The sequence below is a fragment of the Dermacentor andersoni genome, chromosome 1 (genome assembly GCF_023375885.2).
Source record: "Dermacentor andersoni chromosome 1, qqDerAnde1_hic_scaffold, whole genome shotgun sequence".
Lineage (NCBI taxonomy): Eukaryota > Metazoa > Arthropoda > Arachnida > Ixodida > Ixodidae > Dermacentor > Dermacentor andersoni.
Window position 1 is genome coordinate 207,989,347 of NC_092814.1, and position 144,179 is coordinate 208,133,525.

General features: G+C 46.9%; 1 protein-coding gene across 2 annotated transcripts; it reads right to left on the reverse strand.

Moving 5' to 3' along the window:
- Positions 1–21,134: 21,134 nt before the first annotated feature.
- tyn (trynity) lies at positions 21,135–115,567 on the reverse strand. Of its 2 annotated transcripts, XM_055062997.1 has the most exons (14): positions 115,279–115,567; positions 78,694–78,797; positions 61,548–61,817; positions 61,143–61,409; positions 58,132–58,244; positions 50,574–50,808; positions 46,668–46,802; positions 38,581–38,756; positions 35,741–35,874; positions 35,501–35,655; positions 29,831–29,912; positions 29,595–29,739; positions 22,669–22,843; positions 21,135–21,965 (listed from the first exon to the last, which is right to left on the reverse strand). In XM_055062997.1, exons 2-14 carry the CDS (start codon positions 78,752–78,754, stop codon positions 21,808–21,810), a joined length of 2,106 nt encoding a protein of 701 aa, XP_054918972.1. In that variant the 5' UTR covers positions 78,755–78,797; positions 115,279–115,567; the 3' UTR covers positions 21,135–21,807. The 2 variants fall into 2 exon arrangements, with proteins under 2 accessions (XP_054918972.1, XP_054918973.1); XM_055062998.2 differs by lacking the exon at positions 115,279–115,567 and having other exon boundaries at positions 35,501–35,640; positions 78,694–81,392.
- Positions 115,568–144,179: the final 28,612 nt, after the last annotated feature.

Sequence of the window (144,179 nt, forward strand, 5' to 3'; positions counted from 1 at the left end):
CCGGTTGCGGCGGCCGCACTTCTATGGGGTTGAAATGCAAAAACGCCCGTGTCCCGTGCACTGGGGGCACGTTAGAGATCCCCTGATGGTCAAAATTTATCCGGATTCCCCGACTGCAGTACGCTTCATAAACAAATCGTCGTTTTGACACGTAAAACCCCAGGATTCAATTCTTACTCAATGACCGCGAACACATGCTGTCGCAGCACCCGCGTGCACGATGAAGAACACAAACCGAGGGGAGATAACGCTTCTGCTGCCTCACTTTAAAGCGTCTCCGGAACGTGATATTACGGGACCTCTAGCTCTAGCGCAGGCGAAGACAGCGCACATGCAACCACCAGCGAACACGGTTCGTCCATTCTTTGCCGCTGCCATAGGTTACTTCCAAAATAAGAGGCGGTCGCCAACGGCTCAACCGGTTCGCCTGCCGCCGCCTCTACCCTTCCTTTCTACGCGAACCCTTGATCACGATACCACGCGCTCGCCTCCTCCCCCCCCCTCCTTTCCCTTGCGCGCGCGAGATGTTGCGCATCAAGCCACCATCATCCTAGGATTTGCACACTTCCCCTCGAGCCTACAACATACGATATGTGGTATGCCATAGGATCTTATCGCACTTGGACTGTATACAAAACACTGAGGCGCCCAATGAACCAGAACTTACGGAATGTTCGCGTCTACGGTCTCCCTTTGACAGCGTTAATTGATACTGGAACCCAGGTGTCCATAATGAGCGCTAACCTCGGTCGTCGACTGAAGAAGGTTCTCACACCTACTACTACACGAGCCGTACGCGTCGCCGATGGCAACACTGTTGCCATCACTGGAATATGTACTGTCCGTATAATCATCGCCGGCCGCCACGTCACAGTTCTTTTTACAATGCTGAACAATTGTCCCTATGACCTTATCCTCAGACTAAACTTCCTTACAGCGCATCACGCTCTGGTCGAATGTTCTGCCGGTACCCTTTGCCTCGAACTTCATTTTCTCCCGCATACTCGAACTGAACTCCAGAACAATTTTAGTACGACCATTTGAGTCTGCCTATACCGCTTAAAGCCTTGACTTTTGTCGATTTGATATCATCTCTCCCTGTACCCGATGGAGACTGCGTCGTCACACCTCCTCCTGATGTCCTTTTGGTGCGCCATATCATTGTCTCCCACTCCGTCGTACCCGTTGCCGATAACCGGACATGCGTCCCTGTTATCAATTTTCGCCTGACAAAGCAGGTTCGACCCGAAGGTATATCGGTTGCTATGGTGCATGCTATAGCAGATGACCACCTCACGACTCTTTCAGTAGACGTCTGCTCCGATTCTTCAGCATGTCCACAGGATGCAATTTGCCTCCATGTCACATTTAGTCCCATGATTGCTGCGGACCTAATGTCTGAACAAGCAGCAGCTCTATGCTCGTTCTGGTTTCCTCCTGCGACAACTTCGACCTCAACAATCGACAATTTCCGCCTATCCGCCACTTTCTTCAGGTTATGCCAAATGGAATGTATGTAAAGAATACAGGACACATTCTTTGAACATTAATGTGCTCCCGCACGGTTGGCCTTAGTGCCTTGCTTCTTCAGTTTAAGCATCTTTTCTGCAGATGCAGAGAGCATTGCTCGCGGGTATCCCGATTCAGTAAGTCGATAAACCTTCTCGTCGAAACTGTTTCGCAATCGATGAACGCATGATTTCTTCAAGGCATTGTCAAAGGATGAATGAACGATACTGCGCATTACGAGCTTAGAATACGAAGAATGAGGCATCAAAACTTGTTTATTTCCTCTAGACTAGAATGCCCACCAGACCTGTTTGGATGAGAAATGTCGCCCTAAATCAAGGAAACGTAAATAGCAGTCAACAGGAAGCTTGTGAGTCACTATTAAAGGTGCTTAGCACTGACGCAAAAATGAAATTATTTCGGAAGGCTGCTTTTACAAGTCTTTCTTGTCACATTGTAAGACCAATAAAAAGTCATCAACAAATCTAGACACACGTAGTACTTGCATGGGTGTTAGCAGCAGCTGCAACAGTCTGTCTAATTTCGCTAAGAAAATGTCACTCAAAACGGAAGCAATGCAGGATCCAATGCAGATACCGTATTTTTGTAAAAAGGTGACCCCATTCCACTTCACGTAAGTGGAGCCAAGGTAGGTGCTTAGCAGCTCTAAGAAGGAACCTGCGACTAATCGGAAGCATTTTGGAAAGCCACTGCTCCGTAGCTGTCTACGCAGCACGCTACGCTTGTTAGAAGGGCGTCCTGCGGTATCGAATAATACAGATCTTTCATATCTATTGAAAAAGCATTCATCTGTTCGGTCTCATTTCCTGCAAGAAAGGATAAAACTTCTTCAGAATTTTTTCTTTTGTATCGGTCATCCACCAGCAATTTATCTAGCTGCTACTTCAAGTACAAAGATAAGGATTTCTGCCAAGTTCTGTTTTCCGATGCAATTACACGTAGAGGACCTTCAGTTTTATGGGTCTTAGCTACAAAAACACGTGAAGCTTAGTGCCTGATCAGAATTGATAGCACTGGATAGCTTGGTGAGATTTAGCCTTTTTTTTAACTTACGGTTTTGGCTCTAATCTTCGGCAAAGAAGTGTCCACGCATTGCTTAAACGTTGAAGCTGAAGTGTCGGATGCCTTTGACAAGTACATCAACTTGGGCATCCTGCAAAACTGCCTTCCTTGTCCACACATAGCAGAGATAGCGAATGTTCTTTCAGGTAAGAAAGAGTCTTAAGGCTTCTTTTTGATAAACCACAGCGGATCAGCACATCTACCCCTTCGGCTGCATATATCTCCTGCTGAACTTCGGGTGCACGGCTAGACAGTTTTTTGGCCATCGCAAGGAGCTCCAGAGTACCCTTCTGGAGTTCGATGGTGAACTTTGGCCCGCAGATTAATACTTGCTGCACGGACCCCGAGATGGAAGCTTTGCCCAACAAGTGAACAGGATTTCCAGTCACAGGAGTCTTCTTTGCAGCAGACCTCGAAGCCTAGGGAGTATTTGCTGCCACAGGACGTCAGTGGCAGTATTTACCACACGCATCCATTCCCTCCACTCGTTCCCAGCACGATCCTTCGTTTAACTGAACTGAAGGGATGCTTGAAGGTGGTCTTTGTAGAGGCGAGCTTGCCGTAGCCACTCCGAACGCAAAATCTTACAGACCCTGCTCCCATGTCCTGTCGAAGGCGAAACGTAGCCCAAGAGATCCACGACTTCAGGAGGAAGAACCGTGTTTCTTATGCAAAATCCCAGCTGTCTTCCACGGCAGTAGGAAACCGCGATGAGGCGACATAGGCAGTGTTGAAAAAGGTAGAATGGGGGCCCACAGAACTAGAGATGTAACTGGTCAAGACGTACTTTTGGGCTATTTGTTTCATATCCGTAGTAAAACAGCGCCAGAGAACCCAAGGGACCAGACGAAGAAGAACGACACGTACACAGGGCGCACTAACAACTTGCAACTAGCACTAAAAACAAAGGTTTATTCACTGGATGCGCAGAATAAGTACTGAATATGAATAAACAGAAGATATGAAAACATAAGAAGCGTGAAAGAGCGTCACATGGTCAAGCCTACTATACGTGAAGAACGGTTCCTGTAAGAAATCTGACGTCGTCCTCTGAGAGCATGACGGACAGCTTGCTAACGCAAGAATCACCTAGCTTTTTTATCTCTAGCGCTTCAACAATCTCCCTGTTAGCCTATCTGTTGATCTGGACAGGGTGCTAGCTTTTTCCAATAAAGGTGCGCAAACGCACGGCTTCAGCAATGCCACAACGTTGTGAACTTGTATATACATCACTTTTACCTACCATAGTCATCGTCATCGTCATTCATCGGCCCTTTTTCTTTCCGGCCCTTTCCCCCAATGTAGAATAGCAGGCCAGAGCAAGCTATAGCTCAGGCCAACCTTCCTTCCTTTCCGTAAATCAATTTTTATCTATCTTTCTTTCTATATCTACTTTACGGAATGCATTAATTGCGTGCATGAAGAGAATACGAAAAATGGTAAGTAGGCAGCATAACAACGCTTCCGTACAAGGGTCCTCCGCTCGCTGTTTTAGAAAGGCGTGGTCGCTCATATCAGTGCAACCGAGAATGATGCAGAGGTGCTTACGTGCACAAAATCTGCGTGTTTTGCTATGTTCTGGCATTAATTGATGTCACTGATGGCCGTCTAGCATTCTATCTCAAGCGAATGAAGAGCGGTCGCGGCACCTGCCGATGTAAACAAATGCGCCGGTCGGTGCTTTGGACTGTCAGCGGTGTTCTTAGGGGTTACAAATCAGGAAAGTCGTGCTCCACATCTTATATTGAGTATGCGAAGCGCTTCCCCAAGAAGGGGTAAAACCCCTAAAATCGCAAGCAGCACATATAAAATCAGTGGTTAGGGCTACCCTTCATCTTCATGTTGCAGCGCGATATGTTGCGCATGGGCGCTGGCTCTCGTGGTAGCGGGTGGATCGGCGATTTGTGGCTAGTGAATTCGTCGGAATCGTAGCTGTCACTGTTTGACAAATTCCAAGAGCTGGCGCAGCTGACATTGTCACCCGAACGTCAGGCGAGGTCACGAATGAGCTGAGCGTCTGCTCTTCGCTGGTTTCGTTCGCCCCAAGCGCGAGACCGGCATACCTTGCGCGCCTTCCCCGCTGGTGTAACTACAGAACGCCTGTGCACCTCGCGTGACATCACACGAAGAGGTTAGTTCGGCAGCTCAGTCAGGTTTCGGTTTAGATTTTGCACTTTTACCCTTATTTAAAATTATTTTCGAATTTGGGCAACAATAATAGTATCAGACGCGTTACAGGCGGGAAAGGGGGTCTCGAGTGCGTAAATATTCCATTACCTTGACATGGTCGAAAAATTGCCGGAGTTGCCCTTTAAGGACAGGGAGACGGATGCGGATGATTCATCATACATTTATAATCTGCCGGTCCCTAATGGTGAGATTGATAATCAGATTTGTTAATTATCGAAATAACTGTAACTGACGCATTTTTTAGTGCTTACATGCACAAAATCTGCGTCTTTTGCTAAGTTCTGACATTATTTGATGTCACACTGATGACCGGCTAGCATTCTAGCTCAAGCGAACGAAGAGCGGTCGCTGTACATGCCGATGTAAACAAATATATATATATATATATATATATATATATATATATATATATATATATATATATATATATATATATTGTACCGAAGAATAGGAACACTATAGTGGGTCCAGCTTGGAGACGCCGCTCGTGCTGAGAGTCCGTGCACTGCGCTGACGGTCTGTCCCAAACGCCGGTGACTAATAAACGTCTTAACAAGTGGTGCAAGTTGCTTCGGCCTACAACGTCAACCCTGAAACTTCGATCCCGTTCCCTACGCTCAATTATGCCGGAGGACGCGTCCCAGCAAACGCCTCCTGCTCCATGCGAGAAAGGGCCTCCTCAGTCGGTCCTGTGCTCTGGTGCGCCATCCACAGCGACCCAGTAATTTCCAGCGGCGCGGACGACACCGACGTCGAGAACTGGCTGGCGACGTATGAAAGGGTAAGCGCCCACAACAAATGGCACAATCACGCCAAAATGAGCAACGTGCTCTTCTATCTCGCGGGTGTCGCCAGTCTCTGGTAGAACAACCATGAGACCGCCTTTCCGACGTGGTCCCCATTCAAGACCTCCTTTGTGGCTGTGTTTGGTCACCCTGCTGTGCGCAAGCTGCTAGCGGGAATCGCGTTTGCGAGAACGTGCACAGCAGCCGGGTGAATCATTAACCAGCTACATTGAAGATGTACTGGACTTGTGTAAGAAAGGCAATGCGACGATTTTGGAGTCCGACAAAATCAGAAATGTCTTAAAAGGAATATAGGACGATGCTCTCAACATGCTCCTTGCCAAGAATCATCAGCCCTTGACCGACATCATCATTCTATGCCAATGCTACGAGGAGCTACACAGGCAGCGCTCGCTGACACGTCGCCCTTCCTTAAAAAAAAAATTATGGGGTTTTACGTGCCAAAACCACTTTCTGATTATGAGGCACGCCGTAGTGGGGGACTCCGGAAATTTTGACCACCTGGGGTTCTTTAACGTGCACCTAAATCTAAGCACACGGGTGTTTTCGCATTTCGCCCCCATCGAAATGCGGCCGCCATGGCCGGGATTCGATCCCGCGACCTTGTGCTCAGCAGCCCAACACCATAGCCACTGAGCAACCACGGCGGGTTCGCCCTTCCTTGCGCGACGACCTCATCGCTGGTTTGGCTACCATCTCCAGCCAGTCAGCGTTGCTTGCTGAAATGAAAGCCTTCGTTCGGGAGGAAGTTGCACGCCAGCTCTCCGTGATATTCTTGACTCAGCCGCCGCATCTCCAACAGCCTGCATCGAATTTTATGCCTCCACTCCATCGCGCGATCGAGCAGCAAATCACCCAAGTCTTGCCAGACCAGAGCCAACATCTTCTTGCGGCTGCACCACTAAGCTACGCTGACGTCGTTGCGGCGCCCCAACAGGTCCCGCCGGCTGCACCACTTAGCTGCTCTGAAGCCACTCTCTTCAAGTATGCCTCTCCGTTCTGCCGACTTCGTGCCTAGACCCCGACTGCCGCACGCCGTGCAGCCATGTCAGCAGCCGCCCCGTACAACGCGTCCTGTGACATGTATGGGAGCTGCCCCGGCGAGCCGGTGGCGTATTCCCGACAACCGGCGAATATGCTTTGCGTGCGGCTGCGCCGGTCACGTCGCACGTTTTTGTAGTCGTGTGCAGCCGCCTAGCGCCGCACCACCCGTGACAAGCCAGTCCAACCGTCCATGTTACGGCCCCCGCGTCGGCTATGTCGCCGACATTGCGCCCGACTGCAACTACGCGCCGTTCACTTTCTCCACGCCGTCGCTCACTGTCGCCGATGCGACCTCGCCCCGTAACTAGAGACGAGAAAAACTAATCGTCGCAGTCTAAGAGGCAAGAGCTCAGACAACGTCCTCACCACAGTCCCTCGAACGTAATCGAAGTGTTTTCGAGTGTTTTCGAAAGTGTTTTCGTAATCGAAGGTTCGCGCATCTGCACTCGTGGACACTGAAGCCGCCGCATGTGTTATGGACGCTAAGCTTTGCCGTTTACTTCGGAAAGTCACGCGAAGCCCGTTTCTGGACAGTCCCTCCGCACAGCCAGTGCTCAGCAAGCATGTTCACCCCTTGGCGGCTTGCAATGCTCGTGTTGTCCTTGCCGACGTTCTACGCGCCGTATATATATATATATATATATATATATATATATATATATATATATATATATATATATATATATATATATATATATATATATATATATATACACCTGCAGGGACGTAGATAAGTGGGCGTTCCACGTCCACCACCTTGGCCGCGAGCGGCGCTGGCTAACACTCTCAGGGCCACGGTGTAAGAATAAGCTCTATTTTTGCACCGTGCTCAGGGCTGATCTTGTACACAAATACCCAGGAAAGTTGCCGTAGAGATGGCGCCGCGGTAGCGTAATTGAAAAAGCATCACACGGCTAATGCAGAAATGTTTTTTCGGTGCTCACGTAGCGGCAAGTTGTGTTTTCGTTCACTTTCATTTCCCTTTACCTCACTATTTCCATATTTCAGTTAAACGTCCCAATTAACTTCATCTATGCTTTCTGTGGGCTCATATCGGTCACTGGTATGGTTGTGAGTATATATGTATAGCGTGACTGGATTTTTCAATGGGACAAGCCTATTTAGAAAGATCAGAAGCACAACTTCGCGGTTATCGTCGGATGTGCACGTGCGCCTTTCAAGTAATATTGAAATCAAATATAATTTCACTTTAAACATAGACACCAGAGTCTTGGTAAATGCAAAGAAAAGATAGGAGTGCAATGAGCTTTCAAGATATAACCTCTTCAATGCGGAGCCCGGTTTCATCCGAAATGTAACCTCACCTAACGTGGAAGCGCTCCTGATTTCCGCTATTATTTTTTTTTTTTTACCGAGCAGGGAAGTGTATATAGGTGAAAATAAAGCGGGAGTCGTGAGCTAGCACGCATTTTTAGTGACTTGTGCTTCGCACGAATCTATCCCTCCATAGTAAAGTGATGACGTCTCCACTTTTTCTTTCTTACATTCACCTTTTAACATAGTACTTACCTGAACTTGTCTGTACTGCTGCGCCAAATGTTTCATTCAGCGTGGAGCGTGCGCGCAGATGGTAGTTCAGTGAGCAATATCGCATACATTTAATGGAAGGAGGTTCTGTGTGTGCAGGTACTGTTAGATATGGAGCTGTTTCCTGCGCCTACTTCGAGTTCCCCCGGACCACATCGAATCGCAGCACATTCCAGAGGATCGCTCGAGCCAACAAGTTCACGTGCCAACAAGTTCGTACGCCGCGGTAGCTATTCAATGCGTGAGTTTTCCAGAAAACGAAGGGATCGCCCGGCATTGTTGCAAGGAAAGTGGGTCCCGAAACATGACGGCTGCGATGTTCCGGGAAGGCCTGGCAGCGTCGCACCGGTCGCCTTTGAAGAGGGCATTTGCCACCTCAGCGGGGCTGTACCACCGGGAGCAGGTGAGCCTCGGACAATGGAGCCCAATCGTGCCCCTTCTCCGCCTTTGAAGAGAGCATTGCACCACAGCGAGGCAAGACCGCGGGGAGCCGCCGGGTGTGACCTCACCGCACGGGTGCCTACCATTGGCCGAAGGTGGCGTCATCGGAGCGGACTCTCCCATTGGCCGAACATGACGCGACTTCCAGTCCTCGAAGGGTTTAAAAGAAGCATTCCAGAGAGACCTGAGCATTCCCGGATTCACCTCTCTCGAACTTCTTGCCGCGGGCCGCAGCGTCCGAGTTGCTGCCGGCCCGTAATGACTGTACAACTGTTACTTGTCTCTCACCTCTCTGTATATAATGTAAAATAAACCCTCCCAAGTTTGTTTTCCATCCCGAAGTCCGTCCTTCAACCCCTACATCTGGTTGGCAGCGGTGAGATCGCCTCCGAATGCAACAGATGGTGGCAGCGCTACGGATCAACCTTCGTCGAGAGAGATCCTAAGGAACCGGGAAGAGCGAAGAAGAGAGAGCCTTCGTCGAAAGAGGTCCGAAGAAACTGGGAGTAGCGAAGAAGAGTGAGCCTTCGACCCAGGGAGTCCGGAGGAACCGGGAACAGCGGACAAATGAACCGGATGGCAGGGTGCTGCAACCGTAAGTGAGCGCGTGGTTTTTTTCCTTTTGATTCGCCAGACTCAAATGTTGTGTGTTCATTTTGATAGTTCTGGGAATCGGGAGTTTGATGCATTGTGTATTTGCACAAATTAATAGTGGAAGAGAGAATAGCCTAGAGGAATTCGAAATCCCACAGGTAACGCCAGAAGAAGTAAAGAAAGCCTTAGGAGCTATGCAAAGGGGGAAGGCAGCTGGGGAGGATCAGGTAACAGCAGATTTGTTGAAGGATGGTGGTCAGATTGTTCTAGAGAAACTGGCCACCCTGTATACGCGATGCCTCATAACCTCGAGCGTACCGGAATCTTGGAAGAACGCTCACATAATCCTAATCCATAAGAAAGGGGACGCCAAAGACTTGAAAAATTATAGACCGATCAGCTTACTGTCCGTTGCCTACAAAGTATTTACTAAGGTAATCGCAAATAGAATCAGGAACACCTTAGACTTCTGTCAACCAAAGGACCAGGCAGGATTCCGTAAAGGCTACTCAACAATAGACCATATTCACACTATCAATCAAGTGATAGAGAAATGTGCAGAATATAACCAACCCTTATATATAGCTTTCATTGATTACGAGAAAGCGTTTGATTCAGTCGAAACCTCAGCAGTCATGGAGGCATTACGGAATCAGGGTGTAGATGAGCCATATGTAAAAATACTGGAAGATATCTATAGCGGCTCCACAGCCACCGTAGTCCTCCACAAAGAAAGCAACAAAATCCCTATAAAGAAAGGCGTCAGACAGGGAGATACGATATCTCCAATGCTATTCACAGCATGTTTACAGGAGGTATTCAGAGGCCTGGAGTGGGAAGAATTGGGGATAAAAGTTGATGGAGAATACCTTAGCAACTTGCGATTCGCTGATGATATTGCCTTGCTTAGTAACTCAGGAGACCAATTGCAATGCATGCTCACTGACCTGGAGAGGCAAAGCAGAAGGGTGGGTCTGAAAATTAATCTGCAGAAAACTAAAGTATTGTTTAACAGTCTCGGAAGAGAGCAGCAGTTTACGATAGGTAGCGAAGCACTGGAAGTGGTAAGGGAATAAATCTACTTAGGGCAGGTAGTGACCACGGATCCGGATCATGAGACTGAAATAACCAGAAGAATAAGAATAGGTTGGGGTGCGTTTGGCAGGCATTCTCAAATCATGAACAGCAGGTTGCCACTATCCCTCAAAAGGACAGTGTACAACAGCTGTGTGTTACCAGTACTCACATATGGGGCAGAAACCTGGAGGCTTACGAAAAGGGTTCTGCTGAAACTGAGGACGACGCAACGAGCTGTGGAAAGAAGAATGATGGGTGTAACGTTAAGGGATAAGAAAAGAGCAGATTGGGTGAGGCAACAAACGCGGGTAAACGACATCTTAGTTGAAATCAAGAAAAAGAAATGGGCATGGGCCGGACATGTAATGAGGAGGGAAGATAACCGATGGTCACTAAGAGTTACGGACTGGATTCCAAGGGAAGGGAAGCGTAGCAGGGGGCGGCAGAAAGTTAGGTGGGCGGATGACATTAAGACGTTTGCAGGGACAACATGGCCACAATTAGTACATGACCGGGGTAGTTGGAGAAGTATGGGAGAGGCCTTTGCCCTGCAGTGGGCGTAACTAGGCTGATGATGATGATGATGATGAATTAAGGAAAACAGTTCTAACCACCAGTCGGGGCAGCTGCCATGGATCTCAGAAGGTTGACGAGGTTAGACTTGTTGTTGGTGTGCGACGATATGGGTGTTGAGGCGGACGAACGGATGAAAACGCCAGCTATCATAAAAACGATTAACGATAGTGGCAATGATGACAAAAGCATTGAGCTTGCTTGGGAGGTGATACAGGAGCCACGGGAGCGTGAGCGTCGTGAACGTGTGCGTGAGCGTCGTGAACGTAAGAGTGAGCGTAAGCGTGAAGAACGCGAGAATGAACGGAAGCGTGAGCTTCAAGAACTTACTCTTAAGTGTGAGCGTCACGAACGTGAGAAGGAACGCGAACGTGAGTATCAGGAACGTAAGCGTGAGCGTGAGCAAAAGTATGAGAGAGAGAAGGCAGCACTGATCAAAGAGATAGAGTATTGTGATCAGTTAATGGCACAGAGACAACGGCTGTCTGAGAATTCTGTAGGTAGTACAGAGCGAAAGAATGAGGCAGCATCGAGCGGATTTTCGCCAAAAGCCGACGAGAAGAGTAGTGAGATAGGCTGCAGATTAATAAGTGAAGGGAAAAGGCTAGCTGCTAACGATGCCTTAGTGGCAACAGAGGCCGTTAAAGGCCACAAGGAGAGCGACGAGGTGCTCTGCCAACAGATGACTGTAGAGACAGCTAGGCCAGCTGCGAACAAATTGGCACAGTTACCGCGCGTGTGCGTCGCTGGTTATGTTAGCGAGGTTGCTAGCGAAGAAAAGGGTACTGCTGACCTGACAGACGCGAGCACCCATGTAGAGCCAGATCTGCGTGCAGAAGTGAAGTGCTAACTGGACGATGCAGTTGAGAGTAGTTCTCGGGATGGCGAGCTCCGTAGTTCACGAGAGAACAACTGCATTGTTCAGGGATCGGTGCGGCTCTCCGCCAGTCTAGATAGCCTAGATAGGGATGATTCAGTTGTTAATCATTCGGACTGTGCGCGTGAGACAGCGATCGATACCGACGGGCTCTGTGCCGATGCACAGCGTGAGCTGGGCAATGTAGTAGAGGGCAGTTCGCAAGAGTGCGAGTTGTCTAACTCGAGTAAAGCCTGCTGCATTGTGCCAGAGTCGGTTGGGCTGTCCGCCAGTCGAGGCAAAGTGAGAGTAGATTTAAATGTAAATCACTCAGACTGTGCGGGTAAGAGACCGATCCGGGCCGACGAAATGTGTACCGGCCAGCACGAGGCACGAGAAGGCGACATGAAAGCGAGTGCAAAGAGAAAGCGCCGTAAAAAGAAGCGCGGTAAAGACCGAAAGTCGGTAACTAATGTAGCGCCGCCAAAGATGGCGAGAAACCCAAATGGGCAGGGCGCGAGGGAAAAAGGGGCGGTCGTCACGGACGATGTTGACGCATCCAAAACGTTCGAGCCACCGGTCAAAGGGGGACCGCGAAACATGTTCTGCACGGACGCGGACAAAGGGCACGGGGCAGTTAATCTCCTCGTCGTTCCGTAGTTCTTCTCAAAGCTCAGCGTGCAGTTCGAAGAAGCGCAAGGTGGCAGGACGAGACCACGTGGGGAGTAGCGACGCGGTTAATCAAGTTTGTGAGGAAAGCGGGGCGCCAGGGCGCAAATTGGCAGGAGACCGTAACGTCTTGGGGGAGCTGATAGTGAGTCAGCCCTTTTGTTGTTCCTCCGTAGCCCGAGTAGCTTTCAAACCGCGACCGCCTCAAGAACGACTCAAAGTATGAGTCCGACGTACGCATTTGGAACGGGAGTCAAAGAGAGCTTCCATAGAAGTAACACATTCTGTTTTGTTTTATTTTTGAGCATCGGAAAGCTTTCGCGAATTGAGACTGGGATTTCTTTCAATGTGTAAGGTTTGAGCTTTGTTTGTGTTTTCGTTTGAGAAGCTCGGAGATTTGAAAGATGAGGTTTGTGTAAACATGTAGTCTCGCGAGTGTTAGTTAATGAGTAAATAGGCTTTCTTTTTGTGTGTGTGAGTAACCTGAAGGTCAAGGTTATCGTTGAGAGGCCTATCGTAACGCGCGTGTGTGTTATTTAACCTTCTTTCTTTTTGAGTGTTTTTGAATTTTCTAAGGTTAAGCGCGTAGGTTTTCAGTGAGTGCATGATTTGCACTGAGAAGCGTTCTTAGTTCCATTAGCGCGTGTCCTGTGTGGACGGAAGGAAACAGATTTATGACTGGGTTGCTGGCGTGTGTTGAGGGCAGCCGTATTCTGACTTCTTTAGTGAGCGTGCGTGGAAAGAGTTAGTAGAAGACGCATCATTTTAAGAGTTCGGCGGAGTGTGTAAGTCCCGCGAGTTTAATTGTTCGTTTAAGTCACGTGTCCTAGAGGGACTAAAGGAAGAAACGTGAGTAAGCGTAAATGAAAAGTTTGCCTACAACGCAAGTACGCGTTCTGTTTAGTGACCACAAGGCTAGTGCGCTTGTGATTACGTACTTGTGAGGTTGACCATATTGTTCAGTGGCACCAATACGTGCGATAAGTACGCCACTGCGATAGATTGGAAACATGCTGTTCGTGTAGTTAGGCCACTTAAGTTATGTTCGGCTGTTTTCATTTGTTGTTTGCATCATCAACGACCCTTTGTTTTGCAACAACAATAGTACTCTGGTCTTGTCGGCATTCGGGTAGAAGTGGATAGCGGTTTGGAAAGGTGGTTGGAACTGCTTTGTCAAAATTGGGGAAATAAAAGATCAGGGTTCATTTTGACTCAGTAATAGCCTGGCGAGTCAGGGGTGAAGAGCCTGCGCTTACGCGTGGTGCAGCGCTGTGTTGTTTTGTTTGTTTGACGTATGTTCTCCAGGGCCCAGGATCCCGAAGTTCGTCAAACGAGGCTCGACACCAATACCCTGCAGGTTCTTTCAGCGTTCCTCATGGCCAGCGAATTGAGTTCACCGGCCATTCAGAACAACCGGGGCGAGGACGAGCTGTTAGATATGGAGCTGTTTCCTGCGCCTACTTCGAGTTCCCCCGGACCATATCGAATCGCAGCACATTCCAGAGGATCGCTCGAGCCAACAAGTTCACGTGCCAACAAGTTCGTACGCCGCGGTAGCTATTCAATGCGTGAGTTTTCCAGAAAACGAAGGGATCGCCCGGCATTGTTGCAAGGAAAGTGGGTCCCGAAACATGACGGCTGCGATGTTCCGGGAAGGCCTGGCAGCGTCGCACCGGTCGCCTTTGAAGAGGGCATTTGCCACCTCAGCGGGGCTGTACCACCGGGAGCAGGTGAGCCTCGGACAATGGAGCCCAATCGTGCCCCTTCTCCGCCTTTGAAGAGAGCATTGCACCACAGCAAGGCAAGACCGCGGGGAGCCGCCGGGTGTGACCTCACCACACGGGTGCCTACCATTGGCCGAACATGACGCGACTTCCAGTCCTCGAAGGGTTTAAAAGAAGCATTCCAGAGAGACCAGAGCATTCCCGGATTCACCTCTCTCGAACTTCTTGCCGCGGGCCACAGCGTCCGAGTTGCTGCCGTCCCGTAATGACTGTGCAACTGTTACTTGTCTCTCACCTCTCTGTATATAATGTAAAATAAACCCTCCCAAGTTTGTTTTTCATACCGAAGTCCGTCCCTCAACCCCTACAGTACACTATGCAATACATGCTCATACACTTGCGGCTATTGTGGAGGGGCCTTGCCGCACCTTTTACAAGACATGCTGAATGTGTCTGGCATTAAAATCTCCTCAAGAATGTTAACCCGGTAAAATATCTTACCCGGCGCCATCTACGGTCATCGGCTTCCGCTGCCTTGCCTTCGCGGCTTTTAATCGCTCGAACTCGCTCGAACGAAGCTCTGCCACCGCGTCCACGCGGGACGATTCTCGCCACGCTGCTGTCATCATGGCAACAAGCCAGTGTATCGACATGTCATCGAGTTCGAAGCGGTGTTCAATCACGGAGGCCGTGGCATTAACGGGCGCAGTGGTGTCATCTTTTGTTATTTGTTTTTATTGCGAAGCAATACTACTTTAGGTCGCACTTCAGCCCGTTCCGTGGCGAGGCGGTGGTAGGCACCATTGACCTTTAGCGTGACCTCGCTGCGTGACGTCACACCACGTGACCTAGAGGGACGTCACACCAGCTGTGTAAAAACGGGGCCCCATCTCACGCCGTCGCGAGGCGAGGCGGTAGCCACCAACGGCGGCCTAACTCCCGCTCCTCTCACCAGGGGCGCGGCGCCCGAGTCATCCTCGCGTGTCGCGACATCAGCAGCGGCCTCCTCGCAGCCGCCGACGATCGGCGGGTGTCGAGCATCGAGAACGTCGTCATGCGCTACTGGGACCTCTCGTCCTTCAGCTCGATACGGGCGTTCGCCAACGGCGTGCTCAAGTCCGAGATGCACCTGGACGTGCTGGTGCTTAGATGATTCACTGTAAGCCGTAACACTAGCATAACCCAAGACTACCACCAGCCATACTACCAGCTGATCCGAGAATAACACACTATTGCTTCGCAATCACCAGGCTTAACCAAGCTAAGCCACGGCCGTTTTTTTTTTTTTTTTTGCCAGAAGATGACACTACCTCCAATGAGATCTTGACTCTTTTATTTTTGCTAGATTGTACATATGCCGGAGGCAGTAATGTCGTATGACAACGTCTAAAAAAATCCGGACAAATGTCGTCATGTGTAAGAGTGCGCAATATTATGTTCGAAAAGTTTCTGCAATTTCGTCAAGTAGAAGAAGGAACAGGTGTTTTTATTTTTTTAACAAACTTGTGGGCTCTCTAACTGTGAGTTCATGAATATAGTAAGTTTTCATGTTTATGAATTAAAACCGAAACTCAACGATAATAGCGCCACGGTATCAGATCACGAAGTGAACAACACTGTATGTAGTAAATATTACTAAAGCTACTAATATAGCTAACTCTATGGTATGTGGAATGACTCGACCTAACCTGAAGAAATCAAAAGCGGAATTATTGAACAGTTTATTTCTTTCTTTCATTTCAACCGGAACTAATAGGGAATCGAAAAATATTATGCTTCGACACATGTGCTCCTCACCAAGTGCGAAGGACCGGTGCCATATTTTTCTGTAACAATGTACTTAGCGCTGCATTTTTTAATGCTTTAATGTTAAAACTTCTACACAAACTAATTAGGCAGAAACCACTCTTGATTATTATCACTGTCATGCGAAGCATTACTTATAGTTATAGATGACGCAACTGTGTGGGCAAATGTTTTATTCTTCAAGTGCTATTCTGAAGTACTATTTTATTTTGTTTGATGCCTCTTCAGCCTCATGGATGTTACCCATTGTAGATGGTAGCGGGCTATGCGTACTGGAGTACGAGCCGTACTTGCAAGTGGCTAGATTGACGCGTCTGATGAACACGTGGTCGATGACACCACCACGTCCCGCAGTGGGCAGTCGGTTCGTTGTGCTTAAGTTGACGCTGAACACTTCCCTCCGTGTAACGGGGAACCAATGGTTGGTCCTCGTTGAAATCCCCCGTGAAAATCATGGGAGGGGGGGGGGGGTTCTCTCTTTATCGAGGAGTGCATTTTCGTCGCGCGTGGCTGCCTAGAACGCCTGAGAACAGGACGTCCGGTTCTCTCGACACCTAGCGCGTATGTGAGCTCTCCGAACCTCGAGTCGCGCCGTCCGTTTTTGGCGCGCGCTCCCCTAGCACTGAGCGGAGCAAGGCAAGCGTGTGCATGGGGGTGTGGAGCGGCGGCTTTTCGAGCTGCACCGTCTCCAGGATAGGCCCAAATTTTTCCGAGGCCAAATCGCAGCGTTCTCGAATGGGGGTGCTTGCTCTGATCTTGGCTGAGACCAGGCAAAGAAATGGTTCACATTTAAAAGAAACATAATTTTAACCTGACAAGCACAACAAAACGCTTTAGTGCAGCGTTGCCTATGTCCGATGCCGTTGCCGACCCTGCTAGGCGACACTTGCGCATGCGCGGCAGAGTAAACCTCGGCGCACACTGATAGCTGGTTGTTGCAACAGCGCCGGCTATTGAGCGTTAAGGTTGAGCTAAAGCGCTGGATACGCCACTGGTTTCGTCTCGCTTAAGCACACGTAATTTTCATTAATTCTGGGATTTTACGTGCCAAAACCACAATCTAATTGCGAGGCGCGCTGTAGTGGGATACTCCGGTTTAATTTTGACCGCCTGAGGTTCTTGAACGCGCACCAAACGTACGGTACAAGAGCTTTCTTTTTTTCACTCTCATTGAAATCTCTCTCTTTCTGCCGGCGCCACTAATATCTAATTTAGTGGCTGGTGAGGCCTAGATCGAACCCACGACCTCGTGCTCAGCAACGCAATGCCATATCCACTGGGCTAGCGCAGCAGGTATACGATATGTTAGACATGTCAACTCGTTAACCTATCGTACACAAGAGATTAGCATCCACTCGTAATGTTTGTGACAGTGTAATATGATCAAAATATACTCCCTTTAATATCACTTTATTTGGCTGGTGACCGAGGCAGTTGCAACATGTGCATGGTTCACGCATTCAGAAAACAATACCAAAGGTTTAGCCAGTTCGTCTACGCTCCAGCGTTACCGTTTTAGCGAAATACCGGGACCACCGGGACGTACAGCCGCAACAAGCAGCGCTCGCGGCGACACCTTGTGACGCTCACGGCAAGGGTCGTAGAAGCGTTGCACGATTTGGTCCCTAATGTTATCGTTGCGGCCTTGCATTGATGTATGCGGTGAAGCTTACGCAATGTATTGCAGTGAAGAACATCAAAAGTGGAAAGGGGCTACTGTTCCTTAATTGGACACGCACGCACCCGCTGTCTTCTGTCGCAATAGGAGCGCCGGGAGGCCTGATAAGTATACTGGCAGGCCTTCAGCGCTATTCTGGACGTGGCTGTGGCGATTTCAGTCCTTGTGTTGCCCACCTTGCTTGTCCCGTGCTATGAGACCTTAACAGGGCCTAGTACAGGAGTAATTAAGCAGAAAGTTGGGCTAGTGGGTGTTGATGCACTTGCTGTGACATAATTTCTAGCGCAAATAAGAGTGACGGAAAAAAAGCGTGGTACAAGACCGAGCGCTCTGTCCTCTCCCATCCTTTCTTCCGTTACTCTTGTTCGCGCTAGTAACTATGTCATAACAACTGCGTCAACAACAACTTGCCCAAGTTTCTGAGTTAATTACTCTGGTTTCTAGTACATTGGGCCCTTTCCTAACGTCTGTTCAACTTCAGCTAGCGCTCTGTCCTGTCCCACCCTTTTCTTTTCCGTTAGCCTTGTTCGCTTTAGTAACTATGTCACAGCCTAGTACACGTTACGCGCAGTCTCTGGGCGCAGTACCAGCACTGAGACGTCTAGCAACTGTACTGGGGCTATGGCCGTGCTCCTTTATAGGGCGCGAACAGCGTGGAATCACGGTGGGAGAGCAGGGCACGAGCCCTGGCGATGCATCACTTGGGTGGTCCCGAAAGGAGCCGCTGCTGAAAGAAACAAATGGCCTCCCTTGATAAACAAAATATTACTTTTTTATACAACTAAAGTCGCACTTGTCACTTCAACACAAGAGGCTTAAATTGCCACAGCCACGTCAGAAACAGCTTCGATTGGCCGCTAGTGCAGTTATTAGGCGTATTGGTGCTCGCACTGCGACTGGAGACGGCACGTGCGCAGGACCCCGTTACGGTCTCATACGTGACTTGCGCAAAATGGAAGGAACAAGGGATAAAATTACCACAGCAACGTCCAAAATAACTCTGAAGGCCTGTCAGTACACTTATTAGGTGACTTGGTTCTCATACTGCGACAGGAGACAGCGGATGCGCGCGTGTATAAGAAAGGAACACATATGTCCCGTAACAATGGCCCCGTTCCGCTTTAAATATGCTTCACAGCAACACATTACTCATGCTTCCCCGCATAAATGCATTATATTGCAGCGAAGCTGACTTTAAAAAGACAAATTATGCAACGTTTTTTTTTTTTTTTTTCGATCCTTGCCTCGCTCAGCTCCACCAAACCACACGCACAGGTCTCTCATTGCATTCTGTCGTTCTGTGCTCTTGTCTACTGGCGTATATGTTTTCTCAATTAGGCAAACTTCCTGAAGTATAGGGCGTTATAAATTAGCGTCACTGCTAAAATCGCCACGCCCGCAGGTAGGTGAACTGAAAACGAAAGTGTCACAGAGGCGAAATGTAATGAAAGCCAAAAAGAACCAAACAGCAGATTAGATTAAGGTATGAGCACAGCATCACTAAATGTCACCATCAGCTCTGCTGTTCGCTTTCCCAATATTCCGATAAAACAATGGAGCTCAAATGCTTACGTGTCGGCTATAAATATATAGTTGATCTGGACTCCCTGCCCCATCTCGTGGTCCTCTCGAGAAACATACGAAATAATATATGAAGGCGAGAGTGTCTTGGCGCCTTGCTTCAAACACAATGGATTGCTCTCAGTTTGATTGGTTTCTCAACATTGAGTTTATTCGAAAACATCCTACAAAACCAGTGCATGTGCTGCTCTTATGCTGCCCTCTGGGCGCAGCTACCCGCCGTACATAAAAGCCTTAACGTCGTTGACACCGCATAGAAAGAGAGCCGCGGAGAAGCGTTGTAGGCTGTTCCCCATCACGCACCGAAACCGCCACCACATGGTGAAATGCGCACTCCCATCTCACGTTTGACAGCAAAATGAAACATGGCGCGCAACATAAAGCGAAGGGTGCACCCGGCACATGTCGTTTCTAGCAGTATTGCCCCACTCGTGGAGCTCGGTGGTTGCTATGAATAGATAAATAAATAAATAAATACAGCGCAAGTGAACAATAATATGAAGGGGAAAAAATGCCGTTGACAACAAAAGACTGTCGGACCCGGAGAAGAAACACTGGGCTGCACGAAACATTGACTTGAATTTCGCACAGCTTTACATAACAATACCTTCGTATGACAGAAAAAAAATCTAGTGATGTTCACATGCACACACGGTAAATTCATACGCAAGAAAAAAAAAGAAAAGAGAGCTATTTACACAGTAAGGCAGTAGTAGCATGATCCGTATTCACAACCCTCATCATTCTTTTTTTGGTTGAAGTATGCCCGCACTGCTGCCATTCATCACAGGCAAGGGGGCATAAATATTTGGTGGCGAAAGAACCGTATAAGAACGCGACAAAGTAGCCACGCACGTTGTAACCCTTTCGTAGCACAAATGTTCAACGCACTGGCACGAGTGGAGCTCACTTTTGGAGCTGCAGGGGCAAAGAAAACACGTACTACATCTCTTGCTCCCCAAATGCTGTATCTATTTGAACGCTCCTGATATGAGTTCACACAACTACGTCTCTCGTATGCTGCAAAGCTTCGGACGTTTGAAGTAGTTTTGTGTTTCAGTTGTATTCGTGGGGCTGAATGTGGTATGCGCGGCAGGTGCGGCGTGATTATCGGAGGCCTCGTTGCTTCAAATTTAAAGTAGAGACATAAAAAAAGTGGTTGTCCACAATTTTCGCTCTAGAAATCTCCTTTTCACGCCTTTGATTGTGGATTTTTATTCCTGATGTCTGTCGTCGAGGACACCACGAAAAAGAAAAAAAAACAGCCTCGTGGCGAACGAGACAGGCGCAGATGTCCATTGGGCGTCGTTACAGACGTGTCGAAACTTTACGCGACGGCAGTTCTAGGGGCCGTAGTCCGCTCCCGCCGACTGTTGACAGTTCACCAGATACTTCAAACATCTGCACTGAGCATATATGTATCACTACACTGAAGTTATATGGCTGCATAGGTAACCTGTTAATGGAGTAATGTTCAGAAGCCTGCCCTGTTTGTTTGCCCCAGTCAATTTTTTAAATTTCTTTTCTTCTGCCTCATATCATGTGTTCTGTTCAGTCCGGCGCACGTTTGCCTTCTTATAATTTGAGGACCACAAGTATGGAAATTTAAGCCTAAACCTGAGTTTAGTCTGCCTGGACACGATAATGAGGTTACGCCTGCTTGAAATGCCCCCAAAACAACATAATCACACGAGAAAGTTGTTGCAACGGAGCCGCTAATGATGTACAGAACACAAGTGCTACTATCGTGCGGTAAAATACGGAGAGCAACAGACACGCACAACACCATTCTAATAGTATGGCCCTCACGGCTTGTGCGCGCATGTTACCGAATGCTGCTCGCTCGTGATGAAGTATCTACACGATATGACTCGCACTCTGACTGCCGCACTCCAATTATTCATGTATTGCACTCACAAATCTGGATGCGGCCCCCCCACCCCACCCCACCCCACTTTCCGAAAGTTAGTTTTCCCACTGGCAACATGCACAACATGTTTAAAATGTGTCGGTGGAGACTTTGGCGAAGCTTGTCGATGCGATGGCGGTTCGTATACCACCACGGCAGCATACGCACCAGGTGTGTTCGTCTATTCTTAACCCAATGTAATCGCTGCAGATAATAGTTATGATCCTATCGAAAAACAGCATCGCCGCTCCTTGATTAGGCCGTGGCGTCGAATTTCGCGAAAGTAAATGGACAAGTTCAGTTATACCCGTACATGGCTATGAGTTGCCACGTTTACGTTCGACACGGGCACAGATTAAGATAAAGTTCATAATCACCCCGTGCGCTCCACATTTGTGTTTTCTTCAAGTGACTGCATGTCAGCAAGCGAGAATTTTTCGCGGGAACGGACTCTTCCAGCCTGGTTCCGAGGCTTCACTAACTTCTCTGCGTTTTGCGAGCAGTGTTCCTGTATATGAGCGTATATGCAGAAACACTAACTGCGACCTATAAACCGCTTCGGTATTTTTCATCTGAAACGTAATGCTCAGCAGTTGAAAATGCACCGAAATGTGTATCAGAGCGCTCGGTGGGAATAAAAATGGGCAGAATGAAAGAGTTACAAGTCCGCGCCATTGTGTCGAACGAATGTGATCCTCCTAAGTCCACAGTTATCATGTTCATGTTATGGACTTCACTTTTCTCTGTGCAACAAAGTACGCAACGGTGCAGATGTAAATCACCAGCAGCGTCGACGCAGTTATGCTGAGGGCCATCACGGAATTCTTGGAGGCGCACTTGTCCATCAGCGCCACTGTCTCCTGGTAGCTGAGCGACTCTGCAAACACGGAAACAAACACGCTGGGGTTCAGCAAAAGCGCTAGCTTGGTGAGGCTTTGGCGAAGACAGTTCACTCAAAGACGCACCCCGATTTGAGTCCTGTTTTCGTCGTCTGTCGACATATCCTGCTTTACGGCTTCATTCAACGCATAAATAATACGGAAAGAGGCATTCCGTCCATTGTATATCACAGCTTTTCCTTAACAGCTCATATATATACTTACCTAAACGCTATCATTATTATTCCCACTTGTCCTGCGACAACCGAAACATTTCATTCCTTCGGCATGGATTCCATTATTTCTCTTTGAACCTACTGCAATGGTTAACACGAACTACAAACAATTACGAAAAAGACATATTCGGATCACAATGGACTAAGAGTGCGCGTGTAACAAAGGACAAAATACGCCAATAGCATCCATTCAAAGAAGCAAGCGCGCTTCTGCGAGGACTTACATATATGTCGTACTGAGGGTATCCCTCTTGCCTGGACCTCAAATAAAAAACTAACGGCGGAACGAGATCGTTAGCTTCAGCAGATCACGAGAAGGAAAAGCTATCGGATAACGTTTCTTTTTTCTTTCCTTATTGCGTCTTCTGCCTCGTATGAGAAATGTAACCGCGATTCTTCTCTTTCCGTGATCCGTTCAATTAGACGTTCGGGCAGGTCAACAATGTGGGATCAGCTGGACGCTCACCGTTGATTGTGGGCGGCCTCTCTGTCATGGACCTGGCGGCTGGTTCATCCCCGATGTCCAGCACCAGGATCTCTTGGCTGAGCGTCATTTCCTCCGTGGTCCTCTTGGAAATACGGGCAGACCGCTTGCGACGTCCCCACGACTCAATGTTCTCCCGGCCGTGCGTGCAGACAACCTGAAAATGCGCCGACAAAATGTCATTTCAGCCGTCTCTGGCCGAGTATTCCTCACCCCGCTTGTACCGAATGAGTGCACAAAAAGCTGACGTATGCATCGTGTATGCGCGACGTGCGTGATGCCTTCAGAAAACGGTCCGGTGGAAACCCCTTCCTCTGGCACAGGATTTGCTCTCCCTCTGTCCCTCTTGCAAAGAGAGGGACAACGAGCTCTGCCAACTTAGCTGTGGAGGTGTCCGCTCCTGTGGCGTAGCTGAGTAACGTTCAACGCGATTAAGGAATTTTGTTTAACGAATACGGAGGCACACTCGCAATATCCAGGGGTAATGCTTTAAATTTATTTCACGTTCCACTCGCCCTTCGTCAGTGGCTAAGACGCTGCAACTTCAATTGCTGGGAACATACTTTCGGCACAACGGATGATGCAAAAAAAAAAGAAAATTTTAATGACATGGGTTTCATAACAAGCTTATAACCCTATAGCACATTCATCAGTTCACTGTTTTAACATCTACATAGTTACTGGCCCTTCTACCTTTCGTTTCCATGTTACATTCTGATTCCACGTGTACGCGCACCAGTCTCATAAAAACTTAGATGTCGGGAAACAAGAAGAGGGGGATAAAGCGCGTGTACAACGCAATGCGCACGTGCGTCATTTTCTCCGGGAAGTGTACCTAAACTGATTCTATCGGTATGTTTATTCTTTAATGAGATTTAAATATGACTGTCGCGGGAGCGGGAGGACGGAGGGGGGGGGGGGGGGGGGGGGGGGAGTGTCACGCCGTTGAGATAAGTAGACGGAGAGCGCGGAAGAGGTGGTGGTTGTACTATAACCGGAGTAGTTAAACCGGAGCGCAGCTGCAAATTGGCACTGATGAACATGCGGACTTGAGATTAATACCAAAGTAACACCGCTTTTCTTCTCGATTCAGTGTTTCTTCAGTATTTCAGATTATATCTGATAATGGTGATGAAACAAACGACATGAGTTCTAGCGCGCTGGCAATGATATTTTTTTTTTGTCGATGTTCGACGTTCGTTCAAAAGTGAAGTTGATCTAAAGAAAAAAATTGACTCGCCATCCTGGCCCTGTGAAAGGGGATATGCAGCGACGCGGTTGAAAGCCACCACTACAACTGGAGAGGGGGGTATGCAATGCTTTATGGCTTTAGAATAATAACAGTAATGCTATTTTAGAGTAATGGTACTAATGGGAGTAATGGTAAATTTGACAGCACGCCACCGCCCATAGCGGTGCTGCAACAGCATTGAAATCAGCTGATAGGCTGTTCATTTTGTATACGAAAGGCTAGGGACGTCACTCCCCACTTCGCAAGCAGCCGTCACCGCGGCAGCTTGCGCAACTGTAATCTTTACGGGGAAACGTATACGGGGGAGCGCTCCGTGCTTCGCATTGCATGTCGGCGCAGGAGCGCCTTGTCATCAATTATTTGGTTCGGATGCTTATTTGTTGAGCTTGTTCTTGATTTAAGCGTATACTTAATGAAACGTATGCTGTTCTGTATGTTGTATGCGTGACTCCAAAGAATGTCTGCACTGGTCGCTTCAATTTGCTGAGTGCTTGTAGCCTCTGCTTTACGGGGGTATGAGCCATGGCATTTGGAGGTATGAGTAATTGATGACGGATAGTTTTCTGTCGACGTTACGCCACGAATAAATACCGGGATCCTAGCTATAGGCAGCTTCGCTGTAAAAGATCGGTGCGTGGAGAACTGAAGAAATGAAAAAGAAACAAGACAGCGCGTAAAATCGGCTATATTTTGTAACGTTTTCACAGGTAGCATTCTTAGAATCTATCTCTGCAGGAGTTAATAGATCACTGAGTGGTCACCTCCCTGTGTTTCTGATATGTAATGTCCCTTTGTTCTTTAACCAAATTTCACATTACCAGTGCTTTAAGACACAGAATACTGACATCAACTCATTAGAACAATTTCGGTCCATGCTATTGTATTTTGATTGGACACCACTGCGTAGCCACGTTACTGCAGCCGATCCCTCTAATTTTTTTCTTAAAGCAATTAACATTATTTTACAATCAAGCATTCCCATACAGGATTACAAAAAACGAAGGAAGCTTATGAGCCATGGATAACGTCCCGCAACCATAAAGTGATTTCTAAGGAGAACAAGCTATACCAGAAGTTTTTGCCAGTTCGCGACCTCCTTAATTTCATATTTTTCAAAAAATTCCGCAATAAACTAAGTGTCAGATTAAGGAAATCTAAAAATGAATATCACATTACCCCTATTTGAAGGTATTAGTAATTTAAAGGTCCGCTGGAGTAGGTTAAACATGCTTTTAGGTTATGAACGACCTTGCTCACCTGTTTCTGTTAGAATTGACGGTGTTAGATGTGCTGGCAGAGACTTAACTGAGAAGTTTAACGACCATTTCACCTCTTTTATTAAAAGTGAGCATGACACTAGTGTTCTTGATTACGGGAAAGATCCGGCACATTATACCATAGGCCTTATTGAGTGTGATTGCGATGAGGTAGTCTCCACGTTTAGGCGTATGAAAGTCAGCAAATGCGCAGACGCTTTTGGATTAAGAATGCAACCTGTATTATGTGTCATAGATGTTATTTGCCCAATCCTAACGTATATTTAAAATGGGTCGCTCAGTAGCGGTATTTTTCAATCAGAGTTGGAAAGAGGCGAAAGCAGTCATTCTTCATATAGGAGGTGCTAAGGCAGTTCTGAATAATTATAGGCCCATATCCACTTTACCAATTTTTTTCAAATGATTAGAGCGAATTACCTATGTGCATCTTTCTCATTTCTTTCAAAAATATAGTGTAATAACCAGTAAACAGTATGATTTTATAGAAAATTTTTTTAGTAGAGTTGCATTCCTCAAGCAAAAGGAATTAAGTCCTAATAATATATGAAACAAAATAATTAATTTAAAAATATTTATAGATGTCTCTAAAGCGTTTGTGGTGTGCCTTATGGTGTGCGAGGTATTTTCTTGGATTTAATGCCTAGCTACTGGCGCCATCGTGTTTAATATGTGGTTATTGGCGACGATCACTCGTCCTGTTACACTGTTAAACACGGCGTTCCTGAATATAGCCTGCTTGGTCTTTGCTATTCATTATTTATATTAATGTCTTAATATAGATAGATACTAATATTCAATATATTAATATGCAGACGACATGAGTTTATTTTTATCAGGTACTAATGAAAATGATTTTGTCGAATAAGCGAATAGCGCCTTAGACAAGTTGAGCCCTTGATCTATTAAAAATGTTCTCCTTATAAACTCCAAGAAAACTAAAGAAACATTTTTGAGAGCTAAAAATCAACTTCTTTCTGTTAGCGCTACTCTTACCTTACGAGGCAATGCCTTAGAAATTACGCAGTCAAAATTCTGGGAGTACATTTCAATGAATTCATGTTATGGGATGCTCACACCGAGCATCTGCAGGTAAGCTTGCCCGTATATTTAGAATCATGAAAAAATTCCAGCATTTATTACTTGTAAAAGCAAAGCTTACGTTACACCACGCACTATTTGTATCGGAATTCAAATAGTGCATTTGGTATGGGGCAGTACAACATCGAAAAGCATCATGCAGCTGTCATTTAGGCAGAAGAATGCGCTTGTCTCAATTGCTAGCGTGCCTTGCAGAACACGCTCTGAACCACTGTTTACCGCCTGTAACATCATGCGCTTATCCAACATGTACCGTTACCGTGTTTTACAGCTATAAAAATCACCGATTGAAGACGGAATATTATTCGTATCCAAAGTTGCACACCTCCACACCAGCATTCACTACCACCCTACCTGACACCATGAATACTTGTCTGTGTCTCTCCCGCGTACCAACCACGGCTTTCCAACTCCAAAACATACTTCGTTATATATATTGCGCTGATCGAGGTGTAACACGAGCCAAACTTATATATATATATATATATATATATATATATATATATATATATATATATATATATATATATATATATATATATATATAAGTTTGGCTCGTGTTACACCTCGATCAGCGCAATTTCTTATGATCTCTTCAAAACATTTTTCGTAAATTTATGTGCATTGCCCTGCCCCTATTTCTTTCTAGTATGTATTGAATTTCCGCAATGAGATGTTATTGTGTTTATTGTATGGTTCATTTTATGCTGCAGCATAAAGCTTGTTTTGAGTCTTCCTTGTAAATAGCTTTGACCCGTACTATCTGCTTTTATTGTCTGTGTACCGCTGTACCGATGTATACATGAAGGAAGGGAACACCATCAAACCACGACTTAGCGGCTTTGTTTTCTTTTTGCCTCCTTCTCAAACATGTACCTATGCATGTATGTCTGGAATAAAAGACTCAAGCAAAAAAGACTCTGGCCATCTCCCAGTTCCCAGTTAAACCTAGGTATAGGTGACTCGGAAGGCACTTGGGGGCCGCTATAGTTTTTCAAGTCTTCAGCCATCGATGACGGCTTGCATCCGTGCAGCTGCGCAACCGCGCGTGTGCGTGCAAAGCGAGAGAGAGAGATAAAAGTGGTAAGTGATATTAACTAGGCAGAGCCCGATTGTCTACCCTGCTGCGCTGTGGAAGGGGGAAAGAGGGACTGAAAAATGAAATGGAGAGAAGTTCAAAGTATATGCACGCACACATACGCAACGAGTCATTAACCGTTCAATTCGCCACAAGCACAATAGTGCGCAGTGTTCGTTGTCTGCCTTCTAACTTGACACTATACCCGCCATTCTATTCTATTTCTCTTTGATGATATCAAGCCTTTAAGTATGTAGACTTTAAGGAAAGTATTAGATGCTCTATTAAGGTAATTTGCATCTTTGTCTTCTGTTTCACTGCCACCATCATCTTCAACTTTTTTTATTATTAAATGTATTTAAGGAGAGGTTGGCGCCTATGTGGGGTGCCGGCTACTCCTCTTCTCTTACATAATAGTTATTGTCGAAAAGTCGTCAATAATCATCAAACTGAACCAATAAACACCTGAACGAACCTTCACGTACTAAGCCTCAGTACTGCAATATAAATAAATGTTTGCGCAACAGAAGAGTTCACGTAGCATACATACTCACAAAACGGAAGTGTTCACACGCAACACATGTGTTCACGCAGCATAAATGTTCACAAAACCAGGACGTTCACACAGAAGATGTTGGGCACTTGAATGTCGCACTCTAAATGCAACAAATACAAATGCTATATGAACACGAAGACACAATGAACATGTAATTAAGGGTGCCTGTTAATGACAATGCGAGCAATAACTGTTGTAGGACTTAATATTTTTGTGATATTTTTCATTCCTCCAAAAATTGTACTAAGGCGCGCGCAGCGATGTTTTAAAGTTTTTTCTGTTGGCATGGACCTAAACTTTTTCCTAAGGATAGTTGCCGTCTATCCAAGTCATGTAGTTTTTCCAAAAGGATCTTGCGAGGTACATCAAGATTTTTACAGTGTAGAAGAAGGTGTTCCATGTCTTCTTCGGCCTCTTCACATCAGCATGTAGCACTGTAAGTTTGCTTATCCTATACAGGAAGCTTTTAGTGTAGGCATTGCCTAGCCGAAGCCTATGAACTGTTGTTTCAACAGACCGTGTAATTTTAAGCGGAATAATTAATTTTATTCCAAGATCTATATTATACAGTTGACAGTTCTGCGCATAATTTATGAACCAAGTTTTCTTGGACAATCTACGGCATAGTTCGTTCAATAGACATCGCGCATCACTCGCCGCTAGAGGAAGCAGTGATAATTCATTCTCTTGTGCTGCACGTGACATGGGATCAGCTGTTACATTTCCTATGATTTCACGGTGACTTGGAATCCACTTGAAAGTTACGTCGTGTTGTAGATCTTTCGCTATGGCGTATGTCTTCTGTATTTCGAATGTCAATGTGCTGTTTGCTTTTCTTAAGCTGATTTGATTTTAACGCAGCAATGAGGCTTGTGAGTCACTCAGAATTACCCAGCGAAGTGCTTCTTACTGCTGACATATGTAACGTAAAGCAGAAAGTATTGCGTAAAGTTCTGCCGTTGTGGACGTTGTAAATTGGCAAAGATCTTTTCTCTTGGTATGCAGGAATATAAAACGCAGATGTAGAGCTTTGTTTTCAGCATGATCCATCGGTATACACGTGAATGCGATATACATACTTAGTGTAAAGGTGTGGTAAAATTAATTGCTTTATCGCAACTACGGGCATATCACATTTGCGACCTACTCCAGGAATTGAAGTGACTATTTCTGGAATTGCTAGTCGCCATGTGGGATGAGTTGCGCAAGTAGGCCAGTATTCGTAAGGAGGCAGTAAATTTTTGCACCACCGTATTTCTTCATGTATGCGTGCAGCGGCTCTATCCTGAAGGTCTTGGCATAGTGGATGTTTAGCGTTTTGTGTTGCCAAACGAAAAAGGTGACGACAAGTTTCCGTAAATCTTAGTGCATGAAAGTTGGGTGGCGGGGCTCATCATCCTCTCCTTTCTTTTCACCTTCATTTCTCCTATGCCATCCGACCACACGGCTATCCCCTGAATAGTCTGTTTCGTCTAATGCGGACGGCAACTGCTAGTCCCGAGACAAAATGTACAGTCAGCGATGTGCCGCAGTTATACAACGCGCCTCTCTTGCCTCTCATTCTGTCCTTCTCTCCGTTTACTTCTTTGCCCACTTTTGTTGTCATTTCTGTGGCGTGCAAGGAGGCAGAAAAGGAGGACCACTCACCGGTTCACACCTGCCGACGCAGTATTTCACGTTGCACTGGAAGATGACACCGTAGGATTCTGTGAACCTAAATGCCTCGTAGGAACTCTGAAGGCTACTGTCAATTTGCATGAAGCCGGGGAATATGGTAGGATCCACAGGACAGCTGTGGGAAAGGACACAAAGAGCGTTGCGATGCATTGGCGGCGCACATGCTGAAGGGAATAGCGAATGAGTGAATAAGAAAGCGGCTATACCCTCTTTCGTCAATGATTTCAAACGTGCTCCTAGCATCCTTAGCCATGGCAATGCAACTCCGTGCGAAGATGCCATAGGGAGCTGTAAAATGAGAAGAAATGAACCATGATTTAATTCATCTTCTGCTAGCAGTTTTTATTATTTTTTTGCATGCTTATGGCTTTCGCGTGGCAGGATATGCGATAGCGGGCATGGTTCGCTACTTAAGTACGCCGTGAGTTTTCTCATCAACGAACGGCGGAGAGTTCTTTTTTACCGACCTTATTTCCCATTTCCTATTGTCATACCAAAAATACAGTGAATCTTTGGTATAGCAAGATCACCGTGACAGAAAATGGAGTTTGTTATAAGTGGTATTTCGTTAAAAACATAGAGCTTCTAAAAGAGCCACAGTAACGCCGGAAGTGCACTCCAGTTGTTGAGAAGCTCATAAAGCGTACAATTTCGAGCAAATGAAATGCGAACGAGTTAAAGATAGGAAGAGCGTGTTATTTCGCTTCTGCTTTGAAGACTTGTGTAATGTCGACATACTTTCGCTCCTACGCATCAACTGAGGCTTGCATCATCGTGGTGGACAGGATTGTAGCGGTACAAAGCCGCACTCTCGTGTTATTATTTTTGAAAGGTGTTTTATTTCATAATTTCTAGTTTGTATTCAATTTACCCGCGACAGTACAATGAAACAAAGCTGCGCTTAGTTTGCTTGCTTGTTCGTTCATTCATTCATTCATTAGTTCGTTCATTCGTTCGTTCGTTCGTTCGTTCGTTCGTTCGTTCGTTCGTTCCTTCGTTCGTTCGTTCTTTCATTTATTTATTTGCTTGTTCGTTCGTTTATTTGTTTGTTTGTTTGTTTGTTTGTTTGTTTGTTTGTTTGTTTGTTTGTTTGTTTGTTTGTTATAGCATGTCATGAGCGCAATGTCTCAGAAATTGCGACTATCAATTTATTCCACAAGGTTTGAAACCTTACTGTGGAATAGCCTTTCCAGTAAAACATTAACCAAGTTACATGGATCTTCGCACTGTTGAGTTAAATTAATATCACTGGCATAAGTATCAACAAGTCTTTGACAACTATCTGAGAATTGTTTTACAACGGGGCAATACGTAGCGTATGCTTTTTTTTTTAACAAATGAGTTGCTGTGGAAAGATTGGGGTAAAACATACCTCGGCTACTCCGTATAACGTTGAGTGCATATCCCCCTGTTCTACAAATAATAAAAAAAATAAACACTTTCGCATATGTGAGCCAATACGAGCAACTGACCCATCAAAGACAGTGCAGCTATATAAGGGAGTTATCACACCTTGCGTAAATCCAAGAGGTCTGTTTTGACACTTCCCGAAATCAATCCAAGTCATTGCAAACTCCACTATATCTGGTGCGATTCCTTCACTGTAGGCGGGAATTTTCATAAGCTTCACTATATCCAAGCTTTGTACAGAGACCTGCGTTTTTCCTTTAAACTCATTAAAGAAATGGCACGGCACGAACGTACTCATATGAATGTCTACTAAAGTTGATCATAGCCAAAAGGCCCATACGTGATACCCACAGAATGTTTATCGATTTGCGCCCCTCCTAGCTGACCTCCAACATGTAGCCAGTGAAACGCGGCATCAGAAACAACGCTTATGGATTACTGGCTCCGATAAACCGCGCAAGAAAAGTGGTTATCTATTCGAGTGAGGCGTATATACGTAAGGTGACATTTATAATTCTTGTTTATTTCACTTCAAAGCAAACCCGGGGCCCCGACGCAAGCTGCTGACTGTTCTTTGACATTTGATACCGAGCGCACCGCCCGCGTAAAAGCCGCTGCAGAAGTTACCTTAACAGCTTCACTGTAAAATTAAAATAAAGATGAATGCGCGCAGCTGCCATAACTCATAATTTCATTTGTGAGACGGTTTGCCTTGCGCAGCCCTGGCACGATAAATGCCTAAGACGTAACCTCCGCGCACGCCATATGCGCGTTATTGTAGGCACTCCGAAGAGGCAGTGAGCATATTCCTAAATTTTCTGCCACAAGCGTTTGTTGATGGTTCAAGCGTTTCTACACTTCTCGATATGGGCCTTTCACATACCTTCTTCCTGCCACTTATTCGACTCGGTATTTCATGAACATTCCGCCTACTACCACTTATTGCACTCGGGTTACTTTTCTTTCTTTTTTTGACATTTCTCTTCTTGTCGTAAAAGCATGCAGGAGTGACTATGTTGGCTGTGTAAGAGAGTTTTTAGCTTCACACCATGTCTACAATGCGAATGGCGATAACGATGGGTACCTATGACTGATTAACACAGTAAAAGCCGTTCCTTCGTAGCCTGCTTTTCAGATTGTAAAGATTGCCATTTTTAATCCCTTTATGTCACCCACCGCTCATGGGCGGCTGATTCTTGTGATAACGTCGCAGTACGCCACACGCGCCATTAGTGAAGAGTGAAAAGAACAGAACTGGAACAGAATAAACCGTTACATTACTCCGACCTTACACACATTGCAATTGAATTGAAGTAAAACGCATACACGGCTTGTAAGATTGACGTCACATTAGTTAATATATTGCTATGTATCAGATGCTTCCTTGTTTTGTTTCCTGGTTTTAATTTGTTGTATTATGAATGTATCCTTGCTAGTGCTATGCAGCTGTCCATTTTGAAGAACGGCGATACTGAAAGAGAAGGAGCCACACAACACCGCTCTGGCATGTGTTATTTTCTTGATATCCTATAGGAACTTCTAGCTTATCACTACTTGTTCCTGGTCTAGTTATTTCATATTTCTCGCGGTGGAAAAACGCTAAAACATGTAAAGAAACGACTGGACTGGAAAGAACATCACTGGCAACTCGCTTTATTCGGAGAAGACAGGTACACTCTTTAAAGACGGTGCCAGCGTGCGCAAATACATTTGCGCACCGAAAACAGACCCGTAACAATAGCCCTTGAATTGTTCAAATGCGGGCTTATTCCAACCATAGCGCGAAGAACAGATGTTCATTGCTGCGGATAGTAACAGCCGTATCGCTGACACAAAAAAAGTCGCAGTAGGCCTCGAAATGCGAAGCATCGATTTCGATAGCAATTAGAGAGTATACGGAGTAAGGAGAGTAGTTTTATCAGCCAAATAAACCCGTAAGCATTCGCTTACTAGCTAAATAAACAAGCACGGTGTCAAGCGCACAGGCAAACTCGATGACCGCGTACACTCGCTGTCAAAAGCCTGGCGTAGGGAAGAGTGGCAGCAGGAGCGAACGAATTGACCTTCGTGCTGCCTCTCGCTTCAACGCGAACTAAGCTGCAGGAATACAGCACACAGAAAGCTTTCAGCCCTCGGTGCACTTAGACTATGTACTCATTGCAGATTGCTTTCAAGATGGGGCCCGCGAGGCCGCGCTCAGCTGCGCCATACGCAGCCGCCGCCGGAGTAGAGCGTCCTCGGTATACCTTGCGCACGAAGACGGCGCGCTTCCTCCCTGCCTTCCTCCCTTGCGCATGCGAGATCGAGCCATCATCCTCAGCTTACCCTCGCATACTTTCGCTCGCACCCACAGCATACGGAGCGCAACCAAGATGTTATCGAAACCACGCTTTATGCGCGACATGACAGCGACGGCAGAAACGCGCGTGACGCGTATACATGATTACTATCTCACTTATAATAATAATAATAATATAATACTATATCATTTATTTCTGATGTAATATGACTCCATTATCTCGTGTTACAAGGCCTCCTTACTTTACCGAATACGCAGTTATTAAAAAAGACTCACACGTGCTGGAGCCACAGTGCATAGGCAAATGCACAGAATTCTTTAAATTATGGATTTTTACGTGCCAAAACCACTTTCTGATTATGAGGCACGCCGTAGTGGAGGACTCCGGAAATTTCGCCCACCTGGGGTTCTTTAACATGCCCCTAAATCCAAGTACACGGGTGTTTTCGCATTTCGCCCCCATCGAAATGCGGCCGCCGTGGCCGGGATTCGATCCCGCGACCTCGTGCTCAGCAGCCTAACACCATAGCCACTGAGCAACCACGGCGGGTGCACAGAATTCTTATTCTTCATTGAAAGCTCGTGCGTTTTTGCCTTGATAACGGCATGTTTGGCCGGCATAATCCCTACCGACGTTCTTTCCAATCCGTTCTTTGCTTTATATGCTCTCGCGTCTTTTCCGCTGCAGGAAATGCTAGCTTGTCGTGACTAATTTGTTGCATTTGAAGAAACTCTGTTTTCTTTTTCTCTTTCCCAAATGAAGTCTGTCCGCTCACTCCAACTAACCTTTACAGTGCGTATCACAAGGTTGAGAATGATTTAGATCCGCCTTCACAAGATTTCCTTACGTAAGTGCATTTTGTCATTGGCTGGGGTCTGGGCGCCTGCCACTGATGCTAGCAATCGACCTGGGGCGCTATAACAAAAAGCTATTCCAAACTTTTCTATTCCAATTCTGCAATCAGCCCTCCACGTTTGGTCAAAAACTTTTTTCAATCACCCCCACTTCGCCTGTCTTTCACGTGACGTCACGAAAACCGCGATACCTCCACATCTGATATGACGCGTACACACTGATTATGCATCAGTGGACCGAAAAAAAGAAAATAGTTATTTCTGATTTGACGCCTTTTAGCCATTAACCCTCGGCTAGTGGTCAAAAGTTTCTGGCTGCACCCACTTCACCTGCCTGTCACGCGACGTCATAAAACCGCGAAAACTCACTGCGTCAAAATGACGCGTGCGCGTTAAAGACCCATTAATATGTCGAACAAAACTGAATTTCTTTCTGAATAGCCGCAGGCTGTCCCGTTCCGAAAGGAATAAAAGATAGTTGCCGCCGATCGCTCAGGCACTCGCAGCTGCCGGAGTGCATGTGTTTGTTTGCGTGCAATAAACCTTTTTGCGTGGCCGTGTAACGTTTTCAAGCACGTTCGGCACGTTTACGACCTCGCTCTGACAACTCTTCTTTACTGAAGATCCGTTTTAGCGGCATTTTTAACCTTCCGTTGCATGCCGCCGCAATTTTCAACCAGCCACCTCGAGCCAAGTAACGGAAAGCGGACCAATCGCAGACGTCGGCACCACCCTCTTCCTCCGTTTATCTATTTTCAGTGGGCTGGCTCAGCCCCATCGAATCCCTCTCCACTTGAGCGTGATCTTCGCCTCTTGTCAGTCAATTAGATAAGACAAGCAGCTCACCGTAGGCAATGTCATTTGTTTTTAAAGCAAACAAAAGTGACCTATAAACGAGGAAAGCTTTTGATTGGTCTCTTGAGACAACCCTGGTGGGTCACCTCCCGATGCTTGCGTCGGCGCTTACGCAAATTTGACGTCAGGAGATTGGAATAAAAACATGCTGGAATAGTTTTACGTTAAAGGGCCCCTGATAACGACGCCTTCGCAAGGGCGATATTTAATCACGGATGGCACTCACGCAAATTTTTTTTCTGTGTGTCAACGGGTTCCAGATTGCGACAATCACCGTAATGAACATTTCCAGCCAAGGCGGATGTCAGTCTGGTGGTTCTGCCATATACAGTCGACAGTGTTTGCATATTGACGTTGCACTAACATAATACAAAGCCTACCGTGGCCACCGACGTTTTTTTTTTCCCTAGTGCTTTCTATAGTATAGCGCTAGAAAACTGCAGCTGCGTACACTCACTGCTCTCAGGTATTTCGATCCTGAAGGTGAGCCGATCACCGATCCTGACCGTGGACGCCTCCCTTCCGTCGACGCCGAAGATGACGATCTTGGGGAGCGGCGCCTCCGGCGAGGCCGTTATCTGGGTGGTGTCGGGGTCTCTGAAATCGAGATCACTGCTCCAGTTACCGCCAGAGGTCTGCTGAGATAAGCGCGAGAATATGGACAGAAGGGAGTACGAACGTGCGTTCGGTCGCTTACCTCACGGGCATCATGCCGAACGAGATGTTCTTGGACGAGGTCTCGTAGGTGCAACGCACGTTGTACACTTTGTCTGCTTTGGTGAGGACCACGTTGTGGTGCTGCAGTACGACCGTGTTCGTGTATACGCCACCCTAGAAGAGTAGAGCAAAAACACAAAAAGCGAATCTTCGTGATCGCGTCGACCGGTGGTCAGCGGTGGGTGGTGTATGCGCCAACACTAATATGGTCTCCGCAAGACTTCTAGAGGAAAATGCAAATAACTGTAATGAGTGTCGTATATGTGTGGTAGCTATAGAACTGACTGCTGCGAGTGACTTACTGAGGTCTGCGTTGATGCACCCCTGGACTTACACTGTTCTTTTTAATTATTATTGTATTAACCACCTGTAGCCTGTTGAGAACAAAGGGATGCAGTAGCCGAGACACTTAATACCTGAAACACGACACAGCGACCTTTTGAGAAAAAGAAAGGATGCAACAGTAATATGACTCATTTTCTTAAAACAGCATGATGGCATAACTGTTTTCGTAGATGTATCGACTGCTGCGAGTAACTTACTGAGGTCTGCGTTGACGCACCCCTGGACTTACACTGTTCTTTTTAATTATTATTGTATTAATCACCTGTAGCCTGTTGAGAACAAAGGGATGCAGTAGCCGGGACGCTTAATACCTGAAACACGAGACAGCGGCCTTTTGAGAAAAAAAAACGGATACAACAGTAATATGATTCATTTTCTTAAAACAGCACGATGGCAGGAATTTTTTTTTTCGTAGCTGCATCTTTTATAATTCTTGTTATTAATGTCACGTCTATTATTTTCGCGCGAAATATTCGATACCTGTGGCTGGGGTATTTCTATCCTACTTATTTCAGTTAGAAGAACGAAGCAGCTACTATATACACACCGCAAGTGTGTTTGTCTTTTCATCCCATTTTGCGGTCTTGCTTTTATGCAACGGTAAACTTCAACTGCCGTGTTTACAGCTCAGCGGTTCTCGTGCGACACAGTGCTAATATGACTTTTTCTTGTTTTTTTGTACTACCATGGGCAAACGCAACCCGAATAGGAAAACTTAAATCAGACCAAGAGAATTCGAAGATTTTGCTTCAGCTAGGGGAATACTAGTCTGCGTGAATAGAGGTCGGACATAGGACGAAAAAAAAATTTTTTTTTCGATTTCTGTGTTCGATTTTGTGGCTAGAAGTCCGCTGCTTCCATAACAATAATAGTCGAGTAACTAGCCCACATTAACAATCAAATAATGTTCCCACATTTCGGCGTATGTGAGTGCGTCTGTTCGCGTTTGAATTCTGCTGTTCGCCTTTCATTAGTCAACGATAGTGCGTCGCTTTTGAGAAGTTGTGTGCTGCACAGAGTCTGCTATAATCCAAGCGAACTTGCCAAAGTACTCAACAACTAAGAGGCAAGGAGGAGCCACCTGTTGTTATGAGCTCTTTGATGTAATTACATGTTACCTCTTTGAGGTAAGATTCGCGACAGAAGGCGGTTTCATAAGAGTACGCTACATACGAGACTACAGCTCTATTGCAGCTGAGTGACAGCAGCGCGCTTTTCGTTTTCATACACTTGCCAGGCTGCGCACACCGCACACAGAACCAATGCGTCGGAGATTGAAGAGCCACGCTCGTAACGACGAGTTGAGACAGAAGGTGCACTTGATAAACTCGCGCACAGTTTCTAAACTATTGTTTAAACTAATGTCTCTTTGTGTCACGTTTCTGGAAAGTTTACTTCCCGCATAAATACGGAGTGTCATTATTCGTGTACAAAGATTCAATCGCACTGTAAACTTTTTGACGCTGAATTGCTCATGTAAGTATATGACTGTGTGTGTACATTACCCTCCTCTGTCCGCACGTTTTCGCATCCAGAAACACATACGAAGACAAACTTCAGCTGTTTTCTTTTTCTCTGCTTGTCTGTTCACATGCTGCATCATTACGTCATTTTTATTCTACCGTGTGACTTTCAGAAAAAATTAATCTCAGCTGCCATTTAATAGTCGCATGCCCGAAAACATGTACAAAATAGATGTACAATAACAACGTTTCTATCTATAACACAGACGTTAGAAATAACATAATACGACATATAACGGACACCACCAGCCTCTGTGTTTTCTGTGTGTACTCCCTGTTAGAATTTGAGCCGGTAACATGTTTCATAATGCTCTATAACAGGCATTAAACAACCAGGGGCGCCTTGCACGAACATTTAATAGCAGAAAAAAAATAACAAATTTAAGAACGCGTTCTAGTGCGGACTAGGAGTCGTATAGGGAACACTTAAGAACGCGTTCTTAAATTCATTATTTTCGTCATTAAATGCTCGTGCAAGCCGCCTCTGGTCTCCTCCAGAGAACGTAAACCGCAAAAGAATGGCGAATCGGGCGAGTTGGAACTTGTCCGTGACAGCAGCGCACGGGAAAACAAAGAGGCAGAAAGAGGAGAAGCGGGACAGCGCTTATCCGATATTTTCCCCTTTCTGTAACTTCGTTTTGCCGTGCACTGCTATATATCATGAACGTGAACCTCTTCATCGGTCAGTAGCGGTCGGCCATGAACATTTAAAGTGTTATTGGTGCTCTACATATTTATTTTGCTTTTGCATGCCACCTCAGCGCGGGATTCCAGCTCGACTGGGCCAAAACACAACGACGCCGTCCAAGGCGATGCATCTGAGAATCATTTGCTTCTGTACATGCCACACTAACCTGCGCCGACGTTACACATGGGATACGGTGTATAAGTGCTTGCTGGCACGTGCAGATGGAGCCCCGTATACGCTTCCCATTGGCGAGAGCAAACGCACCATTGACTGTGTGTTGCAGTCTTGCCCCGTGAGCGAGAGGTCGAGCCGAAAAGCTTGGCTGTTCCGGACGCTCGTGTTGCACGTCTCGCTGCGTCCCATGGCGTAGATGCGACCGTGGAAGGGCCGGCTCGTCTTCACGTACACCACTATCTTCGCGTCCGTGCACTGAATGGACACTGCGAGCGGGAGACATCGGCGGGTAAGGACGCCGTACGTTTCAGTACACAGTGCTGAAAGATAGCACGGAGATACAAACTGTGCTGTTTCGCGCTTCATTCCGACAATGGTTACTTAATGCCTCCTTTAAGCCTCCAACTAGGGCTGTGGTTACGCCTTGCCTTGTCTGCCTCCCCCCACCCATATCCTTTCTGCTTTTTTTTTCTTTCGTTTTGGTATTTTCGTCGTTAACAGCGTGAGGCTTTTAGCGCGTGAAAAAGACAAGGACGAAAGGGAGACGTGACACACACAAGCGCTAACTTGCAACAATCTTTATTTCGAGCAAGGGACCCATACATATATACAACTTTTTCGCGTACATCATCACCACTTCACATTCCAGACATCCGGACATTCTAATTCTACACAGTTGACTTCGCCGAAAACTTAGTTATAGCGCTGCGAAGCCAACTTGGCAAACAGCGTCAGCAAGCGTATGGTGTGCGTTTTAAGATACACTGCTTAAGAGACAGGAGTGGGCTCCAGACAGAGAAAAAAAAGAGCTTTAACTTAGCACGCAGAGTTTATTTATTTATTTATTTATTTATTTATTTATTTATTTATTTATTTATTTATTTATTTATTTATTTGTTTGTTTGTTTATTTATTTATTTATTTATTTAAATTTAAGCTTTCCTTGCCGCTGCTCCCGACTCTACGGGTGCTGGCTGCTACTGCCTTGCCGAGAAGACAGCCTTACCTACTGGTTATGTGATATGTACACCCATTCATGTCTCCTTATTCTTTGTTCTTTATTCAGAGATACCCCGCTTTACCCGGGGGCGTGCAAGCAGGGGGTTACAACTTCGAAAAAAACACATCTTCGTTCGCGCAGCACACTTGGTCACAAGGTAATCGATTCCACTCTGTTACAGTTTGGGCAAAAAATGAATTAGCATAAAGGTTGGTTCTAGTTCGGTATTCTCGAATTTTAAAGTCATGATCTGTTCTCTTAAATACATAGTGCGGTGGTTTAAAATAAGTGTCTCTATTAATTCCGGTTTTGTTATTATATGTGCTAAATAGCAATTTTAGACGCAGTTTTCTTCGGTGAGACGAGAGCGCTTACCATCCGCGCTCACTTTTCATTGCAGTGCAGCTCTCCTCTCGCTTGTATCGCCCAAGAACGAACCTTGCCGCTATGTTTTGTATTCTTTGGATTTGGTCAATCAAAGTTTTCTGGCGAGGGTCTCAAACACAACACGCATACTCCAAGATCTCCTCCTACAGAGAGATCTCCTAGATCTCCTATAGAGAGATAGAAGGATAGATGAAAGGCAGGAAGGTTAACCAGGGACTGAGCCCGGTTGGCTACCCAGCACTGGGGGTAGGGCAAAGAGGTGGGAAGGATTAAGAGAAGGAGAAAAAGTCCAGTGTTGGTGTTGCCGATACATTGAAAATTAATCAACGCTATAACGCAGACGGCCGCCCAGTCCGGGTGCCTTAAGAAATCGTATCGGCACTTTTGTGTCTTTTTGTAGCAGTGATGTGTGAGATCATGGTCCCAGGATCCGGTCCAAGAAGAAAGGGCTTCCGTCTAGCTCGTTTAGAGCGGTGCAAAAGGCAAGCCTTTCATTTTCAGAAAACAGGAACTAGCACAAATGATATTCTACAGTTTCTTCACAGCCACGTACAGTCTTCACATTCGGCGTTATCGGTCATTCCAGTCAATATTGAGTATGCATTTGTGAATACAACGCTCAGGCGTAATCGACCCCATACTTCCTTCACTTCGACGAAGACAAGGCAACAAGCGCAGTTCCATAGAAAGGTCGAGTGAATTCAGCCTATGGGGACTAAACTCAGGTGTGTGTCACTTACGCAATGTTAAATTATGCGCTTACTTGCTTAGGTGGTGGGCTGCTTCAGTCTTGGATAAATGTATGGAGACCAGGTTTGTTCCTTCATGTGCTTTTCTAGCAACTTCGCTGGTGAGTTGGTTGGCGGAGATAGTGAAATGACATGGCTACCACAGAAATACGAGGTTTTGTCCTTTCGCGATCATGTGGTCGTACATTTCTCGCATCTCCGGCACGAGTTGTTCACAGGACCCGCGACAAATAACTCACAAATGACACGGTAGGGACGCCTTTGAATCGCAGAATATTGCCCACCAATTAGTCGATTTGTGGTTGCTATAGCAGATAGTGCCTTGGTGGGCAATAAGCTCCGAACATGCCGATGCTGTGACGTAAGAAATCCTGCAGTTAATGCTGATGGATCTTAGCGGGATAACCACTGCGCCGGTAGAATCGGTCTCAGTAGAAGAACCATCCGTGTATATGTGGACTCTGTCAAAGTATAAAGCATGCAAATAATCCTGAGTTGCTTGCCTCTAGGCAAAGATATGCACGTTTGCCTTCTTTCGTATCCCTGGGATGGAAAGGTACACTTCAGGTCGTTCTTGTTGACACCGCAACGCTGACGATGGACGTGCTTAGGGCGTGAAGCCCGAAGGAAGGGAGTCACGATGAGTGCTGGCAACGGTGAATAATGACGCCTGTAGTCGCCGTTCTGGCCAGACAAGCAAGAGGTTTCGATTACATCCGTAAAATATGTCAAATATGCGCCCTCAGCGTATCGGTGGTAATGTAAGTCATGATCAAATGGCCTCGATCCATTATAACAGTTCCGGCTGTAGAAGTGCTCCGCGGAAGGCTGAGGAAAACACGGAGTGCCTGTGCTTGCATGCTCTAAAGCGCTCAGAGGTCTGACTTGCAGATTTTGGAGAGCACGGAAGAACTATAGCGCAAAAATTCAATTAAAAGCGCTCAACATAGCAGTAGCATGGAGCCCGCTGATGGTGTCCATGTTTTACCAGCGATGAACTTGAAGACTGCAGGGGACAATAGATATGAGTTTATTCTCAAGTGCGCTACATGAGGACTCCAGGAGAAGTATCGGTCAACAATAACACCTAAAAGCTGATAAGTACTCTTGTAGGAGTTAGGCTGGCCATTCATACATACAGAATAACAAGTTGTCACTTTTCGCATGAAAGTGACTAACGCGCATATTTTCATCGAGAGCGTTATAGTCTTGCTTGCGAAGATAGCCAGATGTCTGCGTTGCTGTCTCCTATAGCGTTGCACGAATCTGCAGGTGCGTCACTGCCGAATCCCCGACGCAGATGTCATCGGCGTATATCGAGACACTGACTGTTTCCGGTAGCGATTCGTCCAGCCCGAGATACGCGAGGCTGAAAAGAATATGGCTTAAAACACTGACTTAAGGGGCGCCACGATATGTGTAGTGGTCGGTGGTCGGGCCACCTTTAGTAAGCACAAACAAGTGTCTTCGTGTAAAGTAGCTTCGGATGCATCGAAATGCTCGTCTTCCCAGTTCAACTGTAGTAAGCACGCCTAGAATGGCTTCATGGGAAATGTTGTCCTAGCCGCCTTCACGTCGAAGAAAATCGCCACTGACAGTCGCTACCCAGATTTTTTGCTGGTCTATAGAGGACACTAGATCGATGGCGTTGTCATTCGATGAACTGGGTAACTTCGCTGTATTGTCCGAGGTACCAATCTAGACGCATGGGGATCATTGGTTCCATGATTTATACAGCTGTCGAGTGCTATAAGTCGATATGATTGCCAGTTGCAGCGGTGACATTCCTTGTTTTAGCAGCGGAACTAAGCGGCTGCGTTTTCATTCCTGAGGAACCACGCCGACTTGCCATCACCTACTAGAAATGTTTTGAAGTTGCTGTCGTGCTTCTTGTCCTCGCAGGGCAGTCTATGTTATCCCAGAAATTGTAAGTGTCACTGTGACACAAGAGTTGTAGAAGTGATTAACAGTGGTCGAACAAACAATGTCGCCGAAACCAACGTTTCGACAAGGGGGCTTGTCTTCGTCAGGGGTGACTATATAGAAGCCTTAATTATAATCATATATGTGAAGTACTTCTCTATGCCATACACCTTTCACCACCATTCTTCCATCGACAAGCATCATAGATTGCATTTGCCTTCGTGACACAGACAGTTAACGGCTACAGGCAGTTCAATTTCGTCTACGATTTAATTTCGACCACCTGGGGCTGTTCTAACATGCACCCAAAGCCAAGAGCAATTTATCACTCTGCTGGGGTCGAAATGAGGCCGCAGCTCATTTTGGGCGAACAGACAACTGTTTTAATGGGCCACAAAGGCGCTGGTGCGTTTATGCCTGTATGATCGCCTGTGAGTGATTCAGTGGTGTATACGCTCGTCTGCGTAACAGTGGAGATTGCGACCTTCTTTCTTCCGTCTCCTCTTTCAATCCCCTTTCCCGCTTCCCCAGTGGAGGGTAAGCTACCGCGCTCAGCCTGGTTAACCTCCCTGCCTTTCCCTTATGACCTCTCTCTCTCTCTCTCTCTCTCTTGTATACCATAAACGTTTAAAGCCTGGGACACGGTCTTCTTTCCTCTTCTTGCTCTTGATAAGGGCGAGCACAATGATATTCCTTCTATGATCACTTCCGCTATCTTCCTAAAAAAAATAGGGAACCTTCCTTCTTCCAAGCCACTTAAAAAACTACTCTAAACGCGCTGGGAGATTTCTGTGACCTTCGGTTCCGGGGGGAAAGAAATTGGCCGCCCCTGCCCGATTGGTCACGGTCGTATATTACGATTCGAGCCACGCGGTGTATCGGCTCTAGGAATACCTTTGAGGCATCAGTTGCTCGGGTTCATAACTTCACCTCCCTGTACTCTAAGAAGTCTGGACGCATTCTAAATAAAAAAAAAATTTAAAGAAATCTAAAAAATTAAAGAGCGGAGGAGCGAGATGTGGGAAGGAACTAGGTACACTCGAGCGTTTGAAGTGTAGGAGGATCCAGGCGGAAGACTAGCACTCAGCGGCGCCGAACAATGGACGTTAGGGTCGGCGGGTTTCACCTTTCTCCGGCGGGGGGCGACCATACAACTCGCGCCTCGAGAATGGCGAGCAGCGTCTCGGATGCGCGGCGGTTTCCTGGACCTTCTCTGGAAGCGGCCGCGCCGCGCCACTGCCCTCCAATGCGATGTCGGTCAAGCGCGTAAACGTCTGGCCTTTGTCGACTGCTTCCGTATGCAGCCGCTCTCGTTCCGAGCGCTGTGATGGATGGTCGGCCGGCGTTCGCAGAGGTTTGCTACGCAACCGGCCGCCCCGCTACGCTGGCGCGCACACACAGTCGGGCGGCGCATTGTCCGCGGCGCCGGGCGCTGGACAGCGACAAAGCAATCGAACGGTACTCTTTCTTTCGCCGACCGTGCGCTCGGGGCCGCCGCTGGCTACTGTTCCGGTCGGCGCGCTTTGCTGATCGGGGCACGGCGTCCCCGGTGGCCCCTGCTCGCGATGCGGCGGCACGCGAAGTCTCCCAGAGAAGGTCCGACGTGTACGCGGGCGCGTTTCCTGCCAGATCCTGCGGCTTGCCGGACGCGAGCCGACCGACGTGATTACGCATAATCAAGACGGAACACTCCCTATGCGGTGGCTCGACTGCCTCTACACGTGCGTTCGTGCTGCCGAGAACAGCAGCGGTTTTGTTGAGTCTCTATGTACGACGCGAAGCGGTTGTACCTGGCCTGGCTGCAGCGTCTTCCGTCGTGTGTTGCTGTCCTGAGAGTGGAGTGATTTCAACCGCCGCGGTGGCTTAGTGGCTACGGTGTTGTGTTAAATGTCCCCTCGTGGTAAAAATTAATCCGGACTCCCCCACTACAACGTGCCTCATAGTCAAATCATGGTTTCGGCACGTAAAACAGTTCAATTCAAATTCAAGGCTGTGATTTCAGCATTATGTCAGGAGGACCCGTTTCAAGTTTATCTACGTTTGAATATGCACACAACTGTAGACTTTTGTAACAGCGGTACCGCATACGTGAATCACAAAAGTGGACTAGATGCAACGAAGTGCTTTCTGTGATAGAATGAACTGAGTAAGATTACTGTTGTAATGCGACGAATACGTCAGGATCACCCTTGACTCGCGATCATTTACTTTTTGTGTTTGCATATATCTTTGCAAATATTCGTATAGTTGCAATGAAAGCGAAAGGTTATTTTATGGATGAAAAGAAGTTAAATAGCCTTGGTCACGAATTTTCTTGACATTTGTGATCTAGAAAAGAAATTCAAGCTTCGTAGTTATCACGAAAAAATGAAGGATTGTAAAATTTTAACCGGCAAAGTGCGCAACTTGCATTGTGCGACAACTTGAAGAGGACGATGCCGTAGCCCGTCGTCCATTTCGTTCAAAACTTCCTTAAATGAAGTTCACTGTGCCCTCCAATCATGTATACTACGTCATGTGCTTTAATACCACCAGAATGGCATAAAATTAGTGAGTGATGAAATTAATGAGTGATATGGTATTTTTACATATATTTACTTTTTACAACATCGGCAAAGCTTGTATTCTTGCAGAAGATGACTGCTAATAAATATTCAGGAATAACTGTCAGTCTATCTAACATCAAATGCACCATAAGCCATATTTTTACACATAGCTGAATAAACTCTGTACGCGGTTTGTTTTGTTTTCGACTTCATAACAATTTCCCCCTTATTTCCACTTTTGTCAGATGCCAACTTCTTTATCAGCTGATCTAAATTCAGAAGGGCCACAAGAAGTTCGGAAAGCTACTGAGAGGACAGAGGCAGCCGTGTGTAGACTCGGTGCGAACCTTCATATGTGCGCGAAACTGTGCTCTCTCTCTCTCTTTCCGTCTCCCCTCTCTCGTATCCCCAGAGTAGGGTAGCAAACCGGACGCTCGTCTGGTTGACCTCCCTGCCTTTCCTCTCTTATATTTACCTCCCTCTCTCTCTCTTTTCATTCAACACATGTTGTGTACCTTCTTGGTGAAATGTGAGAAAAAAGGGGAGAAGTTTGGGTACAAGTAGGGCCAGCTATCCCAAAATCATTAGGCATGAAAAACAACAGCATCAACAACGACAACAGCAATATTACTCAAAACACAAAGCACTGTCAAGAGTCTATTACAAAATGTCAGAACACTAACAGAGCAAATCGGAATCCACGTGTTCTTCGCTACAACGTCCGACGCCTCTCTCTCCAAACAACTTTATATCACCTGGGCTCCGCACCATTTTTTGAGTAAAGAAACACTGGGACCGTGGCCACATTCTTCGCTGGGGCAAGACGCCATTCATGCAGCTAGTAGTGCAGTTCTTGAAGTGCACCGGCCTGAGTGACCGTATAGACTCCCCCCTATGAATCCAGCCGCGTGCATGCAGTGCTCACTCTCTCACTCTTTTTCTCTTTCCATTTCTCCTTTCTCTTATCCCAAGTGTAGGGCAGCAAACCGGAGGCTCGTCTGGTTGACCTCCCTGCCTTAGCTTTCCTTGCTTTTGATCTTTTTCTCTCACTTCAAATCAACCACGCAATCTACTTTTTCATCCCACTCGAAGCAAACAACAATGTAAGCGTCCTAAATGCGTATGTTATTAGAAGGGAGTACCCTCTCGTTTTTAATTGAAATTTGCTGAACGTCAGCCGATATTTTTAAATATGTGTTCTTGAAAATTCTGTCCATTGAGTTACGCTGGTGCACTGCGGTGAAGTTCAAGAGATGGCCGCAGGGGCAATGTCCAATATTCCTGGACATGACACAAGGAACTGCACTCGTCGTGCGCAAAACTGATAACACACATGATTATCGCGCGTAGTAAGACGGCACTATCCTACCCATGCTCTTAAGGAGAATTTACATTTATTCTTCTCCAGCCAAACTTTGATTGAGCTGTAAAACCGACCGCTGCTACGCGGTCGAAGAGAGCGCCTCGTGTTTGTGCAGGCCCGGCGTTCTTTACACCAGCCTCTTAAGCACGACTACGGACAAGGTCGTCCAAAGGGAGCCGCCTAATTGCGGGACGAAGACACAGGCTCACCGTCGTAGCACACCCCGTACGCGTCGCACGAAGGGTCAGGCGAGTCGGCGAAGACGGGCGACTTGGTGGACGTCCTCGTTTCGCTTGGCGGACTCTTGAGCGTGCCCGGCTTGGCCGTGTACTGCCTCGTGCTGTCTGCGAGCGACACGCGAAGGGGAGACATGCATCGCGTCAGCCAACGCGCATGCGGCGGCGCCAGGCTGCACGCACATAAAGCAGCAGCCGCGGTGGCGGCCACTTGACCAGCACGTGAACGGGGTAGCAGTGCCCTGCCGCCACCGCCGCTTGTTCTAGTACGCCGGCCGGGTCAGCACCGACCTTACACGCAGCGATTGTCCCCGCCCGGGGACGCCTAGCACGCTTGAATGCGCCATAAAGGCCCTTTGACGGGCGTTCATTCTTTTGCTTTTCTTTGCGTTATTTGTGTGCACTTCACCCACATGTGACGAGGCTTCGGCGAACCACTGGGATTAGTCTGACTGGTAGCCTCCGCGCGACAGTAATGATACAGTTATGTTGGCATCAATTACTAGGCAAGAGAGTAATCGTGACAGAAATTGTCACGGCCAGTCTTCCGCTGGGCCAGCGAACACCTCTGGCTATTAGGCATGTCATAATGGTGAGCTCATAATTTGTTCTAACCACCTTATGGGGCCATTTCCTTTTAACGCTAACGAGAGCTTCTTGCATTCACGATATTCTTTTATTTATTTGGTTTTTTTACCGCCCTCACATTGCGACTACCGTATAGAAAGTCAACTTCACAAAACCAAATACAATATTGCAACAACATGACTAACTCAGACCCTTGCCTTTCCAGCGTCGCAATGTCCAATATGCTCACTATATGAGTCGAAGTTGATGAAGTTAATGTATGTATCATGAAACAACGTTCCATATAGTACTTGCGTTGTATGGCACGTTATTGTCTCTGTGTGTTTTCGGTAACGTCTCTCTTAATAAAGGCAACCCTGGAGCGCAACATTTAATTCGCAAAGAATGCGCGAACAGCCGTACTTTGAATCAACACATCGCGCAAAGAGCACTTTGCTAAAAAAGCTGTATAGGGAAGAAGCAACACTTTATTTCTGTCACGCGTGTTACGTTGACTTCACGTGCTGCTGCAGTTGGCGAAGAGAGCCGACACATCGTCTCAGCAATTTCAGGGCAACGACGACAGGCACAGCGAGCACCCGCGGTCACGTAAGGCATGCTTTAAACATTGTTTGCGGTCAAGTTTCTCTACAACACCTGCACTAAAGTCACAAAGCTGCGTTCGTGCAATAGTAATGCGATCATAGTAATGCGCCATTGCGAGGATCCAGAGTGGCAAGTGGACAAGTCGGATTATTTATGTGATGTCCTGTCGTCCTTCTTAATCGCATCAGCGCCCAACGATTAACTGCTCGTGCTCCGTAGGACTAGGTGTGAGCAGCAAGTACTAAACGTACAGACACGTGGCTTCACTCAAGGAGAGAGCAGCCCAGCCATTCTCTTCCTAATGCATTTGATTGCAGTGTGCCGCGTTTTGAGGTGCTCCAGCTACAAACTCGAGCTTCACGTCCGGCATAGCAAAGAAAAGATGGCAAGAAACGAAGGAGAAAACGAGACTGTGCACTATGGACGTTCTTTTCGTTTTATTTATTGATTTATTTGCTCTCTATTCGTTCGGAAAGGCCACATGTTGTGAGCAGAGGCATGTGAGCTCTTGGCGTTGCAAGCAAAGCTTTTATAAGGGTATCCTACCCAAGACCATCCATAAATATATATTATTACTGGCGTCCTCTCAAGGCTAACGTCTATACCACCGGCTTGTTCTTGCATGACATCCTCTATGCGGAATTTATAAACAAATCAACAACGGCTCTGTACTTCTGGAACAAAGTCAAGTTCCTGAGGCAAGCTGCACAAAAGCTTAGGAATTATTTTTTCATTTTTCTAATGTATTTCTGTTTTCTCTAGTTCTAGCTTCCATAAAGTTCCATACTAAGCTATTTAAGAGGCAGCTTCAGCTAGGGCGCTCCTATCTAAATACATGTAAAAGGAGAACTCGTTTTTCTCGGCAACCACTGCACCAAATTTGACGAGGTTTGTTGCATTTAAATAAGAAACTGAAAATCTAGTGACTGTTTGTTTCAAATTTTTTTATCTCAGCTCGAAAATTCTCAGAACACGAATCTATCAAGTTTAAAACTCTCTAACTCAGCAAGGAAAAACGATATCATAATTCTCTCAATTGCACTGATAGTAAATCTAAAGCGCACAAAAGTGATATGTTACACATGAATCTAAAAAAAATCAATAATATGGAAATACAGCTTTTGCAGAACCCTTGTAAAGAACGTTAGAAAAGCATGTAGGATATAAATTGATATATCAAATTTGTTCGATTTAAACGGTCTAATAGATGCCGTTTACGGAACCATGATACCTGTTTTTGATGCAGAGCTATTAGTTCGTAAACATCGTGCTTCTATTTTTTTTCGTACTTTCAAATCTTTGAAAATTCTTCTTATAAAATTCAGGCATTAGTCGAAATTCCGCTTCCAGCAGTCACTAGAATTTAAATTTCTCTCTCGAATGCAATAAATTTCATTAAAATCAGTCCAGGGGATATCTCAGAAAAGCGTTTTGCATGTATTTGAATAGGTCGCGTCGGAGTTGGGCCCGAGCTAAAGCTTCCTCTTCAGGCTGAAGTTTAAGGTCACAGATAATATGCGGTACACGCGATCCTTAAGCCAATAGCAACCGTGTCATCTAGAGCCCTAAAGACTAATAGCATCCTCGAGTAGTCATTTCAGAGCACGCTTGGAGCGCTCCAAAGATTGCGTAGCACAGCATTCAAGCGGTATTTTGCTGAGTCACGATGTTCCAGTGCTCAAGTACAATTTGTTTGTTTGTTTGTTTGTTCGTTTGCTTGTTTGTTTGTTTGTTTGTTTGTTTGTTTGTATTGGAACAAAGTTTAAATTAGCTGATGTGTTACGTGACCTGAAAGAATCAGCCGAAGAGAAACTTCCGACCGAGCCGCGGCGAACACGAGGCGGCCCTATCTGTCGTTGAGGGGGCCACGCTCAAACAACAGCAACGTGGAAATTATTTGCAACGCTTTTTCAGCCTCGTGTTCGACGGTGTCCGCGAGTCCATGTCACGCTGTGCGATATCCATGCTGCACGATTTCTCGGCCGAATATGAGCTTGTTGTATGCGGTTACTGATTGCATGCGGTTACCGGTTACCGGTACCATGGCGCGTTACGATTGCAAAAAATGGCGTCGATAGCGCGTGCCTATAAGATGTACGCATCTGCGCCGTGCTGACGCTGTGACATTTGTACAGTCCCGTTTATTTGACCATTGCAGAACCGCAAGATTTGGTCCAATTATCCGAAAGGACAACTTAACAAATGACAGCAAAATGAACAAATTCTTTCTTTTTTTCGCTTGAAGTACTCTGTCATGACATTTGGTTTCTTGCTATGGAAGCGTGGCGCAACCAGCGTGAAGCGAAGAGCGCCGACATGTTTAAACACTGGCGCAGCGTGACTCGACACAATACAAGCGTGAACGGATTGCATCGCTGGCGGAAGGAGCTTCGGCCACTAAAAGATAAAAATTAATGTGTACAAACGACCTTCACGCCTAGGGAAGTAGTAGCATCGTGTGCTGAATTTATCGTGTTTCCAAGCTTACAGTAACCGGTGCGCGCTTGAGGAGGCGCCACCATTGCGAGTCTGTAGGGATCAAGTTAACCGAAGCGGCATGATTTCGAGTTAGAATTAAACGAGTCTTTGTTCGACAACAATGTACGGTTGCTTGCTGGGACCTTTCAGTGTTCGAATTAAGCGAAAAGCCGAATTAGGGGGAGTCGACTCATGGTGCAGCAGCGTGCACCATAGCGGGACACTCACTGGTGCAGCGTGACTCCAAGTAGATGCCCTTGGTCTCGCCAGTGTCCAGCAGCGGCAACGGTGGGCTGGAGCCCGCGAACGTGGCCGACCCGTCGGGCAGCATGAGATGGTCGACGTGGAAAACGGAGCACGAGCCCTGCATGGCGCCGTCCTGGCTCGGCTTGTACAGCACCGAGCGGCACACGAAGTCGTTGTCCACCGTGCAGGCGCGCAGGCACTCCGACTTGCTGTTCACCTGTGCGACACCAGTCATTGGAACGCGTGTGTTGCCGGCGAAGACGCGCAAGGTCTTATAGCACTCACGCCCGGACTGAACATAAATACTTTTGGCGGAGCTATGTGGTCATTGGGGCTGATAAATTTTTCAGGTGGCATTGCAAACATTTTACGCCATTCGATAAACCCAGTACTGGTAAAACCAGCGTCGCCAGACAGCTTATGTATGTATATGATATGACAGGTTACACTGCTTTCTTGGCAATATACAGGGATGTCCATATATATAAAGAAAAAAAAAGAAAGACGACTTATTATTCTACGTGAACAAGACCAAGGAATTCTTGTTCAGAAACCACCAGTAGTTTTTAGCCCCTGATATCCTATTAGCTAAATAAAGGTAACTGGCTAGCTTTTTAATTGCTGTTCTAATTGTCATGAGGTTAATTAAATAGCTGTAGCAGATCGGTCAAAATAAGATTTTTCCGGCAATGTACACAACAGCAAAATGCTGCCGTCAATGTGCATTCCTTTTGTGTGTGTGCATTCAGCGGCGAATATACATCTTCCAGTACACATCGGGTGCGTATTTTTCTTGCGAAGAGAGATAGCCAGAAAGCCCGCGAAATTCCAAGGGCACCATGTGACAACGCGCCTTCGTGCACGGGATAACAGCGATATCAAGCAGTCTCACGGTGGGAAAGCAAGCTGTTCATTTTAGGCTCACCGCTCAGGGCAGCGCGCTTTCTTGATGTTGGCACGCAGTAATCTCCGGGAACTGTTGGCGCATCGCGGAAAGAGCAAACATGCTGTTATTGTCGCCTCTCAACCTCATTAATAGAATAATGAGAAATGTATTATATTCTAAAGTTTTACATGCCAAAAACCATTATTTGATTATGAGGCATGCCGTAGTGAAGGATACCGAATTAATTTTGACGGGGCTCTTAAGGTGTACTCTATGCACGGTACACGCGGGCGTTCTTGCATTTCACCCCCATCGAAATACGGCCGCTGCGGCCGGGATTCGATCCCGCGCCCTCCGGCTTATTAGCGCAACGCCATAGCCACTGCGCCACCCCAGCGGGTATCCAACTAACAGATGAACCTCTCCCCCATGGATTTTAGCTAAGTAGGCCTAAGCGCTGCAAGAACCTCTGCGTATCTTGAGAGAGCCGAAAAGTGAAGTTCGCGTGAGAGATGTATTAGCTCTTCGGATGGTGCACAGACAGAAAGTAAGAGATGAAATACAGAGGGGTAATCCAGAGGAATTATGTGGTTAGGTACTCTGCACTGGGGGTAAGATAAGATGTTTAAAATAAAGATAAGGATAAAAGAAACGAAGAAAACGTTACGTTCAGACAAAAACGATTAATGCTCATTCTGACAATGGTCATCCTGACAACGCTCATACTGACAGCGGTCACAGCATTTGACGCAGTCCAGATGTTGAAAAAAAACGCACCAGTGTTTTTAGGGTAACTCAAGCTCACGTCGCCTGGGACCAGGATTTGAGGATTTTACTATCCAAAGTAAGAGGGCAGTTGTCAAGTCTGACGAAAGTGGCGCAAAGCGTTGTTCTTTGTGGACTGAAGATCATTCGGAGCTGGAAGGAAATAATAACAGCAATGCTTTCCCACTTCCAGTGAACGAATTGTATTGGCGACAGCCTTTCGGTAATTTGATTTCTGCTCATGGAAAAAAAATTATCTGCCGACGCGAATTATACGAAAGGTTGTGCATCATGCACTGCTTCTTTTTTGAGAGCCGCCACGCTGGCGCGGTGACTATATCATTTTGCTGCTGAGCACGAGGTCGTGGGCTCGGTTGTCGGCCACGGCGGCAGCATTTCCATGGAGGTGTAATGCATAAACGCTCGCGTACGTAAACTTAGCTGCACGTTAAAGAACGCCAGGTAGCCAAACTAATATGGAGCCTTCCAATGCGGTGTCTCTCATAGCTCCAGTATTGCTTTGAGACATTAAACCCCATATAATCGATCAATCAGTCGGTATTCAGACCACTCTTGAATGCATGTGAAATGGAAATGAAGGCTACCACTACAATAGTAGGAGTGATAAGACGTTTTATTCAAACAGTCAGTTGAGAACGTGGTGATTGAATAAATTTCCTTGCAAGAGCAGCCGGTGTAGTGCTCCCCGGGACGCACTAGGCAGGGTCCCAAATACGCCACCAACCGTGCATAACAGAGCCGCCACATTAGTGTCATGCACGCTTTCGGAGGCTCAGGCAGACAGACAAAAGGAAAGAAAGAAAGAAAGAAAGAAAGAAAGAAAGAAAGAAAGAAAGAAAGAAAGAAAGAAGGAAAATGTCCCGGCACTTCATATCATTGCCTTCTACATTCTGAGATTTACTTCAAAGCTGTGTTATCGAGGTGCTGCTGCCCACATAACATGTTATTGCCAGTTACAAACAGAAAAATAACAACGACGTAAATGGGACCCCTTTGAGTTCGGCAGTTATTGGCCTCTCTGCGCGATGAATAGAACAGAATTTCTGCATTCACATTAACTTACAGAACATGGAGCAATGATAAGCACGTTTGCAACAATTTAAAGTGCACAAACGAGCGTCGCTAGGCGCTCAGCTTGCCTCAGTGTCGACATTAAGGACTCGAATTCACAGCTCTAAGTGCCAAAGTAGAGCTCTTCTATGCTCGACAGTTCAGTTCTGACCTCTATAATTTGGTTGCGCTCCATCTTAACATGAGAAAGCAATTGTCATTGTAGCGGACATCAGCGATAACAGATGAGAAAGTTGGCAACCAAAAACCTGGCTCTGATTAGCCGTACGTTACAGTTCCTTGTTTTGTTCGACCTCTTTCTCCCTTTCTTTTTTATTTAGAGGTATTGTGGTGTCTGTTTCAAAGAACCCAGCACTGTTTTTCTGCGTCGGCAATAATTTGCTCTGGGCGAAGACCATTCCCACGTCTTTAAGCAAGGGATAAAGGTCCACGTTTAGATCGTTATCCTACTGCTCGGTACAACGTCGTACATGACAATGCTCGGATTCGGGCAGCTAGCAGCGGCTTTTGCCGTTGTTCTCACCGACAGTACACCTGTCTAGACACGCGGATTGCTTCGTTCAAGAAAAGCCCGAAGGATCGATCCACGTTTTATCTCGGGAGAAGAAAGTGCCGCCGTTCGCGAGAGTGCGAAGCGACGGAACCCGCCACGCGGGTGAGTGGGAGTTGCAGCGATTACAACGTGAGGCGGGGACGGCGCCGCGCTGGGGAAGAGGCTGCTTCTTGACACGCTCAACTGGCGTCGAAGCGGTGGGACGGCGGCCACCGAATAGCTCGGAGTGTTCGCGCGCTGCCCACGGGCCGTGCACCGTTATTTCCCGCTCTCTCTCGACCTAAACGCCTTCCGGCTGGTGTTGATCGGTTGCGCCGGACGCGGCTGCCCCCAGCCGTCTTTTGTGCGTGGTACTCCGCCGCCGAAAGAGGTGTGCGGTGAACTGAAGCGGTGTGAAACGCCGCGTCAGTGGCTAAAAAAGAAGCGTTCTTGTCCAGCCGCCCCTGACGGTCAAGATCGTCCGTTGTCCCTCTCCGAGGCGTCCGATACGGAAGCACGCGTGCCCGCTCGCTCGGTTAAGCTCGCACTCGCGTTCTGCGATGCGCGGACACGGCGCCGATGAGTCACCGTCGGACAACACTGGGCTGTGATGCGAGCTGTGTTCGCGGGCTTCCTTTATTTGCAGCGCAGAGCATTATCTATCTATCTATCTATCTATCTATATATCTATCTATCTATCTATCTATCTATCTATCTATCTATCTATCTATCTATCTATCTATCTATCTATCTATCGATCGATCTGTCTACCCCCGTGTTTAGTGCTGCCTTCGTTTCTCTATAATGTTCTCTACAAGTTCACAAGTATTCGTCTATTTGTACTGCATGAGGCATTGCAGTGCGTGTCCTTCCACGGTCTACAGGCAGGACTTTGAGCGGCTGCAATCGGGCTATTAATCCGCTTGAGCAGCACTGTATGAACCACAAGGGGGATAATCATCACTAATGTAGCATGTTCAGGGTTAAGGCTGAAAAAAATATATTGCGAGAATATTCGGCAATAAATTTTGCCTGCTGTTTTATTATTATTGTTGTTGTTTCTTTCTTTACTTAAACGCATTGGTCTATGGAATCAAGATGGTGAAAAAACAATTAATCTCATCCACTGTTTTTGGAATATAAATGATGGCGCCGAAAAAGAATGTTGCTTTCGAAGCAAGTTTCCGGCCACAACGCTGAGTAGTGTGGGTAAAAAAAAAACAGAATTAAGAAATTATTACACCTATGGTGAAATATAATGAAAGGAGGTGCGATCCCCTATTCAATTAACGCCAGAATAGGAAAAGTGCCGGTAACGTGAGAAGATCGTTGCGTTTTTGGTAGCAGGCCTTTGACGATATACGCTCAAGTGCTCCAGAAGCACAACATGGCATTAGAAAGGTATGTTGATAGAAGCCGTCACAAAGTTGAATGACTTCAGCTGATGAAACTGTTATGTCCCGATTCCGTATCCTACATGCAGAACACTCCCTGGTTAAGGGCCTGCGAAGCCTCGCTATGTACGACCGCCTAGCTGCAGCTAAGCTGTAGTGCATGCCACCCTGTATTTTAGGGCTCGTGTTGAAGGTGTTCGAGTTGGAATGTACAGAAGCATGTGCCCGATTGAAAATATGTCAGCCTAATAAAAGTTACTGTTACCATTCTTACCTTTCTTGTCCTTGATATTTGCTTTTATAGCTTTCAAAGATTCTAAAAACTACAAGCCAGAATTTCAGATAATTGAGATGTCAAAGATAACTAAAGTTTATTAAGCACCGAAGTTTCGAATATAAGTAAACCCCGAAAAGCGTTTGCCCGATTCCACCAAAAATAAACACTGAGAAAGCCAGACCCCTATCGGATATAAGATAGTGACACATCACTGAAGCACATGGCGCAAAATTCCCGTCCCAATGCTTCTGCGAAGCTTTTGCGGGAATTGTGCTCGGTCTAGAGGAATATGTCACTCATGTCACTTATTAATTTCATTCTACTGCGCCATACCGCACCAACTCGATGTAGTGTTCCCGTCGAGTCGAAGCACACAAGGCATAATGGTATAACAAGTGTCGTTTCCTGCTTATCGTCCAGCCGCATTCAAAAGTGAGGCACGTTGCCATTTGCAACCGCCGCTCTGTTCAATTTATTTTGTTTTGCTACGATGCTATAAGGTTTTTCGGTCTCTGTCGCCTCGAGCTTGCAGAGCTTACACCTTTGCTAACCCAGGCGGTGGCTGCTACTTCTGTTAAGCTTGCGCATCGCCCTCACACACGCGGCTTTCACCAATCTTTTAGCGAGTCGAACCCGTTTCTAGTGTTCTCGCTCATCTACGCCTGATACCAGCTGCCGGAGCTACCCACTCCACCCACTCGGGAATGAATCTTTTCAAAAGAAAAATTAGGTGCGCGCTGCAATATTTCAGGCTGGACTGCAGCAGGTACTGCTTCAGCCGCGTGTATATAGCAGGTACATATCTTGCCTTAACTTCTGACAGGTATCGTGTATAGTTTAGGTATAGGTGCAGCTTACCCAAGCCATAACCTGTTTTTCCGTTCAAACCTTCCTCTCAACAAGTGCAATGAAGCGTTATAGTCAACTCGCTATAGCATCATGATATTGATACACATTTAACACAAGTACCAGAACATCGTTACATAGGTTTACGCGCGAGAAAAACAAATAAATACGTTTGTGGTTGAGGACCTTACTTTAACCTGAATAATGAGGTCAAGGTGAAGTCACTGGCGCCAGGTGAACGCCGAATTCAAGTCGTCATATAGAAAGGTTGAATAATTTCTCTCTATTTTTGTGTATTCTCATTAAAACAATTTCAGGAGGAAAAACACGATCATTGGGTACGTACAGCTCAGAAATTATGAAACAGGATCGAGCAATATCTAGGAGGACATCCATGTTCAAAACAAGTAGAAGTGAAAGTAGACGCCACGAGTGGCCTGTCACCTCTTTGCTTTGTTCACCAAAACCGATGGCAGACAACCTACACGTTTGCCAGTCGTGGATAATGAAATAATTATGTCCGGCCTTGAGAACGCGCACCTTACTCTTTAGCGATATTCTATTGCTATATTTGTTTAGTCAAAAAAAAAACAGTGCGTGGAATATTGGCACGTCGCAAAAAAAAGCAAAACAGAAAACGAAGCTTCCGCAGAACTCATCTCACGCTGATTGTCGGCGTTAATGCGATTAGCATTCAAGCAGTGTAGTGACGCAGCGTATTACCACCGCCAAGACGCGTCACGTGTGGGCCGTGCACTGCAACCGGGCTCCTCTCTCGCGCTTCCCTCTGTGGACATGCTGCGTCGTCTGGCTGCGGGCGTGCGAAGTACTCCGCTGAGATTGCACCGGTGGCGTGCCAGAGCTTGCTACCGCTAAGAATTGATACCGTTAGGCCGGCTGGCATTCGGGGCGCATCGCTAGAGCGTCGGATCGAAAATCCCCTTTCCCCAGTGCAGGGTAGCCTACCGGGCTCAGCCTGGTTAACCTCCCTGCCTTTCCCTTATGACCTTCCTCTCTCTCCCTCTCTCTGTCGAGAGCGTCGGGCTGCCGTGTGACGCGGGTTCGAATGCGTCCAGCACAGAAGAAATAATTTTTTTTTTATTGAAGAGAGGCGTAAAGAGGGTATAGATAGATAGATTGACGCAAGGTGGCTGAAGTAGGCTAAAAATGGCAATCGCCATTAATACACGTAAATTTATTTCAATCGGAGCAGAAGAAGGGTGCCGGCGTCGGCAATAAACGGTGCGTCTTCTTTCTTTCCCTTTCTTTTAGGGGGGTAAGGCACACTGGGTCGCTTGAAACGCACAGTACACAGCGTTCGACACATATCGTCATGACCGCGTGCTAACAGCGCTGCTCTTCTTTGTCCAAAATTATCGACGCTATGTGAAACCCACGTAACGAGGCCCTGCAAACTCCTATTCTCCCTCTGCTGCGTCTCACAGCTTTATTATATATCGTCTTCCCCATGAGGTCACAATACGCTGTGTAGAAAAAAAAAACAAGCACGGTGACTCATGACTGGCACCGACTAGCAACCGCTGCACATGCTGTACATTGACTGAATTAGTGTGTAGGTAATATTCTTGTCGAAATAGAGAGCGGAGGTAGATGGGTTGGTGCCGAAATATCCAGGACAGCGAAATCGAGAAGTGCTGCACAACTCTTTTAGCGCTAAACGTGGTATTATCGGGCACCGATAGCCTATCCTATTTGAAGTTCGAAATCGCTAGCACGAGGCTACTCACCAGTAGTTCTTTATCCGGATAGAAGTTGAGATCCACATAGTGCGTCACCACGTCTTGCGACACTCCTACTTGAGCGAAGTCGTACGTCCTCATCCCCGAACAGACGGCACTCGCTGTTTCAGGCAAGACGCAAAAGAGGACACAGTACATCAGGTGAAAAGCTACGCTAGCCACCCTATCCAGAAGCTGGCATTTAATTTCGTCGAAGTGTGCAAGTAAGAGGGCTGCCTAAGAGAACACAAAAAAAAAGAAAGAGCTGTAGGCTAGGATACTCGATCGACTAGTCATGCCTGGTAATATAGTGCATACGAGAGCATCCTTAGCGTATACTTAGATTTGATTATCTCAACCAGCTGAAAGCAAACCGCGAACATCGAAACTGACCTAAAGAAAGCTTCACTTTTGCATTAGTAAGATCGTGATGAGGCCTAGTAGGTTCATATTCAGCGCTTTTCTGTGGTATTTGTTTCTTCATGTTCTTGCTTTATTCGCTCTGTTCAACCTCAGTTCTTCACTTTTGTAACAAGAGGATGAAGGAGAATATGATCCAGATATAGGCAGTGTTGATATACTAAACAAAAAGAAAATGATACACGCCCTCTTGCCCATCCCATCACAAGCAAAACAATTGGGATGTGGAAGAAAAAGTCCGCAACTATTTACGTACACGCGTTCGCGCTTTGACGTCGCTCGTGGTGACACGTGACTTTGAGAATTATTCAAGCCAACATCTGTTATTTGCGTAATATGTTTCTAGAATAGGCGAATTAAAGCTTAGAGAAATATTAAAACACACAAACCGAATGTCTGCATGTTTTTGTTTTACTTCGCACCGCAGCAAGAAAGATGTACTTCCGTTTCGTCTGCTTGTTCCCACGTCGTGCAGTCGTGCGCGCAGACACCGAAACTAAGTCATTTTCTAACGTTTTCCAGCGCGGGATCATGCTCTGTGATCCGCTTGTGTTTGCCTCAGTATTCGTGTAGCACAGACTTATACCGCTAGTCAGGTGTCCTCGTGCACAGCGCGCGAAATCATGTGCTGCGCGAAACGAGACAATCGCAACAGCCCGCACGCGACGCCGTCAGCGGAAGTGAGCCGCGCCACAAAAAAAAAAAAAAGTGAGAAGAAAAAAAAATGAAGGCGGGGCCCGTGATGTAATGCTAATGCGTCATGTGATCCTCGAGTTCCGATATTGAAGAACGCAGGGAAGGAATTTTGCTTGCGGAGACTAGACGGGACAAGAGCAGAGAGCGTCTATATTTGCGGTGAATCTCGCCTCCTTAAATCATGGGTTCGCGACTCTGAAATATTTCTATCTCGGCTATTAACGAGCCGATTTAAAAAGTTTTTGCAAAAGAACGCTCCCTATAGGACACGCAACAACTGCTAGCGTATAATCAAAATTTTCCATGGGGCTTGGTGAGGGGCCCTTTTAAGCAAAGACAGATATATCTCATAAGGAAGAAGTTCTGCTGAAGTGTACACAACGCTTCTTTTAATGCGAATTAAGTTAGAGGCAAGGCACGTCATTTGAAAGTAACCTCAATAACATCAAAACTTGTAAAAATATCCATGTTTTATAATAAAATGGGAATTTTTCGTACTAATCGACGCAGCAGCAAGCTTCAATGCAAGTCTACTGCAGCAATAACAAGCTTTACCTTTAAAAATTAGAATTGAAAGCGCGGTGCGCAGTGGTTTCTTGCTTACATTGCTATTTCTTAACAGGATTATCCAATCTACCGGGTATTTCTGCGAAGATTCCAACCAATGTTTAATAATCTCCTGTGGCAGATAGCACAAATCTAATCGTTGAGCTCGATTGCTTAAACAGGCGGACGCTATTTGCACGTAAAAACGAAATGCATAACTGAATAAAATGTACGAATTAAGATTTAACTAACAACATTGCTGCGCACATTGTAATTTACAAGCTACGGCAGGGGAGTTTACAAGGCGGATCTACTTGGAACGAATTCTCAGGATTACACCAGCTTCGATACATTATTTCCAGAACTTTGCGAAGAATAAATTGGTACGCCAGTTACTTATGTGTTTCAATGCATCAAATGGCGTTTTCTTAAAAAAGCATGCGGAACGACTATGTACTTTTACCGCAAGTTTGATGGCGCATATATTGAAAATGATGTCATCCCCAGATTTATTTTCAAGTGGATGTGCCTTGCAGGCTCACGGGCTACAATTTGTAAATTGCAGTGTGCGCCGTAACGTAATTCGTTACGTGAAATTTTATTAGTCTATTAGACATTTGCATTTCTCGTGCAAGTAATGTCCGCCTCTTCGAAGGGGCCATCTTACGGACTAGAATTGTGCTATCTGCCATAGAGATTTTTAAAAATTGCTTAACGACTCCACAGAAACACTCCGTATAAGATAAATAAGCTATCATTTTCATCTATGCTACAAATAAAGATAATTTATGGATCAATTTCCGACATCTCGCCTTTCTACACCCATTCTTTCAAGTTAGGTGCAGCGGGCTTTGCCGCACATCTATAGATCACTGCGGCGCAGCCGCACGCGTTCTGGTCGATACCGCTTTGGGGGCGGAGGCGGACCAGGGAACCAGTTTTCACATCTCATTTCTTATTCTTTCTTTTCTTTAAGTTTAGTTTGTTATTGCAAGAACAGCCAGCAAAGCAACTGTTGAGGAAAGCAGCAAACACGCGTCCCGCGCATTTCCAAAACACTGCTCTCCTTCTGTGGTTATGGCTTATACTACAGCCGTTTCAATAGGATCATACAGTAACGCTCTGCCACGTGTGCTTTTTGATATTTGCTCAGTTTTATTCGCGGTTATTGACAAAGCTGGTCAAGCCAAAACGGGGTCGTCCAGCTACAGAGAAGCGTTGCGCACCTGTAGTTCTTACTGGAAAAAGCTTGCGCGCATGAACGTATGAGACGTGCAACAAGCCCGTCAGCTGTAGCGCAATGGCAAGTAGCTGCAAGGCTACCGAGGGAATAACAGGTTGGACAGAATGGGGACAACCTTCGAGGCAGGCGTTCTCGAAGTAGTCGACGCCGATGGCGTCCCCGTACTTCTCCTGGACGCCCGCGTACCGCCGGTCCACGTCGCTCAGGTGGCACTGCAGGGTTACATAGTTGAACTCGGCCGAGCGGCACACGAAGCGGTCCTCGTTGAGGCAGGCCGCCAGGCACGAGTCCTTGCTTGCCGTGAAGAGCACCGCCGTGTCGTGGCCGCGCACCATCTTGTTCGGGAACCGCTCGAACGACCATAGCCGGTCGCAGATTTTCTCTGCGCACGCGAACCAGAGAACCCCCCCGTGAACCCAAGCTGCTGGCGCGGGCGAGGGCCGCTCGCTTCTACGCCCATTATAACGTGACTTCTGCGCACTACAATGGTTTTACTTGCTGGGCGCGCAATGTGACTGACCGGAGCGTATGTGGTTCTTGACGAGGTAGTAGAGGTTGACGGCCCGCTGTGGCCTGGCGGTGGGCTTGCGCGCCTGCGTGCTGTTCTGCAGCAGGCAGGTGGTCTCCTGTTGAGGCGCCAGCGGGTTGAGCACGAAACTGAAGGCGGCCGCGACGCACTCCTTCTCGTCGCGGCACCAGCCTTGGCACTCGTAGAGCGACAGGTTGCGGATCGTGTAGTACGCGCTGCCCGCGAAGTCTAGATTGGTCAGCTTCTCGAAGCTCACCTTGGCTGCGATCAGCGAATGAATGAATGAATGAATGAACCCTCCATGACGATACTATTGTTGTTCAGCGAATTTGGCTAAAAGCAAGAAATTCTTTTTAAAGTAAGGAAAATTAAAAAGTATATATTTTTTACATCGTAATTTCTGGACCAAACAAAATGAAAATGATATACAAGCATAGCAAGGAAGAAAGAAATGCTCGGGCAATTATGTTCGGTATTTATGCAACATTGAAACATCACTGCAGAAAAGTACAATCAGAATGTATAAGAGAGAAAACCGCATGAAAACTATATTAGCACTTGTTACAGTCAAGATTTAGCCGTAAGTATACGACGAGAAATTAAACAGAAATACATTTGTCCTCGCAATCAAAACAGGCAAAAGGTTTTTCAATATCCACATTCCTCATTTCTTTCTACATATTCTACTGGTTCAATTCATGCCCCTTTACTGTTGTTAACTATTTGCTACTCGTGTACTTCTTTCCAGAATTCCGAGTTTGTTCACACACCCGCACCTTCAATGCACATGAGGTATCGCGAAGGCAATGGCACAATATGACTATGTAACAATTTCTCTTTATGAAAAATAACCTACACAAGAGCCATGACACGTAATGCTCAACAGCTATTTCTCATATCCCCTAGAAAGACGGATAACCTATATTGTGAACAGCCACAGAAAAGCTCGTATAAAAAAAATATCCATAGGAAAGAAAGTGCAAGAAAACGCACACACATATCAACAACTTGAGTGTGCAAAAATTGTAAACACTGATGGGCAAATGTGAAGTTGCGGCAAGCACAATCGCTGGCACGACGCATGGCCAACGGCAATATAAGCTCTACTGACAGCTACTTAATTCAACGTATGGGTGTCCTGCCTCGTAGCCACCTTGTTTTTACACAGTGCGTGCACTCTGAAAAGGGAAGTTGCAATAAATGCAATAATAAAGCTTACGAAACCCCTAAAACACGATTATCTCGGCTTATGATACCATCAAACCCTAGTTGATGTGAGATTATCAGTGACCCGCCGTAGTTGCTTGTGGCTATGGTGTTGGGCCGCTAAGTACGAGGTCGCGGGATCGAATCCCGGCCACGGCGGCCGCATTTCTATGGAGTTGAAAACACCCGTGTACTTAGATTTAGGTGCACGTTAAGGAACCCCAGGTGGTCCAAGTTTCCCGAGTCCACCACTACGGCATGCCTCATAATCAAATCGTGGTTTTGGTACGAAAAAATCCCACAATATATTTTTAATTTATCAGTTCATGGATAATGTTTTGCAGAAGTACACTACTCAAGATCACAGGAGCATTTGTTATACACACGTAACATCAGTGCCTGTACCAAGATTTTTTTTTCACATCACCACAGTCAGCAATGACATTAATAACAAACGCAAGAAGTCAGTAGCTAATTAGGCAGAGGAAGTAAAGTCATAATTAAAGGCGACGTAGAGACCCAACCAGCGTGGCGCAGCTTCCGATATCTTCAATTCAGTGGCGAGCCTTTTTCCCACACTTTGCGAGTGTTGAACGCAGAAGGCGCTCTGCACGGCGTTCCAGGTCATCTGATGTTCAGGACGACTGAACAAAAACGCACCGCGCGAGCAAAAAAAAAGAAAAAGAAAATAATATCCAGGCGGGGCTTAAGTTTCCAACGAAACGAGGAAAACACGAATGTGGGTCTCCGTCGGCGGGACTCCGAAACGGAGAACGCGCGCACGATTCGGTGACCGGGTGCTTTTTGTCGAGAACCGTCATTCCCTTCGTAAATTATAGGCAGACACTCGTGATTTGTATAGTTCGGAATCTTGCGCCTCTCCAAAGAAGAGAAAAACAGACACATACAGGCGCTAACTTCCAGCAACCTGTGTGTGTCTGTTTTTCTCTTCTGCGTCCTCGTGCTTTTTTTTTTCTTTTGCGCTATAAGAAAAACTTCAAAATGTTACACAAACAAGCCGAAATATCTAGACTGATGGCCTGTCCAAAACTGCGGCCGAATTCACGAAGCTTTTCGGTCACAAGTGCCGGCGGCCTTCGCTAATAATATGTCCAACATCATGATTGGCTGGAACCTTACGACCAGATTTAGCGTAAGAACCTTCTCGCGGACACGGGCCCTGAGCGACGAGGCACATGCCCGAAGCACGTACCCTGGTCTACAGGCATAAACGGGCGCGATTCGTGCGCCGGGCGTGCGGCCACGCGTGCACGTCACAGCTTTCATCGCTTCGCCGTGGCCGCCAGTGGGACAGGCGAAGTCCTTTACAGTGCAGCGAACGCGTTCATTTGAAACACAAGTCTGCCCATTTCCGAGGCTGCGGTTGCATTTTGCGTTTCGTCCATTTGCCGCGCGGTGCCACAGTCTGGTTCTGCGCTGGACGTTAAATACGAGAGTGGACGTTCCCCTCCGCCTTCGTCTCATCAGAGGACACGTGTTTCTCCCCCTTCAACGCCGCCAATTTATTCCCTCGTTTCCTCCTGCGCGTACATCACCGCGCGGTGACAGCGCGCGCTCATCGGGCAGCAGCACATCTCTCGGCGGCCCCGGGAGATGCGCAGCGCACGGCCTGGTGTGGAGCGCCGCTGCTCGTAATGAGCATTTCGGCGCCCGTGCTCTCCGAAAGCGCTAATGACGCCGACAGGCCTGAGAAAGTTCCGGGTGGCCCACACACCCAGTGCTGAGAGAACGGCGTATCGCCCGTGCCGGCACCGCGGTCGTGTGAATGGACATGGAACGAGGAGGGAAACGGAGCCAGCCGGAAACAATGGGCGCCGGCGGCGCGGCGCGGCGGCCGCCGGTCGTGGGTGGCGAGGCAAGGTCGGCGGGGGAGGGGGCCTTAAGGGTCAGCAGGCGACGCCACGCGCCTGTCAGGGTCAGCACCAGTACTCCAGCCCTTTCCTTTGGCGAAGCTTCGTGTCGGCGGCGGCCGGTTAGCCCAATCGATATAGCTCACCGTGCAGAACGCGGTAGTTGAGCTCAGTGTCACCGGATCACTGTAATCCAGACGCGTCGGACGCTTTTCACGCGATCCGATTCTCTTTAAATTTTTCTCTCTTCAAACAGCCTCCCTTCATTTCATTCTTTTATCCGGGATCTTTTCGCGAGTGATTCAAACAAGGTCTGCTGCCTTCAGGGTTTTCACCATTTTGTGCTTAAACGTCAACGTGAAAAGAAATCGCCAGTCATGATTCCTGAAGAGTGATCGGTTGGAGGCCGTGATCAATCGCATAAGTTCTGCCCCGTAAGAGCTGCGAGTGCGCGTTCCGTTTCTACGAGTACGAGACCACCCGCAGAAACGACGCGTATCGCGGTCGAGGCAGATAACAAGTAAGGCGATGCTTCTGTTCATTCTGTTGGCACGCGACTCCGACTATAATGTTCCTCGCAGCGTAATTTGACGGAAGTCGCGTAAAAATATCCTTTAACGAATATTGCAACGCAGTTCAGGCAGTTCAGGGTTCTTCTAAATTTCGGTGAAGTCCTCTAACACAGAGAGTCAACCACTTCTACAAGTTGAGACAGCGCACTAGGTCGTACTATATAACAGCTGCTTTGTCATTAATAGGTATTTTTTCGCTTGCATTAAGTTGACTGAGAAACAACAAACGCAACCTTCGCCCCTTGACCTCTCAACATTACAGTGCAAATTCAGTATTCGAAAGTTGAACATATTACAGTTCTCAGCATTACAGTGTTCAAAAGAACAGCATCTTATTTTTTTCCTTCGCATAATGTCACCTTCACTCTTTTGTTTTCTCTCTCTTTTCTTTTGGGGGGGGGGGGGGGGGGGGCAGTTGTTTTTAACGCAGCCGCAGTGCAGTTCTTCAACGCACGGCGAACGGACTAATTCCACCTGTGTAATGAACCATTTCGGTCATACAGTATGACCTGTTCAATTTCATCGAGGCGACTGCTACATTTATGCCAAGACATGTTTGTGTCGGCCTTACGCGGAAAATCCATTGCGCACGCATGCGATCCTTCACAACCTGACTTTGGCAGTCTGCTTACCGCTGTCACAGACTGCCGGGCGCTCAGATGCGCGGCTTGTCGCCAGCAAGAATTTTGCGGCCATGCCAAGATAGACGTCCTGTCAAAGCGATGGAACCGCTGTTTTAGGCGTGGAGTGCACTTAGTTTCTGTGCAGCGTGTTTGAGAGCCCTACGGCTGCGGCGAGCCGGCGGGAAGCCCTGTAACCTTTTTTTTTTTTTTATTTCACGAACCTTCTCTTAAGAGGAAGCTTTTGCTCGGGGCCAGCTGTGATTTCCCAATTCAAATACCTGTTGAACAGAGAAATGTTTTGATGGGACAACCACTGTACCAGTCTGAGGGACATTTGTTGCATTTCATAGAGAAACTTAAATTCTGGTGACTGCAGGAAACAGAATTTTAATTTGGTTCTTCGAAGTTTATACAAAAATTGCAGAACATCGGTGCATTGAAAAAAGTATAGGTACAAAGCTTACAAATCCTCAACTCTGCACCAAATGCGCAGTTCTGTAAAATGCACCTGCTAGAGCATCTCAAGCGGACAAACTTGTTTTAACGAATTAACATATTACGTGAAATTGTTACAATGTTTGAGGGCTTTGCAAGAGTCCTATACTTACAAGTTATTGGTATATTTGATGACGGTGTATAATGCATCAAGTGTTTCCGCTTTGGATGTATTATTAGGTGAAGATTATATAATTGTGACATTTTTTTTTTGTTGCTGAGTTACAGAGTTGCAGACTTAATACTTGAGTTTTTTCGAAATATTGGAATTTTCAGGAAGTATAAGAGGTATGGCATAAATTTAAAATCCCCTTTTTTGAACTATTATATTTTAACCTTCCCTCTAAAATTCAGCTAACCTGATCAAAATCTGGGCATTGGTTGCCGACGAGAACTTCTCCGTTCCCAAAACGAGCCGCGCAAAAGGTAGCGGGCCGGAGACAATTAAAGTTTGTGTTACCGAATGTGTTCTACGCCTTGTGCTAAAATGACGTTACTAAAATTAACAATTGAAACGTTGGTTCCTTAGGCATTAGAATTAATCAAATTAGGAAGAACACGAAAAGCACTGGACGCTTCATCAGGAAAGTGCTTGGTTTCATCCACATACAAGGCTTCGCTTTATTCTCAAATTTGGCGCATGATAGCTGGTACACCCTCTGTGTATATACATAGTCGGGTTTAGATATGCGTCTTTAATGCACACAAACCTGCTAATAGAAGAGCGCACGATATTCAACAGCGTCATCACACAGGCGTCAAAGCTAAGTTGTTGCAGCGTATTCGGCGTTATAGATACGAACGTCGACCAAACGCGCCGGGCAGCCAAATAAGCGCCTACACGCTGACAACAAAGACCATCGCCACCGGTGCACTTAATAGCTGCACGCGTTCTTGGTTATCTCCGATCGGCCGAGAAGCTTGGCCGCCGAGTTAGCCGGGCAGGGTTTGTGGCGTGCTTGTGAGAAGCGCTTATAGCAGAGTACACTTGTACTATAGCCTGAGCTGCGCGCGCGAGCGTTCGTTCTCGCAGGTCTCGTCGCTAGCGTCGTTATAACGAGATGGCTTGCCGTCCGGTTGACTCTCGCGCGCTATTGGGTAAGCGTGGCATTGAACACTCACAATAATAATGTACACTTCTATTTTCAGCACGAGGTTAAGTAAAAATGTATTCTGGTAAAGATTTTTTTTTTATTAGTTCTCCTCGCTTCACGTGGGACAGGTGCATGAGTTAAGTGCCCCCTGGTTATACTACATCATTATTCCGTTCATCTGTTCCAGAAAAAGCTATCCCGTCATTTCTTGTTCCACCGAGAAGGCTCAGATTTCGGACGAAGTTGCAAGGGGTGCCGTGTCCTCTGACCTTACAGTGAGGCCACCTTGTCTTTATAGGTAGTAACGAAATAGGCCATGCGACCTGCTTTTGCATTTTCCCGCGATGTTTGTATCTGCGGCTGATACCTACCTGCCAAGCCAGCATCTCCAGCCTGCCGGGCACGTGTACACGAGCCGAGCTTGCAACGTGCCTTCATAAACTATGCTATACTCGCGAGAAGCTGCCTGTAGCTTATTACTTGGCTTCCTGCACTCGTTCAGATCACGTTCAAAGTGACCGGACGAAATAAAAAAAAAAATGTGGCAGAAACCATCGAAGGTGATTGTCAGCGATAGCTTTCTTGTGTAACCTCCTGCATACACCCATGCCATCCGCGAATCGCGAATCGCGGCGCATCAGCAGACGCACGGGGTGGCAATCGCACATCCAACCGCCATGCTGAATGATACCACGACACAGTAGGTCTCGTTGTAATCACGGTCGCCCAATTGAAACTCCGTAGCAACTTTCACTGTCCTATAGTATCCTGGATGCAACTTCATGGCAATGGCTATCCATCAAGAGGCCGCGCTCGACGCGGTGGTGTCTGTTGCGGACGGGGTGCTATCGCTTTGACACATTTAAGGCTAGATATCCCTTGCGTCACCTTGGCGCATCTATTCTGTCACATTGGCCAAGAATGGGCACGTAGCAGTATCACATACGCTGTGCCGAAGTTATCTGTTCGGGCACGTGCCCAGTATCACCGTACCCAGTGAATCCAAGTTGTTTACTTGGCCAGACAGCAGCCAGCAACAAGTCGTCTATTCGGGCAACTTGGGTCATTAGCTATGTTCCACTGTTTATTCTGCGAGATCGTCCAACCATCCCAAGAGGCCAAAACAACTAAAGAAAGACACCGATTTAAATAGCTATCGCTTTAATAGCGCTCGAAAAGCACAACATAACCCGTTGCACAAAAGGAAAATTGAACGAAAGCGCAGTTTAAATAGTTAGCAACTCTAATTAGACATATGTATTTGCAACTTCTAAAGACGTAAGTCACGCTTGGAATAACGAATGTGTCTACAAGTAGTTGCAGCTCAGCAGGCAGATGAGAGGGCACGCACGCACACACAGCGATTGATAGAAACCCGCGCATTACTATTTTGTGTTAGCGATGTCGTCCCTTAGTAACCATTGTAATTTGTCTTAAAAAATATTGCAATCGCGCTAACCAAAGTTTTAGCAGCATGACATACCCGAAGGGATGCGTCAGGCGAGCTTCAGCTTACCCACGCTCCGGATACTTGAATGATTGGCTAGATGCAAATATGAAACTCGTGAATGGCACAAGCATGAGTAGCGCATGCTCTGGAACAGAAAGCGCTCTGCCATGCGCCGCCGTGCGGTTCCGTAGCTCGAAAAAGCCGTTGCCTTACCAATCGACACTACTCCATTCTTACCGAACCGCGATGTGAAATGCAGAGCCTGCGCTTTCCAAACTACAGCCCTTCCACGGGCCACCCAGAAGGGACGGTGCAGTGGCCAGAGCCAGAGGGACAGCCTTTCGCAGGTCGTTTTCACTACAGGGGGGCGGCAGCAACGTGGGCGCTCTCCTCCACCGCGCTCGCTAAACGATCCGACATCGGTTTAGCCGCCCGTTGGAAAACAAGCGCGACTGTCAACGCGGCGTCATCCCGGTTGTTTGGAGGAGCGCGCGTCTATAAGGCTCCGAGCGGAGCACTTAGCCCCTTCATTATTTCGCACTCAAACGCTCCTCGGGCGAGATAAGCGTGGCAGCGCCAGGCAGTTCCGGAATCAGAGACATTCATTTCCGCGTGGGGCGTCTTTGGCTCGTACTGGCTCGGAACGGAGCATCCGCGGCCCGCTTGAGTGGATGTGGAGGCGACGCAATGACCCGCGACGGTTCTCGCATGTGACGGCGTAGGCACGCGAATCATTTTTTTTTTCCTGCGGTTACTCCCGCTGCTCGCGGCTGTACGCGCGCGTCTTTCTTGAATCGGCTGCTTTGTGGCGGCGTCCCTCCACCAATCCCCCCCGCTCCGTGAGGACCCCGGTTTATGCCTATGTGTACTTTCCGCGAGAACGGGTGGTGTCGTCGTACGTTTGCAGTGAACAATGCACGCAAGAATAGCTTCGAACAAATAGCACCGCAGGTGTCGATTGGCGCCCCGCTATGCAATCACGTGCTTGAAATCCGCGACGTTCGGCGGTGAATCGAAGCTCTCACGGACACATTCTTTTCCAGGGTTGGTGACATCCTTACTTCACGAAAATCGAGGGGTTTAGAAGAAACGCCTACTGCCACACCGTCGTTCCAATGCGTGTTAAAGGTACCATTGACAATTTTATTTTACGTGAGTTCTCCCCCACATGACTAATGTGCTCTGAATGTGACGTCCCTGAAGACCTGCAACATGTTCTGTGCAACTGCTGCCGCTACGCGTCAGAGAGAGAGTCTTTGAAGGCGTCACTGCACCTTCAACGGTACTCGAGTTGTAAATACGGACATATATATATATATATATATATATATATATATATATATATATATATATACACACACCAAGGCAACCTTTAACTCGTCGTGAAGGAGTCATCCGCATACTAAAATGGATGTAATGCCTAAACTCAAAGCTGTGTGCGAGCTTAGCCGACAGAAGACAAGATAAAAAAAATACCACTGCCTCCATCGCTATGCAACGTCACTTGTCACAAGAACTCCACTACATGTCCTTTAACATGTATTTTTTTGTTATTATTATTATTTTTTTCTGATCGACCACGGTCCGAGTATGCCAGCGTACACATCTTCGCACGATCATAATAGGTATGTTCGGTTATTACGGGTACTCATCACGTGAGTTATGGCTACTGAACATTGATGACGGGACAGACTTCACCGCAGGCAGAGATTTGAATCAGTGAGGATGTTGTGTTAAAATTCAGGATGGATAAAAGGAGCCGTGTACCCGCCGTGTTGGCTGAGTGGCTATGGCGTTGCGCTACTAAACCCGAGGGCGCGGCACCGAATCCCGGCCGCGGCAGCCACATTTCGATGGGTGTGAAATGCAAAAAAACGCCCATGTGCCATACATTAGGCGCACGTCGAAGAACCTCAAGTGGTCAATACTCTTCCGGCGTCCGTTACTATACGACGCTTACATGGACGCAGTTATTGCGCGTGAAACCACAGAATCTGATTTTTTTTTTTTTTTTATTTAAGACGCCGCAGTGACGGGCTCCGAATGAGTTCAATTCGTCTGGGAATATTTAAAGTTCACTTATACATGAACACAAGGGCGGTTTCGCATATCTCACCGGCGAAAATGCAGCCGCTGCGACCAAGAATCAAGCCCGTATCTGCGTGACCCTGCGGCAAAATGCCGCAAATGCAGTGTAGCCGCGACTGGCAGGAAAACCACTGTTTTTTGTCCCCATCCCAGTCTCGGGAGAGTAATTCCAAATTCAAGACCTCGAGGACGAGAAGCGTATGCTGAGTGGCAACGAAGTAAACAAACGCATTTGCCGGCTTTAACTAGAACTGACTCGTTGTTTCGATTATTAGGGTATACTCTGGCTTACGATTGGCGTGTTCAGAATTTCGAAAGTGTTAACGAGGGAGTCAAAATAGAACGAAGCTCAATAGGAGAAATGGACCCGGTCTTTCGATAAAAGCGTTATTAAGCTAAGTTACATTAGAAGTAATTTACTAAAATTTCAAAAAAAAAGACCCTGACGATGGTCTTGCATTCAATGGAAGAATTCAAACAGATCCGAAACAAAGCCATGGGTAAGGTAACATTAGCTAAACTTAATGATTAATTAAATCAGTTCTCGTGTTGTCGCTCGAGCACGAAGTAGACTTGGAGCTTGGTTAAAACAATTCAGTTTCAGTTGTTTCACCAAAGGTGTTGCAATTTCTCTTGTCAGCAGACTTGTGCAAAACCAACGTGCAAAAAAAAAAGAAAAAAAAACGGACGTTGTATATCGCGAGGAGCTTTTCCTCACCAGTCTTGTGTACTTATAGCTAACGAATGTCATGGGCAGATGTTAAATCAGGGATGGAAGTTTCAGAATCTGTGTATTTTTCACTACGTATACAGTTTGAAACGAATATTCGCTCCGTGTACATCCCAATAATAACCGAATACGTGCGACACAAGAGAAGTTGAAACCGACTTCACGATCACCTGGTGATGATGCCTTTATTACTAAACATATTTTTGGTAGCCTAAATATTGTTTTTGCTCAATAAAAAATCAACGCTGCTCTATACACGCAATATTTCTCAGAGTACGAAGGTTAGTGTCATCAGGTCACGACATAAAAAGGATTTAAAGGCCACTACGGTAACCACGGGTCCATTGCAATACTTTTCTCTATGTGGAGTGCGTTCTGGAGAAAGGGTTTCATAAAACTATGCCGTCATTTTGCCATGAATAGTGTGGCAAAATACGGTTTCCGCAGTGGCAGTAGTACAGCAAGCTTTCTTGAAGATGTAATTTGATAACCTCAACTTTAATAAACTTCATAAAAGCAACACCCTGTTTACCCAATTTGTAAGCGTCCGCAAGGCATTTGACATGTCCGAATATAAATTCTTACTAAACTAACTCGACGCTTTTACCTTTAGTGTTTAGAAAGTCGGAAGAGTGTTTTTTATTAACTATTTGCATATTCCGAACAGTGTACCTGAATGAGCAGTACATTTAATGCACAGATTAAAGTAACAATGATAGTGCTCAAAATTCTATATTAGAGCTGCTACTGTGCATTGAATAATATGTATATTAATTAGGTTTCTTGATCTTTAATAACTATATATATATACATATATATATATATATATATATATATATATATATATATATATATATATATATATATATATATATATATGTGTGTGTGTGTGTGTGTGTGTGTGTGAGTGTGTGTGTGTGTGTGTGTGTGTGTGTGTGTGTGTGTGTGTGTGTGTGTGTGTGTGTGCGTGTGTGATGAAACACGTCTTGTTTTGCATTGTACAGCCTATAGTACGTGAATTCCAAATACAGCGCAAAAAATACACATACACATAAAGAACACACGAAAGCGCTTGTCCGTGTCTTTCGCGTCTTCTTTATGTGTATGTGTATTTTTGCGCCCTATTTGGAATTTACGATGTTAGACATTTCTATTTGTGTGCGTGTGGTTTTTTTTTTCTGTTTACTTCGAAAACATTGTTATTTAAAAGCCTAGCGAGCGTACTTAGAAGAAGAAGTATTTTAATGATTGGAAAATGTAGAGAGGTCGGCCGGATAATGGAGCATCTGGCCTGCTACTCCACGTAAGGGAAGGGAAGAGGGGAAGAAAAAGGGTCACAATGGGGGATGATAATGGGAGGAACGAGGTGAAGGACACATTACACAACTGGTATCACAGGCGTGAGTCCAGGCCCGTGTCACCTAGGAATTAAGTCACTACATATGCATTATCTGCACAGGTGGGCATCATTTTCAATATAAAAAAAAACAAAGCGAATCTACTTACTTATTGAACTATTCGGATTAATTAACTTCCTAGTTACCAACTTTACGGCAGAGGTTTATGTTCTAAAGTTTAAGGGAATCGTAATAAAAGTCTAGCTCCGTGTTTCGACACTTCGAAATAGCCATGCACGCCGAAATAGCCTGGCGTCGAATTATTCGTTCATTTTACCTGGCCACGTACGCAGCACCGCGGAGAGCGGCCCTCTGTCCTACCCCTGCGTGACGTACGAGTGTGGCGTAAAATGAAGTTTCCCTCTTCCCGCGATCTCGTTTCGATTGTTCCTATGCTAGATTGTATGCATAGTCCCTTTACCGGCAGCGACGAGGGGGATCACTTTGCCGCGTCGTATATAGCCAAGCTTCATTTGACGCCGCCCTCTACGTCACAAGGGGGTCGCGGAGCGAGCTGCCCTTTGCAGCGTTGCGTACGTGATCAGCTAAACTGAACGAGCAATTTGATGCCAGTTATTTCGGTTTACATGGTCGTTTTGAAATGTAGAAGCCCGTAACTAGACTTTTATGAGGATTCCCTTCAAATTTCGAACATGGACATGTGCCGTAACGTTTGTAAGTAAAACGTTAGTTAATGTAACTAGTAAATTAATTGCTTTGCTTTTTGGTTATTTGTTTCTTTTTTCCAAATGATTTACGTATATAATAATCTGTAGTGATGGTGATTCAAGTAACTTATGTAGGTTTATTATTTATATTTAAGTGTTCGAAGTTAAAAAATAAGGAAAACACTCTACGATGAAGCAGCGCACACTTAGCAAAACGAGCCTACATCATTCGGCTGATGTGTTTCACTGAAACCATATATTCCCAAATAACCTGAAATGTCAAGTATTATTCCGAAGCGCCAAGTATACTTATACGTAAGTATAAATCATCATGCTGTTCTTGCACGCCCCTCACCTCAGTGCATTATTCCGTATACCTTGGCATCATTTTTGATGGCACGCTATCGTGGAACTAGCTAATTGAAGCGGTGGCAAAGGCCTCTTTGCCAGCTCTTCGCTTCGCTTCAGTGCAGTTATACGCGTCAAGTAAATCTTCTGATTACCCGGTTAAAAAGATGGTGTATAAATTTTTTGTTAGATATATGAGCCAGAAGAATAAGGTGGTCGGAGGGGCTCGATTTTTTTGTCACATGCATTGTGGTATACTAGTAGTAGTAGTAGTAGTAGTAGTCGTAGTAGTAGTAGTAGTAGTAGTAGTAGCTAGTAGCAGCAGTAGTGGTCAGCCTGGACTCAGTCGGCGCGAATAAGAGAGATGACCCAAGGTAAGCAACTTTCTACTCAAACCACATGACGTCAGACATAAACACGTGGTTTCGATTCCTTTTGGTCACTTCCAGTCGTCTCTTTTATTCGTGTGCCAAATGCAGCTTTATGCGCAAAAACTTAAGCCGTGTAATTCATCTTCGTCAGCCAAATAATCCCTCCTTACTGTGAACACCGTAACACTGATGTGTACGCTGTTTAACGCTGTCCGCACCGTTTGCTTGTTAATAGACAGTTTTAGCAGAACGTTTGCTGCGCCACGCTCCGCTCGCGTACACCTGCTCTGCCCCAGCTGTTGAACGGAAAAAGAATCCGTTTTAGCTGTGCGTTCACACGTTCCGCTGGCGTGCAGTCGCATGCTGTGCCACTAGGTGGTAGAATATGAGACAACAGACAAAAGCATATAGCATATTCAAGTGGATCAGTGCCAAGCAGTGAAATTTTCCTATGTCGCACTTTTTAAAACGATAATTTTCGTTTTGTTTTCTTTCTTTTTCTTCTACCTCGCTCTCTCTTTTTCTCTGTTTCTTTTTTTTTTCTTTTTTTTTTTACACCGGCCGGGTGCATTGTCACACGAAGGCCGCGAGGCTGCGCCGAGTCGAAGAAGCTTGATGTGCCACTTGTGTGCTCGTCAACAAATCGTCGTATTCGCAACCGTGCTTTTGGCGCCGAGTTTTTACCCTCACCTCGTTTCGTTATGAACTCTGTCAAAGATGCGTCTCCCGAGCAGATCAGCCAACCTGCGGCAGTGGCGGCAGCCATATTGTATTTTCCTTCGCCTCGCTCGTCGCGCTTGCGCGATCCGCTCCACGAGCTTTCTAGCGGAACGGAGGCGCCCGTCCGCTCACACGCTCGCGGCTGAGCGGAGCGGGGCGACGGAAACGTTCTGCTAAAGCTCTCTAATGCGCCCGCGCGCACTAGCTAAACCTCACCTGGGCAAGTCGATTTTTCGCAGTGATAGTTGTTACTATAGGATCTTCCCTCAACTTCGTCAATGGTCTGCGTCCGTGCGTGACGGATTTCACAATCTTACCCGCCGTGGTAGTTGAATAACTATGGCGTTTCGCTACTGCGCTTGAGGTCGCGGATTCGATGCCGGCCGCGGCGGCATCGAACTCTTGCGTACTTAGATTTAGGCGCACGTTAAAGAACCCCAGGTGGTCAAATTTGTTTAATCAATCTTCCTCCACTAGGGCGTGGCTCATGATTAGATCGCGGTTTTGGAAACTGAAGCCCGTAATTTAATAATAATTGTTAAACGGTATCAGAACCTTCGGGATCGGGCTTGCGCACCGCCTCCGGGAGTGCACACGATAGGGAGATACTAAATTTCTTAAATTTTGTTTTGTTGAAGCATCTCCAACAGTTTGTCTGCTTACTTAGCTTACTTTACGCTTGCTTACCTATGTTTTCCTTACCACTGCAGTCGTATTGCAGCAATAGATGTTATGGGCTCCTGAGTATCTTGGGTGTCCTTGGAGTCAGCGGCGGCGACGTCAGTCTGTCTTCAATGCCATCATATATACAATACGTTTTTTGTTTGTTTGTTTTTTAAACTTCACACATTTTATTTTTAAGCTTTTTCAAGTCGCATGCAGGATATATCGCAATTCTGTCTGTTAAGACGGATTACCTGAAGAGACGTGCATTACTTGCACGACAATTCGCAATGTCTATGTGGCTAGACAAGAATATTGACTAACTAAATTTAAAAATTATTCCCTTTAGCAAGCATTTTTCATTTCTGAAGTTGAAGCTGACTAGTAATGAAGTAAAGCATTCTTCAGTTGTGAAGTTGAAGCTGACTAGTAATCAAGTAATGTCTGCTTAGCCGAAATCCAAAGTCTATAGCGCTATTTCCGATATATCCGTCTCCAAAACATGCTAAAGCATGCAATGGCGCTTCAGTTGAGGTCGTCCGAAAATACTTGACGCACGCGTTTGGTAAACTGTCCACCGGAGCGCCAATGTATTTAGCGGCACAGGTTAAGGCCATGTATCTCGAAAGTGGTCACGATTTCTGCTAAGCAATTACGATTTGACTATTGCTTTTCTTCAATTTCGCGATTGCATCATGTGCCCTCAAGTGAATAATTAAAAACTTCATTAGCGAACCCTTCTTATCAGCCACCTGGACATCGCGATTTACTTTTTGTAGGCAATTTTTATCTTTTTCCAAAAAATGCATCTCAAGAAAGCGTTACAGTGCTATCTGTCGAAAGCGATTTTTAACATCTCTTCGAACTGAACAAAAAATAAAGAAGGAAGCAGACGGTGTATAATTGCACTGGTATACCATATAAAGGTGTGTGAATTGAAAGTGGAACACCCGGAGTTGTGGGTCGACATCGAATTGTATAATAGCTTGCATCTTGTATGAGGTTGAGTTATGAAGAAGTGCCGATGGGGTGTCCGTTTTTTGCTTGTCTATACTGTCCATGGGGATAATGTATAAATGAACATGGGGTTTCATACCTTTTTCTGAGCACTGATCCGCTTTCATTTGATCTGCCTTTACTACAGGTTGCCTACTGGAAAACTATCACTATTGGTGAGCCGTGCACATTTATAGTTATCGTTTTTACGTACTTACGTGTCAGAAAGTATTAGTCACCCTTTAGTATTTAGAATGAATGCGTAAGGGTGCGCGCTAAACGTGTACATTGAGGCCCAGCTACAAGGAACAAGTTACCGACAGATTTTCGGCGTCGGCACCCGCCGGCGTCACGCGTTGTCGGCCGGCTTTCGTGCTTTGCTAGCCACCTCGGGCGTCAGCGCTGTGATCTGGCATGGGCAGGCTTCGGCGTCGAGGAAGCGGCGTTCCCTGCGTCACATTGTTCCTGACTACACTGCCCGAAGCCGCCTGAGGCCGAAAATACGTCGGAAGCTTGTCCCTTGTGGTGGGGGCTTTAGTCAACAAAGGGGATTTTCCCCCCAGTGCATGTCTCTCGAATGTTTGTTTTTCTGGTTGACCTCTCCGCCTTTCACATCTCATCTCTCTCTCTGCCCCTGTCTCTCTCGCAGGTGACAGAGCAAACTATTGTTGTTACAGCGTCGCACTCTGGACTAAACTAAGAATTTCTTATGGTGACGACACCACCGAGGCTCGGATGCAAAACGCGCCCCATGCTACAGGCTTTGTTCTACATACTTGACAGTACTTAACTGCAACGGTTACTGCTTCCTTCCCTCTAATTTCTTTCTTTTCATTCCTTCACCCCCTTCCCCCAGCGTAGGATAGCAAACCGGGCGCGCGCCTGCTTGACCTGCCTACCTTTCATCGCTCTTCGGCTTCCTACTTTTTAACAGAACCCTGCTCTCCTGACATGGAAATGCCCTGGCTTTCCGGTTCTTCTAAGTATTTCTCAAAATAAACGCCACAAGAGGAGGACGTTCATATATGAATGTCCTCCTCTGGGCTTTATTTCCCAGTGGTCTTCGTGTGGCGCGTTTCGAGTACGGCACATACGGCTGACCGGCAGAAACTTTAATAAAACGAACGCATATTTGGTATCTATCCTGACGAAAGACAAGCAGTAGAAGGGTACCAGTATCAAACGTGCTGAGCACAAGTCGGCAGTATTTTACGATTAGAGCCGCATTTCACTAGATAATTTGATATTTATTATTTCATAATGTTTGCTATTTACTCAAAAGGAATTACTTGGCTCTAGACTACATGTGGAAGGGCCCTTCCAACTAACGGCCAAGTTTTACAGTACTACATTATTATAGCCTTTAGAATAGTAAGCTGTTGGGCTAGTTGGTTTGACATGATTTTTGCAAAGGGGAGCGCAGAAGCGTTGCGGAAAAGGGAGACGTGGACAGGAAAGACGCTCACTTGCGACTAAGCGTTGCAAAAATTATTATAGCCGGCATCTCACAAAGAAATACGTAGCCAAACCCACAGCAACACAACGCAAGCCTATACATAAGCTAACCTAGCCCAGGTTTTTAACCTCTGCAGCAATGGCGTTGCCAGGATATTCGTTCGCGTCAGATATTAGCCAGAATATTAGCTGGCGATATTAATCCATCGCCGCCACCACCGTCCACGGTGGTGGCGCCGATGCCGTGTGGTGTGTGCGAGCGGTGACCCGGTCTCGAGGCAGGGGCGGCCGCGCATCCTCCGTTCCAACAAAAGGCTCGCGCTGTGCGGTAACGCTTGCCGAGCAGTATGGCCGACGCGGGCACACGCCTCGTCAGAGCGCCACACTCACCCGATACGAGCGTCGTGACGTGGGCCAGTACCAGTAACGTGACACAGTGCCGCCTCCTCATGCTGATGGCGATCTGCGTCCCTTCCTCCGGGAGTGCGGAATTCCTGCGTGAGAGGAGTCGTACTTCGTCTTAACACACGCTCACATTTGTACTACACACTTTTCTTTTTTTTTTTTTTTTTCTCTCCTTTTTTTTTTCTCTCTCTCTCTCTCTCTGTGTCTCTCTCGCTCGCGCGCGCACGTCTACGGGCTGCATGCTTGCTGACCGGCACAGCCGGAAGCGGCCGCGAAAAAGCACACTCGCTTCGCGGACGCTCTCAAATGGGCTGCCTCCGCAAGGTTATGTTATTTTTTTTTTTTCGTCCTCTCTATATTTCTTTCTTTCTTTTTTTGTGCGTGCGCTTTATTTACTACGACGCACAAAGCTTCGCCGAACAGGGCTTCAAGCAACCTTACGTGCTCGTTGTTCAACTTCTTACAGAAGCGTTCCTGCAGAACGTAGTAATGCCCGTGGATGAGCCGGAGTAATACGGAGGTTTCAGAAACACTGTTTACTTTGCAAGTACGTCAACAAGTACACGGTTTCTTGTGACAACGTGAAATGTCCTTGCGAATACTTTTGTTGCAAGTTTAGCTGTTCGGAAAGCTACGTTCGTACAGTTTTTCCTTTCTTTCTTTTTGTGAGCCGCAACGTTTCCGTCTGTAGCTGGTTCCTCCAAGAACATATTCATTTGCTTGTTATTTGTTTTTATTACTTCACTTTTGCCATAGGGTGCCGCAAGAAATCGTAGTTATGTATACGTTTTTCATTTAGAGGGCTACGGCGCTTTCTCAAGACCTTCACTCTAGCAGCGAGATTTCGAAATGTGAGACACTGTATAAAAAGAAGTAGGCCTATAAAGGCTGGGAGGACAGCCAGAAAGATAAGCAGGTTTAAACGGACGCTAAAGAGCAACACTTTAATCAGTTCAGGCTGCCAATGTATTTTTACCGAATAACATTTTTATTCATTTAACAGAAAAAAGAAGTTTGCAATTACCAGAGAAAATGAGGAGCAGATGTCCTTCCTTTTCTCAATTCGACACCACGACCTTGGCGCGGGTACCTGATCGTGAAATCACGGATTTCAATTTTCTTTTTTTTTTTTGCATTTAGACCGTTTTTGTTCAGGAAAGGTTATTGAAACGTGCGAGGTTAAATACTTGGTTCCTTAAGAATGTAATACAGTCATTCTTTGCCGTTAATCAATTAACTAGGCCCGACCGCACAGACTTTGTGAAAATTTATTACGTCGAGGCGAGCTGATGCAAGAACCTCAGGGTGGTGGCTCCACCCACACTTTTTTTTTTCTTTTCTGGATTACAAATAGCCAGCTCTTAGTGCATAAGTGATCGTTTTGCTACTGCCAGAAGCGTGCTTAACTCAAACAACATCACTTAATATTTTGCTGTAATGTCTCATTGAAGAGACTGCACAATAAGTTAAATATATATTTAGTTCTATACAAACTTCGTCGCAACTAATCGGTTAAAAAAGCTGCGTCTCACCCTGTCTTTTACTCGAACAAGCACCTTAAGACAGGCAATTCACAATAAGATCCGCGTATTCGCTTCTAAGGATATAAGCTATCCATTATGGTTGTTCATACAGTTCCTTTTTTCTTTATATCTCGCTGCCCTCGAAACATGACTCGAACAAACACAACTCATTGCCTTCTCTGGGAGAAGGAGAATGACAAGCGGTAAAAACGCGTCATGCAGAAATTTAAAAGTCAGAATGCAAAGTGCATAATCACAATCGTAGCTGCATTCTTTTTTTTTTTTTTTACATCTTCTGTCGCATTATATTTTCCTTTGCACTTCAGCTCCTAAAATTGTGCTAAGGACCCTCATCTTAAAAGGCAATAAATGTGGCAGCGTTTGCACATACGTGGCCAGCTAGCCGGGCAAGCCGAATACGCCAGTTTCCTGCATGTACCAGACACGGTTGCAATTTGGTTTCTCAAGTGTGTGATTAGCACCCAGGCAGCGAGCCGAGGAGTCGAGAATGCACTGTTGTGGGTAATTCTCTTTGCCCTCGATACACCATTAAACACGTGGAACGTTTGAAGAACGCAGCACGAAAGAAGAGCGCCACTACTGTCGGCCGGAGGCCCTTCTTTCCTTTACTCTCTTCGTTTTTCTTGCGTTATCTTTTCTCGGCTTCTAAGGGTACTTTCTAGAATTACTTAATACATGCAGCCAGCTTTTTTTTTTCCCTATTCCGCAGTGCTGTCTCTAATATCTTATGCACACAGGACAGACATACACGCTTACGCGTGGCCGAAGCCCAGCTGCTGCCCCTTTTTGGCAATGTTTTTCAACTACGGAGGGAAGAAACGAAGAAAATAAGTAAAGGGGAAAGAGGGGGGATAGAAGTTTCGTTTGTGTCCATTGCCGTGGGGGCGCGGACAGCAACGCTGGGCGTCATTTTTCTGCTTCGGCCGGCAGACCCCTGAGCCGTGACGGCTGAGCATCGTTCGTATTTCCGGCACTCAAAACTATTTCCGCCGCCCCGACGAAACGCGCTGGCGAGCGTCCGCGGCCGCGTGGCAGCACCCCATGCCCGCGACGCCGCCTCTCTCGCTTCCTTCTCCTCCTGCTATGACATCCCGTGGCCTGACGTTGTATGACGTCTCGGCGACGTTGGCCCGCACACCGCCACCGCCCAGACGCGTGAAAGTTGCTACCGTCGTACACGTGGACGGTACCTACAGCGTTGCAGAGTAACCTGGGGAAGCTGCACACCCGGCTCTCATTTCTCTCAGCGCGGGTAGAGTTCTCTCACCTCAAGACGTTTTCGTAAGCCTGCATAAACAAGTGGTATAGGACGAACGGCTCGTGTTTCCGATAAAATAAGTTTATATTTTTCTCGCATTCTTTCGAATACCTCTATTTCTGCAGCAGCTCGCACCTTCGATGGCGAGCTGAGTATATAACAAGTGGTTTTTCACATTTCCTCCCTGTCCTTCCTCTGCTTTTATATATCTGTGTATCTCTCTTTCGCTGAGCGAACCAAGCAAGAACAGATGACAAGAACTTTGACAGATTGTTTCTTTCTTTTCTTCTCTTCTCTCTCTCTCTCTCCCTCTCTCATATATATATATATATATATATATATATATATATATATATATATATGAGTGCGATGAGCGCTTCCGCGAATAGCGCTGTGCGAGGCATGCGTTGGAGCCATGTTCTATAGTGAACAGTTTCAAGCATGCTGAGAATCACAACTTTCAGCGATACTTTGACAACGCACCGCTAGAGCAATAGGAGTTACGCCCGCTGGCGTAACCATTGAGCGTCCGTTGAAAATAGATGTGCCCGACAGTGACTGACGCAGAATACAGCCCCTAGCTGGCCTCACGGCCCCAGCGAATCGCGATGGATGCGCTCGAATTACTGGAAAGCAAACACGTGGTTTAAGCGGCCTGAAACTTCGTGACCTTATTTTGGGGCATTCGCATATGTTAGTCGCACTACCTCATCTGTCCAAGCCGATCACATCTCCTTGGCCGCGCATGAATCAGCGGAAAGACTTGTTTGCACAGTAACACTGTGTTGAATCCGTATGGTGTTCCTTCCCCTCACTACATGCAACGGCGGCACCGCCTCTCATGAAAAAGGCGAATTGAGTGACTCGGACAAAAATGGGACCTTGCTGCGAAAGCTGATGGAAAACAAAGCAACGGTAAGTGGAACACTAACACGGTTAGCGTAACGATACAATAAATAGCACTCTATACTCGTACATATATGGTTACAATGCGAGCATCGGCAGACCGAGAATGCCGTTAACTTCGTGCGAATAAACCAAGGCGAATAAATCCGGTGTGGCGCACCTGGCTCCAGCTGCTACCAGAAAATATTAAAAGAGGTGCGGGGCTGCGGCGGGCGCGTGAGGGGACAAAGAGCGTGGGCACGTGCAGTGGGCATCGGGTTGTGCAATTTTGAGCGCTACAAGTGTTGTGTGGTGCTGCTATCTAGGAGAAACGGCGGGTATTCGCGTACCAGCAGAGTCGGCCCTCCTTCCGTCCTCCTCCGAACTTTCGGCCATTCCCCAACATATCGCTATGCGCGGCCGGTTTATCGGCCGTGTGAAAACGTGGCTCACTAATAAACTCGGGGCCGGACTTTTCGTCGTCGCTCGCTGTTGAGTTCTCAGGTAGACAACGCGATCTTCCGTCATCGTTCTCCTCGCAGCGGGGCTTCGCGGCTACCGCATGCGCGACCGTCGACGACGCTCGTCTTGCCGGCAAAGGAAGCAGCTCGGACCTGCACGCTCGCATGACGGTGGCATATACACATCGACGGGGTTTCTTTCCTGCCTCCTCCTCAGTGCTGCGTTTTGCTTTCCGCACGCTGAAGGTCGGAGCTCGGTGGTTTAAATATGAAAAAAAAAAGAAAAAGTGGAAAGAGGGAGAGCGGCGTCCGCAAAGGAGGCTTCCGTCGGCTTCCGCGCCCGAGACGGTCATTCGCGCGCCAGAGAGAAACCACGAATCACGCCGAGCGAGTTGCGGGCGCCGGCGGAAAAGCGAGCACACGCCGGCAGATGGGAGCCCATGGCCACGCGGCGTGTCTGGCGCGGCCGCCGTCCACTGCGTCGTCGTGCTCGCGTGCTCTGGGAGATTTCGGTGAATGACTGGAGGGAAGCTGCGCGCCCCCGCTTGCTGACCCGCGGCCGTTCCTGCTTCCGGCCCGCGGCGTCACGGCGAGTCGCGCGAGGCCGACATTCCGATCACTTCGCCATGTGTACCACACGCGTTTCTGTACGCGTGCGACCACGCCCACTGATTGGAACGCGCGTCCACAGCCTGCAAATAGCTTTAGGCGTGCAAGACTGGCAGACTACGAAAATAACGACTTGCATAGTGATTTTGCTAGTCATCTGGCGTCAAGTCTGTGTCTATAGTTGCAAGTTCGGCGCTGTGTTCGGCGCCTTCCCCCATAGTGAAATCGCTTGATTCCGACAGAGCTTACAAGACCTCAACGTTAATCGAGTTTCGCAGCGCTCGAAGCTTTTCGATGGGGCGAATTGTCTTTGTACATCAGTATTGCCGCTACAAAGCCTCAGTTAGGTCCTCACAAGATCCATTCGACTGGGAACTGTATATGGCGCGCTCCTCGACATTTCTTAGTGGGTATTTGATGTGCCTGCACAGGGAAATGAAGCAGAAGCATTGTCATTTCGCAGATGTGACGCTTGACGGGTTAACATGCCTGCTTGCCTTATATCCCTCTCTCTATCCCTGGCCGTGATGGACAGTTTGCTCACCCAAACTATTACTTGTAGATAGTGAAATAATCTCTTGGCGCTTATCTTCAGAGAAAGTCGATCGTTGTCGCATCACACGGTGCTATAGGTCAGGCGCTTAGTGTACTTATCCCATGTAGTTCCGCCCTGCTTTGACTGTGGTGGGAGGGGCTAGGCCTTAAACAGCGTAGCTTGTTGCCCTCCATGTCCATAGCCCTCCGCGTCCGTTCCCGTAGCCATAACACCCCAACAACATAGCCCTCCGTGCCCGCTCCATTTAGCTCACGCAAACCTCAAGACTCTTGCAAGTCGGCTGACTGAGAGCCAGCGTGCACCAAATTCGACCAACGAGGCCGCTTGCCACTTGTTGCCACTTGCGTTTCTTCGTCCATGGGCGTACAAAATAGAACCGGCGGGGATAAGTCAACCTTCCGCGGGGCTACGATTCTAGTCATCACACTTTCTCCGAGAGGAATTCGGTGCATTTGCCACAGACCGTACTCCCTCGATACGCCTAACGCTAGAATTCGCCGTGGTATCGTCGGTTTCGCCCAGTCGTTTCATAAGGAGCAGGAGACGAACAAAAATGACAATGAACGCTCTAAACTGAGATAAATTTTTCTTACTAGCTCGAAGTGTTATCTTCAGCTGACATATGCTCGGGGGGCGTGTAATATACAGTGTAATATACCCTGGATAGGTTTCGGTATAAATACAAAAATGAAAAACGCGCTCATTTCAACGTTAGCACGCTGCGGTAAATAATAAATAGCAATCATCCAACAACGTTTTGATGAAACAATATGAGCTCGACACTCCATCCTGACACGGAACCACTTTGCTTCCACATCCAGCATGTGCATATATTGCCCAGCGGACTGATAGTTCTGCAACTAAAGTACAGTCCAGGAAAATTATGTGCGAAAGAGAGAGAAAGCATGAAAGGGAAAATGTAGGTAAGTCATCCATACGAACGGCCGGTTTGCTAGACTACACTGGGTTGGGGGCAAGAAAAAAGGGAACAGAAAGATAAATAAACCACCACTGCAGTCGCGCACAAAAAAAGATATGCAATCATAAAGGTGGTCACTCAGGTCGGTGCTCTTAAAAAACTGCAAAAGCGCGCAAATGGCACTCTGCACCAGCAACGGATGCGGCCACGTACGGTCCCAGAATCGTTAGCCTCTCAAAACGCTCTGAAGCCCAGGTTTCGCGTAATCTAGAGAAAGAGGCGCTCGACCCCATATCGGGGACACATGAACAACAGGTGTTCAATGGTCTCCTGGTTTCCACATAAGTGGCACGTTCGTCTGCAAGCCATTCTAATAAAAAAAAAAGAATAAGTGTTCACGAATAAGCGGGAATAAGCGAACAAGCGTAATTCCCACCCATATGCATTAAAGTAACGTTGCATCGCAATAGGAGGGGCTAGTTGACCCTTGCAACCGTAACAGCGTTTATAACGCACGCAGACGCCAATTAGAGATGCTACGCGAACGCCATAATGTTTTTGTTCTCCGAGCAAGTATACGGAGTTCCCTTGCAACGTCCGTTCTTCGGGCGAAGCAACTGGGACCATCGGGCTGCTTTTGTGGGTTGACCGAGAAGCCTTGTGCAGCAGAGCCGCTACCGACGATGCCCAAATGAGCCGGAAGTTATTCAGAGAATTATATCGGCCCTTTTTCCGCAGCTTGATGAAGCATTCCTATTATTTCAGGGGCCAACTGCCCGCGAATGTGTTCTATGATGTCAAGAAAATTAGAGGATGAGGAATAGCTACTTCCGAGTCGCAAAACACGGTCAAAACACGGTCCAACAATGTACGGTTCTGCACACTACCATGTGAAACGCCACAGCAGGTGTAGTGTTTGAATTTGGGCCCTCCTCAGTCTTCAAGAAGAAACAGCTCTTGGTTAAATAGTCCCGCATTTGTAACATCCGACCACATTGCGTATGCGCCCTCGACGTCTAGAAAAATCGCTATTCATATGCCCTGGGGACCTAAGTTGATGTTGCTGAGAGCGTTGCAATCGGTGCCGTGTACGCAGCTGTGTGCCGTTTATTGAACGCGAAGAGGATATTTATACGCCAGTTCCGCTGCTCAGAGAGTATTCTCACCAGACCTCACATACAAAACGCCTTTAGTAATGGTCTAGTAATGAGTATGGGCGTATGTGAACCTACCAGGACAGCCTTATAGATGACGGAGGTACAGAAGAGTCAGGGGACCAGCAATAAATCACCATGATGTTCGTCCTTTCAAAATAGAAAAAAATGCTTGGAGCTATTGAGTAACGCATCACTGCAGTGATCTTCTTCAAAAGTTTAAACATCCTTCTTAAATGAGAGTGATATCGTACATATGTGTTAACAGTTACCATCTTATAACGTTATTGGGTGCTTTTTTTACATTAGATTTATGTTATTGTATTGACTTGATTGGTTGCCTAGCGTTTAATCGTAGATAACTGCAGATCGTGCCATAATGTAACATTTTTTTTTTTTTTTACTGTTTTAGCGCGTCTGTGAAATGGTTTATTGCCGGAACGTCTTTCATGTCACCTAGTGTTGCCATCCTTCAATGACTGAGCAATTTATTGCTTTTGAAGAAGCCAGCAACACAATAGTTGTCAGCATTTACAATTTCATCCGAACAAACTTTAAAAAACAGGTGCGAGATGCCCTGCAGTCGTAACTGGATGCAAGTGTTGGTAGCTGAGATATCATAGATCGAACATCGCCGGTCTATGATATGCAGTACTGCCGCTATGAGAGCTCAGAATAAGAAGAAAGAGAACGATGCTCTTTGTCAGAGAATAATTATTCGTTATATATAAGGACTACAACCCAGTTCAAACGCGGGGAGGACCCAAAAAAAGGCGCGGTGTTGGAGAGATCGTGGGCTCGATGCTGTCTGCGAAAAATAATTTATTTATTTATTTATTTATTTATTTATTTATTTATTTATTTATTTATACTACAGCCCTAGAAAGAGCTATTGTAGAAATTGGGCTTAAGAAACATTGCAAAAAGTCAAGTTTACACAAAGTGGGGGTCAGCAGCTGTACAAATTTCATCAGGGACAGGGACCTTACATCACTGGGCAACGTACATATTCCGGCATTCAATAGCACGACGGAAGAGGCTATGTTTCTATGTTTAAATCTTTCAATTCAGGCATAAATCGGTGCAACATTCAGAGGGTGATAATTTCTAGCCTACGATTTGTAAAATTGTGTAATGTAAAGATGAAAACCGTTGAGTATTAAATTAAAATGAAATATTGGGGTTTTGCGTGCCAAAACCACGATTTGACTATGAGGCACACCGTAGTGGTAGACTCCGGAATAATTTGGACCACTTCTTTAACGTGTACCTAAATCTAAGTATACGGGTGTTTTCGCATTTAGCCCCCATCGAAATGAGGACGCAGTGGCCGCAGTTCGATCCCGCGACCTCGTGCTTCCCGTTGAGTAATAACTACTGCGTAAAAAATAAAAAAAGAAATCAGGCATTCAGCCTGTCGGTGGAAATGAAGAGGTGTGAGGTTAAAATAAGAGAGGTAAGAAGAGGGCGAAGAGTCACGATCGTAACACGATCGTGCGTTGTTACTGTGCTATCGCAAATCATGAGTGTATCTTGACAGTCACAGCGGCAGAGCGGATAATTATGTGTCGTGTGTAATGTGTGCAGGGTGTTTGCAGGATTAAAGGTGCGGCGGAGAGAGACGGAAGGTAGAGAAACACGAGTTTACGCTGCCGTTGAATGTCCCAAGTGTCTCTCCCAGAGTACGTCGCACACGGACTGCGCACAATCGCTTACAGTGCACCAATAACGTACGCAGTGGCCTTATTGTCTGCAAGGTGTCTGCATCAAACACAGAGGGGATTGCAACATGGCAGCTGGTGACTGCGGTATCACGTCCACATCGGTGTTACACAAAAGTTGCCAGCCTAAGTATACCGTCGAGATATGTTACAGCGAACTACGCTTCATAGCGCAGAGGCTGTTCGCTATCGGAGATATTAACTAAAATTGCATACGCTTAGCAGGAGCAGAATTTGAGGCGGCGCGAAAATAACCTGCGCAGCAACCTCTTCCGTAGCACCTGCCCTTTCACACCACTCTCGTAGTAAGTCAGAGATAACGATCGCCGCGCATATGTGTTGTCGCTGCACATGTGAGGGCGCACTGCGCGGTATACCTTATGCAGCGTGAACTTCGTCGTAAAACTTCACTACCTTTTGCGCTTAATTATCGTGGTTTTTTTTTTTTTGTTTGTTTTTACGTGCAAGCTTTCTGTTACATCCGCGAAGGCAGCTTCTTGGCAACTTGGCACCAGAATAATTGACATTCAATATTCTATTGGTGCCTCTAAGTGCATCAAACATGCTTTTCCGCCAATTTCCGGGTGTACAAGCTAGCGCGCAAGATTTCCTTTGTGGCTCCCAATTTACGCGCTGTGTATAGTGGTCACGCCGCTGGGCTACAGTCCGTTCGTTCTAAGAGAACTGGCACACGAAGTCGCCCCTAGTGGGCGGCGTGCTGCCTCTGGTGGTGAAAAGCTGTTCGTAATAAACGAGCGTTCGGGTTAAGCGGAACTGGTAAATGTGGGTTGGTTTGTAAATAGCCTCTGTTGGCGCATTTGCAGATGCGGTGTGAGATAAGTCTTTTTTTTTTTTTTAACTGGAACGACCTCCCAGACTAGAAGGATTTTGTGGCGGAGGTGGGGGAGGTCCAGACAGTGTACGGTGTATTGGTGTCACACCCTGTATGTTTCAGTACGTATGATCCCGTCGAGGACTTTTGTAGGCGTTCTATTTGTTCTTGCCTCTAAATAATGATTAGGTTTTGGAGTGTGTTGAAGAAGTCGGCCGCAGCAAACATTTAAGAAAATTTTTGCTAATCAAATACTCACCAAGGACTAGTGGCGTGTATTTGCGCTGAGCATCTTCGATTTCTTGTATCCTATGTGTTTGTTAGTGGCACGTAAATAATGTCGTTGAAATCGCCAATTTATACCAACGCTTCTAGCGCTTTCCGGACTTCGTACTTCCTGGGCATTGTGGGCATCGATTACGCGCTTCTTCATCGTCTTTGTATTATTGTCGTCATCATACGTTTGTCTTTCCTCTCCATCACGCGTGTGTGACCATCCTCATTGTGGACTGCGCTAGATCCTTTAGCGGAGTCTCTCGGGTGGATTAAGGGTTGTCCTAAGTGCTGCCTCACAGTATTCATGCTATTCAATGGCACGTCGAAGCATTTGCTATAAACTGAGCCTACCAATAAATAAGCCGCTACTTCCAAAAACGCAAACACAAGGTCACTCGGAATGAGGCGTTCGCGATGCTCTATGGAATACACTCAAAGTATGGGTAGTCGGTGCTTACGCTACACAGTATGTATACCACTGGCTGAAAGGTCTTAAACGATCGCAGAACGCTGCGCTCAACCTATAACAGTCAATGCAAGGGAAAACGCTGGAGAGGCAATCTCTTGCTTCAGACCCTTCCACGAAATGTTCGAGATAGCGCTTAGCAAAAACTAAGAACCTATTGAAAAAAAAATGAATTGCATGAAGCTTTAGGTTAGCTTTCACTGGCCTGGGCATTCATTGGTGTTTCTTAGTTGCTGCCAAAAGCCGTTCCTAAGCAGCGACGAGGCATCGATGAGAATCGTTTGGGTCAGTCCCGGGAAGAAGAGAAACGGACTCGACAGGAGGGCGCCATCCCACGATCGGCATCCCTCCAACCCAAACGCAATGCATATACACGCACACGCTCTACGGCGCTAGCCATAGCGACAAACGGCGCCGCCTCTTTCTTTCTTTCTTTCTTTCTTTCTTTCTTTCTTCCTCTCTTTCTTTCTTTCTCTCTGTTTTTGCATGCCATGCCGCATTTGCCTCGCGTCTCATGCGGACGACAGAGACGCCCGTTCGGGGAGACAACGGACGTTTCCGCAAGTCGAACGCGCGTCCGTTACCTTGATAGATGGGCCTTTCGCTAATTCCCGATGCAAAGCGTTTTCCCAGGGGAGCGCCTCGCTTTGCCAAAGCCGCACTCGGAGCAAAGTGAGCGAGTGCGTGCGTGCGTGTGGTATGCGCAAGGGCGCGCGTGTGATTGGAAACGGCTGCCGTGCGCACACATGGGCGCGCGAGAGCGCCTCCTAGGATGAGTCGGCTCTTTTGTTTCTCTTGTTCGTTTGTTTTTCGGGGCTCCCCCGTGCCGGGAACAATAAGAGAGGAGCAGCATGCGCTCGCCCCCTCCTCCCTTTCCTCGTCCCAACGCAGGCGTCCAGTGGTGGCACGGCCGCCTTCTAACAAGGGCCAGGTCGATCTTCCGGTCTCGGGGTCGCCAGCGCTCCACGCAGGCAGTAGCACAAAGCAAAGCGTGTACAAAGCACGGCGACGGGCGGCGCTGCCCAGAGACGTGCGTGCTCATGCACGCGTGTCGTTTCGGCGCGGCATATTTCTCGCGTCCAATATAAGGCGAAGTGGAGAGAGGTGGGGGGCAGCTAGGCTTGGGCAGGATTAAAGGTGCGGCGGAGAGAGACGGAAGGTAGAGAAACACGAGTTTACGCTGCCGTTGAATGTCCCAAGTGTCTCTCCCAGAGTACGTCGCACACGGACTGCGCACAATCGCTTACAGTGCACCAATAACGTACGCAGTGGCCTTATTGTTGTCTGTGTTCTTTGGGAAAGATTAGCAGCCATGACCGCGTCTCGGCACTGGAACATTCCTCAGGTTGCTGAGCAAGAAAATAAATAAATTCTGTTTGTGTAGGTGTTCGCCTGCACAAAAGAAAAAATACTTGTTCATGTGCGTCCGAGTAATCGAGCAACAGTTATGTGGAGGCTTGAACGTCGGTTTGCGCTTAGAGAAAGGCTCTTTAACGAACACTGCAGGGAGATGAATCCCTGTCGGAACGCCTATAGCATGCTACCCCAGGTGATTGCTGCGATAAATGGAATGATACGCACAAGTAAAGCGCACAAAGCACACAAAGCGCGCAACATCCAGAAGCCTGTCATTGAGACCAGAGTATCGCTGAAAAATTAATGGTGCCTTCGAATAGCGGGGGACGCACAGTTGGCACTAGTCCTGGTCCAAGTGCACTTCCTGGCTTAATGGGCAATCGCCAAGGTAGTGCATCAAGTGCAGAGCTTCCGATGGCTCTTCGAAGTGTGGAGAAGCTGCACCGGCAGTCGAGCCGCGTAGCTTGTGCAACAGGCAGGCAGGAATATCAGCAAAGTAAAAAGCCGTAGATGAATGCTGATTTCATATTTCCGTCACGCCGGTCCGATGCTTTCAAATAAACTTCAAATAGATAGGTGGAAGCTAAACGTATGGCCTTTCTTGCTGAGTGGACCTACGCTTCTACTCAAAATCCTAGTTTCATCAGGTGACGTTTTCCGTTCCGCAGCGCCAGTACGCATACGGTATTCACGGATCAACATGGAAGGATGGATGGATGGATACAACTTTATTGTACTTCCGGCAAGGTTTAACGCGACCCGGGCTCAGGTCTCCCATGGCGATATCTTATTTATTGTATACTGCAATCCGGAAGGCCCAAGCAAGAGGGACAACAATTCAAAACACGGTAGCAGATTAGTCATTTCGGAATGGCAAAAATACAAAGCACCAAATACAAGGTACAGAATTTACAAAATAAATATGTACCTTATAAAACAAAGCAGTTAGGGAAACAGTATTCAGCTAATATACGAAATGATTTATTTTACAGATCTAAGGCAATGTTCAGGCATTCTGTTCCGATCAGCATTTGTACGGTGTAAAAGGTTTGCTTGAACAGATCTGCCCTAGAAAATTGTGGGCTTAACCAAAGTGACTGTGAATGGCGGGATTTTGATGTTAATAGTGCTGAAACGTATCTAATAGCATAAAGTGCGAACTTCTGGCCTGATAATAAATATAAAAATTTAAGTCAATTTAATTTACTTCCTGTTTTTAAAGCTTTGATTTAGTTATGTTTCATAAGCTGCTAAACATATACATTGCTGTCGTATATACTCAGAAAAATTAAACCGGATTGCGCTCCTCTGAATTTTTTCAGGGGCATCGATATTAGCCTTAGTACGCGAATGTATAATACCCGCATATTCCAGCTTTGGCCTGCCGAAAGATGTACACGCTATTTGTTTTAAAATTGCAAGTGAGCCTTTAAAGGGCGCCTCACCAGGTCTGGCCATTTTGAGCTGACAAGCGCCGTGCATACAATGCACTCTAATGACCATTTCTGCTAAGTATTACATCACTACGCGCCGCGGAACGAGCTGAAATTTAGAATATTTGTTTTAAAGTCGTAAATTTTGTCGTTTTCAAATGTAACGCGAGGGTCGAGTTCCAAGCTGCGAAAATCATGAAAAAAAAAACACACTCGCGTTAAAATCGAGTAAATGCGGTAAGTTTCCCTTCGAGTGGGGCTGAACGTGCGCAGATAACGAGCGATACGCCAGGAAGCGGCGCTACTCGCTACGTCTCAATTTAGGGAAGGACACTCACTCTTGTCGACGATCTGTGGTCCGAAATTCTTTATTCGGAGGTTAGCGGTACAACTCTGGCAATGAGGGACTTTTTTTTTTTGATTCACGAGGGAGGCCGCGCATCGCGAAGGGCCGGCAGAAGAGTCAGTCCTTATGTAGCAGCTGTCTGTGAATTTGTCCGCACAGATTCGTTCCACTCCCGAATATGTCAAGCTTTGCAACCAAACTCTGCACACGTCCGCTGTCTGCCGTCCCACATCTTGCAGCTTGGATAGACCACGATGCTTTGGCGAACACGCCTTTCCAACAGCCGATCGCCGCAGTTGCAGGCCAGAAGCGGTAACGGTTTCATATTCGTGCGCTTTAATTCGCCGAGGCAACGCGCGGCGCGCCGCCAAGAGCGCCGTCTGGTTCCTCTAGACGAAACTGCTCCTCCGAAAGGGTCTATACTTTCTCAAAGCACTTCGTTTCCCAGAGCTGTATCCAAAAAAACGGCAGTGCAGTAAAGAGTGGCAGGCTCAATATACGCACTCGGCCATTTCCAGTACTTAGAAAGCCCTATCCGACGTTCTAAAAGGTACACACCGTACAGTCAGCCCTTCGGGAAATCTCCCGCTCTTTCGTGCAAACTTCTTTAGGAAGGCAAAGCGACATACGGCGCGAGTGATTAGGCAGCGGACGGCACAGCGAGATTGCGCGCAGCGGCGCACGTCCACCCGCGCCGTGTATGGGACCGACCTGCGTCGGCCGTGCACGGACCCGTCTTCCCGCCAATTAGTTGCGCTACTATGCCTGATTAAGAAAAAAAACCAAGTAAGAAATAAACTGCTAGGAGGACATGTTTGCTATCGCTTGTTTCATCCAATAACGTGTATAGCGTCGGTGGTCAGACGTTTACTTGAATGCGGCCGACTCCGCCATATTCGCTTTCGGCGGCCGCTTTTGCGGGCCGTCGCTGCAGCTTTCGCCTGCCAACTCGTGCGACGCGTTCGCTCACCTGCGCGTTTAAGATGATGATGATAATGATGATGAATCAACATTTACTGGACCTGAAATAAATCGGTGCTGCACGCAGGCACCAGACGGGATGGTCCCCTAGTTACGGGACATATATGTTCCCAGCAGCTCCTGGCCCCTGTCCGTCAGTGCCAGCTGAATCCGTGCTCGTTTAAGAGGCCCTGCCTCTTATTCCCTTGCGAACTCGCGGTTTGTCTCAGGCGACGAGCTCACCGACATCGTCAATCACGCATACCGTTTCTCATACTAATTAGGCGCAATCCAAGTATCGACTATACATCGTTACAGTATCGGTGCTTTCAGTTGCTACGCTGTCTCAATAAGATTTCCGTGCGTTTTACAAAAAAACATAGATAGAACCTTGTGCTAATTGTTTATATTAATATTATTATGTTTTTGGATAAAAGGAAATAACATTTAAAAAGAAAAAGATAGTTTGTGCATAGCTATGCCTGCTTTATGTAACGTCAACTGCGTAGTATATTTTTTAATATTTCTATAGTGAAGTCCCATAAACGGTTCATATGCTTCGATCCTTTGTGCTAAGTGTGCCGGTACTAAGATAAGTGAGTTGTTTCTGAGCATATCAGTAAGCATTGTTTCATTATTCATTAATTACTTAATTGATAATTCCTTCAATCATTCATTCATTATAAAACTTAAAAACATAAGCAAAAGAACGGAATGCAGGTTGTCAACTTCCTCCGGAAAGAGAGGAGCGCGTTTTATGATGCACAGCGTTGTCAACCATTGATTAATCAGGCCAGCTTGTAGACAAGGCTCTCAGCTTTCATTTTAAGGCCTCTTTATGAGACGACGTCTTCCTTAGCCATGTCACGTTGACACTGTTATCTAACCTTCGAGGCAACTACTGGCCATTCGGCAAGTGACAATGCTTCTCGCCCAGACGACTAAGCAAGCAACACCAGGGGTCAAATTCACAAAGCTTGTCATTCATAAGTGAGCTTTGCCATAGGCCGACCTCCTCCGCTAACGGTAAGTTCAGCATCAGGATTGGTTGAAGTTTTCTCTTACGAACAATTCTAGCGTAATATATTTTTCGTATCACGGGCCCAGATTGTTTAGGCTTGTTCTGAATAACTGCAATCATGCAACTTCTTTTCTTTTTCTATACAGAGAAATAATGAGGTGGATGCCAGCGTTTCAGGTGGGTGCGAAATCTGCCGTTCGAGTGGCTTGCAGTCGGTTTGTAAAGCCCATTAACCACCTAATGTCAATAAAGCTGAAAAAGCCGTTATAAGTTTAGAAATGCTTCGTTTGACAAATAATTCCTCCGTGAAAACGTGGTATACATATAGGAAAGCATGTCTCTGCGTTGGAGGCATCACTGGGCTTAGCATTGCAAAACTGTCAGTTGTTTCAGGGACTGCTGTCCTCCGAGAGAATGATATACTTTTTCTCGTCAAAACTCACAGCATTGACGGACATCGGTAATTGTGCAATAATCGCGAATATGCTCTTCAACCGACTGAATTTCCCTACTGATTTCAGTGCCTGTGTTACAACTGCGAAAATGAATCCGGTCAGGGCCCAAATGCATGACCACCTTGTAGCGAACCCCGAGCCTGGCACCAGTTTTGACGTATTCGTCCGCGTGCGGCGAAATGCACTGTTGTTCCACGTAGCAGTTTCTCACAACACCTTCACTAAGCAATGCGAGACAAAACTACGCTCAACACCGGCGGTGTATATCGTCGTTCATCTCAACTATACGGATGTGTGTTTCCAGTCTCAGGATTTACGTGCCAGGTGGTAACATTGATCTACTACGGCTTGGTTCATAATAAAGTAGTGATTTTGGCACGTAAAACCCCAGAATTAAATTTTTTTTTCTGATCTCAGGATGCCTGCTCTGGATGCCCCTGACAGGATTAACTATCGAATTAGCTATATCTACGCTAAAATCATTAATCAGAAAATTAATTGGTGATATTTAATTCATTAAAGAGCTTGTACTCGCGATTGTCGCAAAATTCATGATGCCCGCCCCTACTATGAACTATGGACAACAGGAATTATCATTCCATCTCGAACTCCTCCTCCAATAAATGGTGACCAGACGTCGCGGAAACACTCTGTACAGTAGAACCCAGAGATCGCTGCTGTCTTATATTCTGCTCTAATCTGGTATTTACCGTCTGGTTTAAATGTCTCCTGTGGTGATTACTAAGCTAAATTATTCATCTTGCATGGTCTTTAAAAGCCTACTTAAGTATCGGTTTTGTAGGCATATATGGGAGCTGCAATGCGCATTGTCCTCTGCCTTCCGACATCTCCTCCCCCTCCTCTCCTTTCTATACAATCCTTTTTTCTTCATATCATAAAGCGACGCACGAATATCGTGCGGTTCAGTAATAAATGATCTGTTGCTTAGCACAAAACGAAAAAAAATAATTACTTTGAGTGGGGCCCGAAGTACACAGAACAGATTTCTCTACTGAATGCGATTTTTTGCAGATGTTTATGTTATATGGTAATATTTGTTTCCAACAGTGAACAGCTAGCCGTTCAGTCCAGCCGGAATGCAGTGAACATGTGGTGTGCCTCCCGACTAATGGAACTAACCTCTTTAAAAGACAATTCGCCTTTACGCAGCGTACTTTTACCGTGCCGAACATTATCCGCATCCTATGCACGTTAAACAACAGTATCATGGAAATTACTAATACCTGTAAATGCTTTGCTATTCATTTGCACCTTGATTTAACACGGGTCTATTCCAATAACCTCACCTTTACAGTAGGAGCTATCTTTCTATGTATATAACGGTTGTAGCTATATTTTGCTCCCTGATTTATTAGTTCCAGCTGCCCCCTTCCCGTTACTCTTTCTCACCAAAATTATTTTTTTATTTGTTCTCGCTTTGTTCGTTTGTTTTCACGTGCACGTATTTTGTTTAAACTTGAATCCCTTTAGGGAAGGAAAAGTTGTTCTAACTTTCTAAAGTTTGCTGAAGCCTAAGCCATTGCACAACAACAGCAATTATGCGATTTGGGTATTATTTCATTGGACATTTTCCTAAGGCACCTGTATTTGCATAGAATAAACAAAGATAAAAAGAATTTACGAGCGTGAGAACTGCCACATCTTCTTCATCGCGAAGCTTGCAGGATCGTATTCTGTAGTCATTCAGCGAAGTAATGGCCATCATGCGAACGGTGTCGAAATGTCTAGCGTTCGCGCGTATGTAGATATATGCACGTAGTCTACGCGCAGGCACGCCCTCAACGACAATTACACACAGGCAGCCCTGCGCTGGTTTGCCGGAGCCCATATTTCTGTCTCTCGCTCTCGCCCGAAGGATGGCACGGCCCAATCTCAACTTTACCTGCCTTTTTTATACTCAAGGCCAGGATTTGTGGCGTTGCATTCAGCTGCAATGCAAGAAGACAACACAATGATGACAGGGGCGGAGGTGTGCAACCGAATGTATCAAAAATAAGAAAGACAGCGAGAGGGAAGAGAAAACAGGACAGCTTGGAAGAGGGGGAGGAGAAAGGAACAAGGAGACGCATAGTGGCGACTACATTAAACGCACGGCCGGAGCGCAACCGCACGCAGAGGTACTACTCCGGGACAGCAAAGCAGGGGCCGCTATTTGGGCTAGAACGCGCCGCCGAACATATTCCGACGGTGGCGCACACGACGCGCCCACGTACGCAAGGACCGCACAGAGGCTTCTGTTGGGGCGAGCGCACTTGAATGAAGCGCTGTTTTCGGAACCCCCCTGGCGAGACGAACAGGTCGCGTTCGGTAACGTCCTCGCTCCAGAACGCACGGCCGGAAACATGCGCGCAGAGCCACTGGCGAGGCCCGCACGCGGCCCGCCGGCATTCCCCCGCCCCCGCTCGTCGCCGCTACGCTCGTCGCCGAGCGTTATTCGTTTGTGCACTCGGAGCGTCATGTGCAGCCGCGCGGCAGATCCGGCTCGACGATTCCGCAGCACTGTCTCTCAGGCCCGTCAAGTACGGCACTTGTCAAGGCGCGTCAGCGCGAGTGCACGGGGGACATTCAGCGCAAGGACACATTCTCTTTCCTTCTCGCTTCGTGGAAAGCAGGGGACCGTTACTGAACCGCGCAGCTCAAGTACCCTACGCGCTCAGTTACATTACTCGCATAATGACGCACCTGACAAACCGGCAAAACACTGAAGTAACAACGACTGTAAGACGGACTTAAGGCGCACCGCACAGGCACCTGAGGAGAGAAGAAGAGTTAAATTGTAACGCGTGTAGCCGTGCCTACATGTGGCCATACTATCTATTATCTTTTTCTTTCCATATTTTTTTTCTTTTAATTTTACCCTTGCGCTGACGTGAGCAAAACTTGAACGTCTTTATATAGGCCGATGATACTGCGGAAAAGAGAGCTGGAGATTGCGAGCTCGTGACCATGTCCACAATATATTTGCAATAGTTACAAGAGTTGCAGCGAAGGCCCCGGGTGCACGGGGCCAGTAGGGGGGGGGGGGGGGGGGGTGTCATATACGTCTGAAGACACCCGAAAATTGTCGCTATCCTCACCTTCCTCGACTACACCCGGCATGGGGGGGGGGGGGGGGGGGTGACAGAAGAGCTAAGGGCCCCGGGTGCCAGATGACCTAGCTACGCCACTGGACTCGTGTCCGCGTGATGACAAGCGGCCTCTATATTTCTTGAGCGTCCGGCACTGATCTCGGCACTTCTCTCGCGCTCGCGTTACTCGCGAGCTTCGTTCCGTGCCCACACGCTCACTTCCTGAACGCCCGCAACGGTCTTTACTTTCGACACTGATCCTTCAATCGCCGATATACCCTCTCCTATGCAACCCGGAAGGGACTCAGCTATAGCAATGGGCCTCATTAAAACTTTACGACTGGCGAGCCGCGTTCTCAGGCACCGCCGACCTGAGCCCGGTCCTGGTGTCCTTGCGGGCAATGGACGTGCAACTCCGTGCAGCGTCCAGCACGAGATCGCATACTGCGTACGGAAGCGCATCGAACGCGATGCTATATACACACGACCGAGGAGACTCGTACACAGCTTCGGCGTAGGAGGGCATATCACACGGGCTAATTGCGCTCGTGCTTTCTGCGGGGCGCGCACATGCGGGCCATGCACGAAAGAGCCCGCGGAACTCAGTCAAGGACAGCGCTGGGCCGAACACGCTGCCTTAGTGAACCGGGCAATCCCGCACGCGGCATCTCCTCCACCCCTTTCCCGCACTTAGGGCAGTGGCGGCGAAACGGTGCCTCCTCCTCTTACGCAAGCAAGCATCGCTCGTGGGCGCCATAAATTACGCGGCCGTGACGCGAGGAAGCGGTAATGGCGGCGGCCCCCTTTTAATGGCACAATGCTCTACGACCGGTCGGCCGGCGGGCCGCGTAAGAGTGCGTCCGCCCTCTCGGATGTCTCGTGGCTGCGCCGCGTAAACACAAACTCAGCCGGCGCGTGCGCTTATTCGGAAGCGGCTGGCAGCGGGTGTAATTGCGCCAGTGCTCCGCCAGCGTTATTTTTTTTTTTTTAATAAGGGAGCGTTTTATTCGAGAAATAGTGCCCAACGAGAGGCTCTGTATCTTCTTTCCGGCACGCACTGAGTTTTGTACACATACGCGCCGCTGCCGGGAAACCGTCCCAGTGCTATGCGGGAAGTAGAACAAAGAATGTAAAGGAGGTGCGGTTGGTGCAAGGGTTGGCTGGCTTTTGGGTTGCTGTTATACCTACGGCCGCTGGCAGCTTACCGGGCAATAAATGCCGTGATTGTTTCTTCGGAACTGAACTCCGTCCCTAATTGAGCCAACGTCGTGGCGACGCTCCCGTTCTTCGCATTTTCCGAGTACAATTAGCCTAAAAATTCCGTTTTTGGCGTCTTTATGCCTAGCCTTCCCGCCCTTCTTTTTTCTTTTTTTTTCGTTTTTGTTCTGATTTACGGTTTACGGCAAGGCCTCGCAAACTACGCGGACGTGTGACCCGCCAAAAGGATACAATTTTTGCGAACCCCCCCCCCCCCCCCCCCCTTCCCCGTGCCGGATTTTTACGATGTACAAGTTTTTGGATTTCGGTGATTGAAGAGCAATCGGCAGTGATCGGGGCTGTATTCATATAACAATATCGTTTGGTTGTCCTTATCTCTAAATTGTGAATGAGACATCGAGCATGAGGGCTCGTATTCATAGAAAGGTCTCACTCCATACGACTGTTCGTAATAAATTATTCTCATACGAACTGAACATATAATTAGCAAAGGCGACTGGCCAATGGCAATGACAACTTACGAACCATAAGCTTTGTGAATACGGCCCCAGTTCTGTATCTTCTTTTAATGATTGAAGAGTGAGAGTTTGTTTAATCACAGATTTCAAGCGCACCCGCCGATGGGATAGCAACTCAGAGTGTTTGAAGTGGGCTGACTGAAAAATGGAAAAGAACTCTGTAGGTCTTCTTAATTGAATTCTATGGTTTTACGTGTCAGAACGTAAGTTTTCTAAACTCCAGTACGGGCTCGCAATGCAGTAGTCATGACATGCGGTTAACTATTGATATACAGGGTTACCCACTGTAAGGGAAAGCAGGTCATTTGTGTTTGAACAGTATGACTTGAACGTTTCAATTACTTTTTGGGGAAAAGATAGCTCATCAGACGCGTCGGGCAGATATTTATTAATGAGACATTAGTCTACCATAGACTGTATATAGAGTGTAGACTGTGTCATACAGTCTATTATAAACTGATTACTGCAGAGGTCTGTATATGCAAATTAAACTGCTCACACGCTGGAATGCTAATGAGGTGAAATGCTAATTTTCTGAGGAAAGCGTATATGTCGATGCACTAGCGCTTTCAGACATTTAGGAGTTGTTGTGTTTTTATGTTGCCTGACATCAGTTGGTCCGGATTTTATTTATTGGTACATCCGAGCAAGTGTCACCAATACGAGTAGCTTGTGTTGTTACTTTAGGTAACATTATCTTGATAGGTGGTCGGGCGCGGCAGAAGAAACCTATAATGCACTACTTGTCAGCGATATCACTTGAGTGAAATACACGTGTTCATTTTGAACGGCGTGCTAACACAAAATTTTGTGTTAAATTGGCCACGGCAGCTGCAGGGACACTGCAACTTCTAAGCGATGCCTGCGGCTAAGGGTCATTATCTTAAGCGTGGCTATTCAAGTGGCAAGAAGATTCGTGCCAAAAGAGATCTCGCCCGGGAGGACGGCACAAGGTCGAGGTCGTAAAGGTGTTTATAAGGCACCAGCGGTTGGGCCGACCGTCAGCGCAGTGCACGGACTCTCAGCACGAGCGGCGTTCTCCGAGGACAGCGCTGGAGAGCTTGACCCACCAGAAAGCGCTGGAGAGGATGGCCCACTGTAGTGTTCCTCTTCTTCGCTACAATTACCCTCGGGAACAAAAAGGGAGCCGTCCGGCAACCTAACCGCTCCTCACTATGAGTGGATCATAGTACGGCTTGAAGCGCACGACGTTGACAATGTCTCGTCCACGACGACGCATGTCCGAACACGGTTCAATGGGCCCGATAACTCAGCACAATGCGTTGGCGGGTTAGTTGGTGCGAATCCATGAATACTGATACTGATAAAGTGATGTCAGCTGAGAGTAGCGCCTTGTCCTGTCGTCTTTCTTGTCTCTGTCGTTTTGCGCTAAACAAAGTATTCATGGGCCCGATAACGTAGTTAACGGGGGATGCGCGCTCGACGATACGGCATATGGCCTTTCATACATGGGCAGTAGTTTTGAGGAGAGCTCAGGTACAGCGGAAGGAACGGAAAGCCACACAAGCGCTCCAGCAAGGAAGGCGGGTGCACAGGTGGTGCCACCGCGAGTGCTCCACTGGCGCTCTTGGTCATTGGAGGTAAAGGCCTGCGCGAGATCGCGGCACTCTTCAGCGTGCCTTGCAGTGGCAGAAGTGGGCGCACATTCAGATGCATCTGGCCGGTATGGTAGAATTGTGTCGATGGTGTGCGACGTCTGCTTATCGTACAGTAAGAAAATGGGTGAAAAGCCGGTGGTGCTCTGAGTGGCGGTGTCGTACGCATAGGTTACGAAGGGGAGAATGACGTCCCAATTTGTGTGGTCGGAGGCGATGTACATTGCAAGCATTTTGCCGAACGTTCGGTTGAAGCGTTCTGTAAGGCCATTGGTTTGAGGATGGTACGCCGTGGTTGTGCGATGAGCAACGTGGCACTCTTTAAGAATGGCTTTAACTACTTTGGATAGGAAGACACGTCCGTGATCACTGAGCAGTTCCTCAGGTGGTCCATGACGCAGGATGAATCGATGAAGCAGGAAGAAGGCAACATCGCGCGCTGCTGCTGCCTTTTGCCACAGTGGACATCACACAGGGCTACAGCACTAGTTTCGTTTGTAACCCGTTTCCACACCCTATGTTGCTGCTCCGAGAGGAATGTCTTGGCAATGTAGAAGCGATCGAAGACGTGCAAGTTATGGACATGCCCAAAGACAATTACTGTGCTAGTTCCAGTGATCGAATGTGTTCGACCATTGATGGTCGAACACATGACCATTTGTGGGAGTCGAACCCACGACCTTGGTAGGAATCAAACCCACGACATTTGGTGTTAATTAAGGCGAGGTTAATTGAGGCACTGTCAATTTAAATAGAGTTAATTAAGGTACTCATACCCACGACCTTTGATGGGAGTTGAACCCACGACCTTTCGTTCCAATTAAGGCAAAGTTAATTAGGGCACTCGAACGCATGATCTTTGGGAGTCGCACCCTCGACCTTTGGTGGGACCGAAATTTATTGGCATCAAAATTGATGGTGCCACCATTGATGGCCAAACCCACGACTTTTGGTGTTAATTAGGACAACAGTAATTAAGGCACAGTTAAGATATAGTTAATTAGCACACTCGATCCCACGACTTTTGGTGGGAGAAAAGTAATAGGAAGCAACAACGCATTCGAACGAGAATGTCAAGTATTTAATAAATGTCTCGTGAGCGCGAAGGCTCTGCCTTCATCCTCTTTAGCGCTTGTTAAAGTGACTGTCAACTTTTTTTTATTTTCCGTGTGTGAGAAATTCGGCAAGACAGCAGCAGCAGCCACTGTCTGCAAAGGCTAGGATGGTTCGCTAATAAAGATTCGCTTTAAAATAGAAATGCAAATTTTTAACGCAAGTCTGGTTTAGCAGTGCTAGCAACGTGTATCAGAATTTAGCGACGCACCTGTGCTGCTGATGTTACTAAATAGCGCGGTTATATCTGGTCTACATGGCGAGCAAGCGCCTTACAGCGCTCGAACGCGGAATTATCTGTGTGCGCAGCATGGTACTATACATTGCGCACAGCACGGTAATAAAGTATAAGCACAAGACAGGGAAGTATCGGCGCCGGACATCCGTTTATATAGGGCTAGTTGCTCCCACGCTGACGGTGTAGCAAAGCTCGCTGTACCTTTATCGGTGATATTAGCGATACCGACAGGTGTCCCTAGTTGGAGCAATAAACCGACCAACGGAACTTTACTGCCTCCGCACTGCAGTGTAGTGGAACGTGGCGTAGTCACTGATAGGCCGGAGGACGGGGTGGCGGCGGCGGCCCCGTTCTATGCGCGCCGCCGCATGCAGAGAGCGCTGGGAAAAGACGCAATCACCCGCAACGAAAATGCTCGCTGATCGTAAAACGGTTGACCAGAGATGAAGTGACACCCAGTAATCAACCTGAGCGCGCCTCCGGCGAGCTTCTTCCGGCTGGCGGAATTAGAAAAATGGGGTCTGGGGCAGTGCGGCGGGGGGGGTGAGAAAGAGAGAAGAGAGAGAGGAGTGGGCGTACAAATAGAGGAAAAATAACGATAAAAATCGAGCTCCGGCAGCGGTGTTTAGGATCCCGTAGTCTCAAGAGTCGGTCAGATAAATCACACCGCGGAGGTCGGCACACAAGCGCGCAGAGCGGCGGCATGTGGTCAAGGTCAGCGCGCGCGCGCGCGCGTCCTCGGCCTCCCCGCGGTGAGAGAGATGCGCGGGGGGGTCGCTTGCCTTCCACCGAACGCGCCCGTCGATATATACGGGTTCTCCAGTGCAATCTCTGTCGCGGACCGTGTCAACCGCGCGTGTATTTACGCGCGCGCGCTCGAGCACTCCTGCAGCCGAGCGTGGCACTGTCGGTGAGCGAGTCCACGTAATGGCGCTGCCTGGGCCGACCGGAGTGCACCGCTCGGCATTTCGAGCTGCTACTACACTACCACTTGGAGGCGGCGGCTCTGCCGGGGGCGTCGGCGCCTGTCCGTCACGTACCGACGGCTGCCGTCGAGCGCTGCCTCGGGATGCCGTGTTTGCGCAGAGGCGCGCGAGTTGCGAGGAAGGGGGCCGTGATTGCGCCCTCGGAAATACGGGCGCTCGCAGAACAAGGAGCTGGCCGCGTGTAAAGACAGGCGCCACTGCGATTGCGAGCGGCCAAACAAAAGGCTTCCCTTCGGTGAGGAGAACTGCTTGAGAGTACTAATTTGCTGACTGGCTGTAAGAAATGGGCCGATATGTCAATGGAGCTGCTTACCAAGCGGGCTGGCAGACTGACGTGCAGTTTTATTTGGCCGGTATATGCAGCGCGATGCGATCATCTCGGCGTGTGTGTGTTTCCCGTCAGCGGACCGGTGAGGAGTGAGGTAGGAACGGCGCTCGGTGAGAGCGAACAGGGGGCACGAGGCAACGAGTGGCGGCGCCTGGCGCTGCTATGAGCGGCGGGCGTGCGCCCCTTACAAGCTTCCTGTGAACTACAAGTGCAATGGATACAGTAAAGCTAAGCCAAGACACTCGTGCAAGCAGGCGTAAGGTAGTAAGCGAGCTTTAAGGCTTCCCCGTGGTGCTCACACCAAGATGTTGATTCGCATTGTCATCTTTGGAATTCTGTTATGCCCGGCATCGTGAATGGCAGCGCTGAACTTATGAACGCGCGAAATTACTTTAACAATTATTATTTATTGTTTCTTTTTTTTTCCAAGTTTCAAGTTTATTGCTCCATTCATTAGTGGTACATATATGCAGTAGAAGTTATACAGAAAGAGGTCCCACAGTTAGAAACTGCAGATTTATTAAGTTGGATATTTTATAACTTATCCTGCTTTCCTTTTTCTTTGTTTTTTCTTCCATCCATTGAGCTTAATGCGGCTAAAAGCAAAGTGACATTTGTAGACAGACGACACAAATGACGCCAGGCAGGCAAAAATAGTTGTCGCGACGAACATGATATGCCAATATGCACGTAGACGTAGCTTTGTTTTGAGATGCCTAGGAAAGGCGCATCGAGACAGCTACGTTCCTTAAGGAGGCGTACTCAACGCCATGATGATCTCATGACGTCGCTTTGAGAGCCTGTTTTTTGGAACGTCGAAACTGCCCCGAAAACCAAGCAAAAAGAAAATCGAGGGATTGCGTTTCTTAACACTGTACTCCGTAATTAGCAATGGCATTTACATCATTGAAAGCATAAGGGGGAAAAAAGAATACAGACATAATTTTGACGCCAAGATCCCCCTCTACATAACTAGAAAACCGCAATTTGTTATAGTAAAAATTTGTTTTTTTAACATTTGTGTATTAAAGTCGCATTATGAAAATGTTTATGTGTCTATGTTTGCATATATGTATAACGTTGTTACGGTGAGGCAAAAAGGAGAACGAGGACGGTCCCGAAGACGACGAAAAACAGACACAGCCTGGCTGGGCTCTCTTCCGTCTCCGAGAACGTTCTCTGTTTGCAAATACATCTTCTAAATAGTTTTATACGCGTAAAATTTGGCCCAAGCTCTCCGTAACTTATTGTTTTTATAGGGATATTTTTTATCTTAATGACCGTCCCTTTGGCCAGACATCCCTTGTCAAACATCGTATTCACACCGGACATGGTCAGCCAATTCATCGACTACCCTGCCGAGTTTCAGCGTCTTAGCGCCACGACAAGATGCTCGCAAAAGACATCATAGAGCCATCGTCAAGTACCTGAGCATCACCTGTCGTCTTAGTTAAAAAGAAGACTGCACACAGACATTTGGAGCTGACTATCGTTATCTCAATGACATTACAAAGAAGGATATCTAGCCACTACCTCGAACGGATAACGCCCTTTTTGTCTCTATGGTGCCCAGTATTTTTCATCCACCGACCTTCGGTCCGGGTATTATCAAATTGTGTTGGATGATCTTGGTCGTGAAAAGACAGCTTTTATAACACCGGACGGACTTTAAATTATGGGGTTTAACGTGCCAAAACCACTTTCTGATTATGAGGCACGCCGTAGTGGAGGACTCCGGAAATTTCGACTACCTGGGGATCTTTAACGTGCACCTAAATCTAAGTACACGGGTGTTTTCGCATTTCGCCCCCATCGAAATGCGGCCGCCATGGCCTGGATTCGATCCCGCGACCTCGTGCTCAGCAGCCCAACACCATAGCCACTGAGCAACCACGGCGGGTACCGGACGGACTTTATCAATTGGTTTATGTAACGCTCCGGCCACCTTTGAGCGGATCATCGACTCTCTACTTCAAGGGTTTAAATGGCCGACTTGTCTTTGCAACCTGGATGACGTTATAGTGTTATCACCTACGTTCGATACACACCTTGAGCGACTCTCAGCCATTCTTGGTATATTTCGCAAGGCTGGTCTTCAGCTCAACTAAAAAAAAAAAAAGAATTCAATTTTGGCCATCGTCAGATAACTGTGCTTCGACATCTGGTTGTCGCTTCTAGAATCCGACCTGACCCGGCAAAATTGGTGCCGTCAAAGACTTTTCTGTGCCGCACTCAGCAAAGATGTCCACAGATTCGCAGGGCTTTGCTTTTACTTCCGCCGCTTTGTTAAACATTTTGCCACCATAGCACGGCCACTCACAGACCTGCTCAAAAAAGGTGTGCCTTTTGCATGGGGACCCTCCCAAGCTGCAGCCTCCTCTCTTCTAACGGCCTTGCTCACCACCCCGCCTATCCTCGGTCACTTCGATGCTTCAGCCCCTAGACAGTTGAGCACCGATGCAAGTGGCCATGGGATCGGCACTGTCTTCGCGCAAGTTCAGTTTCAGTCGCAGTTTCAGTTTGTTATTATTTAAATACATTGAATGGGTAAGAGACAATATACAGACGAGGGTCCCAAAGTCAAAGACTGCAACGGGACCCTCGGTTAATAATAATAATGGAGGGACGTATAAAGAAGAGCAAGCATGTAAAAGAAAGAAACACAATCGCGAAAAATACAACATAGAAAAATTAAATAAACGAACAAAATTGTCAGTATACGAGCCTATAGTGAATAAATAAACTGCCAATACATACAAATGACAAATGTAGTGTAATGAATGATGTAAACTTAGTTATACATGTAAAAAAGCTTAAGGGCATCACTAAATGCATGAAAGGATGAAGATTTAATAGTGTTGGGTAAATCATTCCACAGTTTTATTGCAGCGAATGATGATGTCATTTTTCCATAGTTAGAATGACCCATAGGCAGTAGAAAATTGGAGTTACGTGGAAACCTGGTATTACTATTATTGATGAGGTACCTGGAATCAATGACTTCGTACGATAGCTGTTTAGTAAGTAATTTATAAAACATAAATATTAGACGATAGTTGAACAAGTTCGTTACGACAAGGATGTTATTTTCACGAAGTAATGGAGCAGCACTCGTGAAAAACCCGCTGTAGCGTGGTCATGACCGTGTTATTGCGTACGCCAGCCGCCTTTTGTCACCTTTGGATGGAAACTACTCCATTAACGACAGAGAGTGTCTGGCTGTTGTCTGGGCGGTTGCGAAATTCCGTCCCTATCTACAGGACTGGTCCTTTTGTATTGCCACTTACCATCACACTCTGTTTTGGCCTTAAAAGACTCCACAGGGAGGCTTGCCCGATGGGCTTTGCGGCAGTAGGAGTATTCCTATTCAGTGGTCTACAAATTTTGGCGCCAGCACGCAGACGCCCAACTGCTTCTCCCGTTACCTCGTAGACACGCCCGACGTCGACGACACGGACGCTTCCGCCATGCGTTCTCTCATCCCAAAGTATGGACAAGGCCAAAAAGCAACGCCGTAAGGCCGTCTTGCAGACCCTCATTGAGCGAGTTGAATCTGCGCCTACTGAACCATCCATTCCGTGGTTCGTCCTGTAGTCGGTATTTTGTACCGCCATAATTTTCACGTCGATGGTCCTTCCCTTCTCTGTGTCGTCCTGCGCCACCTTCGCACAGACGTCCTCCATGAGCTTCATGACGCGCCAATTGCAGGCCATCCTGGTGTCACTCGCACCTACGACCGCGTCCGCCTTCGCTTCTGCTGGCCCGGCTTTGCTCGCTGTGTACGGCGATACGTTGGTGCGTGCGAGCAATGTCAGCGATGGAAAAAACCAGCGAGGCTTCCTTACGGGTATCTTCAACCCCTCGACATCCCAACTGAACCATTATTTCGAGTGAGTTTAGATCTTCTCGGCCCTTCTCCAGAGTGCAGGTCCGGCAACAGGTGCAAAGCTGTGGCTACAGATTACGCCACGCGCGACGCCATTACCCGAGCGCTTCCGACCAGTTGTGCAACTGCCGTCGCAGATTTCCTCTTCCGCGACATGATTTTAGTGCATGGCGCCCCACGACAGCTACTCACGGACCGTGGTGCATACCTTTCTCTCCCAAATCATTGCTCACCTCTTACAATTCTGCCCGACCAACAACAAGCTCTCTACCTCGTACCATCCTCAGACCAATGGCCTGACTGAGCGTTTTGAACGGACCGTCCCTGACATGCTCAGTATGTTTCGCTAGACCACCGTGACTGGGACATTGCACTGCCCTATCCGTAACGTTGGCTTACTGTTCTTCACGCAACGAAACTGCCGGTAATTAAAAATTGATGGTAATTTACGTGCCAAAACCACGATCTGATTATGAGGCACACCGTAGTGAGGGACTCCGGAATAATTTTGACCACCGGGGGTTCTTTAACGTGCACCTGAATCTAAGTGCACGGGTGTTTTCGCATATCGCCCCCGTTGCCGGTTATTCACCGTTTTACCTCTTGTTCGGTCGCGACCTTGCGGTATACCCTTGGACGTTACACTTCCCTCTGCTAGTGCCTCGAGCAGCGGGTATGCCCGCGACGCCATTGTCCATGCTGACCACGCGAGGCAGCTTACCCGCACTCGTCTGTTGGCATCCGAAGAAAATCAAAAAACGCGTTTACAATAAGCTGTACCATGACGTACACATTTCACTAGGTTCCCTTGTGCTACTTTGGCCAACTTCCCGTCGAAAGGGGCTCTCGGAAAAACTCCTTCCTTGCTACAAAGACCCTTATCGCGTCCTATACGTATACGTCAAGTGACCGATGTCACCTATGAGATGGTGCCTGTCAACTCCACCATCTCATCTGACATAACTTCACCTGACGCCGTTCACGTCTCACAGCTAAAACTTTACCACGCTATTCCTGGCGGTCCCCTGTGACGCACTTGGACAGTGTTTTTTTCCGCCGGAGGTAGTGTTACGGTGAGATGAAGAGGAGAACGAGGACGGTCCCGAAGACGACGAAAAGTCGACACAGCCTGGCTGGGCTCTCTTCCACCGAACGTTCTCTGTTCCATCGAAAGTTCTCTGCGCCTACGTGGTCGTCTCGTGTCTCCTTTCTTCGTCCGTTGTTTTATTTGGCGCCTTCGTTGTAATCAAGCCACATCCGTCCACGCGAACGCTTCCAACACTTCCACGACTGTCCCTGTAATGGACCTCAAGCCCTCAATAAGAAAAAAGCTAAGGACTTTCTGGCAGCGCTTGTGGGATAAAGAAATAGAAAATAAACTACATGTTATCAAGCCGTATCCTGGCAACTGGCCGCCGGTATCAAAGAACCGCCATACAGAAGTAACACTTTGCAGACTCAGGATAGGACACACATACAGCACACACGCATACGTCTTGTCCGGTGGCGATCCACCCATGTGTGATAAATGTGGTGAGCCACTTACCGTGCTTCACATCCTGCTGCAATGCACTGAATTAGACGCTAATAGGAAAAAGCATTTTCCATTACCACACCGGCAACAAATTCCACTTCATCCTCTAATGATCATAGGTATAGAACCGCTCTTTAAATATCAATCCTTGTTCGAATTTTTAAAAGATGTACATAGTTTTCATGTTATATCACCAAGAAATCCGTAGCACGGCCTCTTAACTGAGGTTTCTGCTGCAGTAACTGCATTAAGAGAAAGCACCTGCCTCCCAGCCTTTGGACTCAAAGGCCTCCCGGAGGCATAGGTGCTATTTCCATATTCTTGCATTTTAGCTCCATGATCACTTATCATGCGTACTATATCCATAGACAACTACATGTATCACTATCATAATTTTATACAATGTATCATTTTACGCTTCTATGATACGGATTGATTTTAGGCCACTTTAGAGCCATGTTACATCCCACCATCGCAATTCACAAATCAGCGCTTAACACAACATTATCAGTCATGGCGCTCTTTGGCCATACCTGACCCTTGCGCCACTAAAAAATACACATTCATTCATTCATTCGTTGTAATCATGCATAACCAACTCGCCCACCAGCACGTGCTCAGTGTTCTCTGTTAGTAAATACATCTTCTAAATAGACTCACACGTGTAACAATATGTATGTATATATTCATTTTGTGTAATTACATGTTTTAAACTAGTTGTTTCGCTTGCCACCAGAAGTATACTTATTTCTTGTAGCTGCTATATATCTACATACATTCACTATGGGCCTCTACTATAGCATTTGGTTACCGGCCCAGCAGTTTTTGTACGAATTACTGTATAAATGACAAATAAATGAAATAAAAACGAAACGACATGCATTACAAAACTCTCCCACACCATTTCTCTTTCTCTCTCTATCCCTCTTGCTTTTTTTTTTCGCTATAATGCTCGCACACTCAGTCTCATTGGTCGAACGGAACAAGAACATTTAGCAATTGATGTAACGAAAAATCGGATCGAACGCTCTGTGGTGGCTCAGTGGCTATATGACATTCTTCTGCTGAGCACGAGCTCACGGGCTCGATTCATGGCCGGGGCGGCCGCATTTCGATGGGGGAGCAATGCGAGAATGCTCATGTAGCGTGCTTTGTGCGCACGGTAAAGAGCGCCGGCGGTCAAAATTCCGCAGCTCTGCATAGTGATCGGTAATACAGTTGTAGCAATATATTCACTCGTTTTTATCGAGTTTTATGTGCGTGTGTGTTTTGATACATGACGTAGTACATCTTGCCAGAAACTGAAGGAAAGGACGGCAAAAAAAGAAACAACGAGAAAGGAAGGACACGTGTGCCGTCAGCCTGAATACAAACGCGGACAATCATCAAACGACTCTAATGCGTTATCGTGCTGCCAGGATCGCCTGCATTTGTAGGCGCAGCTTCATTCCATCTTCAAAACGTACATTTGGGACTGTTTCGTGCTTAGAATCCGGCTACAGAGTGATTACACGTCGAAATTCTATAATATACGTGGATCACGCGTTCCGCATGTCAGTTATTTTCTGTTCGCTTTTCAATTTACTCTGTTGCGTTCACTTTTACGACCTCTAAAGATACAACCGTTGTAGTACAACCAGGTACCGGCGCTACTGCAGTAGAGAAGACCGGGAGAAGGGGGGAGTGAGCTGCACTTAGGCGAAATATATCAAAATAGTTGCGAACGCGCCTTAGTTAGCGACGACGTCAGTGTAGCACTGGCAAGGAACAGCGGCCATATGTGCAACAAGAACGAGTAGGAAAACTTTGCATGCTCGTTCTTCTTCGGGTCTAATGCAAGACCCGTAGTCTCCTTCCCCCATTAATTGGTACTCGGTCGTACCGACAACAGACCATTGTCAGAACAAATCATTTTAGAATAACGTCCTCACAAGCTGTCACAGCAGAGGTCTACGAAATTAATGTTGCAGTTCTTTACAGACAACAAAAATTGCACGAGCGGCGACTCTACACTGACAAGTGTTAACTGTTGCTCTATGCTGTGAACCGCGGTGATTGTGTACATGTGCTCTGTTTCTGACTCTCTCTCTCTCTCTCTCTCTCTCTCTCTCTCTCTCTCTCTCTCTGCTTCCTTCTTGTATTTTTACGTCCCCGTCCTCCCACTGTAGGGTAGCAAATCGGATTTTTCTTCCGGTTAACTTCCCTGCTTTTCCTTTGTTTCAACGTTCTCTCTCTTTCTCTCTCTATTTGCGTTAATCCTTTTTATGAATGGGCTGCAAGTTAGGACCAGTTGGTGCTCACGTATAGCAAGAACCGGAGCAGGAGTGTTGCTAGCTGCAGGCAGACATAGCCTTGCAGGTACTGGCCGCAATTGCTCCGCCACTTATCAATTGAGGTATGGTACCTATATAAAGAGCCCGTCGGAACACATACGAGGGAGGCTAACGGCAAGGACGGATTTAAACCGGGAAGCAATGGCAACAAGGATCAGTGGGGTTTAGCGCAACCACAGAGACAGAACACCGTTAGAGGGGCTCATGCGTTGGCCGGCTTATTCAGTGTGCACCTAAAGCGGACGAGTCTGCGCTTCGACCTTATCGGAATGCGGGCGCCGTGGCCGGGAATCGAACCTACGACCTCGTGCTCAGCAGCCGAACTGCATAGCCATATTCAGCCGAGTTCGGCACAATGAAATACGCGCAAGAATAATGCCCGAACTTTTTTTTTTCTCGATGCCTTTTGTGAAGTGTGCACTGATGACTTCTTTGTAAAGGCTCACTTACTGAGATAAACGCCAGCACCGTACGAGAGAACCTGATAAAGGATTTCTGCTTCTTGATCCTGACTATTTTAGTTCAACTTTCTTGCTTCTCTGAGCGTGTAATCGTTCTGGATTTCCAAGAGTGAGAAGATATAAAGATATCTTGTTCGATCAAGTTTGTATCAGCGTCACGCCGGTCGGCGGAGTTATCCGACGCAAACCTCGATTTTGAGAAAGACATTAATAATGGGCAAGAACACGGTAGTACGCCCGTAATGATTCGTGAAGGTTTAATTCACAGTTGGAAAAATGGTAAAATTGTTTGCAACAGTGATGACGACGACAATTTCGGTTGGGCGGGCTGGCTACCTGTGGCCTAAAAAACTTTACCAGGCCACCAACCTGTAAAATTAATTCAGTAATTTGAGCTGATCTGATAAGTTTTGTTTGTCGACAATCATAACAAGAGAAAAAGGAACAGAAAAGCGTTTGCTTAAAATGCATAATTTGGCCGTAACTAGACACTGGTTCGTTTGGCCTCATCAGTTTGCCTACTCGTGGGAGAAAGAGAGAGAAACAGTGGAAAGGCAGGCAGGTTAACCAGACAAATAAATCTGGTTTGGTACCCTGCACGGAGGTAAAGGAAAAATGGATTACGAGCGACAGGAAATGTGTGAATTCTTATACACCAACGCGTCCAACAATGCTGCGGCACATACTTAGGTGAAGTGCTCAGTACTTCTTGCGCAAATAAGTAACCGCCGTGATAATAAGCAACAAATACATCGTGAACTCCACTGAGGACACCAAGCACGCCTTGCTAATAAAAGTGAACGCAAAAATAATTCCGTTCAGCAAACTGTAACGCCGATGCAAGTACATACGCGCTAAGACTGTGCACAAATGGGTGAACTATCACTTGTTCTTATTTTCCTTCTTTATTTACCTAAGAAGAATTCTAAAAGGAACTAATCGCTAAGAACCACAACGAAGAGTTCTTGCACATTTCAGGGGATGCAAGCACAATGCTTTCTATGCGCAGAAAGTGTTTGTCATCAGCCGTCTGCGTTCACTGCCCAGTCTCGTGTGCGATAAACATTCGTCGGTGACCCTACGAATAAGAAACGATTACGTGAGAGCTGCTTTATGGACCCGGTGTTTTTTTTTTTAATTGTTGGTGTTGACAAGCTTTCGCCTGTTGAGCGGTTTGGCTCTAATTCCTGGAAGACAGGCAAATCACATTTACGTCATTGTCCTCTGTAATGAATTAAGGAGCGTGTACGAAGCTGTGGTCGACGGTTGGCAAGTCAGTTACGAGGCACGAGGAAAACAGTGATCTCGCGGTACGTATCGCGCTCTGTGTTCGAGCAATTGTTGAGGTCCGTTTTAGTTTCCCGTGAAATATTGTGCGCACCCTTTAGCGACGTCTTTGTCAAGGGCTTCAGCAAATCCAAATCCTTAGAGCTCGCACAAATGGTGTTTGCGTATATTTCGCGGGTAGTTTTACTTTTGATCAGCCGGCGATTTCCCACACGGATGGCAGTGACTGCGCGGGGAGAAATGCGAGATCTCCTTTAAATCGCAGCGTCGATCCAGTATGTCACAAAAGTCTAACTACGGGGCAACATCTTTGCAGCAAGCGTGAACGGGACTGCAGGCTGGAATTCACTTGGTTCGAAGGCTTGAAAAAAAGCCAAACCACATTGTAGGAAATACAAAATAAGAAAGAATCCTGAGCGTAAATTGCCAAAGCTTTTTGTTCGTAAGGGCTCTTTGCCATTGGCCGGTCGCCTTCACTAATGATATGTCCAGCATCAGGACTGGCTGGAATTTGCTCTCACGAAAAATTCTAGCGTAAGAGCTATCTTTTTTTTTTGGCGAATGCGGGCCTTTTTATCTAACTTATCCGGAATCAGTGCACTCTACGCATTGAATAACGATCGGCTATTATAATCTCAATGTTAGAGAAGAAGACACAATACGAAATTTTACGTCTCTGTTGCTTTAACGCCACAATAAATACTAAACAGGGCCTCGCTTTTCGAAACACTGGAACACGAAATAGACAGTGCAATGTCCCGAAGTCATACATTGCATAGCGACGTATGTTTACAGCTTGCCTGTGGTTACGATGCGCACGTAAATACTCGGTAGATAATTTTAATATGGTGTCAATGGCTGTATATCTTTGTGTATATAATACAGCAAGTCTTACGTTTCTCTACATTTAGCTTTTTCCCATTTGAAAGTTATCAAACACTTGAAGAGAAATGTTGTCCTTTCCATGCCTTTAGAAAACACGTGAAAATTCGCCGAAGAAGGTAATAAGTGTTTACGACGGTGACAAGGAGACAATGTGTTAGAAACAGTACGACTCATTTTTTTTTCACGATGTGGTATGATGAGACGCGAGCCAATGGACACCTTTCATTTAGTTGCACTTTGTGGCCGTTTCTGTCTCTGCTTCCGGAAAAAAAGAGAGTATACAGCGGAGCTTCTGGTTTCGACAGCGTTCCAGCAAATAACTTAATACTCTGACAGTGTTGTGAACGCCTCTGGCCAAGAGACATGCAGTGGCGAACAAGATCTCGCAAGACACTACCTTGATTTCTATGTCGAGCAAAGCCTGTCCTTCGACTAATAGACAGGTGATGGGTCACTAATAGGTTCGGCGCCCGCATCAGCCGCGTTCGCTGTAGGAAAGCAATAGGATAGCAGCAGTTGAAGGTGATTTTCTCGAGAGGCAAAGATGAAGAAAAAAGAAGGAAGGAAAGGGCAGCCTCTTCACTATGAGTCCTGGATGTGCACTTCATCGCATGGTTTCCGCGCACAGAAACTGCGTCTTGTGGACAAATAGTTCCATAAGATGCAGTTTCCGCTGGAACACTTCGTACTCGTTTCCGGCCCAGCGCCGTACTTCGTTGACAGAGACATTTGACACAGCATTCCATGGCTATTATTGCCACAAAAGCTGCAAACCACCGCCGAGTCAGCTGGCTGGCTGTAGTTGGAAGGTCACAGAATCACTCACCTTGTTCTTCAGAGGCGAGTTGATTCGGACGAGCACAGTTGTGTGGAAGGATCCGCACTCTCTGCAAGCCGTGTCGCACAGTCCGGAAGATCGCGCGGATTGTCGACCGAAGTCCAGCACTCGGAGTGTACGGAGCTTGGCCGCTGGGTGTCCGCGCAGCAAAGCCGAGAGCACACCTCGCACGGCGGTGGTGGTGGCGGTGCGAGGCCGACCAGCTGATGATGGGTGCACTTGGAACGACCGCCGTGCGCGCTGTGTGCCGCTGGTACTGTCTGCTACGGCGGACCGCTCCTCCTCGGGAGAGCAAATGGAGCCCTTCTCCGGACGCCGCTTCTCTTTAAATCGCACGGGTCAGCTGCGCCGCTTCCCCCTTGGCAGGGCCGCGCACTCCTCCCCGTCTTTTTCTTCCTCCTCACTCGCGCCCTCCTGTCGGTTGCGCTTCGCCGCCGTGCTCCAAGGGGCGATCTCCCATTCAGAAGCGCGTGGCTAACCTCGCGGAGGCCCAAGTCGCAGTGGTGACGAGGAGAGAGCTTTTGCCGTGTGTACACGTAGCGCATTGCAGGCTCGCGTTCGGCCCGGCCCCGCTGGTCTTGTCCATCTGTCACGCGTTGCGCCCGTAACTGTTGTTGCGATACCAACTTGCCTGCGTTCTGTACTCACTCTGAGCATTGTGCAAGTTCTCTGAACATTCTGAAAGGTGCTTCTCTAGTATACAGAACGCTGAGCCATTCTTTTCGGAAGACGGCGGAACAATGTATTTGTGCGTATATTAGTTTCGTTGAAGGTTGGGATACCGTATGTACATATATTCGTGATAATGAGCCCAGTACATAAGCAGTATAGCGCCCTCGAGACGCCGTGTGCTTACGCCCATCTACAGCAGCACATGCGTACATACAGTTCATCAGTGCAGCAGATTATTAGTGTTATCATGGATGAACACGCTCTTGACACGTTCTTGGGGTTAGAGGATGCTGTAACTGCATCACGGCGATATGATGACGTCGCCCGAACCCATCGAAAAAAAATCAAGAATCTGATTGATGCACGGTCTCTGTGGCGAATTTTTCGTAGTGATCCTGCGTCAGTCTACACGCGTCAGCGGTAGTCGTTTCTATATGTGGTGTAGGGAGAATATAAAGACGCATTCAAAAGACTTTTACTTGCTCGGATTGAATGGCTTTACCGTCAAAACCTGGTACATCAAGAGCTTGCAAAGCGTCGTTCATTTATACTCTTTCCACATTCTTTCCGTGGTCATTCAGCGGCGGTGCACGTCACAGGACGTCATCAAGGCTCAGCATTTGCTGCACTGTCTCGCTGCTTATAGTTTTCTGACCACAGTTATCTCGCTTTGGTCATTTATACGCGTGCGCGGAGTGTACTGCACATCGCGTCGCCCTTTGACGCCCACAATCGCAGCGAGTCCTCGTAGAGTACCCACATGGCATCCGCCCCCCCGCTCTTGGGACCGGGAAGCGCGTGGCGGAGGGACGGACTCGTCCTTACGCAAATCGTCTCGGCTTCCTCGTAAGACACAGTGGCCCAGCTTGGCCGCCGCAGTGTGCCACCGCGTGCCTGCTATACGGTGATGACTTTATACTGGACTGCACATGGCCTGGTGCGTAAGGTGCGCGCGACGTTCCTTCTGGCCGCCATTCCTTTTGTCTCTCTCCCCTCTTTTGCCTCCCATTGTCTTTCGGCCGCTGTGTGTACGGCGGGGACGTGCTTGGAGCGCGAGGCACGCTCGCGCGCGCCATGCCTGCCCTGCATTCTCTCTCTCGCTCGACCATCTCGCTCTGCTCCGCCAGTGACAACCTGCCCGCGGCGCTGTGTTGTTTGTCTCTTCCTTTTCTCTCACTAATGGAAACAAAAGTTGCCCCGTCATAGAAGCCTTTGATGAAACCAGGACGTCAAGCTGAACGTTTGGACGTCGCTTTATTCTTGCGCGCGCACTAAGTGAAATGGCACCATGGGGGCTAGGTGCTCTGACCCCGAAACTATCCCCACCTCCTTGTTGCGTCGCGGCAGTGCATTGGTAGAAAAAAGAATGCAGCGACTTTTTTTTTTTCATTTAAGATTACGTGACAAAGCATCGCGGAAGCGATGCGTCGCGTTGTGTCGCGTTGATATTTTTAAGACGGTAGGTCGCGTCTTCTCGCGAAACGCATGTTGCAAGTGTGCTTTTGGTGCTTCTGTATACGACTTGCAGGCGCAAGTTGTAATCAGCTAGCTCAAGTAGAAGGTAATTGGAGATAGGTGGGAGAGGCCTTTGTACTGCCCAGTGGACTTAAAAAAATAGGCTGCTGCTGCTGCTGGTGATGATGATGATGATGATGATGATGATGATGATGATGATGATGATGACGACGACGACGACGATGATGATGATGATGATGGTGGTGGTGGTGGTGGTGGTGGTGGTGGTGGTGGTGGTGGTGGTGGTGGTGGTGGGGGTGGTGGTGGCGGTGGCGGTGGTGGTGGTGATGATGTGTATGACAATTTGAAAAGCACCCGCTGTGACCTGTACGCGACTGGTGAAACAATTTACATAAAATTGCACTGTACCTGACTCTGTGATAGAGAGGGGGAGGGGCAGTCATCGAATTCACAAAGCTGTTCATCACCAAAGAACGGTGAATCTTATGGCCCACTGGCGTCATGCTGATCGTGTACTATTGATGCTTGACTGTGCTGATAGGTCAGTATACAGCCAGCTGTTCTATGAGCTTCGTAAATGCAGCCGCAGTGACCTAATTGATTTAAAACAGCTGTTCGCAACGGCAGGGAACCTTGTTACAATTCTGTTTCAGCTATACCTTCATAAACAGGCACATTTGCGAATTTCCGGTGCAGTATCTTCCAATAGCCCTGCTGTTTTGTTGCCTCGGTTATATATTGTATTGTATGGTTTAATGGTTACATTGACCGAAGTAAGTGCTGCACGTAACTTCCAATTAACTTCTAATTCGTAGGTGCTGAACGATTTAAAAATGAAAAACTATAATAATACCGTAATAGTTACTTTATTTGTTATCATAAAGCTGAGGAGAGGTGAGAGAAATAGCTGAACAAATAGCTTGACTTGCTCCCTCCTCCCCGAAATACAACACCTCGGTGAGTGAATAGCATAATCAAGTGTACGTAATCAAATATGGTAAAACACAGCAACACCCTGAGCAAAAATAATACAACTGCAGCAAAAAAAAAAAACTGCATAATCGACTGCAATGCTAAGCATTTCCTAGATACAGGGTCCACCTGAATACAGGACTCAGCATAAGAGGGCAACAAGAGGTGCCGCCCAATCGAGAGAGTGAACAAAGATGACAGCGAGCGCGGCCAGTCGCTCACAAATATCTCACGCGAACGAGGAGCCATTGTGAGTAGGGGCCGCCGATTCAAAAACGTTTCACACGTAAGACGTATTTCGTGACCGGCGCGTTGGTTAACGCCTCGTCGCCTCTCTTCACTGTACGGCGCCCGTTTGCGGACCACTTGCGAGGCCTGAGAAAGGCTTCACGCATCTGGCTGCCGTTTTGTTTTTGTCCTGTTGGCAATGCCTAAAGGAACACCTTCGCAGATTTACAAAAGCTGTCTTAGGTGTATACCAAGAACGTTGTCATCAGCTGAGATCGATACCATAAATGCTCGCCAGGATTTCCAGATGCAGTCTCAGGCGATGCTGGAGTTTTTCTATGGAGACTGTTAGGAACTTCGAGAAGGCTCTTCACCGGCTACCGCGACGACCACCCGCTCTACGAAGGCTCATCGTAACTTTGGTAATTGATCACTGAATCTAAGATTCTACCACGCACTCTTTATGGTTAATTAGAGGCACGCCGACCACGTACACATTTATACCGATGGATCGGCAACTCTCCAGTGTTCCTCTGGAGCCGTGGTTTTCCCAGCGAAAGCCACCACCATCAGTTTCAAGACATGTCCCCCAAGGACACCGCTGGCTGCGGAACTTGCAGCTCTTCGCGCTGCACTTCGTCTAGTCAGCCAAAAACAACCTCGAAGATGGTCAATATTTCGAAGGCAGCACTGCAGTTTTTGCTACCAGCCCTGCGGCGTGGACCACACGAACAACTGGTATCCGAGATTAGAGAATTAACCCATACCTTGACTGAGAAAGGACACCAGGTGACGTTTCAGTGGCTTCCAAGTCACTGCGGCGTCATAGGGAACGAACACGCTGATAACGCTGCTCGGTCGGCTCTTCAAGGCGACGAAGAGGAGCCGATACCATTATCAAGGACAGATTCCGCCAGAAAACTTCGAATGCTCAGCCGTGATATCACGTTCTCCTTGTGGAACGCAGGAAATTTTCACAACAACCGGCTGCACAACCTAGACTCTTCTCTACGCCTTTGCATTCCAGCTGGACTCTGCCGCCGAATATGGCTAGGGGTGGCGTTTGTCGAATATCGCTAGAGGTGGCGTTCACCAAGTCTTTTGCTTTCCGAATGGGATGGGCTGGCGACGCCTCGCGTGATGACTGTGGTAAAGATGAGACTCTTCAGCACCTTCTCTGTGACTGTCCTCGCTATAATCTACAGAGACGATCGCTCGCAATCGCGATAGCGCGCATTGACCGAAGATCTCCAACAGAGGAACTTATTTTAATATGCCGTCATCACAAGCCATCGCAGCAGAGGGCGACGAGGACACTGTCGCAGTTTTCAAGGGCAACAGAATTGGACAAGCGGCTGTAGCCTGAACAGATGTTTATAGTGCTGCAAGTGTTACTGTGCTGTGCGGTGACAGTATGCGCTGACAGTGACCGACTGTGATTGTGTATCTATGCTCCTTTCTTTCTTTATCTCTACTTTGTTATCACTTTACCTCCCCCTCCCCTCTTTCCTCAGCGTAGGGGAGCAAACCGGATCTTCCCCTCTGGTTAACCTCCCTGCCTGTCACCTTTCCTCTGTCTCTCTATCTCTCTACACCAGTATGCAGGCGCACGCGGGGTACTTGAGAATGGCAAATCCGGGCAGGGGAGGACGGGACCGGACTGAACGGGACACGGCGAAACGAGTTCTCGCTGGAACAGATGATGATGTTTAAAAATGAATGAGTGCACTGAAGGTAAAATTGCCCCGGTTATAAATCAATCTCCGCATGCCTATTTTACGTCACTGCATCCTATTCATCCTTTCGAGGAGTCTTACGAGACAGTAGAAACGACAGTTCTCATTGTTTTAGACAATATGTCAGATATTATGTGCGCAGTCGCATATATATATATATATATATAAAAATGGCACGGCACCTGAACGAATGCCTTGAGGAATATGCGTGGTCTCTAGACACAGGACGTGGGAGCAACAAAGCCGTTCACGCAGCCTCATGCAGCTTTACCCCGGATTTCGATAAGTGCCAAATCCTCAGGCGACACAAGGACCAAAGAACGCACGAAATTTTCGAAACGCACGCAACTCGTAGGAGAGGCCCCACTTGCGTCATCGCGCCATGGCGTGGTCTGGTTGATAAATAGATCAAATATCTGGGTAATTTTGTCGTCCGACCAGGTGACAAGACGGTACGTTTGTCCCGGCTATTATTATTATTATTATTATTATTATTATTATTAGTCGGCGGCAGATTTTTGCCACAGCCTGACGTTTATTTTCTGCACAGGCACTTCAAGGGAATGCAGACAAGGAGCATGCGTAGTACAGCCCGGGTCATCTAACGATCGTCTGTCGGCAACCAAGAGTGATAGCCGAAAGATCTTCACGCGACGATTTTCAAGCCGGTACAAGCAAGATCGCCTCCCCTTCGACCAGCCAGAACACCAGAGGGCTCCTGTTTCGTCTCAGCGCTGCCTTTAAAAGACTGGACGAATTCCCGGCCTTCTGCAGTCGGCGGCAGATTTTTGCCACAGCCTGACGTTTATTTTCTGCACAGGTAGAGTGCTTTTCTGTACCTTGTTTTTAGTTTCCTAGTTCTTTTTTTCTTTTTTTGCCGCCGACTGCTGACTGCCGAGTGTTAGTGTGTATTGTTGCACTGTTATGGGTGACGGTGATGAATGTATTGTGTGTCAGAAGGCGTTGCCCGACGATGGTCGTTATATTAGATGTATGGATTGCAAAGAACTGTATCATTTGGGGCAGAACTGCTCTGGCATTGCTCCAAACACGTTCAATACGATGGGACCACAAAAACGAGAAGTCTGGGTGTGCAAAACCTGCCGTACTAACAAAAAACGTACTGGCTCCAGTTCGCAACAGGTGCCACAACCTACGGATAGCTCCGATGCGCTAGCAACACTTTTAGCAGAGATAAAGGTCATCAATCGAAATGTGGAATCGCTGCCAGAGCTCCACGCGAAGGTGGATTCCCTGCTTCTGTTAAAGACAGAATTCACAAGGCTTTGTACAGCGGTTAATGTCGTAGAGGAATCCGTGAAGTTCCTATCTGCACAATACGATGGTGCGGTTGAACAACTTAAAGCTGATAAAGAGGAAGTCTCGGCTTGCAGGAAAGAAGTGCAGCAACTACAAGAAAAAGTGTTCGCCCAAGAATCATTGATTCATCAACTGCAGCAAGGCCTTAATGATTCCGAACAACATAGCAGGAACGCCAACATAGAAATTCGTGGCTTGAAATCGAGAACAGATGAAAACCTGACTGAATTCCTTGATGAGCTGGCCGAGAAACTCGAGCTAGAGAAGCCTCGTAATGGAGAAGTGGTGGCTATACACCGTCTTCCAAGCAAGAAGCCATCTCCGCCAATCTTGGTACGATTCGCTTCAATTGCTGTTCGGGAACGCTGGTACGCAGCGCGAGGCAAGCTACAGAGCCTTTGTGAATCGGAATCATTGGACCAGCTGTATTTCAATGAAAATTTGTCGCAGTTCAACAGAAGGTTATTTTGGTTAGCAAGGACCACAGGAAAGAAAGCAGGCTACAAATTCATATGGGTAAGGGGCGGCAAAATCTTCGCAAAGAAAGACGAAGCCGCAACACTCATTCGAATTACTTGCGACGCGGACATCGATAGGATAAAATGACTGACCGATCAAAAGTTAGTACACAAGAATTTCCAGACTTTGCCACGTTTAAAGCAAACTTTGGCCGAAACAAAAATCATGAATTCACGTTGATAAACTTGAATATTCGTAGTCTCCGCAAATATTGGGAACAATTCAAGATTTTAGCAGAAGAATCGGCGGGTTTTGTGGATATATTTGTTCTCACCGAGATAAATGCACCAGAGTCCTGCCTAGATACGTTCACAGTGAACGGTTATCGTGCCAGTTTTATTGTACGCCCGGCACGCCGTGGAGGAGGGATCGCGGTCTTTGTGAGTGAAAAATACGATGTTTCATCTGTTGACATTACATTTATGCATGCGGAATGTTTGGCTCTAAACGTGAATTTATTGCACGCCGCTTTTACATTACTCGCGGTATACAGGCCACCATCTGGTAGCATGACAAGATTTGTAATGGAACTCGAGGAAATACTTCTCAGGTACAAAGATGCTGAGTTGTTCTGGCTAACAGGGGATTTGAACATTGATATCTTAAGCTCAAACAAAATTTCTATTTCAGATTACCTATCCTCACTTTCAGCCTATGGAATAGAAAACACAATCACTGCCCCCACACGTGAAGATTTCTTGTGCGGTCGTCAAGTTAAGTCATGTCTTGACCACATAGCTGTTCGTGCGCCGAATCACACCTTGACCTCATGTATCATTTCTCAGCGACTGGCTGATCATTATTTAACCGCCTGTCGTTTTTCTCCTCAGTCTGGAACTGTTTCATCAAGTTTCAGTGATGTTAATAAGATACCCGTGTTAATAACAGATGAAAGAAAGTTGGATGCATTAGTGGCATCTTTTCACTGGACAAGTTTAATTGCGGACGATTCAGCAGAGGTAGTTTACTTAAACATGTGCCGTAAACTTGATGAGCTCAAAAATACTTGTACGCGAAAAATTACGCGTAAAAAAAGGCGGAATCATGATTGGCTTAGTCCTGAAATTTTACGGGCCATCGCGAACAGAGACTGGCTTTGGAGACGTTCCAAGCAGGCTCCTAAAAACGCAGACCTTCGCTCAGATTACAGAGCCGCCAGAAACAAAGTTGTAGCACTTATTCGATCAGCTCGACGCCTGTACTTTCAACAGCAATCAAACGAGCATTTAAAAATCCTGCAAAGATGTGGTCTCTGATTAACCATCTTCGTGGGCGAGACGGGAATGCGCCTAGTTTTGATATTTCAGTAGAAGAGCCTGTCTCAAAAGCTGATAGTTTCAATAAGTATTTCACGCTCGCAGCAGAAATGGCAGCCGCTCGGCAAGGCGTTAAATGCACTTTAAAAGAATCTTTGTCAGCTTCTGCATATCTTCCTAAGGTATCAAAGGAAGATCTTGCCAGATTAGTGTTTAGCTTCAAGCGGAGTAAGGTTGCTGGAATAGATGGCATATCGGCGGCACTATTGCAACGAAATTTTGACGCTCTTTCGGACATTATGCTTTTTCTGTTTAACGACTTCTTAGAACATGCCGTCTTGCCAGAAAAGCTGAAGACCGCTATTGTAAGACCACTGTTCAAGGGAGGTCAAAAGAACGCAGTTGAGAACTATCGACCGATCTCTGTTTTGCCGATCCTTTCCCAAATACTGGAGAAATTTCTATTTGAACGCATGATGTCCTTCTTAAACAAATTTGCTGTCCTTTCAAACCGTCAATATGGTTTTATCCCAGGAAGGGGCACCATACATCTTCTGGAGGAATTTGCAGACCAAATGTACGCAGCATTTGAGGAAAACTCGTTTAGCTGCGCCCTCTTTCTAGACGTAAAGAAAGCTTTTGATACTGTTAACCATACTATTCTTTTAGAAAAACTATACTTACTAGGCTTTCGAGGTCCCTTTTATGCCATTCTCAAGAATTTTTTGAGTGGTCGTTCTCAAATTGTTAGTCTAAACAACCAATCAGAATATAGTAGCAAGCTGCCTGTGAAGGCTGGTGTACCACAAGGATCCATTCTGTCCCCACTACTCTTTAATATATTTACAAGTGACTTGAGCTTAATAACTTCCAAGTGTTCCATATTTCAGTACGCAGACGACACTGTTTTGCTCACAAGACATATAAACTACGAAACTGCAGTTAATACGTTGCAGGAAAACGTGATTCATGTAATGAAATGGTTCGCTGATAACGGAATTTCAGTTAACACACAGAAAACCAAAATAATATGTTTCAGAAATCCGCTAAAGACAGCCCTTATAGACAAACAAGTATTTTTACATGATCATGATTCTCTCTCTTGTCGTTGCGAACCCGTTGAATATGTAAATTCGTTCAAATACCTCGGGGTGATTTTCGATAGCAGTTTATCATGGCATGATCACTTGGCTTACGTTTGTACCAGGCTGCGGAAGGTTTCATGGTTACTCCTTAATATCAGATCTTTGGCTCCAATGTACGTAAAAAAAACTGTAATTTATGCACTTGCGTATAGTGTTCTTAGATACGGAATTACCTTATTTGCGTCATGTCCTTCCCGTTGGCATTGCCGAATTGATAGCATCTTAAAAAAACATGTCAAAGAGCATTGCATATAATTGTCATATCCCTTCCGGGGCCGACATTTTCAGCTTCTTACGTCTTCCTTCATTCCATTCTCTTTTTGTACAAACAGTTGTTCATCGCCACTTTTGGAATTCAGATTTTTTAATTAAATATGATCCTAACCGGAAGTTGCGAAATACCATTCGATATTTTGTACCACGGAGTGTAACAAGGTATGGAAAGGCAAGACGGTGTGCCTATGTGCCGGACATTTTTAAATTGCTACCAGAAGAACTTTTTGCTGTAAACTCTATGCGGAACCTAAAACAGCGTTGCCATCTGGTGAAATTGGCCACCAGATTTCGGAAATCTGGTGAAAATGTAGAGCTCCTGGTGGCCAGGCCAACAGTCTACTACACCAGACAAAATCTGGGGATATCTGGGGAAAACCACTCTACCAAAATTACTGTCTACCCGCGCTGCTCATCCAAACATTTAACACTAGGTAGCGCCTGCGGCCGCCACGATTCTAAGGCCTATATTTGTATTTGTTTATTCTTCATGAAATCCCTGTGTTGTTGTGCTACTGCTAGGGTACAGTGAACTATATAAAGCTTACTGTAGCTAAAGCTTGTGCTAGCGTGTGATGCTAGCTCTAGGTTTCAACGCACGTATAGTTATAAGTCGTTTCAATAGACGGCACCGGCTGTTCTAGTGGAGGTACAAATTTACCGTGGGAAGCACGGGAAGAGCAACACCGGGCCACCGGCAATGCGTCAAGTGGCCAGTCAACACACGTGCTGATGCTCCGCTCGTTTCGCTGTCACAAAAACCTGTTGCGCAGGCCGTCTTCGACGGGAAACTTCCTGAGGATTCTGCAACATTCTGGGCTAGAATTTTCAAGTTTAAAAATGCCATGGTGGAAAAGCCCTACCAGGAACTTGCATTGTATGCACTGGCATGTCTTTCTTGCCCAGTGTCGAATGCAGTGGTGGAGCGTGTCTTCAGTCAGGTCACGTGTGTTAAGACGAAGTACAGGAACAAAATGTCGCTGAAAACTTTGGATTCCATTGTACGAATTCCCACAACGTTGACCTTCAGAGAGGGGTGTTGCGTGAAGTTCGCTATCACAGACGATATGCCACGCAGGTTTCGTTCAGGCATCTACGATGCTCCAAGGGATGATTAAAGGCTTCTCATCGTGATTTTATATAACTGATAAGATGAGTGCTTGACGAATGTTAATTCTTGGTCATTTTTATGCATTTTAAGGCAATTTTATTTTCTGGTGAAATCTGGGGAAATTTTAGCGAGTTTCTGGTGTCGTGCCGACTTTCCAATCTGACAACGCTGACCTAAAAACCTATTTGAGAACATTGAGTTGATTATTTTATTCTTTTACAGTTGGTGCTTACACGTATGAGATTATGTATTATAAGCTTTGCTTCCTTGGAGTTAGTACGGATGTCCTTGATACTGGTTTTGTGATTGCCTTGTTTTTCTATTTCTTCAGCTGAACCTATTGTTCCTTTCAATGTTTTGCTTGTTGTTGCCATTTTGTAACCTCTGCCGCAAACTGCCGGGCCCAGTCCTTCAAGCCTCCTGTTGGCTTTGACGGGCCTGAACCTCTCTGTATCCTCTACAAAGTGGCAATTAAATATTATTATTATTATTATTATTATTATTATTATTATTATTATTATTATTATTATTATTATTATTATTATTATTTGTTTTGAACACATATATGCATTCAACAGGGAAGGGAAAGCGAGGAGCAGGCTGTCAACTGCCACAGGAAGCGGCACAACGCCTGCCTACTGTAATTTGATTATTTGTGCATATTAAACCAGTATATATGTCTTTTCCAAATAAGTACTTTTTGTCTACGTACATCTTGTCTATTTTTGTACAGTATTTCAATGCTTTCTGTGAGTATTCCCCTAACATATCTCGCGTTTCTTATACATACGCATTTACAGGTGCGTGAGTTGTAACACCCAGCAGAAGATAACCCACGCAAAATAAAGAAGTTTGCTCAAGCACTTCGGCAAGGATCTCGTGCCTATCGCCTCGCACATGAAGGCAGCGACAAACCTAGCATGCAGCCATCGAATCTGTTTCTCCGCGAGTCCTTTTTCAACGAGAGTGGCCTCGTTCACCTTTATCGATCGATAAAAAGAAAATGGGCACAGTACACAACACGGTCATGCAACATGGCTCATGGGAAGCGTTGCGCAGAACGAACCCCACATCACGTTTCGGGGGGTCACTCGTGTGTAAATATTCACGCCGCAGGAAAAACTAGAACTGTGATCTCATGCAAAGCACGTCTCGCAGGTCCAGGCACATGACTCAAAAAGAAACAACAAAAGCAACGAGAGTGACAACAAGAAAGAAAGAAAGAAAGAAAGAAAGAAAGAAACAAAGAAAGAAAGAAAGAAAGAAAGAAATCGATGTTCGATTAGGCTGTAACAAAAGGACCAGGACGGAAGCACTAACACATTAAAATCTTGATCTTCTTTTGGCTGATCGTGAACAGACGTAGAGGACGATTTCTCGCCGGAGCGAAGGAAAATAGTCTGCATTCGCAACGTGTTTTTTCGCACATGCAAGAGTGGATACCGAGAACGGGCACCGGCCAATCGTTACAGCGAACAAGATAACAGGGAGACCTCTGGCCAACTAGTTTATATAGCATTTACGAACCGAAAAGCTTTGCAAGTTGGTGTTATCCCTCGTGTCAAGTTTCAAAGAAAAAAAGAAACAGGAAAGTGCTCTCTCTGTCATTTTAATCGTCAATACGGTTGAGCAGCTGTCATTACGTTCTTCCGTAAGTCATAGTGATTATTTCCCGTTACATCCTACTAAATATAACTAGCACTGTCCCGTGCAGGCTAATTAGTGACTCCGAATGAAGAAAGAGTTATTGTCCTCCTATTCTGGACATGGTCCGACCAGTCGACCATGCCCATAATTCCCACAACGCCGACGGAAATGTTGGCTGCTTCACGAGAGGCTCCTGCGACACCCGCTGGGGCACCGCGTAGTGTGAACCGTCGGCCGCCGCGGCTGATTCGTTTCCCATCTCTTGTTGTGCCCTGTCGCGGTACAACGGCGCACGAAGGCGTTACTCCAGCAGGTCATTTCCCGACTACTTTGCGACTTCGTCGCCCCGGCACACACGTCACTCTGCGTTAATTCTACGAGCACATGTGGTGCTCAACACGCTCTCTGCATCCGCATTCATCCTGAGCGACCAGGCTGGCCTAGTGCCGTAACAAGCGACAGAGAGATAGATAAGATACGAGGGGTGGGTACGTTAAGCGAAACATCCAGATTGCTACGACCCTGCACTGGGGAAGCGGTCAGGGCAGGCTGAAAGATAAAAAAAGAAAGCACGTGCAGAGAGCCGGAGATGGAATAAAAAATAAAACACTGCAACGAGTGATTGCCGGAGAGAGATGAAGGCGTGAAGAATAGGCACTGCTCATGTGGTTACGGTGAAGGCCCTGAAACATTTTTCATGGGCTTTAGGTTACGGCAGACAGCGCCAGCAGAGGGATCGTCAGCTGCTCAAACTCGTACCAGGAGAACCATAAACATTGATATGCCTGATATGTTGCTGTTGCTAGAATCAGCGCCTATGGCGTCCTGCGCCTGAGCGCAAGGCCGTGAGTTCGATCCCCGGCCGTCGCGGTCGCATCCCAGCGGGGGCGCTCACGTTGAAGATTCCGCGGTAATAAAACAAAATATCCCGGGGAATCTCACTAACGCTATACATAACAGGCCACCGGATCCAATGCCTCTCCTGCATTTCCTTTCCTTCGTTTTTGATAAGTGTGACGTATATTGCGGTGGGTCGAATAAAAAGTATATTAGTCTCTAACTCAAGGGAGCTTCGGAAAATTTGACGGAAGAGGAAAGTGTGCTTAATTCGCCTACTAGCGGAATGCACTTAACGCCACAGCCATGTGGTCTGTTCAGTTCTTTTCGATAACATTTGCTGGTCTCTAAGCAGAGTTGTTAATTGGACTTTCTTCCATTGTCGCCCTTCTTTTTTTTATTAATTTTGCTTAGCTGCTGATCAATTGTTCGTAATGAGCAGCATGAAAAGGACGACGACCGGTTGAAGTCGGGATGTTTGTAATGTGACGGTGAAGAAGATACATTTATAAACTGCTTAGTTTACGGGATCTTTAAGGCAGTGGTCAGACGCAGAGGTCGTGCTTGGAGTAACAGCACACTCAGCAGCTGGTTAAGCCTATTTGAGTGAATGCGATTGGCATCGAGAAGAAGGAAAGACAAAGTGGGGGCGGGGGGGAGGAAGCAAGGTTAAGTACACTTTGTCCAGTTTTCCACCTTACACGAGGGGAGAGGAATGGGGGAGTGAAAGGAAGAAAAAGGGAGAGAGAAGACATGAGTCTAGATCCCACGTTTACTTTCACTAAGCCAAGTGCAGCGCATCCACAGTGAGGCACTCAAGTCTGTCGCCTTCATGTAGTGCAGAAGAGTTCGGGTGGCTTTCTCGGCTGATTAATGGCGAGATATGAATGGTAATGCAAGAGGACCGTATAAGAGGACAATGGTAATGCAAGAGGAATGGTAATGCAAGAGGACCGTGATTCAAATCTCGGTGCCGCACAATTCTCCACCGGAAAATTAAAAAAAAAACCGTGTGTTGAGAAAATTGCACAAACAGGCCTGGAGTGTGGCCTGATCCCGGTGACCAAAACCGGTAACGCACTCTCTCACCAGAGCAGGATTGGCCACCCTGGTGCAGTACTTGGCCACAACCTCCTATATGAACACAACAATCAAACCCCGGCCCTCAGTCCCCAGCAGCTGCGAAGCAACTGACCACGGCGGCGGTCAGACCTGCGACGCTGCAGAGGGTGCTAAGAATCCCTGGCTCCAGACAGGCCGCCATTGGAATATGAACCTGGCAACTTTTAACGCAAGAACGTTATCTAGTGAGGCGAGTCTAGCAGTGCTATTGGAGGAATTAGAGGGCAGTAAATGGGATATAATAGGGCTCAGTGAAGTTAGGAGGCCAAAAGAAGCATATACACAGTGCTAAAAATCGGGCACGTCCTGTGCTACCGGGGCTTAGCAGAGAGACGAGAACTAGGAGTCGGATTCCTGATTTATAAGAACATAGCTGGTAACATACAGGAATTCCATAGCATTAACGAGAGGGTGGCATGTCTTGTTGTGAAACTTAATAAGAGGTACAAAATGAAGGTCGTACAGGTCTACGCCCCTACATCTAGTCATGATGATCAGGAAGTCGAAAGCTTCTATGAAGACGTGGAATCGGCGATGGGTAAAGTCAAAACAAAATACAGTATACTGATGGGCGATTTCAATGCCAGGGTAGGCAAGAAGCAGGCCGGAGACAAGTCAGTGGGGGAATATGGCATAGGCTCTAGGAATAGCAGAGGAGAGTTATTAGTAGAGTTTGCAGAACAGAATAATATGCGGATAATGAATACCTTCTTCCGCAAGCGGGTTGGCCGAAAGTGGACGTGGAGGAGCCCGAATGGTGAGACTAGAAATGAAATCGACTTCATACTCTGCGCGAAACCCTGGCATCATACAAGATGTAGACGTGCTCGACAAGGTGCGCTGCAGTGACCGTAGGATGGTAAGAACTCGAATTAGCCTTGACTTGAGGAGGGAACGGAAGAAACTGGTACATAAGAAGCCAATCAATGAGTTAGCGGTAAGAGGGAAACTAGAGGAATTCCGGATCAAGCTACAGAACAGGTATTCGGCTTTAACCCAGGAAGAGGACCATAGTGTTGAAGCAATGAACGACAATCTTATGGGCATCATTAAGGAGTGCGCAATAGAAGTCGGTGGTAACGCCGTTAAACAGGAAACCAGTAAGCTATCGCAGGAGACGAAAGATCTGATCAAGAAACGCCAATGTATAAAAGCCTCTAACCCCATGCTAGAATAGAACTGGCAGAACTTTCTAAGTTAATCAACAAGCGTAAGACAGCGGACATAAGGAACTATAATATGGATACAATTGAACAGGCTCTCAGGAACGGAGGAAGCCTAAAAGCAGTGAAGAAGAAACTAGGAATAGGCAAGAATCAGATGTGTGCGTTAAGAGACAAAGCCGGCAATATCGTTACTAATATGGATGAGATAGTTCAAGTGGCTGAAGAGTTTTATAGAGATTTATACAGTACCAGTAACACCCACGACGATAAGGTGAGAGAGAATAGGCTAGAGGAACTTGAAATCCCACAAGTAACACCGGAAGAGGTAAAGAACGCCTTGGGAGCTATGCAAAGGGGGAAGGCAGCTGGGGAGGATCAGGTAACAGCAGATTTGTTGAAGGATGGTGGGAACACTGTCCTAGAAAGATTGGCCGCCCTATATACACAATGCCTCATGACCTCGAACGTACCGGAATCTTGGAAGAACGCTAACATAATCCTAATCCATAAGAAAGGGGACGCCAAAGACTTGAAAAATTATAGACCGATCAGCTTACTGTCCGTTGCCTACAAAGTATTTACTAAGGTAATCGCAAATAGAATCAGGAATACCTTAGATTTCTGTCAACCAAAGGACCAGGCAGGATTCCGTAAAGGCTACTCAACAATAGACCATATTCACACTATCAATCAGGTGATAGAGAAATGTGCGGAATATAACCAACCCTTATATATAGCCTTCATTGATTACGAAAAAGCATTTGATTCAGTCGAAACCTCAGCAGTCATGAAGGCACTACGGAATCAGGGTGTAGATGAGCCATATGTAAAGATACTGGAAGATATCTATTGCGGTTCCACAGCCACCGTAATCCTCCACAAAGAAAGCAAAAAAATCCCAATAAAGAAGGGCGTCAGACAGGGAGATACGATATCTCCAATGCTATTCACAGCGTGTTTACAGCAGGTATTCAGAGACCTGGAGTGGGAAGAATTGGGGATAAAAGTTGATGGAGAATACCTTAGCAACTTGCGATTCGCTGATGATATTGCCTTGCTTAGTAACTCAGGAGACCAATTGCAATGCATGCTCACTGACCTGGAGAGGCAAAGCAGAAGGGTGGGTCTGAAAATTAATCTACAGAAAACTAAAGTAATGTTTAACAGTCTCGGAAGAGAACAGCAGTTTAAGATAGGTAGCGAGGCACTGGAAGTGGTAAGGGAATACATCTACTTAGGGCAGGTAGTGACCGCGGATCCGGATCATGAGACTGAAATAACCAGAAGAATAAGAATGGGCTGGGGTGCGTTTGGCAGGCATTCTCAAATCATGAACAGCAGGTTGCCACTATCCCTCAAGAGGAAAGTGTATAACAGCTGTGTCTTACCATTACTCACCTACGGGGCAGAAACCTGGAGGCTTACGAAAAGGGTTCTGCTGAAATTGAGGACGACGCAACGAGCTATGGAAAGAAGAATGATAGGTGTAACGTTAAGGGATACGAAAAGAGCAGATTGGGTGAGGGAACAAACGCGGGTAAATGACATCTTAATTGAAATCAAGAAAAAGAAATGGGCATGGGCCGGACATGTAATGAGGAGGGAAGATAACCGATGGTCATTAAGGGTTACGGACTGGATTCCAAGGGAAGGGAAGCGTAGTAGGGGGCGGCAGAAAGTTAGGTGGGCGGATGACATTAAGACGTTTGCAGGGACAACATGGCCACAATTAGTACATGACCGGGGTAGTTGGAGAAGTATGGGAGAGGCCTTTGCCCTGCAGTGGGCGTAACTAGGCTGATGATGATGATGATGATGATGAATGGTAAGGCTTCCAGCACCTTTGCTCCGACAAAAGGCCGATCGCGCAGTCTAATCAAGGCACACTTGAGGGTCTGGCACCAAGAAAGTCGACCAGGGCAGGAGTTTTCGGGGAGAGGAGGACGAACAAACTTGATACGGTAGAAAAAGTTACGCAGTCAAGCCTCATTCTTCCTGTTTGCGCCAGCGGGAGGCTGACTCTGTATCAGCTCGGTATGCAGGCCCTTGTAGTATGCCTGCTGTCAAACTATCAAGCAACGAAACGTAGTGAAAACAGGCTGTCTTCCAGCAGGTATACAAACGTCACAAACAGCGAATAATTGACATGCCGCAGTTGCAGAGAGTGCGAATAATAAAGGGCTCAGATTTTTTTTCTTACTTACTACCACATGAAGCCAGCAGACAATGAAGTCAAGCAAAACATACGGGTTATTACGTGTTCTTTTCAATTGAAGTGTGGAGTTAATAAGTGGGCAATGTATGTGGACGAAAACATAACTAGCTGCCGCTGGGAGCCGAACCCGCATCCTTCGCATTACGCGTGCGGTGCTGGCACATGAACAATTAGGTTTTTGGTATTTTGCGGGTATTTATTTATGGTTCGGTGTTGACGAGGCCTTCTGCGGCGTGAGAAAACATTTGCCGAATAGTTTTGGTGCTGTGTCGCCAATGTCTTCTACTGTATATTGCAGCTCCGGGTACAAAGTGTGGCGGAATTAATCGGGAGACCTTGACAAGCGTTCCTTCGACTGGGCACGATCTCGGGCGGTCCTTACGAACTGGGCAACTGCGGAACCCCTCAGGGCTCGGTCGTATCCCCGCTACTATTTAATATCGCCATTTCATAAACTCTCAGAAAGGCTGCCCGCACTCCCAAAAATAGGCCACGCAATCTATGCAGACGATATCACACTCTGGTCCCCGGGGGGATCTCTGGCCGATCTAGAGCAATCTCTCCAGGCGGCCATAGATGTAACGGAAGACTTACATGCACGGGTCTCAAGCTGTCACCGACCAAATCCGAACTCCTCCTCTACAGACAGTCGAGGCAGGGCGTTAGGCACCTCGAGCCTCAGGAAACGCTGCCAGTCGAAATTACAACACGAGAAGGGCACCCCATTCAGAGGGTGAACTCCATCAAAATTTTAGGACATTTAATCAACGCCAAAGGCTGTAATGCAGAAGCTCTAAACAAGCTGGGCGCGCAGGCGAAAAGTATACTAAGACTGATAACTAGAATCGCAAGCAAAAGGGGGAGACTCAAGGAGGAGAACCTACTCAGGGTCTTCCAAGCTTTCTTCATCAGTCATATTACTTACACGGCACCGTACCTCAAATGGAGCAAAATCGAAAAGAACAAACTCGACACGCTCATCAGGTCGAGCGTCAAAAGAACACTGGGTATTCCACAATCCGCTAGCACGGTAAAACTACTTGAACTCGGAATTCACAATACCACAGACGAATTAACTGAATCACAGTTTATTGCACAGATCTCCAGGCTTTCGTCAACTAAGCCGGGAATTAAGATTCCTGATGAAGCTGGTCCACTCCCTATACAGGCACTGCTCGACAGACACCCCCTGTCTAAATTAGCCCGGGAAAGTATAAAGGTTGAGCCCGTACCGAGGAACATCCACCCAATATATAACGAAGGTCGCAGAAGAGTGCCGGCTAGAGCCATTCTTCGACGAATAGATCCTTACGGGGCAGATGCATTCTTCGTCGACGCCGCCAAATATGGCAGCGAAGACAGGTTTGAGATCTCCGTCGTTGACGCGCATGGAACACTTATCAGCGCCGCGTCAATCTACACTAAACACACGAATGAGGCGGAGGAAACCGCGATAGCCTTGGCTCTTCAAGCCGCAAAAGGCCCGACGACCATTTTCTCCGACTCGCGCACGGCGGTCAAGGCTTTCTCGTCCGCTCTAGTTTCTAAACACGCAGCCGGCATAGTCAACAGATCATTTCGTATTAGTACGGGAGAAGAAACGAGAGGCCATACCACAGCGTGGTTCCCGGCCCACGTGAACGATCTAACCAACAAGCAGGCCAACTGCCTGGCGCGTGAATTCACGAACCGCGCCCGAGCTAACGGTCCGGCTCTCCCACAGGATTGCCCCTTCAAAGATCATCTTACCACCTTTCATGAAATTACGTCGCATTACAGACACATCAGGAGGAAATTCCCTCCCGCTATCCCGAAACTGAACAGGGCTCAGGGCGTTAGTTTCAGGCTCCTACAGACCAGGTCCTACCTCACCCCCAGAGCGCTTGGTTGGATAGACCCGAACTTCCCGCAGTCGTGCTCCAAATGCGGTCACGCGTGGTGCTCCTTCGACCACATGCTCTGGCTGTGCCCGTATAACGCGGGCTCCGACCTTCAATGCAAGTCCAAGTGGGACGCCTTGCTGACGAGCTCGGATTTCACCAACCAACTACAGGCCGTCCAGAGGGCCCACAACGTCGCGGAAAGTCACCACCTCCCTGTCCCGTCGTGGGCGGAGCCACCAACTTGATTGGGGAGCCTTCGGTTCCCCCCAATCAAGTTCTTCAGGACACTCTAATAAAGTTCTTGTCACTGTCACCTTGACAAGCGTAACGCTTGGCTTTCCTACCGCTGCTGCTGCTGCTTAAGATGATTTACTGGCATCCCTTTGAAACGCGGCGGTGGCAAATAGTCTTTAGCCTCCTCGAGTTAATCAGGGATGCTATGTACGCTTTTCATTGTAGCATTCAAATTGTCGCTTTTCATTGTAGCATTCAAATTGTCGCACACGACTACATCTACATCAGCAGAACTTGCAGCTCTCCATGCCGCTATGATGTACATCACCGAAGAGCCAGCAGAGAAATGAGTCGTATTTTGTGACTCTAAGGCAGCCCTTCATAGCATCAAGTCCGCATTACGTCGCAGAACTTACGAGCAAATGACATCTGAAATCAGGGAACTGCATCACCTTGTTCTGGAAAGAGGACACCACATTATATTTCAGTGGATTCCTGCTCACCGTGGCATCGTCGGCAACAATCTAGCTGACAAGGCTGCCCGGTGTGCCCACGAAGATACCAAGACGCGTCCAACACCTTTGGCGAGGTCGGACGCTGCCAGAGACCTTCGCCTACTTGCGCGCAAGAGGTCCCAAGATCTCTGGATTTCAAGTGGCTTCAATTGCAGATTATATAAACTGGATCCCACGCTACGGCTACAACTGCCATCTAGCCTTTCCCGCGGCGAAGCAACCTTGTTGTGTCGCTTGTGGTTGGGAGTGGCGTTCACGAACGCATACTCCTACCGTATGGGAATGGCCGAGAGCCCCATGTGCGACTCCTGTGGGTGCGAGGAGGCCATCGAGCACCTATTGTGTACCTGCCCTCGCTACGATGTCCAACGCCTCTCTCTGCGCGCAACTTTACGCAGACTAGACTCGAGACCGTTCACCGAGTCAAAGACACTCGGACCGTGGCCACAACCGTCACTGGCTCGAAAAGCGATTCGTGCACTAGTGCGGTACTTGAAGTGCACGGGCTTAAGAGACCGCTTATAGTGTCATTGTGTACGGTGTCCCTCCCACACGTACTCAGTGCTTACTCTCTCCCTTTCTTCCTCTTTCTATTCCCCTTTCCCCCACCCCCAGTGTAGGGTAGCAAACCGGATGCTGTTCTGGTTGACCTCCCTGCCTTTCCTACCCTTGCTTTCTCTCTCTCTCTCTCATTGTAGCATTTTCCTTCGCCACACCCGCGCGTCGCTTCACAGCGACGCGCTGTGGTAGTGCTATCTGGTGGCGTACTCTAAAGCGGCATGTTCCTCATCACGTGACATTTCATGGTGCAGAACATTTCAACAGCAAGCAGGTTGCGACATCGTTTCTTTTTTTTTTTTTTTCAGACGTCCAGCGCAGCTAACATGGTTCGTTCCCAATGCGCAATTAACAGCTGTTCGCCGTAAACGAAAGCGTACCGTTATGACATCAGACCACCATTGTATTCCTACGTGCACTCCAATGCGGTGGTCTTTGAGAAACCAATTCCATACTTCGCGTGAGTTAGCTCGGGAGGTTTTTATTATCCACTCACAATTAAAAGACCCCCACGCACAGTGCCACTTAAGCAATCTGCAGTTGTTTAATGTACACCGGTAGCTCGGTTTTACATTCTGCCAGGTAACATTTTTCCAAAAGGCATCCCTCACGCGACGCGGGGACAAAACTGAGTGGAACGCCAATGTTTTTCGTAACACAGATTAAGGACATTATTTATAACCTGGTGCGGTTGTCAAAAAACTGCGACATGGACATATAACTTCATTAAGGCCAAGTTTCAGTTCCGGAATCTGTAACTCGCTTCACAAAGTGAATAATGGAACAGTTAATTGCTGAAACGTTGCTCAGTTATAGCTAATTGAGCATGGTGATTTGTTATGTAAAATCTCAGGCACTTCAAGTAAGCTAAACGATGTGGTAGAATCGCGTTACCTGTCACGAAATATATTTTTTTTAATATATTAAGACTAAAAATGGGCAGTGTATTAGCAAATACCGAAATAGGATTCGGATAACGTCAGCGAAATAATGCCACCGATCGTCGTTAATAGAGCAAGCGCTTGGCATAACACGTCATAAACGTCTTCGCCTTACTGAACGCCTATATAAGGCGCTATATAAATGCGGTAGTTCCAGGCAGCGATAAACAAACTATCGTGCATCGGCTGTTAGAGCGCGAGAAATTTCGCGATACCTTTTTCTAACGAGGACAAAGCAGACATGATCCTTGTCCTAGGAGCTGCAAGCGGGCAGAGACGGCAGGCTGCAAGAATATTTCAAAGCTGGCACCGGGGTACGCGACCGAGCCGGATGACAATATTCAGTACCTACGAGTCGCTGAAGCAAACCAGAAGCTTCACAAGAAAGAGGCAGAGAGCTTCAGTCATAAATAATGAAGTTCGCTTCAACGTTTTGTATTTCATGACGGCTAATCCACACGCTAGCACGCGCAGTGTGGCGCACAGCTCGGTGTGTCCAACTCAACTACCTGGAAGATTTTTAAAACCGCTCGACTGCACCCCAATCATCTGCAGTTGCATCAATGCCTGTAGTCAAGGGATCTCCAAAAGAGACCAGACATTACGAATTGGATTTTGATTCAGGAGGAGCAGGATTCTGAATTTCTCACCAAGGTACTCTGGACTGACGAGGCGAACTTTTCCCAAAATTGCCAAGTAAATATCCAGAACGCACACTATTGAAGTAAGCAAAATCCCCACTGGCTAGGAATAGGCCGCCAACCATATCAGTGGTCTTTTAACGTTTGGTGCTGAATAAATGACAGCACAGTCATTGTTTTTTGACAACACTCTGACTGGCATTAGGTATGTAAGTGAGTTCCTCAAAGGGCCGGTTGAAGACTTCTGAGGCAACATGCCACTAGCCCTGCTTGACGCAATGTGGTATCAGCGCGACAGGGCCCCAGCCCACACCTGCAGTCAAGCATGAGCATGGCTTGATGTTACCTTCCCAGGGCAATGGATAGGGAGAAATGGGCCTGTCCTGTGGCCAGCAAGGTCACTCGGCCTCAGCTCTCTTGACTTTTTCTTGTGGGGCTACATTAAGGATCACGTAAACATGACGGCAATGACGACCCTAGAAGCCTTGCTGGAGAAGATAATTGAAGTCTGCCACATCATTTTCCCGATGGTGCTCAAGGCAGCGACAGCAAGCCGTCTCAGAAGATCCCAGTGTTGCATCACTGCAGAAGGTGACCTCTTCGAGCACTTGCTGGGAAAGTGCAAGAAAAATAAACGTAAATTCAGTGAAAGACAGCGTCTGGTCATTTAAGATACTCTTATTCTACCATTTTCATCCTTCTGAAAACTGAGTTCTCTTTATTTAGGGATGTTCAATTTCCTTACAGCTATACGAAGCGACGGACTTGTTGCTTCCGGAAGCACAAGCGATAACAGCTTCGTTTGCTGATCGCTAACGAACTGTCGCGAGGGGAGCCCCTCGCTGGTGTAAATGGGACAGCCAACACCTACGTCGTTGTCGCATTTTAAGTGGTAGCGCGCCTATGGCTGTTTGTGCGCGAAACGTTTGGGAGCAGTGCAATCACGACGTGCAAGCGGGCATGTCACGTGGTGTTTTGTATTTCGCGGGCATCATCAGTAAGCTAAAATACACTAATACTAAATGGGTAGAAATACAGAAACTGTTTATTCAGACGTTTTGCAAACCACTCTGCAACTCTCTAGTTGGATTTTCTTCCCTAGCTTCGCTACTTCAGAAGATGGTTAATTAATCTTGTCTAAAGATCTAATTAAGCAAAAATACAAACAAATAGCGTGACACACTACATACAAAAGCGACCAACATGCATTTGGTCGCGTTGCCTTAGAGTGCATCGGCATATTTTTAAACTTTGGCTAAAGTTAGTTGAGACGCCCTGCATACAGTGACTTTTGCTTAGATACGTAGATTTATTGGAGACTTATACGTATGCTTAAATATCTTCTTGCGAGGTTTTGTGGATACATGCTGTGAACTTTGTTCTCAGTGACACTATTTTGCCCTTTATCAAACTTTATCTTCGCATTTGTGTATTCTATCGTATCTTAACATTTCTAATGTATCTTTTGCAGAACTCCTGCTTTTTATTTGATCTCTGTTGTGACTATAATTTCGGTGCAGTTACGATACACGACTGGTGACAGCTGCTCCTGCGCAACACATTGAAACGAAGGACAGCGTCATTGAGATTTTTCCCTGCCCGTTGCATATGTACAAATATTTAAACAAGGTTCTTCAATGACAAAGTTTCATTACAATATTTGTGCTCAACTCGTTCATTTCACGGCCTTTACATTTATCATATCAGCGGCATGCACTGCTTTGCTGATTTCGAACTGACATAGTTCTAAAGTTCGTGTGATATTTTCTTTACTTATTAAATAGATAAAAAAACGTGGAAGCATTGATATCAGTTAATGGCACAATTTTTGGAGCATACCAACATACTCTTTAACGAAAAAATACATATTTTTCTTGTCAGTGCGCAGCGTCCAAGAATTCATTGGCAGCATCTTTGGCAGCATATATATATATATAGACACGTCTACTTGTTTATAGGGTGACCGCGCTTCGTCGTCTAACAAATCTTATCGCTCAGCGCAGGACGCGCCTGCATGCAACGGAAGTTTCGGGAATGTTATCGATGGTTCTGTCCGTTATCTGTTATCAGCGAAACTCGAGTGATCTCATTCTCATTGCATATATGCGCGAGGCGTTTGGTGTAGAACTTTCTGGAAGACACGCGGGCACCAGCGTATATATATATATATATATATATATATATATATATATATATATATATATATATAGTACCGTTATGGCTCACCCGGCTAAATGTGCACTCCGCACACAGACGCGAAGTAGAGCTGCACGTGCGTAATCACAGTTTCACCGGGAGTCGGTTTGCAGTATACAACACAAAGGGTTTGAACCCACCACCTCCCAGCTTCGAAGGATTATGGCGCACGGTTTACACTGAGCACCCGCCGTAGCGTAAAAAAACATATACGTCACGAACCATAAAAGGTCGCTGGAATACGCACGCATCCACAAGTTTAAGCCGCGCGTCTGCCATGGTGCTCGATATAGAAGAACAGACGCAGCGGCACACAAAGACGCGCGATCAAAAGAAACGGCGCTGTAGCACCGCCACGCTCCTCGTTTACACCGTGGTATAACTCTGGCGCGAGGCAGTGCAAGCCGGCGTCGAGTGCTTGTTGCGCCACACTCTGTTTCACCCAATTCTGCGGGCTGAAAGAAACACTGCGAAGCGCGCAAGCTCGCTCTGGCTGCCCGAGGTTCCGTCGGATGCGGCGACGCGACCCACATCCAGGCGTGTCGCTTGTACTGCACGCGCCACTGACGCTCCTCGGTCGACGGGCAAGGAACGAGAAGGGTGGCGTCGCGCGCTCTTCTGTTCGGCAGAGGCGGCCGATGGCGCGCGCGGCCGTACCAGCCTCTAATGGGCGAGCATTTACGCCGATGGCGCGACGCGCGCGCTCACGATGCAGGCTTGGCGCGAACGCAAGCTGTCCGGCAGCCTGCGGGCCTACGCTTCCGACGTGTACGCATACCGGTTTTTCGCTTCAAACACGCGGCCTAAGAGACAGGAGCTGGACAGACAATACGTTAACCTGGCTGAAACTCACGCGCACTGATTGCGCTAATGCATTGAAAGCTTGCTACCGGTGGTCGTCATCGCAGACAACGATACGGTTGTTAATCATTTACGTGGCGCTTGAAATGTTGCTTGCTTGCTTGCTTGCTTGCTTGCTTGCTTGCTTGCTTGCTTACTTGCTTGCTTGCTTCAGGCTTTGCACAGTTAATTGTCTGAAAATCATCCGCTCATTTGCATCTCCTGCAGCTAAGCTTTTAAAACACACACACACACACACACAAAGCGCACTGACCATCACGCCATTTAAACGGTCCCAGTAGTACGCTCACAGTGCCTGGACCGGATTCATAAAAAACGAACAGAGTTGTCTGCGGTCGTGAAATATCAGGCGATAACGCTGGAACCTTGCCGAGTAAGAGCGCTTCCCCAGGTCATTTCCCTAAAAGCTTTCCACCTAAAACTTCGGTCCTGCAGTTGATTTACTGAAGCACGGCTTCTAAAAGCCTTCTTTCTGGTGTTAATAAGCACTTCAAGAAACACTTGACAGATAGTCTTTTTAAAAAAGTGAACAAAGAGAGAGGGAAAATATAAGGATTGCAAGCGGTTGCACTAAGTTGGAATTGTTGCGGTGGTAACTGCTGCCTTAGTAAATGTGTACAGAATCAACGGAATAGCTGGATTTCGCTGATTCTTCAGCTTCATCAATCAGCTTCATCTTCATCTTCAATCAGCTTCATCAAAGCTGATTGCATTACTGAATTACCTGTCATTGTAGTTTATAGTTCCTTGATACCTATTCACCTCGCTTTTTATTATTTATATTAGTTCGTGGAACAAGGAGCAACGTAAGGCTTCCACCTAAGTGGGCACAGACTCACTCTGCAGGCAGGAATCAATGTTTGATAATGTTGATGGGACGAACAGCTTCGTCAAAACTGTAGCAGTGTGATTCCCGAGTATATCGACAGCTATATGGAGTTGTTTCTACGTGTTCTGTGCGCACAAAGCTGGTACGTGGCTGTATCGGCAACAGCAACGGCAAGCGGTATCCACTAGGCTAGAACTATTCTTTGTACAAATTGCAGACGCCAGAGGCACTTCCGGCCTTCCCTCGCAACTTCCGAGAAGACGCCTGTGCGACGCCGTGCGCTCGTGCTCGAAGCCAGGGAGCGTTGAATTCTGCCGCACACTCCCGCTCCGAATGCTACTTCAAACAATACGCCACGTCAGTTGGCAGCGTGCAGCCATATACATATATTTCCACGAGCAGCCACAAATCTCGCTTTCTTTGTAACTTTAGCAAGAAAGAGGGGAAATTACATTGCACGCAGAATTGCCGCGCGACTGGCCACTCAGGCGACTTTGCGTGTATTCGCGGGCTTCTTTCACGCTCGGAAAAAAAGACTATTATGTAGCGCGTATTGAGCAACAGAAAGCTGTATCAGGAATTTTAACGCGACAGCGTTAAGGGCCCCGTGTCGCAGAATATCCGGCATGCGTCCGGCACCCCGCGTCCCACGTCCGGCGCCGGACGTCGCCTCCGCAAAAGCAATTTCGAATCCAATTCCGAATCACGCATACCCAACCATTCTTCTACCTCCAAAGTTGCTCATACCTTGCCTTTCATTCTTTACAAAGCTATTCCTCGGAATTTTGAGAACGGCAGCCCACAAACAAATATAATGAAAAAAAATAAACGCCGATCGCGCATATCTTTCATGTTATCTCTACTCAGACTGAAATATTAAAAGTACAAAACAATAACAGGAGATCGACCCACGCAAGAGAGAGAGGGGGCAAATGGTAAATGAAAAGGCAGGGAGGTTAACCAAAACTGCGCCCGTTTGGCCACCCTACACTGAGGAAAGGGAAAAGGGGAGCGAAATATTAAAAGAAGAAGAGAAAGTCCGCTGTGGATATCGATCGGTCAGTCAGTCCGGATCACAGACGGTGACTCAATCCGGTAGCTTTCAAATATCGCAGCAGCGCTTTTGTGGCCTTTTGTAGCTGCGATATGCGAGGCCATTGCCCCAAGATCTTGTTCAAGGTGAACGGCTTTCTCTCTAGCTGGTTGAGAGCTGTGCAGATGTAATGTATTTTATTTTCAAAGGATGGGCAGTAGCACAGTAGATGTTCTATACTCCTAGACACCGCAGGTATTGCGCTCGGCGCCATCAGCCATTCCAATCAAGCACGTATATGCACTGGTGAATGCGACGGCCAAGCGTAAGCGGCTCAGCATTGTTTCCTCATTACGCGGAAAAGAGGCCGCGTGTCTACCAGAAAGCTTGCCTTCGTGCATATAGCGTTCGCCGTAAGCGTATTTCGGTAAACGTTACGGTTACATAAGCTGCAGTTGCCGGGAAGAATTAAAAGCAGTCGGGGGTCTTTGAATGCTATCGCGTTCCACTCTTAAACGCGAAGCTTAAGCGTCCTCCAAATTTTTTTTTTTCATGTTGCTCTACAATTTTCTCATTCACACTTTTCATCTAAATATAAAATCAGAAGTTGAGTAATTAAGTAGGACTAATTATGTAATTAGGCGGAATGCAAAAGATAATCTGTGTATCTCCAAGCGACGCATTGCCTTGGTTCCGTCCAGGTATGTGGTATTTGCATACATTTAAATCTTGGTGCATGATAGTTGGGACAACCTGCAAATTTTTCATTGGACAGCTTGGCTAACGTGAGCTGGGACACCCTCTGTATATATACGCTAGCTGGCTTGAGTGCAGTTAGTTCAGTGCAACCATACATAATAACTGTGACTTCTTAAGAGGAAGGTTTAGCTTGGGCCCAACTCCCACGCGGCCTATTAAAATACATGTAAACCGCAAAAACGTTTTTCTGAGAGAACCTCTAGACCGATTTTAATGAAGTTTGTTGCATCTGAGATAGAAAGTAAAGTTCTAGTGACTGTTGGAAGCAGAATTTCGATTTAGGGCCTGAATATTGTTAAAACGATTTTTCAAAAATACGAAAGTTTGAAAAAAGATAGAAGCACAAATTTTACAAATGAATAGCTCTCCATCAAAAACAGATCTCGCGGTTCTGTAAACGGCATCCACTAGATCATTCAAAGCGGACAAATTTGGTATGTCATTTTACACGTTACGTGAATTTGTTACGTTGTGTACAAGGGTTCTGCAAAAGCTGTATTGTCATATTACTAAATTTTTTTAGATTCATCTGTAACATATCAATTTTGTCCGCTTTAGATGTACTGTTACATGCAGTTCACAGAATTGTATTATCATCTTTCTTTACTAAGATCATCATCATCATCATCATCATCAGCCTATTTTATGTCCACTGCAGGACGAAGGCCTCTCCCTGCGATCTCCAATTACCCCTGTCCTGCTCCAACCGAATCCAAGTAGCAACCGCAAGTTTCCTAATTTCGT

Bases quoted from the DNA above. Each gene is read 5' to 3' on its own strand.
- tyn (XM_055062997.1), bottom strand. From the start codon at position 78,754: ATGAGGAGGCGGCACTGTGTCACGTTACTGGTACTGGCCCACGTCACG. The intron at 29,740-29,830 runs GTATAGCCGCTT...CCTTTCCCACAG, and splicing joins GAAATCATTGACGAAAGAGG to CTGTCCTGTGGATCCTACCA. The intron at 21,966-22,668 runs GTGAGCGTCCAG...CCGTGTTTGCAG, and splicing joins GAGGCCGCCCACAATCAACG to AGTCGCTCAGCTACCAGGAG.